Below are 144,179 nucleotides of genomic sequence, written 5' to 3'. Positions count from 1 at the left end.
GCACTGATGTATCAACTTTTGCACTTTTGGGTTGCATGTATCAGTTTTGGTAATCCAAACAGAAGCATAAAACAATGAAACATGAAACAACCCAAGTTGCATGTTTGGCTTTAATAAACATGTCCTTTAGGACTTTTCTGAGGTATTAGGAAATGTCCACCATCATGATAAATAGTGGGGTTCTTTCACCAAAGAGTATTTGCCCCAAACTCAGATCTTGGCATCCAGGAATTCATTCACACACACATATACAGGGTGAGTCTTTTAAAAGAGGCCCCGTGGAACATGTGTACTCTGTATCCATGGGGCCTCTTTTAAAGGACTCGCCCTGTATATTGCATCAGAATAACATCTATGGATCAAAAGCACATACATAGCAGAAATCCTTGGGTAGTACAACCCTCTCAGAGTGTCCCTGTAATCTTAGACTAGGGGCTCATTCCGCTGGTCCCACTTTCCTCTGGGAAAATCCCATCTTTAAAGCTAAATTGGAGTGGACATCAACTGGGTTTTCCATAGGAAGAGTTAGTTTTCCTGGAGAAAGCAGTGTGGTAAACAGAAAACTGCTCAGACCCATGGCTAAGAAGCATGGGACAAGCTGAAAGCAGCTGGGACCTGTGCTTTTTAGTGCACCTGAATGGGACACAGCTGTAGGCAGCCTAAGAAAAAACCACCTAACTTGGGCCTGCCCATAAAAAGCAAGTCTAGAGTGAGAGACCAAGGTGATATCTGCTGCTTCTAGGAACTCTTCTCATGAAACTTTTGTGGGTGAGATGAAAGTTTGTTGGATCCTGGTTGAAAAGCCAGAGGCTGAGAGGGAGGATGTATCAGTCAGAAGGAAAATGAATCAATATTGATTTACAAATATATTAGTAACTTTGTATTAATGTAACCCTTTTATATGTAACACTGTGTTTTGTAATATTTTCTTTAAGTTGTCTGTTGTTGCTTCAGTTTTCTGCACACTGCTTAGAGATATTTCAAATGTATTTAGCGGTGTGGAAATCAAACAATCACTCAATCAATTCAATGTTTTACTTTTTCACATTGAACTGAATGGAACATGCTTTTGTTTGCAGATGTACCAATTGGCTTGATAAGGTTCGTGGTGCCTGCCTTACACCAATACACCATGCCTGAGCAAAACATCTCCATCCAGAGCCACAAGGTTACATACATGTTTCTGAAAGATAGAACACACACCTGCAGATGTGGGATGCCTTGGCTTGGAAGTTTTTCGGTAAAAAGTTAAAGGACCCCTGGACAATTAAGTCCAGTCAAAGGCAACTATGGGATGCAGCGCTTATCTTGCTTCAGGCTGAGGGAGCCGACATTTGTCCAGACAGCTTTCTGGGTCATGTGGCCAGCATGACTAAACTGCTTCTAGTGCAATGGGACACCATGACAATTGCCAGAGGGCATGGAAACTCTGTTTACCTTCCCACAGCATTGGTACCTATTAATCTACTTGCGCTGGTATGCTTTTGAACTGCTAGGTTGGCAGAAGCTGAGACAGAACAACGGGAGCTCACCCCATTGCATGGATTTGAACCGCCAACCTTCTGATCGGCAAGTTCAAGAGGCTCAGTGGTTTAGACCACAGTGTCACCTATATCCCTAGGTTTTTAAGGAGTAAAGCTATGGGTGGGGAAACAGGAAAGTATCTCTCCTCTGCTGCTTTTCCTCTTCCAATCACCCCTCCCAACACTGCTTTTCAGAAAAGGTGTGCACTGTTCAGCTGTCCCTTGCACATATTCATGTGTAACATGGAAGTTGAGGCCTTAATACTTATACTCCTTTCGGCAAATGGGATGGACTTGATTGTTTGCATCAGGAAATAAAGCTTTCTGAATCTCCTCCCTGGCAACCTTTCATCCTAGACTTTGCAATATAGCTCTCTGGAAGAGAGTGATGGGCTATCATGTTTGCCAAAAGCTCAACTATTTCCAGCATGCCAGAGAATGGAGATTTTCCATTCTTGGACAATATCTCACTTTCTAGGGTGTGGTATAAATGCGGGGGGGGGGGATGAAAAGCCATAAATGACGCCGTAGTTTCCACAAGTGAAGTTAAATCTAAGAATAAATGTGCCTAGTCTAGCAGAGCAGACTTCCCAGAAGATGTTACATCAGTAGGACACAAGAGACTCCAGAGTAGTCTCACTAAAATCAATATGACTGCAAAGCAAGTAATTTGAGGGGAATGACAACATTTTTTATGCTTTTCTTTTGTAGGTAATACAGGTAGTTGTGCACCTAATAGAATTTTGATCACATTACAAAGAACATTAGAGGGAAATGAAAGAATGGCTTAATGCATTCTCTTTGGGTAGTCACTGCTATGGCAACATCCCATTATGGATGAACAAAAACTGGTGCATTACCCATAGAAGCAAAAAGGAAATTGGTGCCTGTTTCAGAAAAGTTCTTGTGGTACAAAAACAGCCAAGAAAAAGGGGCTATCACTTCATGTGTTGAATTTTCACATAAAAGCTAGTAAGTTCAAAATTAATTTAACAAAAATAAGTACATCATTTGTCAAGCATGAATAAATAAGATACACACCAATTGTTGTTACTGGACCCCTCTCTCTCATTGTCATGTTCACCTTTGTAGTCAGATTGGAACTATCACATGTTCCATCCTCTGTATTTTACCTTGTGCTGGAGTGCTGATCTCTGTCATGAAGTATGCTTAAATCCCCGAATTTGGACACACAATACCCAATTTTTAGACATTTCCAATAGATGTGATGTCTTATGCCACATGTGTACTTATTCTTCGCTTTCTTGATCATTTAAAAATGTTTTTAATTAAATTATATACTATAAACCAAAACAGAACAGAGGAATCTAACATACAAATTCTCATGGTTGGTTCATAGTCAGATGAGGCTAACATAAGGGGACCAGTAACAAAAAGTATTATTGTGATGCCCAGATTTCTTGCATTGGTAGAGTTAAGGAGTTATGCACAGCTTTTGTAGTGGTGTAAGTAATAAATTCTCATCATATGGCATAAAGATGTTCCAGGTTTGCCAATCCATCTGAGACTTCCCAAGTATGCATTATTATTTTCGGAAAATGCCAAACGTTTTTGTACCACAATGATAGCTGTAAACTTTGCAATGTCTTCCACTTTTGCACAAGAGAAATGCTAGCTGCTGCCAACAGCCAGCCAAAAGTTCTTTTGAATGTATAGTCATTTGCTTCCTTGTCCCATAGATTTACAAACGATAGCTGTGGATTCATCTAAATTGTAATCTTGAGAATCTTTTTAAAAATTGTGGTGTGCTTTGGACCCAAATATGTGCACAGTCCCATCATAAATGAAAGTACAGTATGTTCCCCTAGCCCCAGAAGCTTTGTAGTTCATGTTATAAAAGACCTTAATTATTATGGAATACTGTTCTTCACTCCTGGCTTTGAGCATGAGGTGTACGTATGTCTTGTTTCAGACTTCTCTAGCAATCATCTTGGTCAATCAATCAATCAATCAATCAAGAATACTGATATTGAAAGTCCCTTTTCCTGATTGAGCTTGAAGAGAGCTGTGGGTGTCCTGGCCACCAATGGATCAACACAGATCTCCAGACTAGAAGTCTGAAGAGAAGACACCACTACACTTCTAAGGGGAGGACAAAGTAGTTTAAAAGGCTCTCAGAAAGATTGCTTTTGCAGATAGAATCTGAATGGGTCCAAAAATGTTTGAGCTGTATATGAATGGCCTTGATTGCACTTCATTGTAAACCATTGTAATGGTCCTCCTTGCTATCACCCAGGGAAAAGGAACCCATTATGCCCAATGTGGGTTTCATGATTTGTTTCATTCCAAACAAATGATGATCTGTAGCCAATGTTTGTTCTTGGCTAACACGCTGTGGTTTGTTTTACTCAAACAAATCTACTTTCTGGTTATATCACTAAGCCAGGGATTGTGTATTGTTTCTCCTGTGTACTAGCAAAGAGGGGGGAAGTGGCAGAGATCAGCAAAGTTCCTGGCAAGCCATTTGCTATAGTGACTGCAAAGTCAATGCTTCCTTGCTTAAGAATCTCCATGCAAAAAGCTCTTCTCAAGCTTAAGGTCCCAGCATCCAGCCAGCATCCAGTCTCGTGATTCCCATCCATCCATCCATCCATCCAATCTATTAATTTCTAAACTACATCTTTTAAGTTTTGAACCTGAAGTCAGTTCCTTCCTGATTTCTCAGAATCTACTTTAGTGGCTCTGGGTTGAAACATGACTGAACTAATGCAAAGTACTGCTCATACTCAGCAGGGGGTCTACAGAGCAAAACAAAACCCAGTTAGAAAAATTTCTGCACTTAGGGAGTCTATTTTGACTACACTGACATATACCTTAATAAATGCATAGGTTTCATTGGAACTAAATACCATTTCAGCACACATAGGAAAGATGACTAGACATATGCCAGATATAACTCAATTAATCGTGACATGAACTTCATGTAACTAAAAAGTGATGAGACAAAACGCCTTTTGTCTCATCTCAAAGCAATGTCAACAAATATAGCAGATGTGAATGCCTGCCTCAAACTTAAACATCAGACAATAACTTAATCCTACCTAAGACTTCAGGCATCAGGCTTTTCCTTCATCAGCTGTATTGTTCATTCTACGTTATTTTAAGCTTGTCGTATTTAGGGCTGGCTCTTTCTGATATGATCTTATTCCTTATGGCAGTCTATGTCAACATGCAAATAGGAAGGCAAAGCCCAGGGTTTCTGAGATATGATGTGGGTGATCTTTCTCTTCATGTTTTGACAGATCCATGTGGAAATCCTGAAAGGGGCCAGGTGTGCATTGCCTTTACTTTTATCTGCTACAAATGTATGTGTGCGCGTGCATGTGTGTGCGTGCATGCGCCATGGTACTGCAGAAGCCTGATTTCTGCTCTGCCACACCCACTCACCTGTCCCCATGGCAGATGGGGAGTTAGAGCATCATTGTGGCATCAACTCATGTAATGTTCTCTTTATTATCAAACTGTTAACACTGGAAAGAAATGTAGAGCCACTGGAAGTGGGGATCTGAATGTGTTTTCAAGATAACAGCCTCATATTCCTATTCACTGCAAAGGTTAAAAGAATAATGATCAAACCCATTTATTGCTAAAGGAAATTGCCCATTGTAGCTTCATCCTAGAGATAATGGTGTAATTTGAGCTCTGAAAATTCTGAATTTACCTGATCCTTCCTTCTTGGATTAATGGTCAGTCTGGATCTTAGTTATCCACTGGTGTTTGCTCTGATGCAGATCTAATGCAGAAAAAACAGCATATCCAAGTACAATTTAAAACAATACTTACTGATTTAAGATAAAATGCATCTTTAAAAAAGAATTTAAATGTGAATTTCTATGCAGATTTTTTTAAAACAAAAACCCAATGCATAAACAGGATGGAATGGGCTGGTTTTTGGACCCATACAAAATGGCCTGGCCTTGTTATAGATTGATTCAACCATTCCTGTGGCACTCTTTATAGAGTTTATCAGCAACCGAAAAATGATCTCAGCCATGCAAAGCTTATTGTCGAAACAGAAATAGAGAAAGATACAGTATAGTATGAGAATTGCAAGCAACACACATCTAAAGCATCTTGATATTATTATAACATTCCATCACTCTTATTCTTTTCATATTTCTGTTTGTCTGTCAACTCAACAGTCTCCCTCTGGGGGGAAAAAACAGCTGGGGGTCTGACATATATTTGGAATGTATTTTGTTTTAAAGAAAAGTGAACCAACTTTAACACTCATGCGTTCAGTAGCCCTGTTAGAAGCACCTCTCCTGGGAGAACTAGGGTTACATGCATGTTCAGCCCACAGTGCTATCTGATTATTCCCAGCTGCTAGATTTGTGTCAGACGATTTCTAAACACTGGGTAGTCCACTTGGCCTTACAGTAGGCTTTAAGTATTCAGATTCCTATTTGACAGAAATTAAGCAGATCTGGTCTCAAGACTATTGTTAATAATACTTAGCCAATAAATCTGATATTGAGCTATGCAATTTTTTTCAAAGACAATGCCATTGAACTCTTTACCTTTCTGATGCAGATGACAAAATGATACCAGATTAAAAGCAATTTTACATTCAAAATACTCTCATTGCTTTTATTGATCAACCCACTTAACAATCAACATGAACCTATATTAAGTACAACAACTATTTCGAAGAGAAAAGTAGGCCCAAAGATTCACTGAATAGGTACAGCCTTTTTTTCCAAACATAGATCATTTTGATGTTAGCATTCAAGCAAACAGCTTCACATGGTGTGAGTGATCAAGGGCTGCAGTGATAGGCCACACATTTGGTAATTATGAGAGGAGGTCCAATGCACATACCAACATATGTATGTACAGCTACTTCATGCACAAATGTGTGCCAGGGACAAGGTTAATCGGTGCGGTCCCCACAACCACTCCAGTACTCTATTCACACACAAGAGGGAGCACCTGAAGTCCCCCCCCCCCTTCATAGCATCCATCAAATGCTGGACCCCAAAGATAGTATTAAAAAATCCCTTTGTATTTCAATAGTAAGTACACCAGTGTGTGAGTGAAAAGGGCAGTGGAGAGGGCAGTAATACTGCAGGCCACAGATTTGTGTAGCAGCTTCAGTGTAACGTGGTTGAGCAGATAGATCAAGCTCAGATTCTTTGAGTAGGTATTCAGGATCACCATGAGTACAAGCAACCAAAACATTTGAAAAAGGCATCTCATATAAGACTAAGTGTATCTACTACTATGGAAAGCATATCTTCATATATATGCCACTCATTCTTTAGATGCTAAATCTAGAACATGCATAGCCCAGAGTAATTACAGATGAACTGTTTACTGAGCATTCTTCTTGATTTGTTTCCAGGGAGATAACATGATGCTGGCTATTTAATGAGAATTTATTTGTATTTGTTTATGGGGTGGTTGGGACGTGGGTGGCACTGTGGGTTAAACCACAGAGCCTAGGGCTTGCCGATCAGAAGGTTGGCGGTTTGAATCCCTGTGATGGGGTGAGCTCCTGTTGCTCGGTCCCTGTTTCTGCCAACCTAGCAGTTTAAAAGCACATCAAGTGCAAGTAGATAAATAGGTCCCGCTCCGGCAGGAAGGTAAACGGCATTTCCGTGCGCTGCTCTGGTTCGGCAGAAGTGGCTTAGTCATGCTGGCCACATGACCCGGAAGCTGTACGCCGGTTCCCTCAGCCAGTAAAGTGAGATGAGCAGCGCAACCCCAGAGTCGTCTGTGACTGGACCTAATGGTCAGGGATCCCTTTACCTTTACCTTTATGGGGAGGTTAGATGATGGCCGTATATGCACTATATATACATATCATTCACATTAAACAATCATGGTTTCCCCCCAAAGAATCCTGGGAACTGTAGTTTATTAAGGGTTCTGAAAGTTGGTAGGAGACCTCTGTTACCCTCACAGAACTACAGTTCCCAGAGTTCCCTGGGTTGATTGGTAAACCACTCTAGGAATTTTAGGAATTTTAGAAACCATTGTTCCCCTCACAACACAGGAAGCAGCCTTATACTGAGACCATAGGACCATCTAGCTCAGTATTGTTGACATTGATTGTTAGCAGCTCTCCATATGTATATCAACCAATTACATCTTCGTGGATATTTTATGTGAACATTCTCCATGAGAATGTTGCATGAGCATGGGGAATGTGCACAAGGGCCGGTAGTTATGCATACCGGTATTAACCACCCCACTTACATTATGCTTAGTTTATACATATGGAGAAAAGTGATGAAAGAAGTAGGTAAGAATGGATCTATCTGAGACAGATACCAAGTATTAAACATGGCAAGTTGGAAGCGATCAAGGTTGGCTTCACCATACTCCTAAAACGAACAAAAAGAAACATTTTTTATTTATACATATATTAATCTAGTTTGGTAAAACTTTTCTCTTTCATTTATTCTCCCCCTTCTAGTTGTGGATGAAAGTCTTAAATCTAAAAAAAAAAAAAAAAGCACTAGTCCCACAATTATTTCATCCTTGTTAATGCAAACTGTGGCAAACTTTGAAACAAAGTATGTGCGTGTGTGTAGTGTAGATTTGAGCAATGACACTTGCAAGACTATTTTAAAAATGGCACCTTTGGGAGTGGAAATGGTAGTCATATATTGGAGATACTGACATAAAGTTTTGGAAAGGCCATTCCTTCTGAAGTAAGTACGAAAGAAATGGAAAACTTATAGTTCAAAGCAACATCCCCAAAAGAACAATGAAACCCTGCATGGCCCAAAAATTGGGAAACAATGTGGAAATTATGACTGTTTTATGAACTTTTATAGTAACTGGAATCTTTCAGGTATGTCTGAAAGATTTCACTGCGTGTTTTTTATTGGGGAACAAATGAGAGAAATATAACTACAATGTAGAGGTGTCTATATGAATCCCTTTTGTTTCCACCATTTTGATTTGCAAAATCCCCACTAACCACGTCAGAAATCATATGCATAAACTACAGTGAGCTCAAGCCAGGGAAAGTGAGCTAGCACTGACATCTTATTGACATTATTGAGTCCGAAGTATTTTAAATGAATAAAAGAATAAAGTAACTTGCACTTTTTAAAAATGGGTCTAAATATCTCTGGATTAGAAGCTACCCTAGTGATCTGTCAGAGCCCATAGATTTGTGATGTGGATTACAGCAACTAGGTGCACATGGAATAATCTGACTTCAGATTAAGTTTGGATATGTTTTTTAATCCCCACAACCAGGAGCCACACATGGTATGTACTCATACCAGCACTTCACACTATATTTTTAGTAAAGATACACACAGAAGATGTAAAAGGATGAGCCAGTCCTCCATCTTTAAATAAGGAATATGGGAATCTCAGAGCTCTTACAGAACATGAATATGTGAAGGGCCAAACTAGAAAATGAAACTTCAATTGTGTATTTATATATAATATTAACAGTTGTCTTTATTTCTTTTAAAAATGCAAGTAGAATCTGCTGGGGGATCATTATCACGAGTGCTAGAAGTGGGGAAGGAGCTTTAACCATTCCCTTCCCTTATGCTGCCCTGAAAATTGCCCCTTTAAGAGGAATTCCCTTTTGTTGCTAAACTTGAATATCCTCGCAATGAAAAGACCAGCTCAAGAAGGAGTGAGCTTTGCAAGGACCACAGCAGGAGAGGAAAGTGTTAAACTCCCCCCACACTCACTTACTGTGATTCCCTACAATTACCACCCACACCCACAGCTGAAATTATTTGCATCTTGCACACATTAAGTGCAAATTTGCATTTAACTTCATACCTCATTTGGTTCTCTGATACTTTTAAGTAGAAACATCAGTGATTGAACCTGGATATTTATGCAATCAAACCATATGGCTACTGCTTGACTAATGGGATCCTCATCAACAAAAGACAATCGACCAAGTAAAAACTCTTTGGAATTTATACATGCCTCATAAACTCTTTGTTGCCCATGTCCAAATTACAGATTATGATGGCCTAGAACTCCAAAACCACAGGATACACTCAAACGTGTTTTTCTTACAATGAACTTTGTTTTAATAAATACTTACTTTTCGACCTGAGTCAGTTCATGGTTTGCACCATTCTTCAAAAAGCATATTAAATTGGTTGTTTTCGTTTTTATTTTGGTCTTGGTCAACTTGAATATGAATGTTACTTAAAGAGGCATTTCGGATGCTTGTTTGCAGCTAATATGAATACCATGCACTAGGTATGTCATAGCGAGAGTATGATATAAAACTGTGTTATAACTCCTCTCATCTACGCAAGCTAGCTGAAGTTGGTAGCTACCCAGTTTTTCAAAGCAAAGTGGCAGCACAGCTGAGCAAACACAGCAAAGAAGTGATGAAATAATCAGAATTTGGACAAAACTATTTGTGTTGATAGGCAAAGGGGAGGGAACCCACAAGGGGTAAGACTCCCATTGCAGGAAAGTCTGATTCTTAACATATCTGTTAGCCAAATGTTTCCTAAAATCTGGAACAACTTCTGCTCCCCAACACATTCCCTTTGGCTTCTCCGAATGGTGACTCAGAGTTTGTGAAAGAATAAAATGTAGCATCTGCTGAGGTTGCAGTCTTGGAAACTGTGGCACCTATTAAGGCACTGTGATGAAAGTGAAGTGCATCAAAACTGGGAATAAAATAGATTTGGAAGCTGATAGGTTTAGACAAAGGGCCAGAAGCAGATCTTGAAGTAAGATAGTAGTAGTAAATGAGAGTAGAGAAAGCTTGGAGCACTTCAAACAAGGACAGAGAAAAGGTGGGGAACCTCAGGATTGCGGCCTCCAGCCCTCTCTGTTTGACCCTCGGGAGTTTCCTCAAGCCATGCCCAACACAGGCCTTGCTTTATGCCACAAGTGTTCTTGTCTAGCTGCAATATGCCCTAGATCATGATAATGCCTTTAGATTGACTGGAGGGAGAATAGAGAGGGGTATTATTATTATTATTATTATTATTATTATTATTATTATTATCATCATCATCATCATCATCACTTTGCAGGAAAACTCTCACCTGCTATATTCCAGGGAAAATTATTTCCCTGGCCACACCTGGGCTGTGCACAAAGAGGACACAAACAGTGTTCAACTAAATTTGGATCCTGAAACTTAAGCACAGCCATTTGTACTTGGGGTACTTCATGGCAAAACTGTTGGTACAGCCCAAATGCTACACCCTTGCTATGACACTTAGAGGGAGGGAGGGAGAGACTTGCTGCACCATTCAGACACCAAATTCTGCCATCACAGGACCACAGGAAGCTGCTTTATATTGAATCTGACCTCTGGCCCATCTAGCTCAGTACTGTCTACACTGACTGGCAGCACCTCTCCATGGTTTCAGGTGGGAACCCTAACTAGAAATGTCAGAGTTGACCCTGGAACATTCTGCAGGCAAAGCAGATGCTCTTCTGCTGAACCAGGGCTTCCCCCCAGTTCTCTCGCTCACCCACTTTCACGTTGTTATTTGAAGCTGGTCACTCCAGCCTGCTGAAGTGGGTTGATGGTGCTAGTTAAGTTGTTTTCTTTGGCAGGGAGCAAAGTCTAGCATCTCTTTTCCAGTAGCCAGATAAAGGGATGTTGGCACAATATAGAATGTTTACACAGCAATCGCTAAGGTAGAATTGCAGCTTTAGACTGGCTTGCACACAGTTCCATGAGATGGCAAAGGCTTTATCATTGGTCATTATCTTGTACATTTGTATGTGGGGGTTTAGATTATATGAAGAGCAAAACAGCTTCTGCTTTGCATAGAAACTGAAGGTCCCTCCCCTTTAAAGAGTTTAGTTCACTCCATATGCTTGAGCACAAAGAGCACAATTCAGCCAAAGGTAAGCACTGATTTCCATGAGAGACATAAACACACCTGGAAACGTTCACTTGGACAATCTAAAAATATAACGTGCCGTGATAAATATTTAGCTTTCAAGCTGATTCAGATCACAATTTGGACACTTCTCCAATGAGCACATCAGATGTAGTTAATAAAACAATAGCCAGTACTTTTTCTTTCTTTCTTTCTTTTCTTTTTGGTCTATTTCTATATAATCTAATAGGCAAGTTTGGAAGGTTGTCCCAATGTAATTAATTCCTTCGGCTTTCTTTTTTAAGTGTGTGTGGGGATTTACAATCAATATATACACAATGCATGTGCAGCCATATTTGCATAAGTAAGCAATTTAGTTTAAACTTTATTGTTTTTAATAAGTTGGCGGGAGGGTTTCCCACTCAACATGTGCTCCCAGAAGTCTTTCCGAAATCCATTGTCTTCACAGTTCATGGCTATGGCTGAAGCTTTAAATTGAACCATTATGGGATGAACAGAGAAGAAAAGAAAACTGAATGGAGATCCTTTCCACACTTAATTAATATATATATATTTGGGGGAGAACTACATGAAAGACAGATTATGCTAATGTATTCCCCAGGGGAGGAATTTGACTTGATTAGGTGTGTGGTGGCCTCTAGTGGTTCATCTTTGTAGAGAAACTCAACACAGCTACTGTCAGCTGGCCTGAGAATTTAAAAAATATAATGAACAAGATCAACAGTAAAATCCTATGTACCCTGAAGTAGGCTTTGTGGAACTCAGTGGGACTTATTCCAAGTAAACATGCATAGCATGTGGATTCAAGGGTAACAGAAGAGTCGGGATGTAAGAAGGCATCATTTCCCATTCTGCCTTGTATTTATCACAAGCTGCAGCCTTTCTGTTCCACTGCCATTCATCTTCTGCTGAAATTTACATTATCCGTCTCACTGCTGTGGCAAAGCTACACAACTCTATATGTCATATAGAGGAGGGTGAAAGGTTGTTTTCTGCTGCTCCAGAGAAGTGGACATGGAGCAATGGATTCAAACTACAAGAAAGAAGATTCCACCTAAACATTAGGAAGAACTTCCTGACAGTGAGAGCAGTTCGACAGTGGAATTTGCTGCCAAGGAGTGTGGTGGAGTCTCCTTCTTTGGAGGTCTTTAAGCAGAGGCTTGACAGCCATCTGTCAGGAATGCTTTGATGGTGTTTCCTGCTTGGCAGGGGGTTGGACTGGATGGCCCTTGTGGTCTCTTCCAACTCTATGATTCTATGATTCTAACTTACGTAACTTACTCACAAGCGGGTGGGAAGTACTCAATTACGTATTATTTGTGGACTGAAACCAATTGCAACAGTGAATACTAATCGTATTAAGATCGCTGGCTTAAGAACAAAATAATATAAGAAGAGCCTTCAGGATCAGGCCAATGACCTATCTAGCCCAGCATCCTGTTCTCAAAGTGGCCAGTCGGATGCCTGTGGGAAACTAGCAAGCAGGACATGAGCACAAGAGCTCTCTCTCTTCCTGTGGTTTCCAGGAACTGGTACTCAGAAGCATTACTGCCTCCAACTCTGAAGGCAGAGCACAGCAGCCTTCAATAGCTCTTCACTCTATGGAGTTTCATCCTGGACATGGGATGAATAAGCAAACAATAGGAATTCCCACTTCTATTTCTGTTTTCATAGGAATTCGCCAACATCCCTACAGGCTAGACAACCACTATGCTTTTCTGAAACCAGAACCAGGAGTTGTCAGAAAGACTGCCAAAAAGTTTCATTGCTAAGATGTACAAGTTTGGTAAAATATTTATAGCATTCCTTTGAAAACCATCGGTAGCACTTTCATAACATGATGGCAATCTTAGAAGTGACACTGAGATTTAGAAGTTCAGAAATCAGAGCTGAAACTGGAGGTTTCTCTTTAAGGTGAAACCTTGGTTGGAATGTAGAGGTACTCTGAGGATCTATCTTCATATTCAGAAGAAAAAAAACACCACATCACTTTCAGAGTATGTAAGAATGCTATCCGAATGGAGGAAACAAAAAAGTAAAGCATCCAGAGGCACAATACTTCAGAGATAGCCTACTGACTCTCTTCCCCATATTCCTCCTGCTTATGAAAAAAGCAAGTGCAAGGGAAATTGAACACTGTTTGCTTTAAACAAACAAAACAAAACAAGCAAGCAAGCAAGCAAACAAACAAGCAAACAAACAAACAAACAAACAAACAAACAAACAGCTACTTGTCCCTGGCTCTTGCCTTTCATGCCTGCTTGTCAGTAGAATCTGGTCCATTAGAGGGAATGGGTCACTTTCCTCAACCCTGCATCCCATGACAGCACAAATTACTGGGTATCTAAGGAAAGTGGGATTTAGAACATCCCTTGAGTGAAGCCAGTAAGATGGCAGGACTCTCATGCTCAGAACTGTTCCACAACAATGAGAAATCCCAGAGACAAAAGTGCCCAGATGTAAATGAAACATCATATGAAGCACACTCCAAATTAAAGAAATTGTTTTAGTTCTATATAAAACCATTAAGCTTACAGTATTTCCAACATTCTTATAAATCCAAGTTTGAAATTAATGATGCAAAAATAAAGTCTCCAGACAAGTGAGTGGGGAAAATGTTTCTGCTCCAAGGTCCAACGTATAATTAAAAATTACTCCATTATGTTATATTTAGAAGCATATTAAAAACTGTTTCTGGCATCTTTGAATGGAAATTTCATTACTTTCAATGAAGTGATCTTAGGGGGGGAAAACAATGCTTACACAAATGTGTTGAAGGGTGTGCGTGGTTACACTGAAAAACTGCACTGAATATCTACGTATAACTGTTAACAGTTCCTGCTACAACAGTATACTTTCCAACTTTTTTCAAAACAACTTTTCATGTCAGAAAAAATTAATAATAATGTAGGGTAAGTTATGCTTCCCAGTGTCATGGCAGTGTGTTAAAAATATATGCTTTATTTAGATAAAATGAAATCCTTAATGTTATCTAAATTGGAAGTTATTGGGTAATATCCAACTAACTCATATTTAGAGTAGACTCATTGAGATCAAATGCACTTAAGGCACTTAAGTCTATTGATTTCAGTGGGTCTATGCGGAAAACGACAAACCAAAGTATTTCATCCAGCATTTTCTTTCTATAGTTTTTTGACCAAATGTGTTATCCTGCTTATTAGCCCCCCAAATGGTGCTACCTTAGAGCAAACAGAACAGCTGCTACACACACCTCTCCCACCTCTAACATTCCTTTTGACTCAGAGCCATGTTTTTGCACCATGGCAATATTAGGGTCAGTGGAGACCAATGGCTGAGCTGAAAACAATTCTGCAATTTCAGAAGATCCATTTACTGGATCCAACATGTGCATTTGTAGCTTTGCCCCCCTCCCTCTCCCTCCCTCTCCCTCCTGTCTCTCCCCCCCCCCCGACTCCTAAGGGACACCACTTTCTCTTCAATTATTGCTTCAATTCCTTCCCTCCAAGTCTCCCAGATTGGTCTCCTTTGCTTCATACCCTTTGATCTACTCTGCTTTTTGTTCCTCCATTCCCCCATAGTACTGAAAGAGGATGCCCATCCTCTTTGTGTGCTTTTCAAGGATCAGGTCAGCAGCTTCAGAAGCCCATAGAGCTGAACAGGAAGTGGGGAAGAGTGTCACTCTTCCAAATTCCTCCTTCAGCTCTATGCAGTTTTCAAGATGAAATGATCAGTAGTGGAGGGTGTACAGGTACTAGAGGGCATCCCATCGCACCCATGGGAACCATGATGGAAATATTATGAGTAGGAAGCTAGGACATATATAATCTCCTCTCACAAAAGAGCCCCCATCTTGCAAGTGTAATTTCATGGACCCTTAATTAGCTAATTGTGGTGCATACCGCGCTGCACAGAACTATGAAAAAGTGTTTCCATTATAATTTGTGAAATATCTGCACTATTCAACAACAGAACCAAAGTTATTTTAGGCGAAAAGACAACCAGGTGGGAATTAACATTAGATGCACAAATAAGTTTGGTTCAATGGAGGTTTTCCGCAGAGGATTAAGTCAATGTGATTCTTAGGCTGCATATTGGAGCTGTTTTATCCTTCTTTTGAACCAAATAACTACTCAAAGGAAGAACTTATTTTCAAAGTGAAGCCAAGGGAATTCTATTTCAAAGAAACAAACGAGCAAAGCAGAGGGCCATGCACGCATATATAACTTCAATACGATACTATGTTCACATCCAAATCTGCCAGTATGGAAAATATACCAGGAAGCTGGTAAATCACTTAAAGCAAGGGAAACTGTGAATTAATTTCAAGATGCTTTGTGGGAAAGTTACTTGAACAAGTTTGAACTCAGATTAGATAACAAGCAAACCACTGCAACAGGGTGGGTTGCTGGTGACCCTCCAGATGGAGCTGGATTAAAACAGTGATGGGGGAGAAATTGGATTCAGATTGCATTTAAAGGTGAACTTGCAAAATTTGCACTTTCCAAAGCAAGATACGAACCCAAACACAGCTGTCCTTTGAAATTTGCACTTCTCCAAATTTTGCAATGCAAAAATGTATGACTAGGGCAAAGGGTGCATAAGAATACATATATTACTAAAAGTGCCGTAAAATCCATTAGAAGGGATGTGCAAAATTGCATACAAAAATATGTTCATTAGGAGAAAAGGCACCTTTCATGAGGGTTAAAAAATTTTTTTTTAGAATAATTCACAAATCGCTGCAGAAGTACAGAGAACTTAATTTAGGACAGGAAAGGTGTCAAACTGAGAGAAGTGGAACTGACAGATCCATCCATCCCTAGTCCAAAGTTTCCATCATCCCTGACCATTGAGCATGTTGGCTGAGGCTGATGGGATTTAGGGTCCAACAGATGCTGGAGGCCTTGCTTTACAAGGAGGCCTGCTTTTTCAAATGCTACCTAATAACCTCCCTGCCACATTGTCACACTTATTAAATTGTGCCTTTGCATGTGTGCCATGCTGTTTCTACATTTCTGCCTATTCCAATGACTCAGGAATGATGCTTGGAAGGGGAACAGCTCACAATTCAGCCAAATCATTGCTCATGTTTATGGGAAATAGGCTGTAGTCATTACTGGTGAAACCCCTTTGAAACTTGCAGGGTGTGATTTCTCAGGGACTGGGCAAGGCTGGCTGGAATGTACTATTTTAGCTTCACAGGAAAACCCATTTTCTTATTCTTGAGCGTAGGGGTCACTGTAAATCTGCATATACCCTAAAGCTAGGAAAAGCTGTAGCTTGGCACTTGGTGAAGAAAAGATGGATCTCATGGTAGACTAGACTAGTAATAGGTGAGAAACCTGAGCAAATGGTTAGTTTTAGCTTATTTCAAATCTAAATCTAGCAAACCCGAAATTCCTGTCCCCTCACCAATAGTCTAGCCACCAGGTTTCCCAAACCCTTCCCCTTTGCTTTTAAACTCTACTTAATGGCTGGGCTAGCAGGAATATTGGCAAGGGTGGCTTTCCACCTGAAGGAAAAGAAGATGTCTCTTCTTCCCTCCCTAGCACCAGGACATTAGGACACATTTGTCCTTTGAAAATGTACACATTCCAGCAGCCTTTAGGAAAACTACCTTTCACAAGGGCCACTGGGACTCTTTATGCTGGCACATTGCCGTGTAGCAAACAGAGTAGAAGGGTAAGGAGGGAGACATACCGCCTTTCTTTTCCCTGCAGCTTGAGCAGCACTCCTTTTTCAGCTACCCATGGCATAGTTAGCAAGTAGGGTTTAAAGAGAGGAAGGTTGGGGAATGAGGGGGATTGGATGTGTGGGAAGGGCCAACATGGAATTCTTCTCCAACACAGATTTTAATCTGAGCCAGAGAAGAAATCATGGCCTTGTTGCTCACCTCCTCGTTGTAACGAGCACTACAATACTCCAAACTTCAAAGTTATGTGTATCGCCAGTATCCCTTGCTTAGGTATCCCAAGCTCATCTTTTGAAGTTGCAGGAATTCTTGAATGGCCTACCCAGAGTCTACTGCCCCTAGGCAACCCATCTTGGTAGGGATTCCTTTTGTCTCTCCCATGTTGTCTTTGCTGCTGCCACTGGTCCTGCTCTACTAAGAAAGTATACGAGGATAAGAGTGGTATATCTGACTGCTGAGAGGTGGTCAAAAAGGCCTTGTGGGTAGTAGGCGGGCAGTAAAGGTGGGCGGGCAACAGAGAATTTTCTCTCCTACTCAGATTTCCAGTTCTTGGGGGACATTCAGGGGTTGGAAAAATCACATCTGGTTGGGAGTTGTGTCTTCTAACCTCTCTGTGTTTACATCTGAGGCAGACAAATGCTTACATCATCCCCTCTGCACAACTCCTGCATTTCAAATTCTTCCAGCCCATCCTATGCCAGCAGTCTTGAAAGGACATGCCATTGGTGCTGCCACACCAAAGTGACATACAATGTTTCTTTCCTATGACTCATTCTAGCTGGACAAAACCATGTTGTTCAATGAGTTGCTTAGGGAATTCTAGTATGACCTAAAATCTGATTCAACATTTCTGTTACCTACATTTTCAGTTTTCCAAGGATAACTCTTTTTTCCACTGGGGAGGACCAATGCAGTTGTGAGGATGGAGGGAGAAAACAAGGCAATTTGTCAGCCAGCACATTTATATTTGGAATTTAAGTTTGTTGCTTTTCCTATCTTTTAGAACTAAGGATAATCCCTCCACTGCAAAGTGGGTTTAAGCTAAGGTTAACAGATTTTTTTCAATGAATTCGGGGACACTTATTGTTTGCTACGTACATGTGAATGCTGAGAAAGCTGTAAATCCCTGGACTGTCCCTGGGAAATGGGGACATCTGGTAACCTTAGTATAAGCATAAAACAAAATTTGAAAAGGAGGGCCAAATCTGAAACCACTTTTTTCAGCTCAGGCAGGTAAACTCTTGGCTTGTGGGATGGTTGATACACCAGTGAAATCCCTAAGCTGATATGATTGCCTAATATTAGATGCAAACACACCTGGACAGAGATCCTGGCTAGGGAGATAAGATTCCAGCACCAGGCACCACTAGTTGGTGCTGCACCGAGAAATGATGTGGAATTCAGTAGATGAGCATTAAGTCGACCCAGCTCATGTACTCAGCTCATAGTGAGACAAGCCAGGTTGACTCACATATGCAAAGATAGACTCCTAGCTGCTTTGTTAAGGACCGGCATTGAACAGCAGCACTGCATTGCTGCAGATCAAGTTGACAGAGTAGCTCCATGTCACCTTAGCTGGGGGAAGGGCCATTAAGGGAGGCACACAGCCCAACCCATTAACTGGTAAGCCAATCTCCCACCAACCATGCCCAAAATGACTTGATCTTGGAGGGGGGCCCCACTCAGGTAATTCTGATTAATATTGCTCAGGCACATGACCAGATAAAATTTGATATTCAGGAAAGTGCATTCATAATGGTGATACACGTGCAATGAAAGCAATACCCCATCCATCCCAGGATTGTAGTTCTTTTAACCTTAACTCATTATACATCTTGTCAAGTTTTCGTTAAGACCCCCCCCCCCAAATGCGAGGGGCAATTGCCAGTTTGCCAATGATTAAAAACTAATGAATATGGTCTTTCCTTGTATATTTCCTCCTTTTTCCAGAGAGGGTCACTGATAAACTAAAGACCTGCAGCAGCGTCTTTTCCAGATACTAATAAACTTCATCTACCATTTAATTGCAGTCTGGGAAGTTTATGCTGCTCGGATTTAAGATCAAACTGGCTTGTTTCATCTTTTTTTCCCCACCAGCAGCTGTAGATGCTCCACTTGCTTTTCAACACCCTTTCAATAGATAACCCATTGCGTGTATTTACTACACAAACCAAGAATCTTAGTTCCAGTTCCAAGAACAGGGATGGAGAGGATACATACCATTCATTTATAAAGGCTTATAGATGAACAGCCTGGCTTCAGACGTGCCTTTTGAAGTTGCAAATGCTTTTTTAAAAAATTCTCCTGGCTGGATTTAGTTTAATCCACCAGTCTACTGGCCTGAGAATCAGGGCCCCCCTCCCCAACCAACAGTATAATTTAAAAGCAGGATGCATGCATATATTCTTAATAGAGTTCACATATATTGCGTTAGGCGTCAGTCCCATAACTCAGGATCCCCTCTGGGCCAAAATACAATGACACCCAGTGTTCTAGATGGTGCATCCTGCAAGAATGGTTGTAGCTGTAGCTGTGGACATGCCAGTTCACAACTAACCCTCTCCCATACAAGCTTCATTCAGATAAAGGCTTGAGAGACCAGTGACACACTTACAGTAGGTAATTTTAGACTCTCTGGACCAATGACACAGGCAGAGGCAACAGCAATTGAAAAGGGTGAGACGGTTTTGTGTAACCTTTTGCCCACTGAAATCCACCAATTTCTAGACAATTTTGACTCAGTCTTAATACATATTTGTGCTACATGTCATACTGAAATCCTCCAGTTGTTGAGGAAAAAGCATGGCTTGATAAAAATCACCATTCAAGTGCTTAAGAGCACTTCTTGATTGACAGGTCTTCAGCATAACAAGAAGTATTTTGTTACTACTTTAATAGGAGGAACAAGTGCTTCCTGGCTCAGGGATCAAGGACATGTATTCTTCCAGATATCTTTGGACTCCAGCTCCCATTAACCCCAGCCAACATGGGCAATGATCAGAAATGGAGTAAATATGGAGGGCCATAGGTTCTGAACCTTAATCCTGGATGAATTGCTCTGTTAGATCCAGGGGACTGTTATCTGAGTGTCACTTTAATTGTTTTCATATTGAATATGCATATTGATAAATCAGCATCATCTCACTTGAAACCATTTTCCCTCTTGATTCATTGCCAAAGCTCATCACTAACCACAACACCCAAAGCATAAGGAGAACATTCCTTACAGCACAAACCCTTTCTGAGTTCATATTTTAATCAGATTCATGCTCCCTGCTCCACTCTGTGGATGTATTCCAATGTTCAGAAAGGAAATAAATCAGATCTAGCATCTTATATTAAAATCAAACCACAAATATCATCAGAAAGTACCCAACATTTGATGTTGGTGGGAATATTCTCTCACACAAAAATGCTTGGAAATAGAAACATCAATGTGATATTGCTTTGTTTCTGGTTTGTCATCCATCTAATAATAAAAAATAACAAACGGTTACATATCTCTGAGTGGACTTACCAAGACTTTTAATATTTGCAGTTGAAACCAAGGAGGAACATAGATGATGTGGTTTTCTTTATATTATAGAGTGCATGGTAGTCTGCCTTCAGAAGTGCATAATTCATTTTCACACAGATAAGTATAAAATGCTTAAATAATCAAGGCACTGTTTTTGTTAAAATATTTGTACAGTGCAATCCCATTATAAATTAAGTCCTATTTAATTCTAATGGGCTTACTTCCAGGCTCAAGATCATAAAGTGCAGTTTGTGGCTGCCTGGGGATTTGAACCCATATGGAATATGGAAAAAATGAACAGTATACGTGCTCTTTTGCAGAACACTCTATTTAACAATCATTCCAAACATCATAATGTTGTTTTCTCATATTAGCATGAACAAGCAGTAGCTCAAGATCAGGCAGTTCTTTAATTTCACCACAGAGATGCTTTTGCAAGTTGACAAAGTGGTTTTTCAGGCTTCACCCAGGATAATTGGGGCCAAACATTATTCAGGTGACCTAGCAGTACCAGCATCATGCTCTGAATTTTTGCTTTAGTCTTTTGTACTCTGAAAGAAAGAGAAAGGCTCTAGGACAGAGATGGGAAATATTGGGTCGTCCATATGTTACTGGAATTCAACTCCTATCAGTCTCAGCGTAGTCAATAGCCAGGGATAATGGGAAATTTGTCAAACAGCATCTGGAGGGCCAGAGGTTCCTCATCCCTGCTGTAGCAGAATAAAGCCTTCTTCAAAATCCCTGTGAAAAAAATGATTGCAGGGTGGTGAAGATTTGGCAAAAAAAAATAGATAGCTGTCCTTTCAAGCACTGGTAACAAATGGATGAAGCAGAGAGGAAAGAGATTTGAGAGGTGTTGATATCTTGGCTTTTTGTCTCTGAAAGAAGTAACTGGGAACCACAAATGAGGAAAGTGCTTGAGCTCAGGTCATGCTTGTGAGCTTCCCAAAGGTTGTGAGAAAAGCATGCTGGATTAAATGGGCCTTTGGCCTTTTCCAGCAGTGCTTTTCTTGTGTTCTCATGCTCCACATAGTTGCATGTGTACTTTCCAGGAAAAGGTTTCCAATTTTATGTAAAAGTAGGTTAAAAGATGAGGTAATGTGGGACATCACTTCATCATGTGAAAGAGAAATCAAGGCAAGACTCAAGAGCAAGGATGTGAGAGAGCAGAACTGACCTTTACATAATTTTCATGGAATGCCTTTCCAACAGTTTGCTTGAAATATCATTCGGAAGAAAATATCAAAGCCAAAAACAGAGGAAAGGAGCATAAAGGAGTCCATGAAACTTCAGCAAGTCTTTGGGTGTAGGAGTATGCTGTTTGCTATCTGTTCCAGAGATGACATCATAAGCTCAGTCTTATGAACTGGTTATCACCATGCAAGAAAAATGGCCACCTGGATGACATGTTAGCTTTGTGGTATACGCCTACAAGTTTTGATTCAAAGTCCAAAGCATCAAATCTTGTCCAGATGCAATGAATGGAGACAAAGAAAGGGGTGATATCCAAATAAGAGCTACATTACACAAATACAAAATAGAATATTCCTTCCAGTAGCACCTTAGAAACCAACTAAGTTTGTTCTTGGTACGAGCTTTCGTGTGCATGCACACTTCTTCAGATATCTGAAGAAGTGTGCATGCACACGAAAGCTCATACCAAGAACAAACTTAGTTGGTCTCTAAGGTGCTACTGGAAGGAATATTCTATTTTATTTTGTTTTGACTATGGCAGACCCACACGGCTACCTACCTGTAACAAAATAGAATGTCAGTCAAAGACCTCCCTGTATAACACATGACTGTAGAAAAAGTTTCCAGTGACTCTCAGTCAGTTATCACTTTAACTACGTGCTGGATTACAACCCATGCAAATCTATAAAGGTGGCACTTGTCAACTAAGAATCTGAGAGCATGTTTACACTAAAAAAAAAATAAAGTCTTGAGAAATGTAGTTCATTGTGAGGGCCCTAAGAAAATAAGAATTCCCAGAATTCCTTGGAGAAACACATGACTGTTAAAGTATTTCAAAAGGTTTTAGTTCATAACACACCCATGTGTTGGCTGTGACAATGGATGAGTGGTATGGATGAGTAGAGTGCCCTTTTACATTTTTTAAAAAACACACATTGATTCCCCTGTTCCAGGTTCAGCAGTAGTTTAGCTTCCTACAATGAATCACCAAGTTGACCTCCCTGTTTTCAAACCCAGCTATGCTGCCAGACAAAACTTCTGTTCTCACCAGGCAGTAGGTGAAGGATAGTTTTCCCTGAATGCCTCTGTTTGGGCCTGGTAAGCGTCCAGTGAAAGCAATGGAGCAATGTATATTATAAAGGTCTGGATATTTCTTGCCAGGAGTCTGACCCAAATGGCTTCTGCAGACTTCACAGGACTAACAAAGAACAGAAATGCAATCTTGGAGTTAACAAATATTTCAAAAACAACTATGGTCTTCATTCTTGGCAATGCTGGGGTGTGTTTGTGTCTACCATCTTAAATATATGTGAATTTTGTCATAAACTGAGTGTCAAACCCCAAAGATATCCCGAAAGTGTATGCAAGAGGATCGCAACATTGATTCCTGTCGCATTTTTTCATCACTCCGCAGCACAGAAACATTAACTTTCAGTTAATCAGTTTTGCAGCAAAGATAGTGTGGGATCCAAAACCAGCACATAGATCTTGATTTCTTTCCCCACCCTTTGAATCAGATCCAGACAACTCTGGAGCCAGATCTAAAATGGGTCTGTTTTTGGATTGTGGAAGAACATTTTCGAATACTCCAGCACCCCCCAAAATTATAATGCAAACTACTACATTAAGTCCTTAAGTTTCTGGAACTAAATGCTGCTCTGATCACTAAATGCAAATTGGAATGCTAGCTTCATCAGTTAGAATCACCACTTACTGTGAAAAAAACAGACAAGTTAAAGGACGTAAAAGGGGCAACTAATCCACACTCAAGACTAAACAGCACATTAGGCAGGAAATTAATGATTTCCTGGCATTTCCATTTTAAATTGCCCTTTCCCAGATTGTTTTTTGCACCATTATATATGCCTTCCCCAATGAGGCAAACAGCAGCTTTTTGGAGTGGTAGGAGGTATAGATTGGGTAAATAGTACAGCTGGATAATGCTGACCCCAATTTCTGCTTCTAAGAAACAATAAAAACTTGGGGAGATCCAGTTACATTTCCCCCAGATAATGTGCTTTTTGGTCCTAAGTGACCGTAAGTATTCTTCGCATGCTGAAACGGATGTAAATGTTCCACACACAAACATACATGTCAGAGAGAGAGAGAGAGAGAGATTACAAATTTAGAGAGTCGGCTGCAATATTCAAGTGCTCAAAAGTGGGGAGAGCCTTTTTGCTGTTGTGTACAAAAAATTATGAAACATTACTATTTCAACAAAAAAGTACAAAAAATATAAACCTTTTTTTAAAAAAAAATTCTCTTAAGATACGACTGCAAATAATAAATCATTTCACGTCTTTTTTGTTAACAAATCATTTTAGTTCCATATATTTAGCATAACAATATACAAAGTTACAAATAATTTAGTAAGTAAATATCTCCCATCTTTTGAGGAATGTGCTGTAGTATTGCAAATAGTAGTAAAGGTTTCCCAGTGCTGTACATATTTAATATTCTTTGGTTGACCTTCTCTATCTTATATAATGAGGAGGCTTTGCCATTAATGGTGTCTTCATACAGCTTTGATCCCTGTTCAGCATTTGCTGGAATGACTGGATGTTCTGAGCGCTCTTTGACTGTTGCCTCTATATCCTTAGTACTGTGTGCCCACCTACACATTTGAGATTTTCCACTAAGGCACTCATTAAACGCTTCAGCAGATGCAATGTTATTTTGGTCAGTCAACTCAACAATGTACTTCTGTTGCTCTTCTGTGTTTTATATTTTCAGTGTTCCAAGTGACTCCATAGCGTTCTCCCCACTCCATCGAAACTTCCGTCATGCATCTTTTAGCATAAGGAAGCTGGACAGACACCACCGGCGGTAGGACTTGGATCCAAAGATTGCCTTTAATTAAAACCTTCATGTGACAAACAAAAGGGAAAACAAAAGAGTGGGCTTTTCCACCGAGCCAAATGGAATCTATTCAACGTGCTTTATAACTCAGACACCCTTTTTAAACACAGCGCCATGTGTGTGAAGGGGAACTCTTGTCTCTCGCCTGTCTTAGATTAGCATGGGACTGGAGCCATTACAGTGGTCTGCTTTCTGCAAGCTTGAAGCTGAAATTTACACAACGCAGAGAACTGGCCCAGCTCCTCAGCCACTTTAGACTTGCATCTTGCGCTACATAAAAGCCAATGTTCCACACGTCGTTCTTTTAAAAGCCACCATTGTTCTCATCCATAACTGAGCAATTCAGCCTTTGCTTTAAAGGAGGGAACTCAACCAAGCTACGCTTACAAATTCCAGATCTTCTCCGATTGCACACACAGAATAACGTTTTTGTTACACTGTGCTTTTGTCGTGGGTTTGGTTATTATTATGTGAAGGCAAGGTTCATTTTTCATATATTTTAAGAAGCAAGACATTGTCAGTTGAAACCTTTAACAATTTCAAGGCTCTGGGTTAGCATTAAATACAGCAACTGTGTCATTCCTATTGCAATCATCTCAGTTTCCTTGGGATAATTGCATCTGGAATCATTTCTAATAAAGGGTATAAAAAGCATCTGAAGAGAATGGTGATGCTACTGGTCTATTTCTCTCTCTCCTTGTCTTCCATTGTTTTTTGTTGTTGTTGTTGTTTTTTTAAAAAATAGCCTGAAACATTCCAGCTTCACATATGCATTTAATGGTTCCTGCCACACCTTCTCCAAAAGTAGAAGGTCATTTCCCATGAAATTTCTTATAGAATATTTATAAGAAGCTCATTTACAAATGCAAATGTACAGTTTGAATAGCATTATGGGGTGCTGAGGCAAGCACACAGGAAATACAGGATTTAGAAGACTTTTTCTCGAGTTTCTCCTCTCACGACAAACCCTGCTGCTTTTGTGCTCTACTGTCCTAGAAGATCTCCCAGACAGTCTCAGAAGCTCTGCCAGAGATGGGAAAAAATGTTCAGTTTCATTGGTGGGTGGAGAAGATTCAATATGCAATCAAAGTTGGCTTGTGGAAAAAAGAACACAATTAAGTTATCTATGGTTTACCATTAGCTGACACATAGATAAAACCTCACATGTGACCATCTCTTTGGATCAAACAACAGAACACTGTGGCTATAATAATATTTAAGGCAGGGCAGAGCAGAGGAGCTACAGTAGCTTCACAAGTTGATTGAGGGAGCCCAACCTGATGTAGTGATATTGTGAGGAGTCAGGGGACAGAGCTGAATACCCTTTGAACACTGAGGGGGCCTGCCCCCTTTAAAAAAAAACTGCTTTGGTCCCTAGGAGTTGGCATGTATGGAGCAGGCTAACTTGCAGTTCTCCAGAAGTTGTAGGTCCTCACCATTGACAGTGCTGACTGTGGCAGATGAATCCATCAATATTTTGAAGGTTGCAGGTTCCTTGTCTCTGATTTAAAGAAAGGATTCATAGTGATCATCTACAGATTCAATACATTTTCAGAAAACGTTGTCTTCCATTTCTATCCAGTAAAATAGAAAGATTAAGGGGAAAATCCTAACGGGCTACAGCCTGGGAGGGCCAGAAGGTAGAATATATGCAGATCCTTGTGTCAGCCTGGAGCTGTCGCAGAGATGATGCTGTCACCTGATCCAATGGTTCCTAGACTAGCTCAACCCCTCTCCCCCCTCAGAATGCTTGCAAACTTCATCCAATTTTGCCAAAAATGTTTTAAAAGTGAGAGATGGTTACTCAAGCATTAACTCAAAGTACGGCTTCTAGTGTAGCTGCCCCTATCCTGTGGAATAGAATTCTTTTCAAGATACAACAGGCGCCCCTGACTGTATTTTCTGGAAACATCCGAACATATTTTTTTCTTCCAACACATTTTCCCAGCTGGATAATTGGGTCTTTGCCAGGAGTATCTATTTTGTGTGGTTTTAGGTTTGTTTTAAATGTATGTGCTGTTTGTGTGTATTTAATTGTTTTTGCTGTTTTTATTGTACATCACCTTGAGACAATTGCATAGAAGGGGATTAAAATTATATTATTATTATTATTATTATTATTATTATTATTATTATTATTATTATTATTATTATTATTGCCACGGTTCACCTGAAGCCATTGTATAAACATTGCATAAAAGGGCTGTTTCCTCAGCATTTGCTTTTTATTCTATGGAGGTATAGCAACAGCATTAGGGACCCCCAGCCCACCCCCAAGGACTGCAGCTATCAAACCTAGCTGCAAATATTTAAGTCTCTCACATTTCAGAAGGGCTGATTAATAAACTGAGTCTCAAATACTGCTAGGTTGTGCCTCTGGGCTAAGAGAAGTCTAGAATGGACTGTCAGACATTGCCTCAGGACACAAGGATGCACAGTTTGTTTTTTTTCTGCCCTTCTGCGTTTCTGCAGTATGCCTCCTTAATCCCACACAGCAGTTCCCAGTGAAATGTGATCAGTCACTGGGGAGCTCTTGCATGTAGTTTATGCGTCTGAATCTCTCTTCCCCACCTCCAGTTACACATACATACAATATCAAATGCGGTGGCTAATTCAGGTTCAAAATGTTTGACACAGGAGGGGGGGAGAGTCACAAGGAGAAAAGTACATCACTCATTATTTCAAGACAAGACATTATCTACTTTAATGACCATATAGAACTTTTCAAGTGGTAAAGATAAAACAGTCTGTGGCTTGCTGCAAATACCAAATCCAGAATTTGAATCAGCATCTCCTGTATTGTTCTGGTTTATGATACAGTACTATTTTATATTCCACATAAATAAACCTCGGATGACATTTTGACCTCTTCTATAGCTTCTATATAGCCAAGAGCATCTTTCCCTATAGAGACACATATCCATTCTAAAAGTTTTTGTTTTAACAACCTCCACCTGGTTTACCTCACTGTCTTCCTTAAAAAAAAATCATACATCTGAATATAATCACCAAGGAATGAGGTACCATTTCATTATAAAAGCTTGTCTAAGGACTTTTAGAAATTCTGAATTTTTAACATTCTTACTCTTCCAGCTCTGAACAAACTTTCTCAGAGATAAGAAAGTGAGATCTGCTGATTTCCACCATAAGTTTCTTAACTGAAAATTCTGAGACCTACATGCATGTGAGAGGGATGGCTAAACCTCCTCCCAAAAAAGAATATAAATGAGTTTAGATATGATGTGTGGAAGCTGTCAGCATTGCTTATGGCCAGGGCAGCCAGCATGGTGCCCTGCAGATGTTTTGGATTGCAACTTGCATCAGCCTTGGTCCACATGGCCAATGGTCAGGGGTGTTGATGGGGGTTGTAGTTCACAACATCTAGAGAGCAACATATTGGCCTACTACCTATGGTTAATATGGATCATCTGAATGAATCAAAGAGTTGTAATGCAGCAAATGTATATATGTGCAATTCTGAGTTGGGTTGAAAGGAGCATCTTATCAAATGGAAACTACCAACTGAATCAAAGATGGGGTGCTATCTTATGAAATACGTTGACAAACTGGACAAAAGAGGAACCTCTCTCTCTCTCTCTCTCTCTCTCTCTCTCTCTCTCTCTCCTACACACACACACACACACACACACACAGAGTTGCAATCGAAATTATTCAACTCCCATTGCAAATCAGGTTTATTATCAAAATTTACAGACTTTCAGCTGTTTGCAATGAGCAAATCAAACAAAAGCAATTGAAATAGCTCAACCCAACGGATGCTTCAGTTGGCTCCCCCAAATTCAACTGAAATTCATGTTCACTGTTATGATTTTCCCCTAGCAAAAGCCACAGTGGCTTGATGATGAATGAATTGGCACGATCATTTCTGATGGGTGGGTAGTTTCCAAAGTGATGTCTTGCTTACAGATGCTACACAACACCAGGCAAATGTAAGAGTCATAGAATCATAGAATCACAGTTGAAAGGGTCATCTAGTCCAACCCTTGCAATGTGGGAGTCTCACCTAAAGCATCCAAGATAGATGGCCATCCAAACACTGCTTGAAAACTTTCAAGGAAGGAGAATCCACCACCTCCCAAGGGAGTTTGTTCCACTGTCAAACAGCTTTTACTATGAGAATTTTTTTACTGATGTTTAGTCAGAATCTCCTTTCTTGTAACTTGTCACAACTCTGGTTCCACCCACCACTTTTGCCTATCACCCTGCCCACTGCTGGCAGGTGGTTTTAAAAAGATTCCCTACCCCTGTCTTCACCTACTGGCGGATTGGAACCTTCTGCTGTTCTGTCTGCTGTGCAATTGAATCTGACCTATTTGGCAAACGGGTTCTTCGAACGTTCCTTCCCCACTCCTCCCAACATTTCATTCAACATATGAAAAACTGGCAGGAGGGTGGTGATAAAGGCACAAGGGGTGTGTCAAGGATCGTTATTTACAACTTTAGCAGCATTCAAGATATGATTGCCTGCTGGTAGTTTAGAGATGGACAAGACACCGCCTAACTCCACAGACTGCCATTGGAAGCCTGCAGTGGTTTTGTATTCCAGATTTATGGAGTTATGGAGCAGCTCGTCCAGCTATACAACAACTCATCCATCCCTAAACGTCCAGCAGACATTTTTCTCTCTACTGCTAAAGAAATACATCTATAGGCACCCTATGAATGGGGCGGGGATGCATGCTATATTTTTAAGATGCTTGACCTGCATTTGTCATTTGGGAGCTAAGAACTTTAAAAAAAACCCAACCATTTAGCACTGTATAACTCTGGCTGCTATTATGGGAACTGATCCACAGAGCATAAGGGTGTCACATAAATCACTATCTGTTGGTGAGCACCGTATAAATTTAGGAGATAAAGGCAATTTATCGTTTAAATGATGTAACCATTAAACTATTGAACATCTGAGTTTAGCTGAGCTGTGTTTACTAATTCAGATGTCCCCTGGAGGATTCCTGAGCCTTCCCACAAAAGAACTTCAGATGTTTGGGATTACTGCTGCTGACTTTTGCCAACATCACTTACATTTCCTGTTCCTTGGAGCATCCTAAGCGATTAATTGCTGTTCTCTATAAAGAGGCTGAAGGACTTTAATGCTTCATCTTTTACACATGCAGCAGCATCCAGAGAGAGCACGGAAATTGTCAGCATGATGAAAGAAGTGTTTCTCTTGGTCTGAGCCAAAGCACAGCAAATTAGAACAAGCCGAAGAGGGCTATACTAACCTTTTAGCACATTTCCTTCCATGGTACCATAGTGGTTGCACAATAAAAATGACTGCATATTATTATTATTATTATTATTATTATTATTATTATTATTATACAGTTGCAGTGGAGAATTAGAAAGAAATCTTGCTCACAGTAATTTTATACCCTTCTTATGCTCTTATACAGGGGTCGGCAACATGCGGCCCATGGGCTGGATCCAGCCAACAAAGACCATTATACCGGACCATGAACTGCCCCCGAACCAAGCCACCCACTCAGCGAGTCCCCTGCGCACTGCGCTAAATCAGCACGGCGCGGGGACTCACAGAGTGGCACCGGAAATCGCATCTGCACATGCGCAGATACCAGAAATAACTTCTAGGCATGCCCAGATGCTGAAAATCGCTTCTGAATAGGCGGGATTTTCGGCGTCTGGGCATGCACAGAAGCGATTTCTGGCACCGCAGACATGCGCAGACGCGATTTCCCGGCCCACGGACAATCTCCACGGGAGTGATCCAGCCCATGGACGGTAAGCCTTGCCAACCCCTGCTCTTATACATTTAAATCACATGGCTTCCCCCCAAGAATCTTGGAGATTGCAGTTTACTCCCTCACAGGGATACAATTGCAAGCACAGTTAATAAAACTGCAGCTCCCAGGATTCTTTGGGGGAAACTGTGTGCTTTAAATGTGGGAGTTGGGAAGCCTCATGCACACACCTCATGCTGGTGCCCTACAGGTATTTTGGACCACATCTCCCATCAACCCCAACTAGCCAGGACTGATCGGAGCTATAGTCCAAAACAGGAAATCTACTACTATAGTACAGTGGTGCCCTGCTAGACGAATGCCTCGCTAGACGAAAAATTCTCTAGACGAACGGCATTCGTCTAGCGCAAGCTGCCCCGCAAGACGAAAAAGTCTATGGGGTTGCTTCGCAAGATGAAAAATTTTCGTCTTTTTTTTTTCATTTAGCGGAACGCGGCTGTCATTGCCGCTTCGCTAGACGAAAAAACCGCTAGACGAAAAAATTCGTAGAACGAATTATTTTCGTCTAGCGGGGCACCACTGTATTCTTGATAGGTGGCCATCCAACCTCTGCTTAAAAACTTCCATCGATGGAGAGTCCCCTGCCTTCTGAATCAGTCTGCAGCTTTTTAGAAAGTTAAACTGCCATGCTAGGAAAGGGCATGTGAATGAAATCAAGGCACTGGGGTTAATCCCCATGCTGTTTTTCCAGTCTAAATGTCATCCGCCTGGAGCTGCTATTTTCCCTGTACGACGGGAGTGGGAAAATGTTCCCCACCCCCCAGCAGCACTTTTCACCATGGGCAACCTTACAGGGGCCATATGTCACTGGTGAGTGGAGTCAGAGGTCAAAGTGGCTAGACAAACAGATACGAGTCTTAACCTTTGTACAACAAGATACATAGCACCCACACAAAAGCCACACACACCTTCTTCCAGGCAAGCAGTGGCATGTTCATAGTTCAATGACACACATGAGCCAGCCAAAAACATTCAAGGAGAGTGCAGAGGAGATCGGGGGGGGGGGGTCTGAGGAGATGGGGTTGCCCAGGTCCTGAGGACTGGAAAGACAGTCCTGAGCAGGGTCATATTTAGTCCTCTGGTCAGAAATTCTCCACTCCTGCCATAGGGGAAAACATACAGGTGCCCATCTCTACAGAATCGATAACGATTCACAGTGGGGTCAACTGTGCAAATAGCAAAGGAGTCTTTTGGATTATCTTGGCTTCTCCTGCTATAAATGCTAAGGAAGCTGCAGCCCCATAACATATATGGGAAAGCATTTAGTACAGTGGTACCTCAGATTAAGAACACCTCAGGTTACAAACACTTCAGGTTACAGACTCCACTAACCCAGAAGTAGTACCTCGGGTTAAGAACTTTACCTCAGGATGAGAACAGAAATCGTGCAGCGACGGCATGACAGCAGCGGGAGGCCCCATTAGCTAATGTGGTACCTCAGGTTAAGAACGGTTTCAGGTTAAGAACGGACCTCCGGAACTAATTAAGTTCGTAACCAGAGGTACCACTGTAGAAACAAACAAAACTTTGATATTTCCAAGTCCTTGAAGAGATAGTCATACAAATGAAACCCCATACTCTTGAGAACATTTATATGAAGACTGGGAATCACTCTGAGGACAAAAACGTTAAAGGGCAAGAATATCTCTCTCCACCACTCATGTCTAATAGGGAGAGTGCCGTATTTTTCTGTCTATTTTGTGGGACTCCAAATTAAGAAAACAGCCCTCAGCACTACCCATGTATAAGAATAGCCCCAGTTTTAAAACTATTTTTTGGGTAAAAAGCCCCCTAGTTTTATACATGGAAAAATTCAGTATTTCATGGATACAAACAGCTTATTCCTACTTTGGAAGGTGGAGGCAAAAAAAAAAAAAATATGAACTAGGTTAAAAGCAAAATTAAAACCATTAGTCATTTGCATTGGCTTGTAACCATCAACACAATTTTTCTGTCAAACATCTTGGCAGGTGAAGGTTTTGACCTGGTTACATCCCATCCATGAATGCAACCCAGAACTGTACACAAAAAGCTAACCCGCCAGTGTAGTCAAACGGAGGTTCAACAGCGCCAAAGTGATTTCTTTGCTGCTGAGCAAAAGCAGTTGCTATCCTAGTTCACACCAGAAAGTTTCTGTTATCCATTCATCTTATTTCCTTCAACTTTCCTGTTGATCAAAGTATCACCTTCTAGTAATGCTTAGCAGAGACTATGACTTCTTGGCTGATGTATCCAAGCATTGCACTACTTGGAATTAACAGATGTTCCTACTTTTTCAAAAAGTGATCTCATCTTGATGCATTGCTTCCATTTCTCTAAATCCCTTTGTTTCCTACAGGAGGAATGAGATCAGTGATGTAACGTACCAGAGAAGGAAAGAGAAAATGGAGGCTCCACGTCCTGTTCATTGATGAGGCAGGCATGAGTTCTCATTCCATGGCTATAAAAATAAACTTACCTAGGGGATTGGGGAGAAATTTGATTCAGTTCACTTCTAAATATGAACCCGGCTAATTCACACTTTCCAAAACAATATGCGAACCAAAATACAACCAATCTCTGAAATTCACACTTCCCCTGAATTTTGCAATGCAGTTCTCCAGTCAAGCATATTCTAAGGTACAGTGTGCATGAAAATGCATATGTTAGTGAAAATAGCATATGAAAGGCATTAGATTAGGGCAATTTCTTTGCAAAAATGCTTATTGGGCAAAGCCGCATACATAAATGTGTATATTAGGAGAAATCCACACTATATTGTTGATTAATTTTCACAAAGAAGTTTATGCTTGGTGGTTTCCTGCTTCTAGTGTGATCACAACATTTTCATTGTTGTGATCAATGATGTTACTAGATGTGTATGTGAATGGTTATGATTAAATGTATATGTATTGGGGCCCAGTTGTAAAGTTATCTGGATGGCTTACAAAATAAAAATGGCTACACGGACTTTCTCAGAAGGTGGCGGACTCTCCTTACATTGGAGGTTTTAAGCAGATCTTGGATGGCCATCCGTCTTGGATGCTTTAGTCAATATTCCTGCATTGCTGGGGGTTGGGCTAGATGACCCTTGGGGTCCCTTCGAACTCTACAATTCTATGATTCTATGTGTAACCAATGCCTGGATGAAATGTCAAGCTAGAGAAAGGACTGAGCGATACTTCCCAAGGTTAGCAGAAAGGAGTCCCATGACCTGCATGGTTCAAACCCTTCATTATGGCTAACAAAAGCAAAACTATGCAAATATGCTTAATGCACGTGCTTTAAATAGGCTGCAGACTTCAGCTGTTCTTGGTGCAGAATTTGCTTTACCTTGATGTAGAGCAAACTGAGCCCTGGGCACTGCAAATATCTTTTAAAGATTAATTATTTTCACTGCTCCTCTATCAACCTTCCACTCCTCTCCAGCTGCTTTAGTGTTTTGCTCAGCCCTCCCCCATTTCCTGTCTATTTTGAACGTTCAACAACACTCCCTGAGCCATTGTCTGCATCTGCATTTCACCTTAAAAGAATCCTGAAGCATTTGGGTCTTATTGGCACTCTTTTCCTGTATCTTCAAATTTCAATATAATACACTTCCCTTAGCCTCTGGACCAAATTTACTGCTGCTTATTCAAGCAAGAAACTTCCCAATGAATCTGAAAAGGGGACACATGTGTCCACCACTTGGCACCTCCCCAAGCACCATGAGTCTTGTGCAAAATGTCAGATACCACTATCTTTCCATGATATTCTTCAGATATACGCTTCTGAAAGATTTCAGCTTGGCTTCACACAACATCAGAAATTGATGGTCTAGAACTGCTTTAGCTGGAAAAGAAATTATGTACAGTAGAGAGCTGAAGGCAACAAAGAAGTTAAATAATGCCCTTTGTGTTGAACACCAAGGTTTATACTGGCTGCTTATGCTTCAGCAAGTGGTGGCAATTTTCCAGTTCCCTCTCTCTGCAAAACTACAGGGTTGTTATGATGTGGCAAGAGGGGGGACATGCATACCACCTTGAACTCATTGGATACCTAGTGGTAGAAAGTATCATTGCGCCCAATGCAACTAATGAGTCCTGCAAGTGGAGTGAAATCCATAGACCTCAGCCCTAACTCCCCCAATTTAAGTTACATCTTGCTCTGCCCCCCAGCCCCTTGGCTTTATTTTTCTTCCTAAATATAAATATCCACCAAAAAATGTAAGGGGACTGTGCCCTCTTTTGCCACCTTCTAATTTGGGTACTGACATATTATTATTATTATTATTATTATTATTATTATTATTATTAGTATAACACCATATACCCGTAGATCTCAGTGCAGTTCACAACATAAAATCACAATATAAAAAAGAGAAAATACATAATAAAAACAAAGGCAAACCAATAATCTTCTCTTCTGTTTCTTCCGTAGAAAGCAAGGTTTCATACATTCATTTTCAAAACTGTCTCCCATTCAGATACTTAGGTTGCACCAATTTTGCTGCATCACACTGCCTTGCTTGGGACTTGAGAAATTTCGCAGTGATTTCTTTTTAACTAGACTATGGTTTCTACAGTAAGGGTGCTTTCAGACAACCTGTTTATTGAGCATGCTTCCTAATTTGTTTGCAGCCAAACACGGCAACATTAATCATTTAATCAGTATTCATTCTGATCCATTTTACATTTCATTTTCCAGTGCATTTTCCTTATCTAAAAAGTCCAACCTTTTGGGGGAGTGGATTTATTGCACAAGGTTTCCAGATCAAATATAACTGCACAAGCCAAATTTTCCAGTACAGTGGTACCTCTACTTATGTTCACCTCTGGTTATGTATCCTTTGGGGTGCGTACAAGGCAAAGCCAGAAGTATTTTTCCGGGTTTCGCCACATGCACATGCGCAGAAGTGGTCCTTCCGATTGCAGAAACCTCAGGATCTGACCGGAGCTCCGGAACAGATCCCGTCCGCAACCAAAGGTACTACTGTAAGTGATTGAATCCCATCTGAAAATAAAATCAGGAAATGCCCTAGCAGAAAACAAAGGCCAAAGAAGCAGTGGGAAAACACAGTAGGGTTACAATTGGTTTTCAATGTAATTTGGACCCCCCCCCCCCCGCAAAAAAAATATCTGAAGGAGAGAGGCATGACAATTGCATATTAAAGGCTTCATTGGAAGCCCTCTAATTCAGCAGGAGAAACTTCAGAAGAATTGGATTAAGTTGTGTACATTCTTCTGGCACATAGCTGTACCACTTCAGTTACGCTTGTGTTTTTGCTTAGCCAAAACAGAACATTAAAAAGTTTCCAAGTAAAAGTATTATCACAGAACTGCATCCAGTGGGAGTAACTGAGATGCATGCAAAACGACATTGTAAAATGTTCTGATCTAGCTTTCAGCTCTCAAGTCTCTTGGAAATAAGTGTTCTGATTGGTTACTGAAAGCTGAACAGTTCATTTTAGAATCTACATCTTCTAGGACATGATGGTGGGGAAAGATGAAATCAGAAGATGAGGTTTTAGACGTATAAAATAAAAGCATCCTTGAGGCGGATGCATTTTTTTTAGTCTGCTAAGTCCAAAAATGTTTTTCTTAGTATTAATACACAGAAGCTGGATATGAAAAAATACCTAGTGCATTAGAAAAGCTTTTCTGTTCTATGAGGTCATGTCAAGAAGCAGCCATATTATGAATCATAACAAATCCTTCACTTCCTGGTGCTCCCTTTGGAAAATATAGACAGGAGGGAAAATGGAAATTGTGAGGCACTGTTGTGTCAACTGTTTAGGATCACCAATACACATTCAAAATCCCCCGTTATTTACAACGGGCAGTAAAAGAGCAGTAAAAAGGTTCATGGGAATCATTTCATTCTCTTTACGAACACCATGCGTCCTGTAATTCATTCTCCTACCAAATATTATTTAAGTAACATTGTATCATGTGAGTTTAGGCTTATGAGATAGGCCAGAAGCTTTGAAAGACTGTCCAAGTTGATAGCCTGAGGGAAAATTAAAATGGAAACAAAAAAGAAACATCATCAGAAATCCTAGAAGCTAAAACATTAAAATTATGAAGGAGTAAGACTGGGGGAGAGCTTTGGGGAACACCCCTTGCAAAATGGGTATTCTGTTTCAGCAGTCTTTAAGGAGCACACAGCAGGGATAAAAATGTTTGCAATAGCTTCTCTTCTCTCTTGGACGTTTTGCAAATAAGGGGTGGGGGAATCAGTTGACATTTCATACTTGACCACTGTAGTCCCGGGACTCAGCTACACTGGCAAAGAAAAAGCACTTTATATGTTTTATATTTATTATACATTATGTAACACTGTGAAACCAGATGGTGCTGTGGAGTTCCATTTTTGCCAGCCTGATTTCTCATACAAAGATCACAACACGTTTAACTGAAACACTTATTTGATGTGTCTAGATCCAGCCCAGGTTCCAAACAATTGCAAATGATGCCACCTCCAAAGGTGGGGAGCCAAGGGAAAAATAGCCTTGAAAAAGCCATATTCAGCCCCAAATTATTTTCAGGCAATCATTCAATATAGCCCAAATTAAAATGCATCCTAGTTTAGCTCAGCTATAAATGGATTTAACATTAGAGGTGGAGGGGAAAAGATCAAAGTCGCTGCCTGGAGTTACACAAACTGAAAATAAAATTAACAATGCATGTTTGAATGCCATCATCTCCTCCTGTGGAATGGGAGCTGTTTTTATGCATACAAAATCATGTTGTGTGTCCATAGACGCTTCTTTGAGGTATGCAAAAGTGAATACAAAAAGGTATTCATACTCCCTTTGGAAAAGAAAACATTTAAGATTTAGAGCAAAAGGCACCAGAACCTAGGGATTTAGAGCCCTTAGGAAGCATTTTAGTTACTTTTTCAAAGTAATGAGAGAGATGAGTCACAGCTGTGCAAGTACAAAAGTAAATAAACTTAAAGGTTTACTATTACACATAGGCCATGGGTACAAATAAGGTGCAGTAGGTGTCTAGAGATGATCTCTGCCAAGCAACAGCATTCAGACCACATGAGATCTTTACAACACACAACAAAAGGCTTTACCAGACCTGCTAATAAATCTAAAAGCTTCCAGTTTCGTCAAAAGATGCCAGTAATAATGCAGAAAAAGCAGTATATTTTTTCTTGTCCACTTTACGCAAGGCCCCCCCCCCCAAATTATAATCCACATTATACAAGGGAACCACAGTAGGGTGAACAAAATAGGATACCCACTGTTTCAGAACTGTGCTTTAAACTCACACACCCTATTTTGCGAGCGAACACTGGGAACTAGGAAGCTGTTTTCATACCAAGCAAGACCCCACTGGTGCATCTAGTTCAGGATGGTTGGCACTGAATGGCAGCAGCTTTCTGGATTTCCAGATGGGGAACTTCCCCAGGCTGATACTAGGGATTGAAACTAGGAGCTAGGTATGCAGAGCTGTCACTGAGCTATAATCCTTTAATCTGTAACAGAAGCTCATGGTGTTATCTTGGAGAAAGACATAGGTCAGTGGCAGAGGATCTGCTTAGCACACAGAAAGTCCCAGATCCAATCTCCAAGTAGGGGCTGAGATCAACTCCTTACCTGAAACCCTGGAGAGCCTTTGCCACTCAACACAGGACAATGCTGAGCTAGATGGACCCATCTTCTGACTCAGTATAATGCTCTGTATTGCAGTGTTCACTGGCTAAAGGTGACATGCGGGTTTAAAGCATAGTTCTGTGTCTGTTCTATACCTGGGATACACTCGATTGCTTTTGATGCCTTGCTAATAGCACATGAGAGAATCAATGGTATCATCTGCGCTGCTACAAGCAGGCCTTACGTCCCCACTCTCTCCTCTAGCTTTAAGTAGCCTCGAGCTGAGATACATCAGAACTTGAAAGGAAGCTACTTAGGCTCTGGACTGCATTGCCCAGAGTTTAAATATTCAAATATTAACTCATGTCTACCCCATAAAATGCTTTCCACATTCATCTAAAAATCTTTTACAGTGGAAAGATAATATTTTTTTGATATGGAAGTGCACTCTTAAACTACTTGGCTGACCAAACAAGGATGAAAGGGAAACACAGAAATGTGTGTTCCCTTTCATCCTCTCTAAATTCTAATTTTAGCTTTTCCCACCCGAGCACCTAGCTTATATTTAACCCAATATAGCTTATGTTACCTATCTTTTATTTAACTCTATCTTATATTTAATCCCGCACCTAGATGATGGTGGTGATGATGTTTATATAGCACCATCAAATGGGGCTCCAGGATTGCTCATGGAACGCAATTTGTAGCCTTGGAAAAGTCGTTATTTACTGCACTGAGCTGTTATGAAGATAATGCAGCATAACCACTAGGACCGTGGCCTCAGATAAGGATGTGATTCAAGTGCAATGACTGAAATTCCCAATTCTTAGATATCTTAGCTCTTAAGTGATGATTGGAAATCTATCGTTAGAAGAACATCGCTGGCATAAGTTGTTCAGTCTTGGTACGCTGCAGTCCATTTCCTTTTTGAAACACTTCAATGGGATGCACAACAATATCAAAGTAGGATTTCACTCTGAAGTTTCTTGCCCCTAACTTGTCAGACTAGTTTTGTGAGGAGGCACAGATGAAGGACTTCTTGATCAAACAAGCAGAACTTAACGTCACTGAGTGTAGCCTGGGGGGCAACCATGAAAATGAAGCAGGCGCTTCCCAAACGAAAGAAGAACAATGAAGTATTGATTTTCGTAAAGGAAGCCACATAAAGGGGAAATGTTAACCGTGGTCACACATATATTTTAGGTGCAAAAACGTGCAATCCGAATATCAAGACATACGTACCACATGGATTTTTTCAAGGTACAGGATGTTACGATGAGGTTATTGTTAGTAAAACAAAATTCACAAGAGGGAAAAACTTTAGGCAACACATGTTTTGAGAATCACTTATTGTTTCCACTCACTTTTTGAAGCTTTTGTATTTTCAGTTGTTTCAAAGTGTGCCAAGATGTTTTAAAGATGTTATTAATGTAGTATATTTTCCCGCAATTTTTAATAGAAACAAAAAAAGGGGGGGGGGAGAAGCAGCTTTAAGTTTCATAGGTAGCTGCTGTTTGCTGTTCATATTTTGGTGAATAAAAGGCATTAGAGAATTGTGTTAAAATCAAAGAGATATTTATAAGCATCTATATATATATATTTTACAAAAAATATGAGGAATGAATAGCAATAGGCAGTCATGAGATTTAAATTCAGGAAATGTTTTACCACACACACACAATTAAAGCACTTATATTCCACCCTTGTAGCATAATCACTCAGATATATAACATTACAGTTCAATAAAACAATGTCAAATAATGGCCAAAGAAGTCAGGATCGGCAGTTAAAAACATCAGTAAGACATTTTATGCCTTGTAAAATAAATGTCTGCTGGAATATAAAGGTCTCTGGTAATCAGAAAGATGGTGAGGGACCAATCACACTTTATGGGGTGAACTGTTCTATGATCCGACTGCAGCCACTGAGCTCTCAGATTCAGAATTTAAAAGGCCCAAAAACCCTCTGGGACCAAAGTGCACATTGGGTATTCTGAAATGAGAAATGTTTATATATTTTGCTTTACATTTATATCCCACTTTTTCTATAAGGTGCTCAAGCTGGCACTCATGGTTCTCCGTGTCCTAATTTTATTCTCATAACGACCTTGTGAAGTAAATCAGAGTGTCTGTGAAGTAAATCAAGGTCTCCCAGTGAGATTCATGACTGACAATTTGAAACCGGGTCTCCCAGACCCTAGTCTGATGCTCTAACCACTATACCACATTATTCTCACAATACACCCTAAAACATGTATACTATCACTTTCCTCAAACAGCACAAGCATGGCATTCCTCATGTTCTGCCTCAGTATATAGTATGTAATAAAAGCTTGTATTAAATGAAAGTGTATGGAGAATATAGAATATATGAAATCATATTTATGTCAGAAGACAAAGAGTGAATATTGTGATATTGGAAGTATAAATATGTAAGTATGTTCTGAGCTCCAAATTTTCCTCTTCTGACCAGTGTAAAAATAAGCAAAAGAGAATGCCTACACAGGGAGCATTCATACCATTCCAGTAACCACAGATCACTGGACGCCTGCGGTAGATCACTGGTAGATCACTGGCTCCCACCAAAGAAGCTCAACATTTTACCTCCTCCCTGAAAAAACTCTACAACTTTGACCTGAACCCTCCCAAAATGGGCCTTCTTCTTTCCTACAAAAAGCTAAAACCACTTTGACCTGAACCCCCCAAAAGGGGGTAGATCACTGCCAGTTTTTAACTCTGTGAGTAGATCACAGTGTCTTGGGAGTTGGCCACCCCTGTTCTAACTCAGAAGGTTGTAAGGAGCATGTTCTGCATATTTGTATAGAAGTACTTCTGCACTGTTGTCTTTGTCCATGGAGTTTTCTTGGCAGGGATACTGGAGTGGGTTGCCAGTTCCTCCTCCAGGTAGCAAGAATAAACATTGACATCCTAGGCATCAGTGAACTAAAATGGACGGGAATGGGCGAATTCAGTTCAGATGACTATCATATCTACTACTGCGGGCAGGAATCCCGTAAAAGAAATGGAGTGGCCCTCATAGTCAACAAAAGAGTGGCGAAAGCTGTACTGCGATGCAATTTCAAAAATGATAGATTGATCTCGATACGAATCCAAGGCAGTCCTTTTAACATCACAGTAATCCAAGTTTATGCACCAACTTCCAGTGCTGAAGAAACTGAAATTGACCAATTCTATGAAGACTTACAACACCTTATAGAAATGACACCAAAGAAGGATGTTCTTCTCATTATAGGGGATTGGAATGCTAAAGTAGGGAGTCAAGAGATAAAAGGAACAACTGGCAAGTTTGGCCTTGGAGTTCAAAATGAAGCAGGGCAAAGGCTAATAGAGTTCTGTCAGGAGAACAAGCTGGTCATCACAAACACTCTTTTCCAACAACACAAGAGACGACTCTACACATGGACATCACCAGATGGGCGACATCGAAATCAGATTGATTATATTCTCTGCAGCCAAAGATGGAGAAGCTCTATACACTCAGCAAAAACAAGACCTGGAGCTGACTGTGGCTCTGATCATCAGCTTCTTATAGCAAAATTCCAGCTTAAACTGAAGAAAGTAGGAAAAACCACTGGGCCCGTAAGATTCAATCTAAATCAAATTCCTTATGAATACACAGTTGAAGTGAAAAACAGGTTTAAGGACTTAGATTTGGTGGATAGAGTGCCTGAAGAACTGTGGATGGAGGCTCGTAACATTATACAGGAGGCAGCAACGAAAACCATCCCAATGAAAAAGAAATGCAAGAAAGCAAAGTGGCTTTCCAATGAGGCCTTAAAAATAGCGGGGGAGAGAAGGCAAGCAAAATGCGAGGGAGATAGTGAAAGATACAGGAAATTGAATGCAGATTTCCAAAGAATAGCAAGGAGAGACAAGAGGGCCTTTCTAAACGAGCAATGCAAAGAAATAGAGGAAAATAACAGAATGGGAAAAACCAGAGATCTGTTCAAGAAAATTGGAGATATGAAAGGAACATTTCGTACAAAGATTACCACAATTAAGGACAAAAGTGGAAAGGACCTAACAGAAGCAGAAGACATCAAGAAGAGGTGGCAAGAATACACAGAGGAACTATACCAGAAAGATATAGAGGTCTCATACACCCCAGGTAGTGTGGTTGCTGACCTTGAGCCAGACATCCTGGAGAGTGAAGTCAAATGGGCCTTAGAAAGCCTTGCTAACAACAAGGCCAGTGGAAGTGATGATATTCCAGCTGAACTATTTAAAATTCTAAAAGATGATGCTGTTAAGGTGCTACACTCAATATGCCAACAAGTTTGGAAAACTCAGCAGTGGCCAGAGGATTGGAGAAGATCAGTTTACATCCCAATCCCAAAGAAGGGCAGTGCCAAAGAATGCTCTAACTACCGCACAATTGCACTCATTTCACACGCTAGCAAGGTTATGCTTAAAATTCTACAAGGCAGGCTTAAGCAGTACATGGACCGAGAACTCCCAGAAGTGCAAGCTGGATTTCGAAGGGGCAGAGGAACCAGAGACCAAATTGCAAACATGCGCTGGATTATGGAGAAAGCGAGAGAGTTCCAGAAAAACATCTACTTCTGCTTCATTGACTACGCAAAAGCATTTGACTGTGTCGACCACAGCAAACTATGGAAAGTTCTTAAAGAAATGGGAGTGCCGGATCACCTCATCTGTCTCCTGAGAAATCTCTATTTGGGACAAGAAGCTACAGTTAGAACTGGATATGGAATAACTGATTGGTTCAAAATTGGGAAAGGAGTACGACAAGGCTGTATATTGTCTCCCTGCTTATTTAACTTATATGCAGAATTCATCATGCGAAAGGCTGGGCTGGATGAATCCCAAACCGGAATTAAGATTGCCGGAAAAAATATCAACAACCTCAGATATGCTGATGATACAACCTTGATGGCAGAAAGTGAGGAGGAATTGAAGAACCTTTTAATGAGGGTAAAAGAGGAGAGCGCAAAATATGGTCTGAAGCTCAACATCAAAAAAACTAAGATCATGGCCACTGGTCCCATCACCTCCTGGCAAATAGAAGGGGAAGAAATGGAGGCAGTGAGAGATTTCACTTTCTTGGGTTCCATGATCACTGCAGATGGTGACAGCAGTCACGAAATTAGAAGACGCCTGCTTCTTGGGAGAAAAGCAATGACAAACCTAGACAGCATCTTAAAAAGCAAAGACATCACCTTGCCAACAAAGGTCCGTATAGTTAAAGCTATGGTTTTCCCAGTAGTAATGTACGGAAGTGAGAGCTGGACCATCAAGAAGGCTGATCGCCGAAGAATTGATGCTTTTGAATTATGGTGCTGGAGGAGACTCTTGAGAGTCCCATGGACTGCAAGAAGATCAAACATATCCATTCTCAAGGAAATCGGCCCTGAGTGCTCACTAGAAGGACAGATCCTGAAGTTGAGGCTCCAGTACTTTGGCCACCTCATGAGAAGAGAAGACTCCCTGGAAAAGACCCTGATGTTGGGAAAGATGGAGGGCACAAGGAGAAGGGGACGACAAAGGATGAGATGGTTGGACAGTATTCTCGAAGCTACTAACATGAGTTTGGCCAAACTGCGGGAGGCAGTGAAGGATAGGCGTGCCTGGCGTGCTCTGGTCCATGGGGTCACGAAGAGTCGGACACGACTGAACGACTGAACAACAACACACTTCTGCACTATATGGCTAAAACATGCAGTGTGTTTCTATATTGTTACCTTTCCTCACACATCAACAAGCCCTTCACCCTAGCACAGTAGAAGGGGACACTTCTGAAGTGTTTCAAATGTGATCGGAGTACAGTGGTACCTTGGTTTACAAACTTAATCCATTCCGGAAGTCCGTTCTTAAACCAAAGTGTTCTTAAACCAAGGCGTGCTTTCCCATAGCAGCGGGGGATGGAATTTACAAATGGAACACACTCAACATGTTCTGCTTCCAAGGCAAAGTTCCCAAACCAAAACACCTACTTCTGGGCTTGCAGCATTCTTAATCCAAGTTGCTCATAAACTAAGCTGTTCTTAAACCAGGGTACCACTGTACAAACTCCCAGGATCCTTGGCTATTGACTGTGCTGGTTGAGGATGATGGGTGTTGGTGTCTGACATCATCTGGAGGGCCACAGGTTCCCCAGGTTTGATAAACTTGCATGCGGTCCCAGTGCCTTGGTGCGCTTTTTACCTTTATACCACTTCCAACACCCATGCCACTGTGCTTCTCACAGCCTAGTGACAGAGCACACCATTGTGTACATAAATTTGCAATCAAATTCCACAGGGCTGATTGCCGTTTTCCAAAGAAACTTGGCTTCTACAAAACATAGTTCTGATAGAAATGTTGCATTTATGAATAGCATAAGATTTCTAATAATAACCAGGGCTGCAGTAGCACAGGGTAGAGGAAGAGATAATGGACATGCCATCCAAGCTGTAGAATGACACCAGAAGGCTTTGCCACGGAAGGAGATATGGCTGAGAAATGCCAGATAAGTGCATCTAGCTCTGACATGGAAGCTCTGGAAGTTATTTAAAACATCACTTTTGATTTATTTTAATCTGTGGGCCATGCGTATTACGAGTAGGAATGTTGCCAAGAGCAGACATGGCCCCCAAAGCTCCCAGCCAAACGGTTTGCAGTAATGCATTGGATGGGGTTCACATCAAAATGTAGCTTTTCCAAAAACACCCAGGAGGAAAGCTGCCAAGAATGGGCTCTCCATTCTGTTCCGCATAACTTGAAAATAATGGCTAAATGGAGCGATGTGACAAGAATATGCCATATCATGCCAACAATCTTTCCCCCCTCCCTATTGTTGCAGATTTTGTCTTAAGAATATTGTGATGAACTATTATTTGTATTTAAAGAGGGAATAAGAAAAGGATGTGGCTTTTGCTTTTTATGTGGGGTGGTTAAAATGAGACCACCAGGAATAGCCATTCTAAGAATCCATTTTTATTGTCTATGAAACATTCTACTGGATGAATTTACCCTCAATATCCTTTTGAAAAATAAATGAGTCGTTTGCAGTGTAAGTTCTATTCAGAAAACAATGGACATGACAAACTTGGGTTCAGTACTTTCAGTGAGTCTACTCTAAAGTGTGTATGAAAAATGAAAAAGCATACAGATGCAGTCAAACATTTAAGAAATTATGACCTATATTCCTTCTGGGAAACATGGTCTGATTGCAGATTTAAAGCAATGCCTTCATTTTTACTTTTTATTAGACAATGTTTCTTTCTTTACCTTCCCCCTATTGGCTTAACATACTACAGATGTACACTTGCCTATTTATTTTTATTTAATTCAACAAATAAACACAGTGGGTGAGGTCCAATGTCAGACTAGTGCAAGAGGTTGGAGAATTATCACTGATGTGGAAATGACTGCACAAGTAAGCCATGGGTTGCGCAACAATTTTCACAAGTGCAAGAAACCAATTACATGCAATCAATCAATTACAAGCAACCAATTCCCGCTAAGGAAATGTTGTATGAGCAGGTTGTTGTTGCTACAATTGTAGATCTCCCAGTAACAGTGAGCAAATTTGTCTGCACCTGTCATCTTGTTTCTTCTTTGAAGTTAAGAGGATGGTGAAGGAGAACCTGCCAACAATGTCTGTTTTATTCTAAGGCCATACAAAACAGAGATCCCAGAAGCTGAACGCTATCATATTTTATCCACCTGATTTTGTCTAAAAGGTTCATGCCTACAAGGAATGAATAAATTTGGTCTATGCAGTTACTCATACTTTGAGAAGGATTCATCATCCAATAAAGGACAGCACAACCTGTCTCTGACTTCTACTGTGTGCTGCCAGTTTTTAATTCTGTGAGTAGATCGCAGTCTCTTGGGAGTTGGCCACCCATTATAAGAGATTCTAAACACTTTGAGATATTTTTTTACCCTATTGGAAGTTACAAAGGTCAAATATAGTTAATTTCAGAACTGATATACAATTAAAGAGCTGAAGAATTTTTGGACTAAGTTTTATTTACAGATCACAGTGATTTTCATTGTGCAATGAGGACTGACTTATATATTTGTACAGTACTTATACACATGAGTTCAAACAAGCAAGCAACTTCTCCAACATCAGTCCAAGTCAGCGTTGGAAGTCAAATCTGTTCAATTTGTTTATTTTACACAAATGTAACTATCCCTTACTTACTGTACAACAGAGTATTTATAAAGCTGTCATGTTTGCCATAGAAAAGTGCAAAACATAGGAAATCTGTACACAGTACAGTACAAAGGAATTATGCTACAGTTCTTGAAAGCTGAAAAATTCTGTGGTATAGGAATCACTGAATCTTAATTTTTCCAGGATGGCAAGATAACTGGCTTGCTATTTTCCACTTTCCAAGATCTGTCCATCCAGTTAAACAGTTTAGTATCTACATTTCAATAAATTAAATTTGCTCTTCTACAGCAGATCACCTTTGTTAAATTCAACAACAGCACAAACGTTTGAGCAAGCAAGTACATCTAGGCAATTTAAGGCATGACCCCCATTTCAATTATACTGCATCATGTTTGGTGACAAAATTATGCCCATTATCCACCTTATAATTGAATACAGAGAAGGCTGTAGGGGCGATTTGTTTTGGTTTCATCCATATCATGAAAGCTGTGTATTGATGTGAAAAGGGGAATTTTTGTTTCGAGTCTCTTAAAAAAGATCTAACCATTATAAAAATAAGGCATGGAGAATAATAATTCTAATAAAAATAAATCAATAGGTGTATGAAAAATTTTAAGTGCCATTTAGGAGAAGCTAGGGCTGTGAAATGAATCTGTGGCCTGCCACATGTTTGACTACAAACCCTCTCATTCCTGATCACTGGACATGAGGGTTGCAGCTAATGGAATTTGGAATCTAACATCTGGAGAGAAATAGGTTTCCTCTTCCTGGCATATATACTCACTGATCCTGCGTTGCTCCTTCACAGGGGCTATAATGCCTGAATAGAGGTTTAGCTGAACTCGACACCCACCGATTTCAATGATAACCAAGTCAAAGCTAAATTGTTCAATTTACTGGACCAAGTTCAACTAACTCAGTCTGGATCCAGCCCAGTGTCTGCAGCTCCAGTTGATATTTTTAATTTATTCATTTTATTTATATAAACTGTCAATAACTATTTCCCCAGGGCAGCTTACAGCAGAAAATTGGAAGATAAAAGCGCAACACCCATATTGCATTATCACTTTCCGAGGCAGCCTTTTGCTGTTTCCAGTTTGGTGGTATCCTGCTAAATTAACCATAAGGCAGGCTTCAGACTTCAGTGCACAATATTTACTAAGCATCACCAGTGCCTTGTGAACAGATGCACCAGAACAGTCCCTCTATATTGTTGTTTATGCTAAGGTAAGCTATATTCTAAAATGCACCTGTCGTTCATACAAATGAAGATTCAGTTTCTTCCTGTGCAGAATTTAATTTACAATACATAATTGATTTCTTTTATGGACGATTAACTTGCCAAATGAAAGCCACAATTCTCTGGTATAACTTTTACAGCTAAGGAAATGTTACTGTCCTACTTATTTATTGGAAGCGCTATTTCAGTATTTTTTCCCCCTTGAGAAAGAAGTTGTAATAGTATAACTGAATTCAGAGGATATAAATTTATGGAATAGCAGACCAACTCATAGAATACATTGGCTCAATTTGCATATAACAATAAGGCAAATCATGGCCTAGCATGAACATCCATACCCCCACAGAAGAGGCTGTTCCATTCTTCCTGTTTTGAGCTACCCATGGTTTGGCTTAGTGTGTCATACAAACCTGGGCTCATTGTTTCTTTTGCTTCTGACAAATTAGGAGCTGCACCAGGGTTTGTTCTTGGTTTACAGCTCACAACCTCCTGTCCGGGAACATGTGCATTCATGCCAAGTTGTGGTTTGGCTGAGTGCTATGTGCGAATTAAGCAGTATGTCTTCCTGTATCCACTGTTTTTCTTGCTTAGCATGGTTCCAACTGTTAAAACTGCTGCAAGCTAGAAACAAACAGAAGTACTCTGTTTGCAAGCACCTTAATTTACTGCACACCAAATGCAAAGATTCTGCAACACAGGAAGTCAAAATTTGGAAGGTTTATCTCGGAAGAATTACGCAAGACACACAAACGTTGTGTGTTCAGAATCAGCGGATGTAAGTAACAGCAAAACAGCTACTTATTCTCCGGCAGATAGATTGTGCTAACTGTGAAAAGCACTAGAACTCATTTGATACTGGGTAGGTGACAGGAAACTGAAAAGTTTCAAACCCCTGCCACTTGCAAGACACACTATCTCCTCTTTTTGGAGTCAGTTTTCCTCACAATGTGGTCTAAAAAAATGTGATCTTATGTACAATAAGTGAAATATGGTGTTTTTTTGTAGCATCTCAGGTTCAAATAGTCACAGTAAAGGTCTGTGAGGAAAACTGACCAGAAGAGAACAGAAAACTGGACAGGTCTTTGCATTTATAAATTGCATATGCATGAGCCACCTAACAGTGAGGATTTGCAGACTATAGGGAGAAGAATCAGTCATTGATTTTTTTAAACAACTTCTTCAAATGTACAGACCAAACATCTATAACCATGATAGGTGTCTAAAGCCATAATTGGAGAGAATTTCACATACAACAAATATTTCTCAGAATGCACAACTGCTGAAATTTTATTTTTAAACATACATGCCAGTTCAAAGATAAGCTTGCCAGAAATCAGTAGGCTTAAATCCTAGTAGTGGTACTAGGTTTGAACAGCTCAAAGAACTTCCACACATCATAACTCTACATATGTTGGATTTCCAACTCTAGTCAGTCCCAGCTGATATGGCCAATGATCAAAGGGATGGGACTTGTAGCTCAACCATATCTACAAGGCCACAGGTTCTCCTTGCCTGTTGAGCTCAACCTTGGGATCTTGTAAATATGTAATCCTAATTCTACATATTCTGGTTTATTTCAGCAGTATAAATGGCAATGACATTGTGAAGATTCTACTTCAGAATCTGAAGAATTTTAATTTACACTCAAGGATGTTCATTAATTTTCATGATGATGACCATGTGAATAGCCTTGTTTCCTGAAGTGATACTTATGTAATGTGAAATCTGATTGTAGCAGTTGATCTGTGGTGAATGTTTCATGCACCAAGCCATCACCTTAGGTTGCAGTTATTCAGTGATGGTAATTCATGTATGAAACAGTGCATACGGCAGAAGATTTATTTAGATGATCTTCAGGTCCCTGTAAGTGCAACGATTCTAAACCTAAACTCAGAGAACACACCTTACCAACAGGTACGATCTTGCCATGATTTCATATAGTTAATGAAAAACACTTTACATAGTCTGCAGTAATCAAGAACCATGATTTGCATGGACATAATTTCAACTCAACTTCATAAAGAAAACATTATGCAATCTAAACAAAACATACAGGCCCTTTATCTTTCAGCTTTCAAATAGTAGGGCTGCAGGTGTGGAGCACTGGAAATGTTACAATTTTCTCAAAATTTACTTGTATATTTCTTTTTACAAAGAATTATAAAACGTATAGAAGATGCTGAAAAACCTATTGATCATTTTAAGATTTTCTTTTTCTAGGGGGCATCTTGAAAAAACATTTAAGAATAAAAACCATAGACTCTGTAAAGTACAAAAATTTACATTTCAGCACAGTTTCTGTGCCTTTTTCTGTATTGATTTCTTTATATACACATATTCTAATCTGTGCTTTAAATGACAATCTTAGTATAAACTTATAAAGTTAGTCAATGAGATAACTATGCAGAAATATTTGGGCATAGCAAGAAACAAAACTAAAAATAACTGTTTCTTTTTTAAAAAAAAACAACCCAAAAAACTATAACAGTTTCAAAGTCTACACCTCAGGGTAGGCGCTTCAGTATTTTAGTTTACTGAACTAATGCCAAATCTATACAACTAAACTTATTGATCCTTTCCCAACTTTTAACATTATATCTTTATGAATAACAAAGTAACATTCTTTCACTCATTTCAAAGAAATTCTTCATAACTTTTTTCAAGTTCTTCTTTGCCGGTTCCCAACTAGCACATTAATAATCTTCCAGTTTCTACAAAATAAATAAAAACAAGTGTTCTGTTAATTGATATTTCAGAGTAGTAGATACTTGAATCTCCTTATTCAAAGTTCTGGACCTTACGCACTGTACAGACATAATCACAAGAAAATCTCTGCAAGGAAAGATCACTTTTTTCCATGCTACTCTAATAACCACTATTTTAAAATACCTTTATCGATTAATTAATTAAAATATAATAATAATAATAATAATAATAATAATAATAATAATAATAATAACAACAACTTATACCCCGTCATCTGGCTGGGTTTCCCTAGCCACTCTGGGCGGCTTCCAACAAGAGATTAAAAATACATTAAAACATCAGTCATTAAAAACATCCCTAAACAGGGCTTCCTTCAGATGTCTTCTGAACATCAGATAGTTGTTTATCTCTTTGACATCTGATGGGAGGGCATTCCACAGGGCGGGCACCACTACCAAGAAAGCCTTCTGCCTGGTCCCCTGTAACCTCAACTTCTCACAGTGAGGGAACCACCAGAAGGCCCTCGGCGCTGGACCTCAGTGTCCGGGCAGAATGATAGGGGTGGAGACGCTCCTTCAGGTATACTGGAACAAGGCCATTTAGGGCTTTAAAGGTCAGCACCAACACTTTGAATTGTGCTCAGAAACATACTTTCAGTATTGACTTTCAGTCAAAAAAGATCTCAAGGAATTACTTTTTACCAAAGTAAAAATCAGTACCAAGTATCAGTATCTATAAAGTACGAGAGTGGACATTCATAAATGCTATCTGCTGAAAAATGCATAAGTGCAACAAGAATGAATAAAAACATCAAATCATTGTGGATGCTTTTACAATACAGAGGAAGCAGATCTGATCCTTCTCATTTCTTTACCCCCAACAGCTAAGTTTGACAAGTGAGTGGGCCTGGCAACCTGCCAATCATGTGACATCACAATGTCAGGTGACCTGTTTTCACCAATGTGTCTTGAAATCCATCCATGAGGGCAAATGTTCAGTGCTTTGCAAGCCCTGACAATCAGCTGATCATTGGGACTTTGTGTGCCTGCAAAGCCCCCTTTTGGCCCAGCTGCATCTTTACCTGCCTCACAGCTGATACCATATATGATAGGTGTGGCTTGGCAAGGTGGGTCTAATTAGCACATGTGCCAGAGTTTTCCTCTAGATGTTATAATGGAATAAAAAGGAAGTTGAACTTAGGGAAAATGAGTATGTAATACCTTAATGACATTTTGTGTCTCACATTTAGAAGTTCTTGAAAATTTCTAAATCTTTAGGAGGTACAGGAGGCATTTTGTTCCAGTCATCTTCAGGATAAGCTTCAAAGTTGGATGTATCACCATCATTTGATACCTTCGGGACTATAGGAGGCTGAATTAAAAAAGGAAAATAATAATAAATTTAAATCCCATGTCAAATGAAGTATAGCCTAGAATTTTTCACCCCCTCCCCAATTTTTTTGCTTGGCATAAGTTAGCTCATTATCACAGATTAGTTTTAGCACAATTGCTTGGCCTGATCAGTTATTTATCTATATTACAGTACATTTATATCCAACCTTTCTTTCATTATGGAACTTAAGTTCCTATCTAGGCTCTGACTTGAACCCAAATCTGCTTTGCTCCATCTTACCTGCCTTCTGGGAGTCCCATCACTAACTTCTTTTTGACTATTGTAATCGTAACTAATAGTAAGTTTGGGAAATGTTTGGTATGATGGCTCTGGGATTTCAGCATAAATAACTCAGGCATATGACCTTCACTATAATTCTAGGACAACCTTCCAAACATATTTTTTAAGCCGAAAAAGAATCAAATGAAGCAGAAGTATAATGAATTATCTCAAAGCTGCATTTCTTTTTGCACAATTCACCTTTAATTTTCTCTGTGGTACAGCATCCCAGTCTACAGACCTGAACCATCTGTGCCTCTTCACATCATCAGCTCCATTCTTTTGGGGACAAAAATCAAATTAGATGTTTATTCACTGACAGGAAATGCCAAAATATATTCCAGAAAACACTTTATGCAGACCCATATGTATTTCTGCCATCTGTATTTTGAGGGCACACTGTAGTGCACACGCTCCAGCTCACCCAATTTTTCTGGTACTCTCTTAAATACTGGATTCCCCAGCAGCTTTTCCTGTACCGAATTTGGATTCTGCTGGTCACAAACCATCCTTTTACATACCGAATGCAAGTAATATTGTGAGATTGGGTCTGATTTCTACAAAGCATATACTGAGTAAGGTTTTGATCCTTTTACTCTTAAGTAGCAGACCCACATGCAACAGTACAAGTTTTTGAAACTAATCTCAAAATTGAAATTGGTATAATGTGGGTTGTTCCTTTTTGAGGAACATATGACTGGAGTCCTATTGAATGCACAGAACTGTACACAGTATTACAAACGCAGTTATATCACAGATTGGAATAGCAGCAGTTTTATTTTAAAACTGTCTCCTAATGATCTCAGGCATGGAATTTGCCTTTCTCACAGCTGCTTTCTACATCGAATCAACATCTCCATCAAACTATCCACTATGACCCCAAGGTTTCATTCCTGGCCAAGTCACTGCCAGTTTAGGTCCCATCAGCATATATGTGAAACTAAGGTGTTTTGCATTAACGTGCGTAACTTTATGCTTATTTACACCGAATGGTATTTGCTACCTATTCACTCAAGTTTGGAGGTACCTGTTTGGAACTTTTTGCAATCCCTTTTTGTTTTAGGGATCTTGGACCAGGGCTTTCTTTCTATCTGGAACTTTCTGGAACTCAGTTCAGGCTCCTCTCAGGTAGGCACCATTACCATTACCAAGAGAACAAGGGAGGCATCCATGGTGAGTTCCGGCACCTCTTTCTAGCAAAATACCATTTCCGTGAGCACCACTGCTCACCCCTAACTCTAGAACGATACGGCTTTCCCACATTTAAGAATATATTAATAAGATCCCTCCCTCCACAAAATATATTGGAATTTGGTTTTAAGCAAAAAGAGCATTTCTGGAAACCGAAGATAAGGAAAACGTTTTATGCCAATGGTTAGGATGTGCTGAGATTTTAAAGTAGCATTTAAAGCTTACCTTCATGTTTCCGAGCCGTCTTGTTCGGTCAACCACAAGAAGTTTTTTAATAAGATCCCTGGACAAGGAGTGGGGAAAAATTAGTCAATTTTTGAAGTTGTATTTGAGTTCATGATGACAGAAAATATATAAAAAGGCATCTAATAATAGTGAAAGTAGTAGTAGTAGTAGTAGTAGTAGTAGTAGTAGTAGTAGTAATGTAATAAGGCTAACTTTTTCTCTGCAGTTATCGGCTTTCAAATGGAGAGAGATTTGTAGCTTGAGCAACAAACCTCCAATGCTTAATACTCCAGTTCAGATAACTGGGGTGCAGCTGGGGAAGGTGAGGAATAAATCCACCTTTCAACACACCTTTGACAGGGATGCAGACAGAGTAACTGAAAACTGAGTTGCCAAGAAAACATATGGGGAGGGCAGGTACATATTTCACAATTATTAAATTCTTTGCAGATCTACTCAAACCATTTAGTCAGCATTCCAGTTTGATTAAGTGACCCTTTATAAATACATATTAAGCACACAGCTGCCACCAGCTGAACTAGTATAGTTGTATCACTTTTCAGCCATGTAATATTTAGTTCCTACTTTATTAATCCTTGCAGCAGACTGGGGAGGGGCATGGTCTGGGAGAGGCATTTTCTGCAGAGAGGTCCCCATACTTGCTCGAGTGGCTTAGGAGCAAAGAAACTGCAATTGGTGAAGGTCAGGCAGACACCTTTAAGATATTCTCTGTAAAGACCTACTCCCAAGCCCACTTGGCTGAGTAGGGCTATGACCCGATTGCTTACATAAAATATAGATAAAAAGACCCTGCTCGGGTTTCAGTTCACACTGGAGGAAGAGAAGAAAAGTTTGGATTTGATATCCCACTTTATCACTACCCAAAGGAGTCTCAAAGCAGCTAACATTCTCCTTTCCCTTCCTCCCCCACAACAAACACTGTGAGGTGAGTGGGGCTGAGAGACTTCAAAGAAGTGTGACTAGCCCAAGGTCACCCAGCAGCTGCATGTGGAGGAGCGGAGACGCGAACCCGGTTCACCAGATTACGAGTCTACTGCTCTTAACCACTACACCACACTGGCTCTCCCAAAGCTTTGTCAGAAAAGCTCAGGGGTTCTATGCCTCCCTTGTCCTCAAGGGTTGTCAGTTTCCCTGGGCTGTGCCCTATATGCCAGCTCAGGGATGACAGAGCTCCCTGGAGTCTTAAAAATAGGCTCTGTCTGAGCTATAGAAGGCAAAGTAATGTCTGATTTTATGAGATTTGCTAAACTGTTGGGTGGAAATCTTCATCAAAAATGCAAATTGCTATATGAAAACCAGAACTAATGCTACTAATTAGGCTTGGCTCTAATTAAAGTTAAATATTTAAAACTCTGAGCAAGCTTTCTGAATTCACATTAGAGCCCCCTAGAATTTAATTAATGTCAAGTATATAAATTAGAGCGTTCTCTCCTCAGAATCCATACAGTGCGCACTGTACAAATAAATAGTGGCTGCATGTGACAAGCTGTACTTTGAATGACACTTTAAAGTAATGCTAAGGTAGAACCTAAACAGAATAAACCAGTGACTAAGGTGAATGCACTTACTTTACATATAAATCCAGATGCCTGGGGAAATCTATTTTACCAGCAAGAATCTTCTGATATATTCCAAAAGGGTTGTCATCAAAGAATGGAGGAAACCTAATCAAAAGGAAGAAGACACACAAAACCACACAGGTATAAGTTTAAAAATCTTTAAAAGTATATTGCAAAAGCCGTAGCCTATTTTAAATGCCATCTGCTTCCCAATATTAGACCTGAAATTATTTATGCATACAGCTGTACTGTACTCACTGAAGTCAAGAAAAGTGACTTCTTAAACACACACACACACACACACAGAGAGAGAGAGAGAGAGAGAGAGAGAGAGAGAGAGAGAGAGAGACTACTTCTGCTGCCCCTTGGCCTAGTGTAAACCAAAGAATACACTTTCTAGAAACATACAAAAAGCATAGAGAATGACAGTAGGCTTATGCCATGCAATGAGTGACAAAATTATGAATGGGTTTTTTAAAAACACTTTGGGTTGCCTTGCAGCCTTCACTTTTGCCCTCTGAAGCACCCTGCGTCACAGTGAAGTCAATCCTCTTGTTAACAGGCTGGGTTGTTTTTTTTGTTTTTGTTTTTTTGCCTTGGTGTATGCATTCCTTACAATTGAGGTACAGGGCATCTGTTAAAGAAATAGGTCTGATTTATTAAGTGCTAGCTTGTGATGAATAGGAGTCTGATCATAAAGCTTGCTATGCTAGCAAGACCTGGGGTGGCATGTTTTAAATACTGGCGAAGCAGCATATCTGTGCCATGAGGATATTACTTTAGTTAATAAACTTAGTGCAAATATTTAGCACTGAAGTATAAAGGAGCTCTAACAAAACACCCAAGACCTCTTCAGAAACATGTTTTTAAGCCTTAGATCCTCATGTGTCTTGTAAATTTTGTCCATCTTGGGAATAATTCCTCCTGCTGTTCCAATTTAAGAAATCAACTTCATGGGTATTTTGGAATGGTTGATGTTATGTAGTAATAGATAAGTTAAAAATGGAAAGTGTTTGTTTTATTGTTGGAGAAGTTGACTCCAGTCTAATGGCTAACACTATTTTAAGACCAGCTATTGGGGGTGGGGGGGGAAGAGAACCTTTTCTTTCCAAATCAGTTAGGTGGAATTGGAAAGCATCTTTCAACTAATTCCTCATGGTTAAAAAGAGTTTGGAGTATGCCTCTTCAAACAGCAATTCCCACCCCTCTGCATGTTCTGATGCATTGTTGGGAGCGGGAGGAGAGATTTCTTCTGCTTAAAGGAAGAAAAGGTCAGAAATTGCATTGACCATACCTAAGCCCTTAAGATTGCCTAAAGTAGCTCTGTGAACCATTTCCAAGTTATCAGACAATATATTTAGTGAATGTGCATGAAGCGAATATGCTAATTCAATAATTTTGCCAGTGTCCTTTAATCTCAGCCATTCTTCCTAAATGAAGATAGTGCAATACAATTACTTAATAACCAGAATAAATTGTGTTGAAATATAACTAACCCTTAGTCTGGGACTGGACTTAACTGCCTTTACCTTTACCTTTTTATTCTTCAGATAGAATGGAAAGGCTCAACTGAATGCTTGTAAAGCTAATTCTGTCTTTTTGCTTATATAATCACAGCCATTTGTATCTTTGCTCCATTCTAAAAGCTTTGAATGGATCTTACAATTACATAAAATTAAACATTAAAAACGAAAAACCCAAAATAAAGCCTAGCTGGTGACTTGGAACCAAAGTGTCCTAATCCTTATTTCGGGAGCCACAAGGATCGTTGTTGCGTATTTTTTTTTTTTTTTAAAAAAAGCTTTTCTCGGAAGGAACACCGTTGAAGTAAGGTGAAGAAGAAGAGCTGGTTTGGCAAGCAGGCAAAAATGGAGTAGCCAGCAAAAAGCATAATTTATAGGAGCACATTTGTAAGGAATTGTTTTATATAGTCGTACCCCGGAAGTTGAATGCCTTGCGACTAGAACATTTTGGCTTCCAAACGCCGCAAACGCAGAAGTGAGTGTTCCGGTTTGAGAACGTTATTTGGAACCTGAACATCCGACGCAGCTTCCGATTGGCTGCAGGAGCTGCACCTTGGTTTACGAACATTTTGGAAGTCGAATGGACTTCCAGAACGGATTCTGTTCAACTTCCAAGGTACGACTGTATATGCACAGACAAAAGTCATCCATGTCAACATTGTAATTTGGTTACTTCCACTATAGGCTAGCTGCATTTTCATGGGAAACACAACGACAGATTAAAAGTGTGTGTGTCATCTCCAATTAGAGAGAATATAGTTCCATAGTTCCTCTCCTCCCTTACTACCTTATTATGAGTACTGCTAATACAACATCACAACGAGTTAGAGGCAAGAGAATGTACAATATTGTATAGTTCTTAGGTCAATATAACTGTGTGCATTTTTTTCCAGAAATGCATAATGTGACAATGAGTAGAGCTAGATTGTTATACCTTTTAAGAAAAACAACACCACTGTGAAACAAGCCATCAAATTTAGGGCTCCCCTATAAAACAGCGAAAGAAAATGATACAAATGGATAGCTTGGTTGCTTAGAGTATAGTGCTGATAATGCCAAGGCTTCATTCCCCATATGGGACAGCTGCATATTCCTTCATCGCAGGGGGTTGGACTAGATGATCCCCAGGGTCCCTTCCAACTCTAGGATTCTATGGTATGGAATGTTACAAAGTGCTCATGTCTTCACTTCCATATATGAACTCAAGCAGAGGGGTGTGGAACCTCAGGCCTGAGGGCCAAATATGCCCCACTAGGCACATTGCCACTTCTTTCCCCAGGACAACAGGCAGGGCCGTCTTACCCATAGGCGCTGGGGTGCAAGGCACCCAGGCACTGGACTCTCAGGGGTGACAGGCCGAGAGATTTGGAGTCCAGGGATTGGGAAGAGCCGACAGCCACTGCTGAGCGGAGCAGAGCCCGTTGGAGCATCACAGCCCTTCTGCTGCGGGCAAGTGAGGCACTGAGGCAACTGTCTGGCTCCACCCTCCTGTGCCCCTGGGAGTGGCAGGCCGTCGAGAGGTCCGCCCAGCACACGCTGCTCACACGAGGCGCCCGGCTTCACTCAGTCACCGCTGCTGCTTCCTTGGGCTCGACTGTTGTTGCGCTGGGCTCTGTTTGCCCACCCACCTCAGGCGCCTGGCCCCAGCCTTGCTCTGCTGCCGCCACCTCAGGATCCTCTGTTGCTGCTGAGGCGGGGCGTTCCCCCCTAAAAAAAGGGCAGGTCGATCTTTGTAACCCGGCAACGCATATGCTTAAGAGGGCCCTTACAAGAGGTCTCTCTTGTCTGCCCTTCAAAAATGCCCAAGCTAAACCCCTCAATGGCTCATCTTTGTACTCTGAGTGGGTGAGTTTTTGCCTGGCTGAAATGTATCCTTGAACTCTTAATGCCTTTTGCTTGTGCGGGTGGAGGAGGATGTTGGTGTCTGTAGAAACCAGGCTACTGTACAAAGGGGGAAAATGTACACCTGTTGCTCCTCCATCCACTATTGCCTCTGGCCTCACTCATCACCGGAATGTGGTCCTCAAAAGGCTGCCCAGAAGGAAATGTGGCCTCTGGCCCAAAAAAGGCTCCTAACTCTGCTCTAGTACTTGCCTACAGGTCATAATACCATTAGTGTATCTTCCAGTTCAGGGATAATGCATGCGAAAGGTTGCTGTCACGTATTGAAACATTCTGATCCAACTGAGAGAGCTAACAAATTAAATAAATATTGAAGTTCTCCAGATTTTAATAAGTCCCTCTGGCCTGCCCTTCCCTTTAAGTGATGTTTTCCTTTGTCACATAAGTTTGGTATCAAGCAAGCACAGCTGGAGTTTAGGAATTGGTTTTTTTTAGAGTGCTGTCTGCTGACTGCAGTATTGGGACCTGTGAGCCAAAGCAGAAGTGGAATTTTCTTTATTAATGGAAGATTCCACCAAGCAAGCTTTTCAGATTCTTTAAACATAATTCAGAGTAAGATACAGCTCAGATCAGCTTTAAAAGCCTATGGTATAATATTCCTTTGATGTGCATTTAATCAGGCAACACCATGTGGGTGTGTTAAAAATACTACTTAGGAAATTGCTTCTATTTTTTTTTTATGTCTGTGCCTCTTTAGCTGATTTGTATAACAGATTCACAGTAATGTTTCTGCAGGAAGTACTTTGATACTAGCAGACCACATGTTGGTTTGACTTGTTTTTATCTTTTTATAGAAGGTTCTTCTATAAGAAAGACAAAGCTAGTAAAAAAAGAAAAAATAAAGTAAAAGATTGCAGGCCTATTTCAGTCTTATGTGCACAGGATCTCTTTTTCAGACTGTTTGTGAAAAGCATACAATTCTGACAAACCTAATAAATCCATACTATTCAGTGGCATTATTTTTAATATTTAAGACAAAACAGATTATTGCACTGATTCCTGGGAATTGTTTGTAACTGATTGAGTAGATTACCGCCTTAAGTTTGACCATCTTTTTAGCTGGTTTGCTTGTAGAAAACAACATCGCTTGAACTGTAGGAATTAAAATTGGTGTGCACATTCAGGACACAGATCTACGTTTGAAGTGCCTTACCAGTTACCTCTAAGAGATCATAAGAGTTGGAGGAAAAACGCATGGATAAATTATCTGGTATGCATACCATTTCTGCAGAGTTATACTAATCCAACATTAAGCAAAGATACTTTACACAATTCTTTTATAATTGCATCTCCATCTTTTTTAAATGCAAAGGGATAGATTGTTAGCTGAACTGAAATAATGAGAATATAGTTCAGCTAGCTTGGATCCAACCCTATTGACTTCGCTGGGATAAATCTGATCCGAATGCCAGCTTAACAAATTTATCTTTTACTAGTGTAGGAAATTTCTAAGAAAGCCTTTCTGCAGCCAAGCTAGTTAAATCATCTGTGTATTATTCTGAAAATGCTGCCATCTAGTGGATTCAAATATTCATGGATTTATGGGATACTGAATTATAATATTCTCTGTCGTAACACGCGCACAGGTGTGCACATGCAGCCAAAAACAAAAAACAAAAAAACAACAAGGTTGATTAAACAGGTACCAGCAAGATGTCCAACGAACTCAAACAGCAGGCTTCTACATGAGCCCTAATCTAGCACAGAAACATAAGATTATCAGATGTATTTTCTCATACTGAAATACTGAATGCAAATATGGAATTTGTTCTCTTTTCCCAAAATAGATTCTCTTTGCAAATAGCATACCTGATGAGTTAAAACCTCTTAAAATAAATGCCAGAATGTCTTTAAAAGATGTATTGATTTTTTTTAAATTAAAAATGTGATCTATTTCAATTAAAACTTGTTAGCAAGGCATGAAACCTACCACCCAATGACACAAGTTGATCTAAGTGTTGAACATGGGATTCTTTTGAATTCCAAGTTAATATATGTGCCCCGAATCATCATCCAACTGAAATATTCTTGCATTTGTCTATGGGTGGCTACGACATGGCTACAGGATATATCTAAAACAGGGATGGGGAACTGTCCAGATCAGAACTTTCCAAACTGTGTGTCACAACATGTTAGTGTGTCAGCTGCAGTGTGTAGATGTGTCAAATGAATCCTCCCCGCACTCCCCTGGCTGGAAAGGGGTTAGTTTAACCTCTGGTTTGCTGGCAAAACTGAATTACTGTGTCGTGGAATGATGCGCGTCCAAAAAGTATGTCACCAACATGAAGTTTGGAAAGCTCTGGTCTAGATGTTATTTGACTCCAGCTCCTATCAACCCCAACCAGGATGGCTGATGATCAGGGATGATGGAACTGCAATGTAACAACATCTGCAAAGCCACAGGTCCCCTACCCCTGCCACAAACAATTCAGCCATATGAGAGCACTAATTACATGGTTCTATCGTATGAAACTGGCACCTTGCCAGGAAGGGGCCACTACCTATTGCATGGGAAAGGCACACACAATTAGTCCCAACCGTATGCCTAGGTCACTTAGATGTCGTTCCAGTTGTGTGGGAGTCTCCCATGGATACGTAATACCATGAGACTGAATGCTAAAAGGCACTGTTTTCTCACAAGGAAACAAATATTTATCATCTTAATTTTAGAAGACGGGAATTCTGTGGAGTTAAGTATGTTGATGTTGTGCAGAACAGTCTCATTTTCTGTCTCCAAAATTGCTTTTCCACACAACACGAAAGCAATGCTGAGACATGTAAAAGAACCAGATTTTCCATATTAGTTCACTGTGAGAAGACGAAAAATATCTGTACTTCACTTAATTCTATATTCCCCATTCAACTTACCCAGACAGCATCTCAAATATCAGAATGCCAAGGGCCCACCAATCTACTGCTCTTCCGTGACCTTTACTCTGTATGACTTCTGGGGCAAGATATTCCGGGGTCCCACAGAGCGTCCATGTCCTAAGAAAATAATAAGGAACAGGAAACTAAAATTACATTTCATATTTGTAATGGATTAAGTTTTCATTGAAACGAGGCTACCCAAGACCTAAAGGCTTGTAATCAGAAACAGTTCAGCATGTTTAAAGTTATAGGACAATCACAGACACATTTCAATACCATATAACCTCTTATAAAATTGATGAGGCTCTGAGAACTGTTCTGGTTACTGAATTTCTGGTTATTTGTATTTACTGTAATGCTGCTTATATTAGTTTAACATGTTTGTTTACTTGGCTTTTTTTTAAACCACCTTGGTATTGTTATGGATGACAATATATGAAAGGTTACAAAAAGATAAATAAATGAAGTGAATACTTTGTGAATACAATTAGAATTTACTTTAATGTAAGGCAACTGGAAGCTCCTAAATGTTTATACTCCACACTGAAAGCCAGTGAGCAGTAAGTCTCACAGATTAAGCGGAGCACTTTAAGGAACTCCACTTTATCACCTGAAGCAGGAGGCTTAAGCAAAATGGCCACAAATGCTTGGTCACAGCTCAGGGATAACAGTGCGCCCAGAACCAAACGGTACTGATTTTATCCCAGGGATTTCACATGGTATTTACCAAACCTTTGACCACCAGACCATTCCATCCAATCAGATTCCTAACCTGTTGATACAGTAGTAAGTATTGAATAGGTTAAGCTAGGTACTTTGAACTCAATTTAGAAAAAAAGAAGAAGACCTTGACTTAGTACAACAAGAAGAAAATATATATAACTGTATTAATCAATGGTGTGGCCAGATTTATAACTATCTAGTATGGAACAGGAATGTGTCCCGTTCACAGTGAGTGCATGGATGACAAAATGAGCCTAACTGCACACCTGAAGTTATTCTCCACTTCAAAATATACACCAAGATTCTGCAAATCCACTTACATAGCTGCTTTTTAGGCACATGTGTCTGTTTTAATGAGGGAGAATCTTTTACTGGAACAGAAAAGCCAATCAAACAGATTTTGAGAGCATTTCTCTGCTGGTAGGTTCAATTTACCTTAGTCCCAGACAAAAGTAATTTACACCAGAGCTATGCAAAGAAGGATAATTTTAATGCCATAGGGAACCAAGGACAAACCCAAGAAAGCTCAGGAAAACTGGAAACAAGGATCTGTTAAATCCTCGAGCTTGTCTGACCAAGGTCCAGGAAGCACCCTGATCCAGATAACTGACAGGATTATATACTCTGTGGTAGGACTCCTCTTACTCCTTTATGAGAAAGGCCGAGATGACAACACTAAGGATGTGCTTTAGTTGAAAAGCTTCACAGCTTTAGAATAGGACAGATATGTTGAGAAGTTTTTTTTTTGTCAAAGAGGAAACAAAATATTACAAGCTAAACTTTGATCATATGAAACTTGAGGCATCATTTCTGGAAAAAAAATACCCCCCTCCCCAATAATCAAAAGACTGTATTCTCGTGCCACCTAGCAGCAAAGATAATGATCAAATCTACCTTTTTAAGGTACAACATCAACTCCTGACTAGAAGTTTTATTAACTTCTGCACTTTTGAACTTAATATCACTCTTCAGTATGAAGTGCTGCACAATCAACTTTTGAAAACAGGAAATCATAGCAGCACTAATGCTTGTACACTGGGTGTTGTTGTTGTTCAGTCATTCAGTCGTGTCCGACTCTTCGTGACCCCATGGACCAGAGCACGCCAGGCATGCCTATCCTCCACTGCCTCCCACAATTTGGCCAAACTCATGCTAGTTGCTTCGAGAACCCTGTCCAACCATCTCATCCTCTGTCGTCCCCTTCTCCCTGTGCCCTCCATCTTTCCCAATATCAGGGTCTTTTCTAGGGAGTCTTCTCTTCTCATGAGGTGGCCAAAGTACTGGAGCCTCAACTGTACACTGGGTAGGATGCTTTAATAAGAACTGCTGGGATGGACAATATGGTGTGTTCTGGATGTTGCTGGGACTCTACATCTCATCAGCCATAGTCGGCATGGACACTGGTCAGGGTTGATGGGAGTTGTAGTCCAAAAGCATCTGGAGGGTATTTACATTTGCTATCTATTCTTACTGACACTGTTATAGTAATCTGTCGTCTACAAAATCTACTCAACCGATCACAGCTGCCAATACACTATGCATATGAAGACTTTTGTCACAAGGTAAGTGGACCATGTGGATTTATACAAGGCAAGCTCCTCTTAAAAAGTTTTACAGATCAAACACATGCAGCACAAAAAACATTCTCTGTTGCAAAAAGTAGCCAAAGGCCAGTCACTAATCCCCTTAAAATACTTATTTGAAGCTAGAAACAACCCTGTATTTAAAACTCTTATATGCTACACAACAGCTAGGTTACAGGTCCCAGACGATAATGCACTCTGCCATTCCAAGTTTTCTATAGGAATTTATCCCAGTTTAATATAAGAGTTAAAAGCTGTCCCAATGAGCAATCACATTTAATATTCCTGAGTGAACCAAACCAAAGACCAAATATACCTGGTCTCTCTTTTTTTTTTTTAGGAAATAATTCTGCAATTCATGTGGGATGCTTGACCAAAGGTTTTCAACCCAACTTCTAAGGTTGCATTTACTTACTTCAACAATTTATATTGCTTACTTCTGTAGTTTCTAAGCTGTGTACCAAGAAGTTATAAAAGAGATGCAAAAAATTAAAAAAGAGTTTAAATTAACCATAATCCAGGAAAGCTTACTTAAAATGCTTGCTGCATTTTTTAAAAAAATGTCTGTACTTAGGCTATATTTATTTACAAACAATCATGTTTTAGTTATTCCAGCAACTGGCTAGTAACATGCTTCAAATAAAATAAGGATATTGCAAAAATAAAAATAAAAAATGATTTAAATCAAGTACAGTATTTAGATGAGTATTTTTGCTTGGCAATTTAAATCTGGATATAAACCACCCTTCACTTAAAATCCATCCATCCTGGAAAACTGGATATTCAAATTAGAAGGAATGAAGTGTTCTGAATTTATGATACATTGTTTCCTCATGTTATTACCTTTAAAAAAAACAAAAACCCTCTTACTGGTTCCCCCCCTTCCATCCTAAGAGCTTCAGCCCAATAGCAACATTAAATTCAAAACTCAATACATCAATAAAATATTAAACACCAAAATAGATTATCAGGATTATAATCACCCTATCGCTGCTTAACCCCCTCTCCCAAAAAAGCATGCCAAATAAAACAAAGCAGTCTTGCAGCACTTAAATATAGTTTCAAAACCTGAACTTAGCAAGTCTTGCTCTCCTCTTCAGCCCAATCTTTTGGAGCTTCAGGAGGGAACAGAGTTGTTTTGGTGCTGTCCCATCAAGATGTTCTGCACCCTGATACTAAAACCTCCAGCCGCAGCCTTCCTCTGTAGCTTGCAGCTAGAAAGGGGAGAGGAGTCCTTTTCATATTTGCTTGCACTGAGCCCTGTGAAGCTCCATGCAACTATAGGCACAATCCCCAACCCACTATCTTCCTCTACAGAGGATGAGCTGGAGCTCCTCTCATCCTTTTTGCCCAAGGATGCTAAAACACTTGCCATGTCAAGGAGGGGAAACGGAAATGTGAACCCCCCCACATTTTCATCTACAGTCAAGAATCAGCTACCTTTAAAATCCTGCAATGTAAAATAAGAGAGGTAGTAGTATCTGCAGCATTTAGTACACAAGCAGTTCATAGGCAGGCATGTGTGTGCTTGCACGGGGAGCCAATTAGCAGGTGCTGGTGCAATGTGCTCTCTGCAATCCATCCCCATGAGGACACTATGTTCTGCATTGGCTGAATCCACCACTGCAAGTCACAAAACCTGCTAGCTGTAGCTAGCATTATCTGAGCCTTATATGGATTAAATGAACTGTCCTATATCCAGTCCATTCTCATGGCCAGATGCTGGGTTGTCAACACTGCAAGACCTGGATCATAGGAAAATAATACCTTCTGAACTTTTCCCATTTGCGGAAGTGGCAGCGGTGAGCAAAACTTTGTTGCATCTGTTGCCAAGGTGGGCTTACAGTGTTTTGAATGTGTCACAGGCCCTTTTGTGTTCTATCAATCTTCAGCCAGTGTCTCAACCAGCAACCATCAATGATTAATGGAGCAATCCTTGGCTTGTTCACCTAATAACCCTGTTCTCTCTATGTTTAGTGGGTTTACTTTCATGAATATATATGGAAGACTGCAGCCGTGTTCTGCACAACAACGGGCAACTATCACATTGAGCAGGTGATGGTTTTAGCCTCCAGGTTGAGACAGACAGCTTAGCTGTTGACAGGCCATTCATAACCTAGGGCCTATCTGCCGGATGGCATTTCACCCAGAGAGTAAAGTCGCCTTTGCTTCTGTAAACACTGTGGCACTCATAACCTTAAAAACACACACACACACACACCACAATCTGTTATCAGCATGAATCAAGCAGCAACTGCTCTATAGTCATCTGCCCTCCTACTTCATCCCCCTCAGTAAATCACACTAAGCATAGAGACGAAAGATGCCCAAGAGATACTGAGTCATGACTGTTGCACAAAGGATAACACAAGGCAGATTATCCAGGAGCTTGACCTTGCAACAATGAGCAATGGTTTTACTTAACACACACACAACCTAATAGTTGGTGGCTCTTTATCACATAGGACTAAAATAGATTTATTTCTATTTTCAGTTGGATTACAGCAAGCCTTCCATTTAGCTCCACTGCCTGACCTTGTGCTTCCACAGGAGGTTCCCTTTTCCAGCAACAAGCCACAGAAAAAAGCTAGGGGTCCTCTCCTTGCTCTCATCAGAGGGCTATGAAAACACTCAGCTCTGGCGAGGGGGTGGGCAAGAATGTGGACCACAGGTGTAGAACTTTCACATTGTACCTGAAATTTAATATAGTCTCCAATCAAGATTGTATTAACATTCAAACCAAAAGCTACAGAAGTCATTTTTCAAACTTTCTGCTTTCAAGTAGCAGTTTCCATAACATTTTGGGCTGCTGAAGAATCCTTGAACATAGACCATAGGCATTATATCCCAGCTGAATCAATGAGATCATTTGTAGGAGCATTACTTGAATTGGTGAGGTTCATTTGACCTCAACGCAAAATCCAGCTTTCAATGCTAGTGCTCCACTCTCGTGGAATGCTCTTCCAATACAGATTCAGCAGCAACTTTCCATGTTAACCTTCAAACTTCTGCCGAAAACTTTACTGCCAGACTGATGCAGAAAATTGAGAAAAACTTTTCCCATAATAGTAAGCTGGTGATCCTTTTCGTGTGGTTTTTTTAATTGTATAACCATTCTTGTAAACTGTCTTGATTTTTCAAAAAATGAAATTTCAGTATGCAAGTATTTTTAAATATATAAACAAGGTTTTCAAAAACTACTAGCCATGATGGCTATGTTCCACCTCCATTGTTGGATGAAGGATGCCTCTGAATACCAGTTGCTGGGAATCACAAGTACTACTGAACTGTGGTTCTCCTACTGTGCTTCCCATAAGCCTGTGGCAGGCCACTGTGAGGATAGGGTAGTCTTATGAGAGTTATCTCCAGCAGCCTCAGGTTCCTTAAGAGGACCAGTAGTGGTGGGCAGTCTGCCTTTTAGTTAAGTATGCCTGTAATGCTCATCTTCTCCTGGAAGAACTGAAGGTAAACTTGCAAGTAAACTTAAACACCCAGTATTTCACTTTATATCTTCCCTTGTCAGATGGTATAGTTCTAAGCTCACTGATGATACATGATACTCTGGATAGATCACAGTCAACAACTTCATATCCTCTATCTCTAACCAGACCTTTTGTAAGCAATGCTTGTCCTCAAATGTATCTGGGTGTAGATTAATACCAGTATAGTATTTTACTTTTAAAAAAAAAAAAAAATATCTATCTAATTAAGGCTTGCTGCCTCCTCATTAGGATACAGAGGCAATCCTCATTCATTTCTGGAGTACAAGTTGACTCAGAATCTGGCTACCTGCAACCTGACGATATTTTACAAGCCTTATTTGGTATGTATTGGAATCAACAGTAAAACTGACTTCCTAATGAAGGCATAATCTGATCACCACTACTAAAAGTAATATTGTAACCAGCATCAACACAACTTTCTATGGAAGATACGGCAATCCCTCCCCCCCATGCTTATACAAAATACTTTGAAAATCCGAATGCAAACATTCCAGGAAGCTGACGACAAGCTGTGACTTCTGCACAACAGTTAAAAACAAACATTAAAACTCTCTGCAGTTACAAGGCCAACTTCAGAGACACAAACAAGAGAACACAGATCAAACCACTCTGTTGCAACATATATTTCCCAAATAACTCCAAAAGATTGTCAGTAATTTGCAGTATGTAAACCTTTTTCCTTTCTCATTCCATCTAGCTTAGCATGGCAATACCAATCATTCCTCCGTAAAAAAGAATGCTAGTTAAAAATTTAGAGAGACTGAGATACCTTTTTTTTTTTTTTTGCCTAATGAATCAGACTGAAAAACATGCAGATTTCGAACATCTAGATTTCATGTCATGTTTTTAGGGCAAGCTACTGCCAAAGATAAGCACCGTATTGTCTGGATAGGAGATAACCTGGAATCATATGCACACTGCTTTATCCAGAATACGAATAAGAAAATGCACTTTTCACTGACTGATTTCAGTAGGAGGGAAAGAAGCAAGGCTGAAAAAAATGTGTAGCTTTGGTAGGATTGCATATTTAAGGTATTAAACTAGGTGAGCCAATTTCACTAAGCTTTAGCAATAATTTTTGGTCAATTAATATTTTTAACCTGCATCCATAGAAGTTAATGGATGGGCCTGGAGAGCAAAAGCTGTATTTTTCTCACCAAGGAAGGGTGGACAGGTGCTGGTCTTCTGCAATGTTTCTCTAAGTATCTGAGATGATTGTGAGGGCAAGCTCATCACCCCTTCCCCCAACCCTGACCTGGAGAGGAAGGCATAGAGACAGCAATTGGGAGACAGCAATTCATTTTGCTGTTTTCCAAACCTCTCATACTAATTTTGGAGATCAGGTAGAGCTTCTGCTCTTCTACAGATTTTTAGGGTGAAGGTAATGTATACATTAAAGCATGTGTGCTCACTATAGGTGAGCTGGACAGTGTGGAGATTTTACACACACACACACACACACACACACACACGAGTCTCAGGATAACCTTCACAAGAGGGGTATTTATACTGAGTTGATCTTTACAGAAGGCAGTACAGATATTCAGATTTTTCCCTGTTACATAAAACAGGGGGGGGGGTGAGTTGTAAGCACAAAATGAAACAGCTACCTATCTTGAGTATACTTACATTGTTTTTGAACTGCAGTCTTGTCTCCCTTTCATATTCCCTCATCATTTGTTCGAAACTACTTCTTATTCACCCACAAATTACAATAATTGCTGTTTTCATGCACAAATATACTTGGCTTGTGCATTAGAAGTTTTTATATGAGAACAGAAGCATTTTTGATTTTCAGGAACAGTAATAATAATAATAATAAAACAAGAACTGAGGCATGATTTCCACAACATGAGGAGTAGGTACCAATTTATATCAACATCTTAAATCTAACTAGTGCTCTATTTAATACAGTAATATGTACCCTGAGTGCAAACAGATCTTTAACATTGTAGGGAGTGATCCTATTCGGCATTGGCAGGTAAGATATGTGAACTTGAGGGCAAGCCCAGAAAACTTTAAATGTAATTAATAATAATAGTAATAGTAATAGTAATACCACATCCATCTAATGATTTACTGTGCTTATTGCTTTTAGAAGTTTATGTTTTTAAATACATCTTTATTTTAATTGTTGTATCACAGATGTGCTTACTAACCTCAGCTCTTTTGGGAGAAAGAGTAGTGTGTGTGTGTGTGTGTGTGTGTGTGTGTGTGTGTTAAGAAAATCTCTCTTTGAGGATTTGTGAGACATGTTAATCAAGTGGTACCCTGATTATTGAATGCTCTGCCACAGAAGGTTTGTTGGAGCCTACTTTATCTTTCTCATGCTATGTGAAACCTTCTTAATAAATATACATACCTATGTATTAATGTATGTTGCATGTATGTATAACAGTTAACAAAACAGACTAAAAACTGAAAATGTTAATCATGGTTGGTACCACTAGCCATGTTCAAAATTTCATTCTCTGCCCTCTTCCCATCATACTTGCATGCCCCCCAAAATAATAAAGTAAAATAAAATATCAGTTTTTTAAAAAGTGCTTACCTATCAACCAGCTTTTTAGCAAATCCAAAATCGGTGAGTTTTATATGCCCCTCTTTGTCTAGTAAAATATTTTCAGGCTTTAAGTCTCTGTAAACAATTTCTTTTGAATGAAGATATTCTATTGCACAAATAATCTCTGCAGAATAAAACAGTCCAGTGCTGTTATTAAAGCGTCCCATGTTGCGCAGATAACTAAAAAGTTCACCCCCAGGTACATATTCCATCAGCATATAGAGAAAGCGTTCATCATGGTAAGTCCAAAATCTGCAATGAAAGAGATACATGTTTAAAAAAAATGCTAAGAGAACAACTTGTCAGAAAAGCATAAAACAAATTATTTGTTTTTTTAAGGGTACAAAATATGAATGAAGAACTTCCAATATTCAAAACAGAAGATGTAGTGAAGCACAAGCTCAGCAGTGTGGTCATGAGAAACTGTTCTGCCACCCAAGGCCTGAAACCCCTCAAGATATTTTTGGCATTGGTGGAGGTTCCGACACTAGACCTCGATTGACTTATGGAGCTCCTGTGGGTTGATAGATACATCACAGCTCAAAATGGAAGAGAAGCTCCACGCAGCCACAGCAAAAAGCAGCTGGGGGATTTGGCGGGAAACGTCACACATGGCAGATCTTTGAATTTTCTAAGTTGGTTTGAATTACAGCTATGGGTTAATCACCTGTGCATTATTTTGGCACCACAAATGAAGTGCCACCACCAGTATAAACAGGGGAAAGACTTAAAAGAAACAGACTGCTAAGGAATTTTGAGGCCATACTTCAGGTGTCATTGCCAAGGAATTGATCATGTAGTTATATACTGCTTTTAAGCCATTTTGGCAAATAAATGACATATAAAAGTAAAGCAAAAGCAAAAGCAAAAACAAAACAAAACAGTAACAGCAGCAGCAAATGCAGCAGCTACAGCAGAAGGGGCATTTCAGTCACAGCACCCAGACAATGCACATTTCTTTCCTCTAAAATTCCCTTATAATCTGCTCTAGATCTAAATTGTTTTTTTATTTGTGACTTGTTTTTATGTTGCTTATATACATTAGTCTATCAATCTGTTTTACTGTATCTGTTTTTAGGTTTGCTTTTATTCTTCCGAAATTTGTTTTGTAAGGCTTTATGCAAACACTTGGAAATGGATTATTATTAGCAGTAGATTGCATTGAGAAAAGGTCATTTATTTTTATTTTTCTGGCCTGAGGAATTTCTATACTTTGTTAATTAAGGAGTAATTTTCATCCTTGCTGCTGTTTAACCTGGGAAACTTATTGACATGTAAATAAAAAGCTATATACTGGGAGGGGAGAGAAAGCAAGCAGATACAGGTTAAATCCACTTTTTGCTAGCATGAAGTGCAAGGTAGGACACACTTTTTTTTTTTGCTGGTCCTACCTACCTATGGTAGCACTTTGTGCTCTACCCTAGTCTGTTGTTTGATGGTCTCCCAATCTTCAGGAACAGTTTTTCAGGGGTGCAGCAGCTATAATGGGTAAAGGGAATTAGTAAAAACAGGATGCACCATCTGGTTATGAGTTCTATTTGCTTGAGGTTCCTAGTGATACTAGGAACCTCAAGCAAATAGAACTCATAACCAGATGGTGCTGGCACAAAGCTGCCCACTAAAAACAATCCTATAACTCTTCAATCATCAGGCGCTTCTCTGCTTTATGTTTTCTCTTGCCACTGTACCTCTTTCAAAACTCTTTCACCCATAAGTGCTTAATAGGTTGTCATGAAAAAACTAGTTGTGGTGAGCTCAGAATTAATGCGTTCATTTCCCCCTGGTTTAATTAACTTGGGAGTCTTTACTTGAACACTGGACAGGACTTTTCATTTTAACTGTGGTTTGCTTTGTATTCTCTTCCTCCCCTTTGCCTTATCAGGAAGCAATCTTGCGACGTCGAAATTACTTTTGCAATACGTACCCACACCCCTTCTGTTCCTATCACTTTTCAGTGAAATGCTGACATTTCCGGTGGCATGCATTGCTCCACCCTTTACCACAAGATATTCAAAACAAGCAATGAAGCATATACACAGGGATCAGATGTCATGTAGTTTTCAAACACAGGGAAACAGAGTGGCATGTTAAATCCACTGTACCACCAGCAAGGGCAATGGTCAATATTAAAGTCTTCCATGGACTGTTGCCACATTTCCTCTGGGGTCGGGGTAGAACCAAAGTCCTTTCTTTGCCAGTGAATGCTATCAACAACTCTTAGGTTGCTCTATTAAACACATGAAAGAACATAGGGATGCATGACCAAAAATGAGCTTATGATTTGTCAGAGATGCATCAAAGACTGCGAGAGATGAATAAAATTCTGCCTTCAATACACTGATTCCCCCTTCTTTCCGTAGCACTATTTCACCCACCACCCCTCAACAAAATATGTTCAAGAAGGTTAGGGGATCTCTGGAACACTGTAGTAGTAGACATATTTGAATAATTAGCATACAAGACCACATCGTTAATAGCTATAGGAATCACCCTAATTTGAAGGGTGGCAGCTTCCATTAATATGTCACCAGCTATGGCATATTTCCACCCTACCATAATTTTTGTTTGTTTGTTTGCTTAACCACATCAGCTGTTGGTGCAGCTTGTGAGCACTTGTGCCTTAGGAAAAAGACAATGGAACATTCTGAAGTGGAATAAAACACACAACAGGCAGGCATGACTACTACATCGTGCTCTGCGTGCTCCAAGGAGCAGTTCTCCATCAAATACATTTTCCGTAACACATTTTGTTTCCTAGCTTTTCTAGATTATTTCCCCCCTTTTCAAAATATGAACACAATATTGTTTAAAGTATTTCTTCAAAAGAAGGATGAAACAAGGGTAGCATTTGCCTCCCAAAAGACTTTGAATTAATCCAAACTGACTAGGGATTGAATGCTAGAATTGAACATTATGCCACAAAAGCTATAAAAGGGGGTGGGGGGAGTGGGAGAGAAGAGAGCTTACAATCTGATCAGAAATGGATGATTCACTTCTTTCAAGACCGCTTTTTCATTGTGCACATGCTGTTCTTGTTTTAGTCGAATGACATCTGGAATGCTCATTACTTTCAATGCAAAGTAGCATTTGGCCGATTTCTCTTTCACCAGATGAACCCGCCCAAAAGTACCTGTCCCTGAAAATTAAAGGGCAAAATGTGTCAGTTGCAAAGAACATTATCTTGCAGTTAAGAAGTATAAGGAATGTATAAATGAAAGAAATCAATATAAAAGCAAGTGGTAGACATTATATATTCCTTCATAGCTTTGGCCCTTCTAATCCTAAATACTTCATGGCAATTTTAACAGGGAACAGGCTTAACAGTCAGCTCCACCTACTCCCTCACGTCTACAGAAATCAAGGCAAAGAACTCTTTAACCCCCCCCCCCATCAACAGTGGCTAGAGCCCTTCCTTCAGATACCTCAGTGGTACCTTGGGTTAAGAACTTAATTCGTTCTGGAGGTCCGTTCTTAACCTGAAACTGTTCTTAACCTGAGGTACCACTTTAGCTAATGGGGCCTCCCGCCGCTGCCGCACCACCGCTGCCACCACACGATTTCTGTTCTCATCCTGAAGCAAAGTTCTTAACCCGAGGTACTGTTTCTGGGTTAGCAGAGTCTGTAACCTGAAGCATCTGTAACCTGAAGCATCTGTAACCCGAGGTACCACTGTACTGCTCACTGCCCTTTCCTAGGTTTTGGGTTTGTGAATGGATACCTAAGAAGCTACCGTATACCAAGTTGGACCACTCGTGCATCCACATCAGGAGCAGACAAGTAGACCATCAGATGTTGTGGACTACAACTCCCATCACCCATGATTATTAGCTGTACTGACTGGGGCTGATGTAGTCCAAAACATCTGGAATGGACTAAGTTGGCTATACCCCCAATTTACGCTTATTGGTAGCAGCTCTCCAGGGTTTTTGACAGGACTCATTCCTAGTCCTCCTTGGAGATGTTGGGGCATTTTAAATACAGGGTTTGTGAGCTATAGACCTCTATAATAGATAGACTGTATCTAACCATATTTCTCTTGCTTGCTGTTCATACTAAGGAGAGGTACCTGAAGTGTTTTTTAACTCTGTCTCTGGTCAGGCTAGTTATCAGCACACTGACAAGCACACAGGGTGGCTTTGTCTGCAAAATAATAATAATATGTGTTCCTCTTTCTGTATGGGAAGGAGTGTTACAGCAGCAGGGAGGGATCGGAAATGGGAAGAGCTAGATGCAACCATTATGTTTTCTTACTCACTCTAGAAAATGCTGCTCAGAGTAAAGTTGCATATATTTTATATTGTCTATCTGGAATTAAGCATTTTGTGCAGTCTGATTTTGTTGTTGTTGTGTGTGTGTGTGTGTGTGTGTGTGAGTGAGAGAGAGAGAGAGAGAGAATGAAAAAAAAAGCATTGCAGGACATTGCGCATTTGAATATTTATACCCTGCTTTTTAACTGAGGTCCTTGCAGCAGCTTACAAAATATCTAAAACACAATGAAACAGCTAGTAGCACAACTGTTAGTAATGCAGGGCAAATGCATGTAAAAGCTTTCTTCCCAATCCAACTGCCACTCAGCAGCAGGAACTCCTGGCCTGGAAATACCTCCACTGTTGGAGGCAACATGTCTTTGAATATGAGCTGCTGGGAACCGCCAGTGGAAAGTATGCTGCCGAGCTCAGGTGCTGCTTGTGAGCTTCACACAGAAATCTGGTTGGCTGTTGCGAGGAAAGGATGCTGAACTAGATGGACCACTGGCTAATCCAGCAGGCTTTTCTGATCTTCTTATTGCTGCAAGATGGGCCAACAGCCAGATGTTAATCCCTCACAGACCAGGCCTCCCTCACTGAGCTGCTATGGTCTCCCACAGCCTCTGGCCCTAGTGGCAGCTGAACAATGCATTTGGGGAGCCAAGCTGCCATAACCCTCTTCACAGTCCTCAGACTATTATTTTCCATGTCAAACATATATTGCCCATAGATTGCATATCCACCCTCAGTATCGCTTGCAGAGCAATATCCCTTGGTTATTTTTCACTTTCTTCACAATTCTCTCAACAAATCCAATTATTTTAAGGAGGAGCAGATGGAACAGCTTCTGTACACCAGCATTAAAAAGACACACAGAGAGACAATCTGCAGTTGGATTTAGTTAGCAAGCACTCGAGTAGAAGAGCAGCACACTGTTATAAACATGGAGCAGCCTACGAATATCTTTCACTAGCGAAGAAACTCAAGAGGCATGCTTCTGAAGTGAGATGCATTCCATTTGAAAAACGCTAGCTGTCTACAGAGCACTTAATACCAAGGATAAGGTTATCAGTTGAAGAGGTACAAAACCAAACAGGGAGCAAAGCAGGCAAGATTTAAGCATTCTAATTTAAAAGCACTTGAGAGTCCATATCACAATGTGGTATGTTTCCTAGTTATGAGTAGAGTAAACCCTGATTCATACAAATAGCAATGTAGCGCCGGTTTTAAGTGGAACCACAGACAAGCTGCTCTGTGCAGAAACCTGATCACATTAAATGACTCAGCACGCGATTCTGGCACCAGGCAGAAAACGTTCCTCCATAATCAGGCCTTTGGCTGATTAAACAATCTATGGCCTCTTAAATGTGTTTGTGGAATTGTTCTTTTAGTTTTTCTGTTTGCTTGTTTTTATTATGTTAACATGTTTTGTGTTTACATTTTGTACTTTTATGCTGTAAACTGCCCTGTGATTTTTGGATGAAGGGTGGTATAAAAATTTAATAAAATAAAATAAAAATTACTGCCATCTCTTTTCTTGGATTGTAGCAATGTGTCAGAAATAAAGCCTAGTTCTGGCTTCCCAAGCTTCTTCGACTCAATGACCCATTGATTAGCTTGTAAAGTTGTCATCAACCTCAACCCAAGTTCTTAGGAATGTACATGAAATAGTCAAGAAATCCATCTATCTATAATCAACGTTTATTAATCACCAATCACCAATAAAAATTTATCTGTGTATCTGAAGAAGTGTGCATGCACACGAAAGCTCATACCAAGAACAAACTCAGTTGGTCTCTAAGGTGCTACTGGAAAGGTGCTATTTGTTTCAATAAAAATGTGTGTGTTTTACATACACATGCAAATATCTATGGAAGTAAAACAAGTGAAAATAATGATACCGTATTTTTCATCTTGCCTAACGAGATAGAAGATAGAGGTTCCTTTTGTACATGCCCGCACCCTCTATTTCCAAGGCTCATAGTTCCTGATTAATTTTTTCACACTATACTTCTTTTCTACCCCATGCCCTTTTTAAACCCCCCCCCCCCCAAATTTCATCTCCTGCCCAGTCCCACTGTTCCCAGGGAGTCAATATCAACCACTTTTGGAAACCCTAAAGTAGATGGAATAGACAGAGGACAAAAGTCTTGGTTTGAAAATAAATTCATAGGAAATTATGGATGTATTCTGTACTTATAGCACCCATTATAACACAAAAGCCCAGGGGATGTCATATAATGTACTTCCTGTCTTGCCATCTTCATTTTGATAGCGGAGAATACAGCAGCAAATTACACCATTGTTTACCTAATTAGGAAGTTCGTTTGTTTTACACTTGTCATACTGCATGCACAGAGTGAGATCTTTAATACTTTTTTTTAAAAGGCATTAATGCTGAATGCAAGATTTAAGCTAGTGATTATAATCTTCTGAAGCACATCAAAATCCTGTTCTCTAAAATAAGGTAGTTCAAATTAATGAGGACAGAAGCTGAAAGCAGAAGCTTCCCTGAGGCAAACGTCAAGGTTAAAAAGGACACATTCATCTTCCACCCCACCCACATATTAATTCTTTAAAAATACAGCATCATCAGTTAACCATAGCTATAATGCAAGCACATAGAGGGGGAACATCTATGTGAAGCTGCACAGACAGATGGATAAGACCTTAACTCTTGTGGCATTTTCAGCCCTAAATGGAGAGCTCCACCCTATGAAGTCAAATCATAACTCTGATTAAGACTCTTCAACTTAAAAGATTAAGTAGAATCTCACCACAGACTGATTCTGAGGTGAAGATTTCCTGCTATGCAACTTACTGTAGATAGATTTGCTATATGAATCTACATGTTTAAATTTTTTAGCTCGCTTCTCTCAGTTACAGGTATATACTTTTAAAATGGTTTTCAATGAAGTACAATGCATGCATGATAAAACAGTTGTCTATACTGTATACCAAATACTCCCGATAAATAAGTTGTTATGCTTTAAAACAGAGGTGTACAATCTAAGGTCCCAGGGAGAGAATGTTGCCCTTGGTCTAGCTTCTTGATGGTAGCTAGGAAAAGGGGGTCTCACAGAGAAAGTGGGGTGACAGAGAGAAGATAGGGGCACTGCATACTTTTACCTCCAGCCATCATTTGTTTTAGCCCATTCCATCACGGGCATGCAATCTGCACCCTTGACAGATCATCATGAAGGGGGATGTGGCCTTCCTCACATCTACCTAAAAATCAGGACCACAAAAATGTATATCCCTCTATGCAGAACTGCTAAAGAGTTATTTAACACACTTGTCAAGAAACAAACAGGGGAAAACTGTAGCCATGCAAATTCATGAAATACTGAAAAAGCCTTCTAAATGCAAACTGATTTGACAGCAGTAGCTTATCACATCCTGCTTGAGCTACAGTGCTTTGATTTAGACATAGAAACCATAAACAGTGTTCAGAAAAGGCTTCTTAACATATTCAACTATGTCATCCAACTACCCTGGGAAATTGAACATGTGATTAAATCCCTTAATACTGTTGTCACGTTGCATGCAGATACCAGTAAACAACCTTGTTTTCACGGTGGGCTTGCAAATACAATAATAATTCGGTCAACACTGTACCTGAGTAACACAACTGAAACAATGATCTATGCAGTCGTGAGTCACTTACAGATTTAAATGGCAGAAGAGTTAAAGAGTTCAACTTTTTAAACATAGTTCTGCTGCCAATTGTTAAGTACTGTAGACACTTAAAAAATCATTACATAGTAGCAAAGCAGTGTGAAGAAGTTGTTATAGGAGAAATACATGGAAGTGCACAGGTTTGTTACAGAAGCATTTGCAAAAAATATGTGTGCATTACTGAAAGTCAAATGATGTCAGCAGTCCTATGTTTACAGGATTCTGTGATTTGGGAAACACTAAAACAAGGCACTTTATGTGAGCCTCTTAATTTGCAAGAGTCTGAATGTGCAAACCAGTAATTCTCACATGTTGATTAAAATGGTTTCTGGTACTTCATGCAAAGTGAGATCAGCAACTCTGCTGGGTCATCTAATCCAACCCCCTGCAATGCAGGAATCTTTTGCTCAACATGGGGCTTGAACTCATGATCCTGAGATTAGGAATCTCATGCTCTATCAGCTGGTAAATACCAGCCTTTGCTTCCCTCTGGGATGGTCATGATAGGAATGATAGGAATATGTTTGTGACAAGTCCCGTGGCATGAAGTTTTGCTTTTGCAACTAGTTATATTACCATCCTTCCAGCGGAGCATTCCTAAATGATGGATACTGAAATACTTGCTCCAAGCAAGGTTCTAATACCCTTCTATTAAATAAAAGTAACTTTGCTATTTATAAATCTGCAGAAACAATTTGACAGGTGATTTCAGACACGTGGCACACCACCTTGCTTTCTATCCTTTAGGGGTGGAAGGGAAGCCAATAGCCATGCAAGAATGAACAACCATCCCAAGCAGCTTTCTGCCTGACAAGAGAGACCAAACAAGGTCATGGTCTTGAAAACAAACCTATTACTGCTATACTGACTACTGAAAAAATGTCTGCGTCTGAGCCAATATTAACACACAAAAGCACGTAACAAGCAAACCCTTTTGTACAGAATTCAGTTTTATCTTGAAGACTTCAGCCAATTACACTCAATCCTATTTTCCTCTGAGGAAAATGCATCTAAGAAGTTATTAAATTTGCCTACAGCAAAGTGGCTACTTTAATGACAAAGCAGGAGACAATGGTCCCTCACACACCTTTCAAACCTTGTGATTTTAATTGTATGCTTGTTGAAAGCCTCAAGCATTAGTGACTTCTTTTTTTACGTTTACAGAAGGTGCTGCAATAAACATACTGTAACCATTTTAGCTAAATGGAAAGCATTGATGCTCACAGGAATATGCAAGCCATTGATGTTGAAAGCATTTTGCATGCCTTCTTTTACTCACCTTGCCTCCCCCTTCCACACAGCACTCAACTTTCTAATCTCCATGGGACTGTCTTGCATAGTCATATGGTTATGAAGCAGTGCTGTGGGATGTTAGAATGCAGTTTCTTATTTGCCATTATAAACGAAGCCAAATAAAGTTTTCACGCATTACTAGTACTAAGGAACAGGTATCCAGTCTGGGGTGATCCTGAACCCAACTTTATTATTACTTGCAGCACATGTGGCCTTAGTGCAGGGGTGGCCAACTCCCAAGAGACTGCGATCTACTCACAAAGTTAAAAACTGGTAGTGATCTATCCCCTTTTGGGGGTTCGGGTCAAAGTTGTTTAGTTTTTTCAGGGAGGAGGTAACATGTTGAGCTTTTTCTAGGGGAGCCACACTTGTTCAGCTTCTTTAGGGGGAGCCAATGATCTACCAGTGATCTACCGAAGACATCCAGTGATCTACCAGTAGATCGCGATCTACCTGTTGGAAATGCCTGCCTTAGTGGCTTGGAGTGCCTTTGGCCAGCTTTGGCTGATAAGACAGCTACAGCCATTCCTGGTCTGAGACAGCTTAACCACCGTAACCACTGGCACTAGTAACTTTAAGACTAGATTACTATAATTTGCTCGGTATGGGGCTTCCCTTGGGATACCTCTCAACACCACATAACCCTTCAGCAAAGAGAGCCAGGCTGACTGCCAATTCTAGAACTTCACCACAATTTGCTTTAATTGATCAGACTCCTTTCCCTAGAATGTTAGTTCAGGCACAGATCTGCTCTACATCTTCCGCTGTGAAGAAAGTTGCTAATAATTCATTCAGATTCTCTGCAATCCCCTTTAGCACACCTTTGGCTTCTTCATCATTCAAAGGTACAACTGTCTCCCTAGCTCTTCTCATGCTAATATAGAGTAAATAAAGAATGTTTTGTTGGTGGTCTTCATGCTTCTCTTATTCTGTTTGGCATTCCTTATTGTCTCCTTGTATTTCTTTTTTCCGAACTTTGCGGTAACTTTCATTTTCCTCATTGGAACATGATTTGCATTGGGGTCTGGTACCACCACCCACACCAATTCTGTGGTAGAGCATGTCCATTTGGGTTTTTTTTAACTTGTTGGGATTCCAAAAGAGTGACACAGCATCCAGGATACCCTACCCTATCCTTTCTATGGAGTTTGTATTCAGAGATAACTATGTTCCACTGCTTCTCTCCATTCCACAAGGTTCCTATTATGAGCACTATTTCTGTGTTCCTCTCTAAGATGAAGCATTCAAACCTCCTATCCAGCAACCAGCTTAGAGTCAGTGTCAACATTTCACTTCCTACTTTGAAATTTCAATGATCAGTGTGTGTGTGTGTGTGTGTGTGTGTGTGTCTTGTTGCTAGAAAGTACCTTCTGGGACATCATGTTGGGTCAGCTAAACTGGGGCTGATATGCGATCACAAACATGTGATTGATATGGTTTCCGCATTCAGGAACCTTAAAGAGAAATATGCTCCTAAGCTTGATAAATTGGAAAGATTCCCCACTGTGCAAATTGTCTACAGCACATATAAGATTAGAAAAATTGCTCAATGAACTGAAAACTGAATTAGAAATCTGAAATCAATGAACTCATCTGAATTAGAAGAATCCTTTCTGAGAATAGTTATTTTTACACCAGAATATCTGACCTAATAATCTTAACTGGGTCCTTGAGAAAGCAAACACAAGTCTTGGAATGTACAAAGGCTTTTTATTACTGTTGAAGAGCAATAAAAAGCCACTTTGTATTATACGGGAACAATGTTCTGCTTTGCCAGTGTTATAAGGAAGCTAATCTTTTTTTAAAAAAAAAAAAAAAAAGAAGAAGCTTAAAATATTATACAAGTTTATCTTCATTTTAATCAAGCACAAGCATGGGAAACAAGTTCTATCACAAGAATTTTAATTTAGTACTTAATGAAGAACTACTGGTATTTTTAGTTTGCTTTGTAAACTGCTAAATGTTGACCGCTCTCAACTATTCCAGAGATATCTAACAACGTCATTTAATTATGTACTCAGAACGTAATTCCTTCATTGCTCAAACACTTCAGAATGCGTGGATAGCCAGTACTGTTTACATAATAGTGTTCAGAATTGGCTCATTGCAGTGTGTCCAGCCTTTGCTCATATAACTACAAGTTCTGGATATAAACAAAACATCTGCCAAAAAAAACTGACCAGATCCACAATTCAGCAAGGTATATGCACTAAAGCCAGCACATATTAAGCAGTAGTAATCTTTCAGCCAGCTTAATTTGTCAAGAATGAAACAAATTTGAAGTAAAACCATTAAGTTACAAAAACAAACAAACCAGGGATATGAAACCATAATATAATTGCCACCTGTTTTAAAATCCACATGGTTCAGGGTTAAGATTCGAAAATACATTTGAAGAACATGGACAAATTTGTACTGCAATGAACTGGAACAGACATGAAGCACTTCTGAAAGATACACCTTGAGTTGAACAAGTTGAAAATGCTTTGCTCAACAAAATTGTCACTTTGTCATCCAGGTTTACATTAGCACAGTAGTCAAGTTTGTCTACTTCAGTTCAAATGTGTTTAATGAGTAAAATCTTCATGTGATTGTACTACGGGGGGGGGACCTTTAAAAATAGCTACAACTAGCTTTAGGAATCTACATTTAAGATGAGGAGGAAGGGCCTTATTACGGTAATTTTAAAGAGTGCTACCATTTTCATTTTTTTCAGTGAAAAATACCAAGTGGTGTTGTTTTCCAGGCACAGTCTTGAGCTAACTGAGCTGCCTTTGAGGGTCAAACTATTACGCTACAGGGGACTGAATGTTTCAAAGGTGTACTAGCAGAGTGGGGTGGTTATGCAAGTTTTTAGCAGTACTGCACACTAAAGGAAACAAAACAAAACTGCTGCCTCAACATGGTAAACAGTTCCAAAACTTGGAGCAAATTTTGCATACCCCTTCAATAATGAAAAAAATAGTCACCCAAATAAGGAGAAGAAAGAAGGGAAATTTGGGGTATCTCTACATTAAAGGGCAAGGAAATCGTCCCTACAGAAGAGACTAGTACATGGAAAAGGAACACAAATTTGAACATCAACTTCACTGAGAGCTTCTTCATTGGAATGCCAGATGCAGTCACATGGCCACATGTGATCACATAGTTCTAAAGGTGGGAACAGACTAACAGTGCTATGGTACTACGAAGAGCCAAAGGAAACAGTGGAGAGACTAAGAAAAATAATATACTGTAAACACTATGAAGCCATTCAGGACTACCTCAATCACTCGGCTTTCAGATATGTTAGTGCATGAAGAAGCGACTGCCACAGCAGGGGGAGGGAGTGGTCATCACACAGTCCCCTTTGATATACCAGGCAAAGTGCTGTGCAAACAAGACAGAGTGCAAATGTAAAAAAAAGCAAGAAGTATGCACTATGCACGAATAGCTGGAATGAACACACACCACTGAAATAATATTTCATACATCATTCTCAACTAAATGTGGAGGGTGTAGCTCTAACCTATTCACAAACAGTAGGCCAGGAAGAGTGGCCTGGATAGTCAGTTGCAATTTCCCACTACTGCTTCAAAGCTTAAGTCTAAACTATGCCTGATGGACTGTAAGCTATTTCCATTGCAAGGGGAGGCAGCTGTGAAGTAGTTTCCCCAAACGAATCACCTAAAACTTTATGGTCGTACGGTCCCTTTATAACCCTGCAAACCACCCCCCAGTCATGCTAACGTGGGGGCAATTTTCCTGTCCAGATTGGCCCTTCAGCTTAAGTTGGTAGAAGCCAGACCACAAACATCACCTGGAAGAAACAAGAGCAGGCTAATAGCCAATAAGAATTTTTAAAAACCCTTCCCATCTTTTATGCAGAGTGATTAGTCACAGGCTTTGTTGCCCAAGTGGCTAGGTGGGGTCAGTTATATCAACTGACATCCAAGTCTTGTAAAGACCTTGGCCAACTGCACCCTAGAGCTTTGCTATATGCAGTGGCGGAGTTAGCTGCTCCAGCACCCAGAGCAGTGCACATGCTGGGTGGGGCTAGCCGCCCGCAGGAGTGTGCCAGTGGCAGCGAGCCTCTGGGGGGGCACCACCCATGGTGATGCCCCCCCTCCGCAGGGATGACAGGATGGTGCCCCCACTGCATCCACCTTGCTCTGCCTCTGGCTATATGGGGCCAAAGCAAAGCCATTATTTCCCTAGGCCCCATCTTTCCCTCCATGCAGGCTCTGCTAATAGAGGAATGGGCCCCCTTTTCTCAAAAGTGTCAGAGAGATTTTGTAGTTGATACAATGTCCCAAACGATCCCTTAGAACTCTTAGCCTTAAACAGGTTTTGCAGTTATTGGGGATGATGCCCTGTTGACAAACAACAATTCAAAAAGGCTAAAAATGCAGCAGCATTTGATTTTTTTGGGTTGTATCCAACGGTGGTGTTCTGCTATGGAGAAGTGGTTCAACTTGTGAAAGGCATGGCACCTGATTTTCCATGATCCCTTCTATCCAATGCAGAACAACCTCCCTTCCCAATATACACTTTTCCTAAGGGAGAGGGAGGGCCCTCTGGAACAGTTTGGGGTATGGCAGAGGGCTGCAAATTGTGTGTGGAATTAGTGAAAAAGAGATGCCTCACCTTACACTAGCAGAAGCCCAATACTTCCATGAGATACAACCAATTCTATGGTGCATTCTAGGCATTTTACTCTACAGAAGATGCTTTTTTTGCTTTGCTTCATTTGTGCAATGATGACCGTAGAATTTCTATAATCTTCATCTTGTTCAGGCCATGCAATATAACTATTGAGGACAATTTTCATAACCTGGAGTTTGTATTAAAATAAAAAGTATGTTTAGGACAACCATCAGAGGTGCTACAGAGTTTGCTAATCCTAATCCATAGGGAGCAAGCTAGTCTTTTTTCCAGTAGGTATTTAGTTGAGGCCTAGAATCAAGAAAACCAAACTTCCTCTGGGAACTTGGTGGCAAGTATGGTGAATCTGCAAGTCATGTGGCTAATACTGTAGGTTACAGAAACACGCTCTTTTCTTTCATGTAAATCTTCTGGATATTGTCAGCTCTGCATTCTGAGTAACTCCAGCATAACCTACAGTGCTCAACACAGGACATGTATCTTCTCCTAAATACCATCCCTTCCTCTCCATGCTTCAATCCTATTCTTACCTTCACTAACCATTCACCTCATGTTGATATTTTTGGAACTGCAACTACATTGAACTCACAGACATCATGCATGGCTGTCATATGGCTTGTCACATTTTTCTTATGTTTGACACCCTGCTTTCATGGCCATGTTTCATTTTGTTGACCAGATCTGTCAACATCTTTCTCAGTGTTAACATCCTTAACCACAGTTTGAGTATACAATGCTCCAGAGTATACATTTCCATCCCTACAAGTCACAAGTTCAAACCCAGCAAAATAGTGACATGTTTATTGCCATCTCATTGTTCTTTAGTGTCTCATTTCACAACAACTGAGATGTGAGAAATGGCTCTCTAGACAAATGAACTCTGATTATTCCCTGTGACAAGTGACAAGTAGATATGAAAACAGGATATCAAACATAAGCAAAGTGTGACCAGTAATATGACAAGCATGTGTGATGCTGAGTTTCATTCCAATTATAATTCCTGGAAGACTGGTGTCAACACAAACCATTATTAAATGCCAGGACACTAATGCATGGACAATTCTTTAATCCCTAAATTTCACTCACCATGTTACACACCCATTCATTCCATAAGAGTCCTATCTGAATGGCATTGCTATTCACACACACCATGTTCCTAAAATAAAATATTTGTTTTACCCTTTGATCCTAGCAACAAAGGAGGGAAACTGGCCATTAAAAAACCTCAACCTATCGTCATCTGCAAAGTCATACAACAGTGCTTTCAGACTCTTAAATAGTATCAGTCCAACATTTACGGTAACAAAAAAAGGAACAGCTAGACTTTGATTAGAAACTCAGAATGTTACTGAAAACTATGTGTTTTCCAGGGTCCACAACTATAGTACAGATACCCCCACCCAAACACTATTGATTTCATTTTCAAAATCTCCCCACCAACACCAGGAATCAAGAGGGGTGCCCAATGAAGAATACTCCAAGTAAACCCAGTGAAAATGAGTCAACATCAGTAACTTAAGACAAGTTATTTCAACAGATCTACTCTTAGTATGAATTAGCACTGGGTGACTGGTTCCACACTAACTTGGTTCCTCACCACCTCTTCTTCACGTCAAATGCTGCTCAATTTTGGGCAATATACATCCAACCTTCACCCAAACTGGTGTGTGTGTGTGTGTGTGTGTGTGTGTGCTACAACAGGTTTGTAACAAGAGACAGATGTGGGGATGACAGTGGTACCTCCATTTTGTGGGTGTCACTTCCTCACCAACTGTTTCATACTTTACACTTTTAAACTCCCTGTTCAAATTTGGTATGTGTGTGTGTTTGTTTGTTTTTAAAAACCTTTACCCTGACCATCTGTGGCTGTTTAATAACTTGCAACTTTTATATAGTTATGAGAAATGAGTTGCTAGATCATCAGTGCCTCTTTCAAACAGGCATGTGCTAGTATCTTCTGCTAGTACATACATAGCATCCATATCACATATTGAAAGGATGGGTTGCTACAAATGCACACATCCCTCACACCCTGTAAAATCACCTGAACACTTATTTGTAGAGGAAGTCAAAAGGCCATAGAATCATGGAATTGTAATTTTGGAAGGGACCACAAGGGTCATCTAGAATCATAGAATCATAGAGTTGGAAGAGACCACAAGGGCCATCCAGTCCAACCCCCTGCCAAGCAGGAAACACCATCAAAGCATTCCTGACAGATGGCTGTCAAGCCTCTGCTTAAAGACCTCCAAAGAAGGAGACTCCACCACACTCCTTGGTAGCAAATTCCACTGCCGAACAGCTCTGTCAGGAAGTTCTTCCTAATGTTTAGGTGGAATCTTCTTCTAGTCCGACTCCTTGCAATACAGGAATCTTTTTGCCCACTGTGGGACTCAAACCCACAACCCTGAGACTAAGAGTCTCATTCTCTACTGACTGAGCTATCCTGTACTATTTTATACACCCCCTATGTATCACAAGGTGAAGATCATCCACCAATATTGTACAACCAAACTGGCTTATACTCTGAAACTGACGCGGAGGGCGCTGTGGTCTAAATCAGAAGGTCGGCGGTTTGAATCCCCACAACAGGGTGAGCTCCCGTTGCTTTCTCCTGGCTCCTGCCAACCTAGTAGTTTGAAAGCATGGCAGTGCAAGTACATAAATAGGTACCACTGCAGCAGGAAGGTAAATGTCGTTTCTGTGCACTCTGGTTTCCATCACAGGGTTCCGTTGTGGCAGATGTGGTTTAGTCATGCTGGCCTCATGACCCGGAAAGCTGTCTGTGGACAAATGCTGGCTCCCTCAGCCTGAAAGCAAGATGAGCGCCGCAACCCCATAGTCGCCTTTGACTGAACATAACCTAACTCTGAAACCACTCAGAAGCTAGATGTACCCGGGCCTGTTTCAACTTATAGCATAGCACACTAGACAATCAAACTCCTGCTTATTTGCTCTTGCAAATAGACCATACTGTACCCAATGAGGGAATCCAGTGAGGGGAAAATGTATTTGATCCCCTGCTAAATTTGCCCATTTGCCCTCTTGACGAAGAAATGACCAGTCCATAATTTTTATGGTAGGTTAATTGTAGCTGTGAGAGACAGAACAACAGGAAAACCCCCAGAAACCCAGAAGGCAAAAGTCAGAGATTGATGTGCATTATAATGAGTGAAATAAGTATTTGATTCCCCTATCAACCAGCCAGATGTCAGGCTACCTGGTATCTTCACTGTATGTAATGATCTGAGATTAGAAACACCTGCTGTAAGGGAGCAGTCTTACCTGTAATCCCAGCTAGTTACAGTACCTGTACAAAAGAACCTGTCGACAGAAGCAATCAATCCAGCAGATTCTAAAGTAGCCACCATGACCAAAACCAAAGAGCTGTCCAAGGATGTCAGAGACAATATTGTAGACCTGCACAAGGCTGGACTGGGCTAGAAGACTATTGCCAAGCAGCTTGGTGAGAAGGTGACAACAGCTGGTGCAATAATTCGCAAATGAAAGAAACACAAAATAACTGCCAACCTCCCTCAGTCTGGGGCTCCATGCAAGATATCATCTTGTGGAGTTGCAATGATCATGAGAACAGTGATGAAGCAGCCCAGAATTACACGGGGGGAACTTGTCAATGATCTCAGGGCAGCTGGGACCATAGTCACCATGAAAACAGTTGGTAACACACTACGCCGTGAAGGACAGAGATCTTGCAGAGCCTGCAAGGTCTCCTTGCTCAAGACAGTACATGTACAGGCCCATTTGCAGTTTGCCAATGCACATCTGAATGACCCAGAGGAGAACTAGGTGAAAGTGTTGTGGTCAGATGAGACCAAAATCAAGCTCTTTGGCATCAACTCAACTCGCCATGTTTGGAGGAGGAGGAATGCTGCCTACGACCCCAAGAACACCATCCCCACCGTCAAACATGGAGGGGGACATATTATGCTTTGGGGGTGTTTTTTCTGCTAAGGGGACAGGACATCATCACTGCATCGAAGGGACGATGGACAGAACCATGTATCGTCAAATCTTGGGTGAGCACCGCCTTCCCTCAGCCAGGACATTGAAAATGGGTCGAGAATGGGTATTCCAGCATGACAATGACCCAAAACACATGGTCAAGGAGTGGCTCAAGAAGCAGCACATCCTGGAGGTCAGGTCCTGGAGTGGCCTAGCCAGTTTCCAGACCTTAAACCCATGGAGAGAGCTGAAGGTTTGAGTAGCTACACATCAGCCTCGAAATCTTACTGACTTGGAGAGGATCTGCAAAGAGGAGTGGGACAAAATGCCTCCTGAGATGTGTGCAAACCTGGTGGCCACCTGCAAGAAACGTCTGACCTCTGTAATTGCCAACATGGGTTTTGCCACCAAGTACTAAGTCATCTTTTGCAAAGGGATCAAATACTTATTTCAATCATTCTTTCTTTTTCTGTATCACTTTATTTCTTTTAACTGAAATCACCTTAATAAAATATAAAAAATTTTTTAAAAAAAAAAACACTTCCCTGAAGCATGTGTTCAACTGATAAAAGACCTTTACTTCTTAAGGTTTTGTTCTTAAAGCTGTAAAAGCTTATATATCAAGATGAAGGCATTTTCACACTCTTTTGAATGTGATATATTTAGCCACATAAATTTAGCCAAATTTGCTGTATTCAAGAAGTAATTATTTGCAAAGCATGTATTGCAGTAAAAAAGTCTTAATTGTGTGCCCTTTTGTCACTATAGCAAATGAATTCCTCCAGTCTCATCTCAATTAATCATCTTCCTTTTCTTTACGTTAGAAAAGGTTACAAAATAATTTGCAAATATTTTTTGAAAAGAAGCAAGCTAATCAAACTCTTAGCAATCTGCTTGGATAGTAATATATAAACACAACAAAAAACAGCAAAAACAAAAACCCCATAGTAGTATTAAAGTACTATTTCTTTTCTCCTCAAGCATCTCAAACTATACTGCAAATTCCCACGTAGTGGCAGTGAAAGCTCTTCAGTTACTGGTCAAATTGACATGAAGCCATAACAGTTTCACACACATTCTGACTGATGAGATCATGAAACTGAACAGATTGATTGAATGCTACAACTCCTGTCAGGGACTTTAAAGGTTATGTTGCAACCTTGATTAAGTTCTTGTAGCTGAAGAGTCACACAGTAACACGGAAGTGAGCTATAGTCATACTGCGGAGATAAGGATGTTCGCCCACTCCCCTTTTAACCAATAGGATGCAAATATCAGAGAGGTTAAACATTCACCTGAGAAGGGAGAACAAAGCAGCCATGCTCATGGGCAGCTTTTCATTCTCTTTACATAAATGCTTGTAGGCTGCAGTAGAGAAGTGTTCACTGCTGGGGGTGTTGGTTTAAATAAAATAAAGCACAGGCATTAGGAAGAAAGATAGTAACTGTTCCCCAGGAGTCCAAAAAAAATGTGGATAAGCCTGGTACCAAGTCATAATTTGTGCTACCACAAATCATGTTTCTTCTTCAAGAAGGAAAAGGTAGACTCGTGATTGTGACATCACTCTGCACTTTTGAAAGACGCTCAAAACACCTCTTACACCCCATAATAGGTCAAACTCTTGCCTCCTCCCTAGCTTTAAGCTGTGGAAGTGGTTTCTCTTTGTCACACTAAGGCTTGGGAGAGGTATTGACATGAGTTATTGGAGGTTCTCCGCGTCTTTTTCAGAATAGGCAGGTGTTCACCAGGAGAAAACATTTGGGTGGATCCCTACTCTTATGACTGATTGCCAAAGGCACTATCCAATAGGTGTTTGCAAAACAGACAAAACCTGTATATTGTAGAAGCAAATTGAATTAGCAAGAAAATGTGAATTAGAACTCAAGCCAGCCTGCATCATGCATACACACACTTTGATCTTTGGTGTACCTTCCTGTCTCCGTATCTCAAGACTTCTAGCCTGGAAAGTTCTAAATTTGTCATATTGTGAGTGAATTGGCAATCTCCAGTTTCCTAAAAGCTTGACATCCTGATGACTCAAAATACCTCCAGGGTGCTTCAGAATTTAGAGTAATTTTCTCTTTTAAATATTCATTCCTTAGCAATATTACTACATATGTGGGGGCTGGGAGATCAGGTTTTATGAATTCCCAGCTGTGGCTAGTGTTTGACAAGGGATTTCATTACGGCATTGGATTATGACACACACAACATTTTTTTGTGCATTCTTTCAGATAATATCTGCACAGTGATTATCTGCACATGGTTTGTAAAGTTCAAAATTCAAAGAAGAACACAGTAACTAATTCTAGAATTAAGTGCAGTCATATGCTAATAGTGACACTTCTCTTGTCTGTCTTAGACGTCTTCATCCTATTTGGTGCATTATGCAGGATATAAAAGGTAGAGAAGGGAACATTAAAGTGCATGAATTATTGTAGGCACTGTGTCAAACACAATGATTTTATAAGATGTACAGGTATAGCCATCGCTTTCTGCCTTCACTTCCTGTTCAGGAGTTCAAATAATTAAGAGAATCTGAAATGCACTTCCAGACTTACACACGGAACAGCTGAAGACAAGGTGTATTATCAATGGCCACAACACAAGATAATGGACTCCATGTTATTGTTCTGCTCCAGCAGCAAGTAAGTAGTCTAAAATGCCTCTTATCTGGTAGACATATCTAGAAAGAGTGTATGTACCTGTTCAACTCTGGCAAGCACCTTAGGACAAATTCCATCTCAGTGAAGTGCTGCAGGTGTTATCTTGCCAGAAACCCGCAAGTACATACAACATTCCACTGTGTGTACATTCACATATGCCACATTTTATGCTACGATCCTCCTCCCTCTTTCTTTCACTTTCACACTTTAAAAGTGCCATTATATGAGTGCATTTTAATGCCTGCACATGATTAAATACACCAAACATTCCATTCCATTAAACACCATGAACTAGTATAAGGTGGCTCTTTAGGACTTTCCAAACAATTCTTTTTCCAGCATAAAAATATACATATTAGTTGCAAGAAGGCTTAAACTCATACCAGTGCTCCAGCTGCAGCAGTCCCCAAGTAATCATGCTACAGTGTGGTGTAGTGTTTAGATTGCTAGACTAAGACCTGGGAGACCTGGGTTCTAGTCCCCACTCAACAACAAAGCTCACTGGGTGACTTTGGGCAGTCACAGTCTCTCAGCCTAACCTACCCCCATTGGGTTGTTGTGATGATAAAATGGAGTGGGTGAGAACTATGTATACCACCTTGAGCTCCTTGGAGAAAAATGGGATATAATAATAATAATAGAAGATATTTCATTTTTCCTGTGAAGCTGTGATTCTTCTCCTCTTTTTTGTCCACTACAGTTATGAGTGCTATGGAAGACATGTTTGTAAAAATATGAATGGCCTCTGTCACTTGTGATGGGTAACAATCTTCCCATTTATTTTTATATCATTATGTGAACATTTGGTTGATGTTTGGTTCTATTATCTGTGCTTCCCATTTTGTTTTTCTAATGATCTGTTACATAGGAAACCTTTAGTTTCATTCTGGCTTGGATATATAACTTAATTTAGGAAGGAAACTGGCTCACAGCACTGACTGAGATTTGCAAATTCCACTTTGCACTATGAAGGAAGTCGAACCCTGTCAGTCTCACTTCCCAGTTTTGACAGCAGAAGTGAAACTGTCAGACCTCCCTCACACAGTTTTAAGGCAGGAATCAGAAGGGGGCCTTCCTCCCTTCTCCTTCATCATCTAAGGCAAAATCTCCCCCACCTCCTACTCAAGCCTGTCTCATGTGAAGCAAGACATTCCACACCTTGTCCATCTACTAATGAGTGCATGCTATAGTAATTTAGTAATTAAAGTGCACAGCAAGAAATGAGGCTGATGCACCCTTTGGGGGAGGATGGAGCTAGGTTTCTCCAAGTTATGCCTTGCTCTCCACCCTTCTTTCCTAATTTGAATGTGGCAAAACAAGTTCTGCCCATTCCAAAACAGAGGAGTCCCACACATTTTAAAAGAGTATCCCAAATTACTAGTGATGCTATTGTATCCAGTTAAGTTAAAATTCCTTGCACTATACTGGAATAACTGGTTAGGGAAGAAGTGTATGATCCTGTTCTCTTCAGTACAGTCAAGAGCCTCTTGAACGTATTCCCTGAAGCATTACTAGAGAACTTTGAACCTTTATGAAGAGTATTACTTTTTGTGTTTGTAATCTTGGTCACACATCTGTAGCATAAAAAAATAAATGTGGCATTAAAATAATAATAAAAAGATTGCAATGGTATGTATCTCTCTCTCTCTCTCTCTCTCACACACACACACACACACTCACACACACAAACACAAACACCCCTTCAAATTCATTGTTGAACTGCTACTCCTGGCTCATATTAGCGAGAACAGTACAGAATTCAGTAAGACATAATTAGTGAATTACTCTCATGGGACAGAACACGATTCTTCTAACAGCCAAGGCAAAAACATGGTGACAGGTACTTAAACAACTCAAAGCTGCTCCTTTAAATTCACTCACCACGATTCCATGAACGATATTCTATTTCTTACATGGAACAAAACTATGATCTTCCAAAAGTAAAGCATGTTTGTCATTCCAAACAAGTTCAACTTTGCTGAATTTTGTAAGCCTATAAGAACTCATTCAGCTAAACAGGAAGGAGATTTAGAATTTACTCATGGTTGTTTGGGCACAGGGAACTTGAAACCTATCAGGATTGACATATACAAAATACTCCAGACAGACACCCTTTGTGAACTAATATTTTATTGTTGCTAAACCAATAAAAAGTTACACCTGCAAATGCAAATTGGGAAGCGCTTTGGAAGATGTGGGAAAGGGAAAGGAAACCACAGTCCCCAGACACCACAAGCATTATATTCAAATTCATAAGGACAAGAAATATCATGCTTAAAAATCTCTGTAATTTCAAACTGCAGAAGGTCGGCGCTTCGAATCCCCGTGACAGGGTGAGTTCCTGTTGCTCGGTCCCAGCTCCTTCCCACCTAGCAGTTTGAAAGCACGTCAAAGTGCAAGTAGATAAATAGGTACCACTCCAGTGGGAAGGTAAACGGCGTTTCTGTGCGCTGCTCTGGTTCTCCAGAAGTGGCTTTGTCATGCTGGCCACATGACCCGGAAGCTGTATGCCGGCTCCCTCGGCCAGTAACACGAGATGAGCGCCGCAACCCCAGAGTCGGACACGACTGGACCTAATGGTCAGGGGTCCCTTTACCTTTAAGAGAAAGCCTACTGGGTCAGATCAAAGGTCATCTAGTTCAGCATCCTGTACTTACAAGTGGTCAACCAGATGCCCATGAGAAGCACACAAATAGGACATGAGTGCAACAGCACTTACCTCACCTATTAAGAGGTATATTGCCTCAGGTACCGGAAGTATCACACAACCAAATGATTAGTAGCTATTGGTCACCTTATCATAAAGCATTATTTATCAGCAAGCAATACCTGAAAGCCATGTGATCTAATTTATATTGCTTTTTTAATGGGAGAAGAAGGGAACAAAATGTTCTTTATAGCCAAACCGGGGTGGGGATGGGAAATGCAACCAGGATCTCATAAAGAGAGAGCAGTACCTAATATCATCAGCATCCAGTATGGAAGCCTTCATAACAGTGGCAATGCCATTTTACACGTGTTTTCTCTGGAGACACACCTCAGCTGAAGATACCTGAAAGCAGAATGCTGGAGCTTTAACTGTGCACACCAATCTCAAGGAAAATATGTGGGGGCTCTAGTGCAAGGTCTCGACATACAGCAGGCTTCTACTCATGTGTAAGAATTGCTTCCAGACAAAGTGGGCCATTTGTTTCACCTTTTAGACTACTGGTGGTAATGATGGTGATGATAATTTATCACCTTTTCCCCTTACAGGATTCAAGGCAACTCACAGATAACAACAAGAACTGTGCTAAGAACCACATATGAATTCATTTGTTATATGTGATCAAATGAAAAAGTAAAAACATTTGGGGGCTAGTAATGTTTGTAGATTGATTGGCAAGACTGGGCAATACGTATTGTCTCCTCTACGAAAGCACATGCTTTTCAGTGTCAGTTCCACACTCATAACTGAAAATACAGACATCTGGCTGTATTTCCCAAAACTGCATGAGAACTCTGGAGGAAGTTAAGCAGCAAGCCTTGGGTAAACTTTGCAGTTGTGTCATTGATATTACCACAATGCAACACTGGCCACACTTTGTCCCTTGCAGAACACGAACTCAGATAAAATGCTGCTGAACAGGTTTGGTAGTGGATTGGACCACCCATATACAGATATTAAGTTGCCAAGTTACTCACTTTTTTAAAATGTAGTTTTGCAGACAAAAATCTGATATGTACTGGTCTTTTGAGCACAAGTTGTCCATCAGTATGAAACATTGCAAGAGAAGAGCAGGGATAATACAGGTCAGAGGTATGCAAGCTTTCTTATGCCAACAAGCAATATGCAGTTCCATGGCAAATGATCCAAAGTCCACTGGTTATTAAAATTATAAATATATTGCAAAACTAAGCAGAGTTCAAAGCTACAATCCCATGTAAGCAAATGAAAGTCCCACTGCCTTTAATGAAGTTGCTGCACATAATTATGGGCTGGGCTGCAGCTTAATTCAAAGCGACGTTTAAATGAATATCACAGAGAACATTTCATCTTTGGAAGATTTGAATGAATACCACTTCAACCTCATATTAAACATGCTATTTCACTTGGAGCAACAGGAAGGAGAACCTGAGTAGTAGGCAACAGAGCTCAAAACTCCAATTTAATTCAGGCACTTAAGACCGACAAGTCACTGCAGAAAGAGAAATACTAAAAATAAATGTGGTTAAGAAAGATCATTTGAAGTTCAGCAGTTTAGCATTATGGAGTTTACCAGCATACAACACAATCTAACTTATTTAATTTTATTTATTTACTGAATTTATCTCCTGCCCTGCAAAAGGCAAGAATCAAGAAAAATGTCATTGTTCCTCTAGAGCAGGAGTGGGGGAATTTTGGTCCTCCAGATGTTGCTGAACTACAATTCACATCAGCCCAAACAAACATGGCCAGTAGCCAGGGATTACGGAAACTATAGTTCAGCAACCTCTGGAGAACTAAAGGTTCTGCATGTCGACTCTAGAGACACATTTCTCCTAGCATAAAGTTGGTCTGCAAAGGAACATATAACTAGTTCCATGTTTCCTTTCAAAACTGTTTTGTCTCTCTTGCCTTTAGCCAAGGGGCAAAACTTTCACCCATCCATTCCTTTCTAAATGCAAGCAGACTTTGTGACCTTTCGCCTACCAAATCTTAACTGACAGGACAGGGGAAGGATGTTCAACACAACCCCTTCCTCAGGCATTAGTTTTAAACATTTAAACAACAATCTTCACACATCTATAGAATTCTTTTGATTTTAGGATCTACTCCGGGATGACTTTGAGAGATAAAGTAGACCGAACTTGGTGAAGTCATTAGTCCAAAGTATGGCAATAGCTGCTACCCTAGAAGCCTTTTGAAAATGATGTGGCAAATGTGTGTGGAGCAGGTCTATTGAGGCATAAATCAGCCACAGTCATTAAGCAACAGCACAAATGTTGAAAAGCGATTTCTCTCAGAATGTCAGGTCACAGGGATGGAAGAAAGCAATCACCTCCACTGCCCTACTGGTAACCTTCTTAAAGGTGCCTGGCTGGCTACTAGAAACACATTGCTCAACCTCATTCCACGGTCATCAGCCCCAGCCTGCAAGGGCGATAGGCTGGAATAATGGGAGCTGGAAGACTTCTGGAGTGCCACAGCCTTTAAAGAGGGATCATCCTTACCTTTACCTTACACATACATTCAGTCTATAAAGACAGGTGTTTTTAAACAACAACAACATCTGTATTTTTCATGCTATAGAGACATACCCAATTTTAATTGTTTGCTTCTAAAAAAAGACTTCTGTGTAAAGAGGCCTTCTTCCCACTTGTGTGTTTGCTGTGTCTTTCTGCTATTTATAGCTTGTCAGAATGAATACATTAATATTTGATACTGAGTTGCAAGTGGCTCAAGAAAATAATAATCAACGGAGCTATTGTGAACATGTTTCATTCCAGCACCATTCCGTTAAAAGATAACCACACAACTTCTCTACAGTTGACCCGAGGTTTAATGAGAATTATATAAGCCAATGACTCTCCTCAAATGCAAGGAATGCTCCACAGACAAGGTCCTTGGTGGTTAAAAAATATCATGCAAGAGTGGTTAATTCTAGGTTGGGGAAACTGAACCCAGTATTACCTATGCTCACAAAGAAAACCAATTGTACATAACAATCCAGCTTTATTTTCTGTGCCAGATATCCACTAACACTATTATTATTTAGGGCATTAATAGAACTTTGGAACATGAACCATTGAGTTATCATAAAGAATAACCAACGTGAGACTTGGAATAAAAAGGAGCAACTCAATATTGTAAGGTGAAACACCTGCTTAAGTTGGTTTCTTAAACTTAAAGCAGAATTATCATCTCTCAACTTTGTTATCTTAATTACTATTAGCTGAAGAACATAAGGCTTGTTCTATGGTTTGGCTTTAATGTGTAGACCAGCTTACTGAGAGATCTTTAGCTGAAAATGGTGATGGTGGGATAAATTATACAAAAAACAATCTTAAGATTTTAGCATTGCGACAGCTGTTGAGTAGGGAGATGATACTGTGTTTATTCAGAGTTCTAGAAAGCAACTCCCTATTATTAATGTTGTTTCTTAAAAAGCAGAGACATCACCTTGCCGACAAAGGTCCGTATAGTTAAAGCTATGGTTTTCCCAGTAGTAATGTATGGAAGTGAGAGCTGGACCATAAAGAAGACTCATCACCGGAGAATTGATGCTTTTGAATTATGGTGCTGGAGGAGACTCTTGAGTGTCCCATGGACTGCAATAAGATCAAACTTAGACATCCTTAAAGAAATCAGCCCTGAGTGCTCACTGGAAGGGCAGATTCTGAAGTTGAGGCTCCAGTACTTTGGCCACCTCATGAGAAGAGAAGACTCCCTGGAAAAGACCAATGTTGGGAAAGATGGAGGGCACAAGGAGAAGGGGACGACAGAGGATGAGATGGTTGGACAGTGTTCTCGAAGCAACTGGCATGAGTTTGGCCAAACTGCGGGAGGCAGTGGAGGATAGGGGTGCCTGGCGTGCTCTGGTCCATGGGGTCACGAAGAGTCAGACACGACTGAACGACTAAACAACAACAACATCTCCTAGCATTGCTTAGGTTTCCCTGTGCTTGAAAATGCCCTCCGGAATTGGAATTGTGAGAGCATGTGAGCTTGATCATTTTCAGAGAGGGAGAAGACTTTAAACAACACACAAACACACCATCCCATTTTCAGTGACTATAACTAATAAATGGGACAAAAACAGTGGAATAAATAATAGTTGAATTCAATGTATTTATATAATTTATTATTAGCTAAGTATTTTAATATCTAACCTGATCCAAAGGATTGATCAGGGATAGAAACAACATTAATAATAGGGAGTTTGCTCCCTATTGTTAACTCCCTATTATTAATGTTGTTTCTATCCCTGCTCAATCCTTTGGATCAGGAGATAACTGACAAAAAAAGAAAACAAAACAATTTAACAAAAGGAAACAAAGAGTTTTCTTGAAACTAAACACACAAGTCTACGATAGTTTGCATCAGTGAATCTGTGACGAGCGACAATAAAGAGAGGTAAAAAAAATATTAAATGCTACACTGTAGATCTCAGGACATAAAGGGAGAAAGGAGACAATGCAACTGTGTATCGCAAACATAAAAAAGAGGATGAGGCTATAAATATGCTAGCTTCCTGTTGAAGAAAAGTTACATTTCCATAGCATTTGAGCCTTTTAAACTTGCAACACAACCAGCCCCCCACCCCACCCCAGATAAAAGCCCAGCCTCTCTCAGAGGCTGCATTCCTGTATCCATTTAACTGAGGGTCACCCTCATGGAAATCAATGTGACTAACTTCTGAATAAACATGTATAGCAGAGCTTTCCAAACTTTTCATATTGCTGACACACTTTTTGGACATGCATCATTTTGCGACATAGTAATTCAGTTTTACTAGCAAACCAGAGGTTAAACTAACCCTTTTCGAGCCACAGGAGGAGAGTGGGGAGTATTCGCATGACACAACTACTGTACACACTGCAGTTGACACACTAATGTGTCGCGACACACAGTTTGGAAAGCTCTGATGTATAGGATTGTGCTGCGATTGTCCTTTCTGATACCTCTTCTCTTTTAACAGAACATGCCCTGCAACATAGCATAACATTTCACTTACGAAAATAAAGATGTGGCAATTTAATAGTTTTTTTTTTAAGGCTGAATAGCAGGCTTGAACGCTGATAAATATATCAGAAAAGGAACATTCTGAGAATTATCTGGTAATATCCTTTTTTGGAACAACACATACACACCACGCAAAAAAGAAAAGAAAAAGAAACCTCCCCTGCCATTCAAGCTCTAGGAGTTTCCTTGGTCAGTTTGGTTTCATTTCTCAGAAAATAGGGGGGGATGTTGCAACTTTGGGGGAAAACTATTCAAAAGGTTTGGGACTCCAGGGTCCATCTTAACATTCCATGTTAGCAGCACAATCCAACTTGGGAATATGTGCATTTGCCCCGAAATCATTGCATTTTGCCTTAATATTTAGGATATGCACAGAGCTGGTACAATTTCCTAGTATGCAGAATTGGGAATTCTGAGTACAACTGTATATCCAGCCCAATATAGTTAATATTTGCTGAAGGAAAACAATGGGTTTAATGCAGGAGTGCCAGCTTGGCCCCGCGACCATGGGTGCCCAGGGCCGTGGGTGCCATGCAGTGTGCACATGGCCCTGGCACTGAAATGTGTGGGTGCCTGGCCCCTTCATGTGGAATTTTGTGGGTGCTCAGGCACCAGGGAATTGGCAATTATGGTTTGATGATACTCCTTCATGTCTTCCTCTTACAACATGGAGTCCTTCATCTATCAATATAAACAACAGTGTTTCATTGAACATTAAGTAGGGGGGAAATCACAAGATGACTTTTCTGTGCCTTACGTTTTTGTTTTTCCTATGCAAACTGTTGGAGAATTCAACCTCTTCATCCCAGAGAATATTCAGCAAAAATGGCCCCTCTAAATTTTGTCACCCACAAATAGAATGGATAATTTTGGAATGTTTTTCACTCAGTCCTAAGAAAAAAACCGTAACATTACAGATCTGTGACCACTGCACCCATAAGGTATCATTCAGGAGTCCATAATGTAAATATCCTCCAGCACAATTTCACTTAGATGAAGGATCTTTGAACAGAAAATCAAAGGTTTTGCCAATGCCCTTAAGCCATCTGCTCCCTGAGCAACTATACAAGCCCCTTTTTAACAAGGGAAGAGCAAGAAAAAGCAGGTGAGAAGTCTATGACAGTCCAGGGATAATATCACAAAGAGAGTTGCAAACACAGGGTCAGGCAGCAAACACTAAAAACAGAGCAGTACTTCACTGCATCAAAAAAGTTGAAACATGTAGAGAAAGGTGCATTGCAGACCAGACACTGTAGGACCACTGAGGGAAAAGAGGACTCAACAACACTTAAGGCCCGTTGAATCAATGGACCTCTTATCATAAAAACTAGCTGGCTAAAGTCTACAATTACAATACATGCATTATTATACAGTAACATTATTTATTACTTTTGTTATTTATTAAATTTCTATACTGCCCTTCATCCAAGGATCACAGGGCAGTTTACAAAATAGAAACTCAAAAATATATACCATAGTCACAAACAATACCAATGCAGGGCCACAAACATGGCTACTTGGAGAGACTTACTTTCCAACATGGCCCAACTCTAAAGATTCTCTCCGTCAACTCTTTACTTTGCTCTAAACTTTAGAAAGGCACAAGCAATAGGAGAGACTGATGTTGCTTCAGTCAGCATCCAAAAGCTCAGTGCTAGACAAGATCTTACTCACTGCCAGATGGTTCAGGATTATCAGTGGAGATGTGGATCTTTTCTTCCACTTCACATGCCTGGCATAGGAAAAGGTAAGCAGCAGTGAGCCTCTTGCTGTTTTTGCCCTACTTCGATGCCTGTTGCAAAGCAAGACATAAAAGAGCTCTTCCCCTGAGAAGAGGGACTTTGCAGAAGTCAGAAACAACTAGCAAGAAGCGTCTTAGCCATAGAGGCTAGTGGTGCGGGGAACCACAGCTCTTCGTTCTGGAGGGCACCAGGGAAGAGGCGGAGGATGGACGTGGTGCCTCCCGGCATCAGCTCGCCGCCCTCGTCCACCTTTGCCATGTTGCGCTGCGCCTGGAGCCTCCTCCCTACCGGAGGAGCCGCCCTCCAGCACCGCTGGCAGGGCCGCCCTCACCCACCTCCACCATGCCACACTGCGGCTGGAGCCTCCTCCCTGCCAGAGGAGCCGACCTCCAGCCCTGCTGGCAGCGCCGCCCTCGCCGGCCTCCACCATGCCGCATTGCACCATGCCCGGAGCCTCCGCCCCACTGGAGGAGCCGCTCTCCAGCTGCTGCCTGCCCGGAGGGAAACGTGGGGGTGTGGGGCGCCGGAGGCGTCCTTGTACCACGGCGCCAGATAAGCTTAAGACGGCTCTGAAACTGACTACATAGCATAGCCAATTTTTTTGGACCAATCTATAGCCAAATTTGCACTTTCAAGGTCAGGGTAGCCAACACGGTGGCCTCCATGTGTTTTGGATTGTAGCTCCCATCCAGTCCAGCCAGCATGGCAAGTGGTTAGGCATTAGAGTTGTAGTCTGCAATATTGGCTCAATATTGGTTGTAGTCCACAATATTATTCAAACTTGGGTCCCCATATGTTGTTGGACTACAGCCCACACCCTGACCACTGATCCTGCAAGCTAGGGGTGATGGGAGTTGTAGTCTGACAACGTATGTGGACCCAGAGTTGAGAAAGACTGCTCAAGGTTGTACCACCTATCAGAGCATGTTTAAACTTCAACACACTGTAGTTCTTAGAGCCTTGGACTAGGATCAGGCAGACCCAGGTTCAACTCCCCATTCTGATATATCATGTACTGAGTGAAATTGGACCAGTGATTCTTTCTCAACCTAACCTACTACACAGGTCTGTGAAGACAAAGAATGATAAATGCAGAACCATGCATGATGCCCTGAGCTCTATGGGGGAAGGGTGGGATACAAATGTAATTAACAATACAGTTGTACCTTGGTTTTCAAATGCCTTGGTAGTCATAAGTTTTGGCTCCCGAACGCCGAAAACCTGGAAGTGTTCCAGTTTTTGAACTTTTTTCAGAAGCCAAATGTCCGACGCAACTTCCATTTGAGTGCAGGAAGCTCCTGCAGCCAATCAGAAGGCGTGCCTTGGTTTTTGAATGTTTCGGAAATTGAATGAACTTCCGGAACAGATTCCGTTCGAGAACCAAGGTACAACTGTATTATAGTGTAACTCAGTGCAACTTGAAAGCAGTTGTGTTGGAAATATATGGGTAAAAGAAGACATAAGGATTCATTGCCTTTGTCTGAACCCTAGAAAAAGACTTTTTTTGCAGCATACTGTTGTGGAAATGAAGTCTCTGTCTTTATTCTATAGCTGAAACAATCACCCAATTCACTATTTTTATAATTCCTTGTTTAAGGATTCTATCAGCTAATTTTCTGTTTCCTAACTATTCACAGGGATTCCTGAATGACAATAGGATCTTTATTTTTGAAGATTAAAGCATACATAATTGGGCTGGTTCAATCCCACTTAAATCCATGGGATTTAAACAACTTGTCTACAGGACTGTAGCCATTGTTTCTTTCTATTGGCTGAACCTATAGTCAACACTGTAACACCTTTTGGTTATGTCACAAATTTACAGTGCAATCCAGGGTATGTTTGTTCATAGTTAAGTTCCACTTTGTTCAAGAGAGTTTATTGCCAGATAAGTGTGCCATGTTTTTCATAGGGGAATCATGCAAATAACCCTAGTAAGTGATCCTACTTATTCTGCAAGTTCCGACTGCCAATAAAAGCCATGTGTTTGAGGCACAGCTAGCAAAATTTGTATCCAGTCCAGATGTTACACCCACTAAAAAGAACCATAAATAATGACAATATTTGAAGAGATAAATCCCAAACTTCAGAGAAACACTGTTACTTAAGAATATATATATATATATATATATTTGTTCAATTAATCCAAGAGTATGCCTCCTCCACCCTCAATTCTTTAGTGCAGTCACAAATACTGTTTTATCAAATGAATGTGAGAACTTGCTCCAAGCATCAAGATGAATGCAGATACGTAGTTCTGCTTGCATTTAGTGTAGCACAACTAGGTATGTAGGAGTGATATTACCTCTGCTGTGCACAAAGCTATACTTTATATAAATTCCCTTTGGTATCAATGGGAGGACACCCAAGAGCTCAGAGAATTAAAGATCAAATACACTTTAAGATGACAGTTTCCTAGTTGAATTGTTCAGTAAATGGATAGAGCACAACACATTTTCACAGCATATCCATCCCACACATTTGAGATAACACTCTGCAGGATAATAAAACTGATGTTTTAAGGGAAAACTTTGGTGAAATAAAAATGAAAACCTAAGACATAGGTGTGAACATGTTTATCTTTAAATACATGAAGAAGTAAAATTAAGTAATAATTTCATCCTTTTTCTTCCAGCAAAAAAAAAAAAATGCATTCAGGAGAATTTCAGAAGCTTGTTTGGAAAACGCTTATTTTGCCCTATCAAAGTATGTGTTAGTGTGCCTTTGTCATGTTTTCATTTCTTATGTGTAGTGTCTACCTGTGTATGTTTAACTGCATCTTTAAAAGTGTCAAGTACAGTGGTACCTCAGGTTACAAACGCTTCAGGTTACAGACTCCGCTAACCCAGAAATAGTACCTCAGGTTAAGAACTTTGCTTCAGGATGAGAACAGAAATCGTGCGGCGGCGGCGCAGTGGCAGTGGGAGGCCCCATTAGCTAAAGTGGTGCTTCAGGTTAAGAACAGTTTCAGCTTAAGAATGGAACCTCCGGAACGAATTAAGTACGTAACCAGAGGTACCACTGTAGTCCTCCATATCTTGAAAAAATATTTGGATGCAAAAACAAAATCCTAGGATTCTAAACAAGGTACGCGCTAACTCATGAGCCAATAATTACATTACACATATCAAATGGGTCCACACACTGAAAGTCATCCTGCTGGTCCCACCTTGAATGTAATAAAGCTTCCTAGTTCTCATTTATGTTTGCTCATGGGCATCTAAGCAAGGTGACCAACGGGTGTGTATCTCTGCATGCAAGGGGTTCCATTGCTTAGATACCCATTGTAATGTGTGAATGTGTGAGCAGAGCCTTTATTTATTTATTCCTACCCCACAGCATTTGAAATTCACCAGGCGCATTTTACACCTGGCTAGGTGGCACTGTGGTGTAAGGCCGGCGGTTCGAATACCCAAGACGGGGTGAGCTCCCGTTGCTCGGTCCCAGCTCCTATCAACCTAGCAGTTCGAAACCACGTCAAAGTGTGAGTACAGTGGTTCCTTGGGTTACAGATGCTTCAGGTTACAAACGCTTCAGGTTACAGACTCCGCTAACCCAGAAATAGTACCTCAGGTTAAGAACTTTGCTTCAGGATGAGAACAGAAATCGTGCGGCGGCGGCGCAGTGGCAGTGGGAGGCCCCATTAGCTAAAGTGATACCTCAGGTTAAGAACAGTTTCATGTTAAGAACGGGCCTCCAGAACAAATTAAGTTCTTAACCCAAGGTACCACTGTAGATCAATAGGTACTGCTCCAGCGGGAAGGTAAACGGGGTTTCCGTGTGTTGCTCTTGTTTTGCCAGAAGTGGCTTAGTCATGCTGGCCACATGACCCAGAAAAACTGTCTGCGGACAAACGTCAGCTCCCTTGGCCAGTAAAGCGAGATGAGCGCCGCAACCCCAGGATCGACTGAACTTAATTGTCAGGGGTGCTTTACCTTTACCTTTATTAGCCACTTGTGACCAAGTGAATATGCCCAGGCACCAGGATGGTACCTGACGTCTCCACCATCTGGAGGTGCATGCCTGGGGATCCTTGGATCCTGACTGTTTTCACACACTAGCAACACATCCTGTAGAATACTATCCATTATATTTTATCTCCACAATCAGAATGAATTTCAGGAACCTAAAGGTCGTATTGAAAATGACTTTCGAACCGTCTGACCCCAAAATGGCAATGAGGCATTTCGTTTTGGCGACTGTCACCTTAGTTTAAGGAACCATTTAGCACCTAGCTTATATATCTGAGTTTCTAGCACTGCTACCCCACCTTTGTCCATGACAGAACTCAAGGTAGCTTAGCTTACAGATAGAAATAGAGTCATGAAAGTCACAACATGTTGATGGTATGTCTGAAGTGAGCTACTGTCGTTGTGTATTTCAGCACCGTCTTTGGAAGTATACGCACAATACATGAACAACTGGTGGCAGGAAATACAAAGATGGCTTAACAGCTCATCCAAAGCTCTGCCTGGCTCTACCCACAGGGCAGAAGCAAGGATGGAGGAATGTTCCTAAATCCATTCACATATGTGAATAGTATTCATTTTCTCTCCCATTGTTTCCCATGGAAGGAGAGATTTAGAGCCTGTTCAGAAGTGTGTTTAAATCTTCCACCAGTTTGTGGTGTGTTGTTGGTATGTGTGTTGGTATGTTGGGCATTCTATCATTCAGATCCAAGCCACTTCCTAGCACACACCTTTCACTCTACTGTAATCTATGCCAGTTGGACAAGGAGCTGGGACAGTTGGGGAGGGAGGCTTTGATATCAGAACTCGCTCTCCAATGTCAGAGGGAAAGATGCAGCCTATCACATGGCCCCCAGGGATGCCCTTACTGCAGATGCTCTTAGTTGACCCAGGGTATCCAATAATGATCATGTCTCTTGACCCACTCAACACATATATAGTTTAGAGTTCCCTCCTAGTTGCCAGAACTTCCTTAGGAGGTTCACCTTACATGAAAACCATGTGCCTAGCAGGCAAATCAAGCCATGCTATAAATTCATTAATTTGAAGGCAATACAGTTTATTCACCAGCAGAGACCCAAATTGATCGGAGTAACACTGGCACACAAAATTAATATAGCTTCCCAAGAGCTGTAGCAGGAACATTATGAGCCAATCTTGCAGATAAACCCCAAAGTTACTAGCCAGGTAAAACCCTAGTACCCTGTGTTTACATTGTGGCTGTGAAGTACTATTGTCTTACCCTTCTCTGCAGACAGAAAGGAGACTAGCTTCATAGCAAGCTATATTCCTGCCCATAGTCTTGTAGAGGGACAGAGAGATACACCCATTCACTGCCAGCCTGATTATTCACCTGTATGAATCCCTTGTTACCTATGGCTACCAGATGTTACTCTGTCACTAAACAAATGTACATATCTGCGATGGGGTATCTTCAATATGGCTGGCTGTGCCCCTAAACCTACACCAATTCATTTTACCGTATCAAATGACACTATGGACATACACTTTTCTCCAAGGGCAGCATTTTTGCACTAGTGTAAGTAATAGCGCTAATGCAATGAGATCCCCTCTCCTCCTTCATGCACCCTGAGCCACCCCCAAATATGCTCCAGAGGATTGGGGGGAAATCCTGAGCAGTTGGGGGTGGGCTCCAAAGGGTGGGGGGAGGAGACAAGCAAAACGTTCTATTGTGCAAGAAGAAATCACCTTAGAGCCATACTGAATACAACCCATGTAACGAGGTACTCTGCCCCTCCCCCTCCTATGTACTTTTATAAATATGCACTCATCTGATGGCAGGTTTTAATTGTTGTTAGCCACCCTAAGCGGTGCTAGGCACCAAGAGGTTGGGATCTACTGTATGAAATACACAGAATAATGTATGAAAGGGCCTTGTAAGCCAAAACAAATGGCAGCGGTTGTTTATGTCTGGTGCCCTCTCTTACGAAGTATTTCACATCAGATTTCCCCATGTGTCATATGGCACTGTAATCATATCCTCTCCTCCCCTGTGTCCCTTCTCCTTCCTCTCCCACTGCAGCCAATGCCTGCTAACAAAACCATCTACGCAGAAAAAGGGGGAAAATTTGGGGAAGAAAGTCATGTCCAGGTGAAGGACTGCCTTCGTCCTGGTCCTGTTTAAGATTATACAAATTATCTGCCTTTAAAAAGGAATACACATTCCAGCTTATCATGTGAGCAATAATAAAATGCTTTAGATATCATGAAATCTGAGTAGCTGAAGAGAAGAACAAGCCCACAGTGGCAAGCCATGTTTAATATTAACAGGAGCTTGGATGGAATTTGCAAGCGAACTGTAGGAAGAGCGCACACATTTAGCAAATACTCAGTATAAACATAAAGAGCTGTAAACATGCATCAACTTACATAATTACTTCACACACAACACTTGTGAAAGCATCAAAGTTACTTGCAACATAAGGTTATGACTGATGCACTGCTTAAACAGCATATTATTCAGTTAAACAGGCTGAACGCTCAATGATGTCGCCAGGACTCAGAGCAATTTACATGCAAATATTTTTGTTCAAAGGGTTTGTGGGTTGCAAACTCAGAGTAGTTTCTGGGATAAACAGGACCACACACTGTTTACAAAACCAGTTCAGCTTTTTGCCACCAGACAGATTTGGGCAAAATCCAGACTACTGGTGGATAAACAGAGACCAAACAGCAGACTTCTCCACATTGGGTTTGACAGTTCTCAAGCACCGCTGGGCACCTGCCTGCTTCTCAATTGCCATCTGCAAAAAGCTTGTTCTGTTTCTCTCTGATAAAAAGTACTGGGGAAGCTTTCCGGATACCAAAACAGGAAGGAAGACACCAAACCCAGATCGTGTTAAGAAGTGAGCCTAGACGCCACAGAAACAAACTGTTTCCTGAGCATGTAGTGCGCCCATCCATGCTTGTGGAGATGGCACAGTGTTAGCAGCTGGCAGCATCCTCTGGGGCTCTGCCCTGGGGAAGGAAGATGGTAGCAACAGCTTTCCAGTTGCCTTGGCTCTCGGAGAGAATGATCTCCAAAAGGAGAGACACCGCAGGGTTGTATTTCACTACCTGGTCTAGGGAGCGCACCAGAGGTATGCCATTGTGAGTACAGAGGTGACCAGAATTACGTATCGCGAGGGCGCTAAAAAGGAGAGGGGGATGTCCCTTGCCAGTCAGAGACGCCTCTTAAACCTGGTGGGTGGTCATGGGGGGCGGCTGCGGCTGCAGATGAGCACGTTCTATTCCCCCCTTCCTTTGTTTTTCATTGGCTGGCGCCCAGCCTCACTCACCGACAGTGGCTAAGGTCTCCAGATCCTCCAGTCGATAAGCGGGCGAGTCCGGCGCCGTGTGCGCCGGAGAGCCTCGGCCGGCAGGACTCGAGGACGGCGCGGGCTGGGGCTCGCCGGTGCCGCCCGCTTCGCAGCCGCCGGGGCTCCTGGTCCCTACTTTCGCCCTCACGGCGCTCAGCGTCTCCATGGGGCGGCGAGGGGAGGGAGGAAGAAAAGGCGCGCCCTGTCAAGGCAAAAGGGCGAAGTTTGGGGCGCCGGCGCCGGCCCGGCCTCCTTCCCTCTTCAGCAGCTGCCACTGCCCCGAGCCCGGCCTGGGTGTCGGAGGAGCCTCTCGGCAGCTGCAAAGCGGCGGCTGGCGCCCTGCATCGCGCCCGGGCGCAGCTTCTTGGCTTGCCTGGTTGCGTGTGTGTGTGTGTGTGGTGTGTGTGTGTGTGTGCGCGCTCGCTCGCTCGCTCGCTCGCCTCGCTCTCTGGAGACCGGTCGTGCGCCTTCGCTCCTCGCGCACTTCCCGCCGGCGCCTCAGCTCAGACAATGGGCTTGCCCGAGTCTCGCTCTCTGCCTCACTCGCTCGCCCGCCAGCCAGCCAGCCGGTCGGTCGGTCGCACGCGGGGATGAGAGGGCGGGGCTTGGCTTCCTGCAGCTGCGGCAAGAGCCGGAGAGAGGGCGGGGCGCGCGGGCGAGGCGAGGGAGAAAAGCGGGAGGAGGAGGAGGAGCAACAAGCGACCGGCTGGAGGGAGCCGCTCGCTGCTTGAAATTTACAACGAAAACACGGCCACAACGCTGCTGCCTGCCTTTTGCACATGGTTTTTGCAGCTGCTGACGCGGTCTCCCCCTGCCCTCCTTTTTAAAATAATCCTGTCAGAAGCTGAAGGGCGAGGGGTGCCCCCCCTCGCACCCCAGCCCTTTTCGTGCATCTTTCTCGGTGCTTTGGAGGAGCTGTGGGAATTCCTGAGAAGCGCGCGCTTCTCTTCCCCTTGGGTTTAGACGCCGCCAGTTGCATTTTCTTTGATTGGTCTTCAGGGCAATCCTCCCGCCCCCGTCTGAGGGTGGGAGACCTCATTACCTCAGTGGCTATTGGACAAAGGTGTGTGCGTGGGCGGAGCCAAGGGAGGCAGGTGGGGCAACTGCCCACCCCCATCAAGTGAATCAATAAAAGTACTTAACTAACTGAGGTTCTGCTTCCCCCAACATAAAACCTGGCTACACTCATGGAAGGTGTTAAAGCACAATTATTTTAGCTCTGCATTTTGACCCTCAAGCCTATTTTTCTGGATGTCCATTGGGTGTTTCCACTGCTCAAGCCAGCTTCAGTACTGGAAGACTGGCATAATAAAAGGGGTTAATAAATAGATTATATATAAATTTGCCTGCTGCTTAATAGGGGCAATTTCACCCTGCAATTTGCTCAGCTTGTAAGAAAATGGTCATGAGGATTAGGGCCGAATTACAGCTGCCATGCAGTGAATGTTAATTGGGGCTATTAGCAGTAAATGTTTGAATCAAGGCCACTGGCTAACTAAGGCTGATTTTTTTTTTTTTTTTTTTTTTTACTAACAGCCACAGATTTTTCAATATGTGCTTTTGGGGAGGGATAGTGATAGAATGTTCAAATGCACGTTCAAGTGCATAGGGAGCAACAAAAATAAAGCAATGGGAGGAAAATGAAGCTATTTAAAATGAAATTTAAAAACACAGCACCATGTTTTCCAAAGCTTGAAGTATGGGGTTGAAGGTTAGGTCTGAAAACCTGCACACGGGTTTGCTCAGTCTTGTTTGCTCAACCTATGCATGCCCCTAACGTACCAGTAGATTTGAAACCTAGAACAAAAGGTAAGCCCTAACCTTCATCCAAATTTCCATATTGCAAAAGTGTGGTGGGGGAATCATGATTTGTTGGGTATTATACTGTTGGGTATATATATATAATCAATCCTCTGCATTGTTGTTGTGTGCTAATGCAGTTTTCATGAGGAGCAGTAATCTTGATAATGCAAATGTTCATAAATATTTGAAGATGCCTCTCACCCTAGTAATTGATTGATATACCTAATGAGCAAAGGTCATTCTACGTACAGTGAAACTAATAGGATGAAGCCAGGATTGCAGCAAAGAAGTTTTCAGGAAGTGGTGCCTGAATTACATCACAGTTAAATAGGCAAATAACATAACCATTTTAAATCCAAGCATAAATAAAAGAATAAGATGTGCTATGTTTCATTCTTCAGCAAGGTTTTATTCTGGTAACGTAACTTCTGTTTACTTTACTTAGGTAACTCCTAGTTTCCCTTTAGTCATCCATGTTTCACATTCTGTGTTTCACCCTGTAATCTCGGTATGTAAAATACCAGACAAGACAGAATAAAGTGGGTTTCTCTGGTGGCTTCTGATGTGTTGAATTGAAAACTTTAGTTTGAGTTGGAAAGTGGCTAAGAGGTTGTTATGGTCTGCTCCCAGTTTAGGTGTGGCTCAGCCAGTTAAGGAACAAAATGTGTTCCTCTGACTTTTCTTGATGCCATACCAAGTGAAATTAGAAATGGCACTTCGGGGGGGCTCTAAGACACATTAACAGTTCATGTAATCATCCAGCCAGCTTGACAGCAGGCAGTGTTGACCGACACCATTTCTGTATCTCAGACTCCACTCTGACCATATAAGATCTTAGAGGAATTATTTCAGTTATTTGTTCCCTACTACTGATTTGGCTGGGTCTGCTTGTACCCACTACAACCATACCATTGGATAGCTGGGGCATTTGTGTGAACAACTGTACAGTTGCTCCCAAGACCACCAAGGAGACCTACTGCCCGAGATCCCATGATCTAATAAAAAAACTGCAACTAGCCCTATTGTAAACATTCAGTATGCAAAAGCTTTTCTGCGTGTGTGAAATCATATGCAGCTGAAGTCAACAGGAAGAGCACTGGTCAAGAATGTAAACTGCTATGGGCAAGCCAGGCCAAAGTGTAGTACTATTAACTGCCACTGAATTCAACTAGCAGAGCTAACCACCTGCTTAAATATTTCCTGTTGTAATAATCTTAAAATTGCTTTATTTTTTTGTTAGATTGTGCTCTATGTATTTCATTTCAAAAGTTGCTGTCATTTATATAAAGGGAATAAAATATTATTTGTTTTTATCAGTCTGACTTTTCTGGCTGGGAATTTTCAAAATCATTTTTTTTTCTTTTTCATACGTAATAGTTTTCCAGTATGACTCATGTTTTAACAAGCCTCCTTCTATGACACAGACATTTGCATTCCACTGAACTGGAGGCAGAAGCCCAAATAGTTGCAATGAATCAATAGAAGAGCCTTCAGTCTCCATGTGGTGTCCTAACAGCATCCTGTTACAATATCTATTTTCATCACACAAATAAGAATGATAATATGCTGCTTCCCATAGACCAGATCATGTGCACATGTGTCACAGCTTACAGAAGCTTGTGCAGCAGGCATAGCAGGCTAGTTGCCCAGAAGGAATTGCTAGTTGTCCCAAGTAAATAATTAACTGCAAGGCTAGCACTGCAATTCTGTTAAGTACATACTTGAGAGTAAGCTTTCCTGAACAAAGTGGAGCTTACTTCTATATAAACAAACACAGAACTGGGCTGCACAGCTGCAGTTCTATGCATGTCTGCTTAAGAGTATGTTCCACTGAGTTCAGTGGGTCAGTCATACCTCCAGTTAAAACATGAACTTCGGGCTGCATTTTTATAAAATATATAACTCAGCCTTGCATTTAAACATGCAAATAGCAGCCATAAACTAGGAAGTTGAAACCTCCAGACCATGGGTTGAATAAAGCCTGCCAGTGGTCCTAGTTTGGCCCATGAGATGATTTCCCTCACCACATCCATCTGCCCTTCAGCTGGCATTATATGTCATCATTTGGAGCATAGGGTTTGCATTCAGCACTTTTTGAATTTGGTACCAAATGCAAGCATTGCCGGGATTGGTTCTACGCAGGAGGTTCTGCATCATATTTATTTCTGTGCCAGTTGCAAGTCCCATCAAGACCGACTCCACTTAGCAGCTCCTGGGTGAAGCCAATCCCTGCTGAAAGCAAGAGTTACATTTTGCTTTTGGCAGGAATTTGTGGAGTGGAAACTTGAATTCAAGCCATGACTGCAAAGGAAGAAAGGAACAATTGGGAGAATGCTCTTCAAGTGTGCTCCCAATTCTTCCTTTGAATGGAATCATTGATATCATATGAGCCATCCATCTGTCCAAAGTGATCTGTGGAGGGTGGGACAGTTCTGTCACCACTAGATATGCCTAGTGAGGGTGGGCACAGGGCTGTGGGGAGGGGCGGAGGGGGCGGGCTGCCCCGGGTTCGACTCTGGGAGGGGTTACAAGATGGCTCCTGCCTCCCCCCAGGTGTAGAGTGGCCGAGGGCACACACTAGTGTGATGTCCATATGGGCTGCCGCTCATGCGCCGTCCATATGGGCATCCGTACAGGATGTCACCCATGCGGCAGCCTGTACGATCGCTGTGCAAGTGGCAGCCCATATGGTCGCCGCACATGTGCAGTTTGTACGGGATTCCACTTGCGCGGCAGCTCGTACGGGGTGCACATGTGCAGCATTCCGTACAGACTGCGCATGTGTGGCATTCTGTATGGAGTGCGCACGCATGGGATGCCACACGGTCCGTATGGGCTGCGCCACCCTGGGTGCCGGATAGGGTTCCTCCGCCACTGGGTGGGCATACCTGTAAGTGCTGAGAATTGTGCCACTGACTGTGGCTGATGTCTGTCACAAACTTAGATATTGAGTTGTGTGAAGATGGGGAGAAATTCAATGCAGTTCACATTTATAGGTAACTGTCAAATTCACACTTTCAAAAACACTGAAAATCAAAGCAGTCATCCTCTAAAACTTGACTTAATCTGAATTTTGCAAAGCAATTTTCAAACCAGTATTTTCAAAATGCATGTATTAGCAGAAAGCATGCATAAAAATATCAATCAATAGAGCATACAAAAATGCTTGTAGTCACAGGAAAATTGCTAGCAAAAATATGCATATTGGTCAAAACTGCATACAAAACTGGGTTTATTAGGAGAAAGTCAAACTAAAGTGCTGATGAATGTCCATGACTTTTTTAAAATGACAAGTTGCTGCAGAAATGTGAAGAGCTAAATTTAAGATTGGGAAAAATTAGAAACTGCAGAATGGAAATTGGCAGATCCTTCCATTCCTAGTTGTGAGCCTCCCTAGCTCCTGGATTCTTGCCTGTCATTTTCAAAGGCATTACATTAGTTTTCAATATCATACATTTTCTGATTGCATACAATTCAAATACCTTAAGAACAGAGGTACATTATTCAAAACTTATCTGCTTATTTACCTACACCAACCATATTGCTACTGTCCAGAGTTTGTAAAAGTTGCATTTGCTTTCTTATTGAAAATGAGAGAGAAATGTCATCTCAGTTTCTTAATAAATATGTATATGAGGGAATCATTGAATTGTCCTTTTCTGATTGTGTGCCTAGTTGAATAGTGAAGCATCAAGACCAATGGACCTGTCTTGACATTTGAACTCAATGACAAACAGGCTGTTATTTGTTTGGAAACCAGTGAGGTTCACAGGATTGTAAAATGTGGGGACCATGGTGAAGTTTCTTTTCATATATATAAGAAAGAGGGATGGGGTGTGGAGTGTACGGTGTTTCTATTTGTGACTGCATTGTTTGACTTCTGTGATTCATGAGTTATGTCAAGTTTACCATCCAATTTATCACATAAACACAACCACTAGACTCTGGACCTTGTTCAAACATACGCATTAGATTAATGAGTCAGAGTTTATTCTGCACATGGCAATTGTGCTAGTCCAGAGTTTACATATGATTTCAATTAATCATGTTTTATTTTCTAATTTAGTGTTCATTTTGCTTTAAAACCACCTTAACGTTGACAAAAATGAAGATAAATTTTATTACATTTCTTGTGACTATTTCCTCATTTTAGTATTTATAGTATAAATTTTGTTCATGTGTGAATTAGAGTGAAATGACTAATACTTTAATACTTTGAACGATATAATATTCGTGAGATATGCCGGCACAGGCAACTTCTTCAATTACTTATCAACTCGGTATGCATTGATTTTTTTTTTTTTTTAAGAATTAGCTAGTCTAGTAACAATTGTTTTTTGGTGGGTTTGTAGATTGAGTTGAGCACACATATCTATATAATGTTCTGTATGCCTGTATTACTGCATGCCCTCTTCTACTGAACCACTTTGCAAGCACAGGTTGGAGCAATCTTTATTCGAAAAAAACCTATACTGTCCATCATTATCTATTGCAAGGCAGTGTGCAATGTATTAAAACAATGTGCAGCCAACAGCAGAAACAAACAGCATAAAACAACAGCAGAAGGTGATTACTCAAAAGTACTTTAAAAACTTTAAGGCCCTAGGTAAGCACTGGGTGAACCCCACAGATGGTGTTCTGCATGTGGGGTCTCACAGCCCAACAAGAAAAAAGCGATGATATCAAAAATCTGAAAGGAAGGGAGACTTAATAGTCCGGAGGGAACATTTAACATCCAAGAATAATGTCCTCAACTTCCCCTAATTAAGAACTGCAGTGGATTAAAAATAGTATAGCTGGCAGAATAAGCAGGCCTGCAAGTATTTGTACCAACGGCAGTCAGGTCTTGTATCCATAACAGTGACCAGAAGAGGAATGACCACTGTGAGGGGCACAGAGAGAAGAAACACTATGGTGCATCTTCATCAACGCAACCAGCTGCCTCCATCTGTCCCAGCTGCAACAAAACATATCTCTCCCATATCTCTCTCTACAGCCACAGCTGGTGCTTAAACCTTCCAACAGTTTGACTTCACCCCTAAAGGTCCACTCCTCCCGAGACAGACAGAAGCCAACAACAACCTTCATATACAGTCCTGCTACCATCACCCATTTGCATGATTACAAATCTTTAAACTCAGTGGCAACAGCTGAGCAGGATTGAAGACAGGGATGCCGAGAGGGAGAGGGATGAATTTAGACTGGACAAATTGGCACAGAAGTAAAGATGCCAAGCTAAGGTGATAAGAGAAAGCAGGGAGGAAAGGCAGTGCAGAGGAATCGGAAGGTTAGGAGACAGAAAGGTGGGATATGAATAACTGGAGGCTGATGAAAGAGAGGAGGTGACTGAGCTAGAAGACAGGTATGAGGAACAGCCTGTGGGCAGATTGTGTCCCTTCAGCCATTTCTATCTGACCCTTGAGACTCTATCTAACCCATCACAAGTCCTGTTCCGCACTCTCCTTAAGTGTTTTGTCCTGACTGGAATGTGTCCTTGGACTGTGACAGTGCTTTTTGCTTGTCTGGATGGAGAGAGGTGTGTATAGAAAACTTTGACTTTTGCACACCCGGAATATAGCTGACTGTGCAAAGATAAGAGTTGCACTCACTGCTCCACTCACTTTTGTTGCAAGCTTTCCCCACTACTGGCCTGCTGCCCTTGGATGGTTGTGCAAGATGGACTGTGGCTACTAGGCTGAACAAAGTTTCCTGCCTGCCCCTGGTCTAAAGGAACAGAGAAGATAAATCTGGAAAGAGAGGGATGTAGCATAGCAAAGGAGAAATGGAAGGAGTATGAGATATCAAAGGACTGGCGTATAAAGCACCAAGAGGAAGGATGATGGGCCCGTACTGGTTAGAAAGAGGAATGTTGACTGCACCTTGCCCTCCCAGAGATATCCTTCCTATGGTAAGATTATGCTCACATTTCCACCATTTGGTGGACATATCAGTTCTAGAAGTTAATCTACATAATATGGCGTATTCTAATCAGTCCCTTTCATGTTTCTACACTGAACACAGCATCCTTTGCTAACGATGACACTGAGTCAGTGCTTAAAGCACTGGCAAAACAGGTTCTTTTTAAGATCGCGGTTAATTAAGTTGTAGCTTAGAATCAAGGTTTGACTCCAGGAAAATCACTTAGAACAGAAACATCCTACCCCAGTAAAAGAAAATCATTTCTGAGTCAGTCATGCAGAATATGGAGAATCCTACCAGAGTTGCAGAAGAGACAAATTCTGCACTTGCATTTCTGTGAACTTTAAAACCCAGCCCTTCAAATGTTATTGTTCTGGCAAGCGTACATTGTTCCAACAATTGTACAATCAAAGAGGCATTAGCGCAAAAGCTTACAAGGCATCCTCTATAAATCAGGCTATTAATGTAGACAGTTCCAGCAACATCTAAACAGGCCAAAAGTTAATTGCCCTTGCAGATCTAGAAATGTACTTAGTCCTTAACATTTATGCACTCCTTTCAGTATTAAATATTTACTTTTGTTTTGTGTCAGTGTCACCTCCTTAGAAGGTAATTACTGTACCATCCTCATTCCGACACAGTACAAGTGTGTTCTTAAGCAGCTCATTGCAGTTGCATTGTTAAATGTTCCCTTAGATTCTCTTTGGGGATTGCTGGGTCTTGGAAGAAGGCACGGTGATGTGCAGTGCTACCTGCTGTCACCTAAGATTAAAGGCTCATGCTGCCCAGCTGAGAAGCTGGGAGTGGGACATCCTTGGCTTGCCAGATCATTGCTCCTACACCCCAAAGTAAATTATCAGATAGACATGAATCCATCTAAAAGCTACTTCTGTTGTATCACACTTTGCGTGGGGATGTGGATCCTCAGGCCTGGGGACCAAATGTGCCCCCCTTTCTGGCCCTCAGGACTCTTCTCAGGCCATACTCCTCACCAGTCCCACTTTGCACCCTTCTGGGATGTTTTTCCTTGGCTAGAATGTTTCCTTACTGCTTATTGCTTGCCCAGATGGAGGATAGAGAGGGGTGTGTGCAAAAACTAGGTGTCACTAAAAAGGTAAAATGCCTCTAAAGTGACCAGAAAACACAAATCAGAATAAGACCAAACAGAGAAAAGCACACTTGATTCTTAATGGCTGGAATCTGCTTGTTGCCAGTGTTTTTTTTCCTGTTTCCCTATTCAGCTCATAGAAAGGGTTCAACTACTGGTATTATAGAATGGACTTCATATGTTTTATTACAGATAAGCTGTGGGTTGTATCTGTTGGCCATACTCAGTGTAGACTCATTTAAATTAATGAATATCACCAGTTGAGGTCCACTGTAAGTGTGACTCATACTGGATACAACTATTTGTTTAATTTATCTATCTAAATATCAAATCACATTTTACCTGGATCTTCCTTTATGAATCTCTAGACCCTTAGCTATTCAATGTGCTTCTCCCCAACTCCCATCTAGAATTGATCCTTTTAGGCTGGAATCCCAGGCCTTTTTATTAAAAAAAATCCGGAACTCATTAGAACTCAGTTCTGGCACCTCTCAGGTGGATGACATTGCCATCATAAGAGAACAAGGGAGGCATTCATGGTGAGTTCTGGCACATTGTTTTCTAGAAGAACAGCACTGTGGAATCCTATACACCAAAATTGTTAAGGGTCTTGGCATACCACTTATTTTTCTGCTTTTTTCCACAATTGTCATGTTCTCTGTTAGTTGGTGTATGATTTTTATTGTATATTTACAGATCACCTGACTGACGTTTGTGGACCACAGTTTTGGAAAGCCTGCTAAACATCCTTACACACAGTTCATTGGTATATGATTGTTTTCCCGTACATCACTTGCTTCATGACAAGTGTTAGATTGTATTTATCTTTAAAAATTGTTATCCCCACCCCACCACCCGGTGAATGTTTCTGTTTTGAATTGCTCATTATGCCTCTTGATTATCTCACAGTGAGGACAGTTTTTTTTTCCTTCTGGAACTGTTGAAAGAGAATATTATTTCTATTATGGCATTTTAAGCTTGTGCATTTTAGATTCCAAAACAAGCTGCAGTAATGATTTCCCAAAACAACCCTAAGCACTTCGCTTTTGCTGAGCCATCCTCATCTTGGCTCTACAGCTGAATTGATTTTGCAGCCTTCTTCCTTTGCTACTGAGAGAGCGCATTTGTTGATCACTTTTCAGCATCTCATTCTTCACCCTCTTGGCTGTTGCTACACAGGTACTTGTGGTAGTGAGAGGCTATCATGAATATTTATTAGAAACGGCTTTCTGATTCGGTTGTGCTCAGGAAATGCATTTGTTAAAGAGGAAGATATGAATGTCGACAATGAAAGCAAAACCTTGTAATAATTTCGGCTTCCCAATAAACACAATGTGGTGCATCGCAATACATTCTAAAAATATGTATCCAATATTTCACATTTAAATAACACTTTAGATTACCACCCTCTTCTTATGCATTGGCTGAATTTGGGCATTCGTCCACAGCTTCATAAACCACAACCTGATGTACTCTCTGGTTTATTCCTGACACTAAACCAGAGTTCCCTGGTTCAGATGTTGCAACAAATTTCAAGGTACCCAAGCTTTATGCGAGTCAGAGTCTCTGTGCCCAAACTGGTGTGTGGCAGAAAGAAAGGAGGGGTTCATAAAGTGGTGGGGAAATGAACACTTCTGACCATTGTCTCAACAATCCATATGCCAAACTTGCAAGGTAGGCAGTAACTTATGGTCAACGAGAGATTTGAATGAAGTCGTTCCTGATTCACAGCACAGTCCCTCAGCTGTGCATCCCAAACTGTATGTCTTGTGCATCCCAGTGGAGAGGATCCCATGCTGTGGGGAAACTTAGATAGCCCATCACAAGCAGTATCCTAAAGCTGGAAATGAAGGGATAGGAGCCAGGAGAATCAGCTCTTGAGGAGCGTCCTGCCACATATTGTCAATGCCCGGGCTAATGTCCATGAGGCTTGTATATACAAAACTTCAAGGTGTGATGTGGATAGGGATGGGCAAATCAATCTATTTTGGTGTCTCTCATTTTCTGTTTTCTAGTCTTAAGTTAATTTTTCCATTTTTCCATATCGGTTGGTGAATATTGTTTTTAAAAGTTCACATGAAAATCCATTGCTATTTTAGTGTGAATTTCTCCTAATGTACATATTTTGTAATGGAATTTTGCCTAATATAATGCATTTTGTATATTGTATTTATAAAGATGTGTATTTTATGCACACTTTAGCCTGGTATTTGCATTTTTGTGTATGTTACTTGGCTACAGAACTCGCACTGCAAAATTCAGAGACGTGCAAACCTCAAAGTAGGGCTGTGTTTCCCTTTGTGCATTGTTTCAGACAGAAAGTGCTCATTTGTTAGCTTCACCTTCAAATACAAACTAATTCAGATTATTCCCCCTAGCTGTGGGTACTCTATCCAGCATAGTGTGTCTTTTCACATATGCACTACATACATTGTGTGGAAGATCTGAGCATGTGACTTCTAGACTAATCCCAGAAGATAAGATTTTCTGCAAGGATATGCAGGAGATCTACCATGGAATGCTCTGGCAATATGTACTTAGCATAGCTGTGAGGTAGCAGGGAGATTCATTTGCATGCTGGAACCAAGCGATTTCCTTCAAAACATCAACAACACTCAAGGCTCTGTGAATCAATAGGCTCCAATCAACACAATCAGACTAAAAGCTATCCTTGAATGCAAGAGGTGGGATGAAGGTAGCAGGAACTATTTTACAGCTTGTGTGTGTGATTAGAAGTAATAATTTTAAAATACTCTGAAGCTGGGCTGCAGTCTATGTTCATAATAACGTCCTGGTAGTAAAACCCTGGAATGTGTGTGGGGTATATTTTTAGCACGCACTGCCCTTGGCAAGTGTCTGTCAGATCATAATAACTTTAAGCTGCCATTGGATAATTGTTGGCTTTCCAAAACACTGCTATCCCTCAAGCATTCTACTGTCTTATTATCAACTACACTTGGGTTGACATGTGAAAAACTCTGTCATACCCTAAACCAGGCATAGGCAAACTCGGCCCTCCAGATGTTTTGGGACTACAACTCCCATCATCCCTAGCTAACAGAACCAGTGGTCAGGGATGATGGGAATTGTAGTCTCAAAACATCTGGAGGGCCGAGTTTGCCTATGCCTGCCCTAAACAGTGCTGACAGAACAGCACCCCTGTTTGGGCTGCTACACGGCAGGTCTCTGGTTATCCCCTTGGCTGATGCTCAGCGATTGTGGCAGCAGCGATCCTGGTTTGAAGGAGGTTTCAAGGCAAAGCAGGTTTTTTGGATCAAATTATACAGATCACTCTGCCCCCACCCACCACAGCTGAAAGCCAGCCATTACTGCAGTAGGAATCATGTGGGTGTTTTCTCATACAACAAAGAATTGCACCCTACGAGATATCCAAAACAAGAAGCGACAAGTTCCTTAAACCTGATTGACACTGTAAGCGGAATGTGTGTGGGCAGTGGGTAAAAATAGATGCAGTGTTTTGGTCACATGCCAATTGGGCTAGCAACTATATTATTGAGTCAAGTACTATGGAATGCTTTTTTTAAAATGCCATGATACTCAGCATGACCACAGACTATAGGGAAACACCATATTGATTACATCACACAGAATAAGATTGAGATAGCTTTTGTTAAGGGGCCTAGCAAGCGAACATGACCAGGCTTCTGAGGTATTTGACTACATTCCTGAAGGCTACTGGCTGACTCTAGTCTCAAGCTGAAATAAAATCTAATCCTTTGAGTTGGGGAAAAATAACAACCTTCGTATGTTTGTAAACACACCAACTTTACGAACTTGAAAACCCTTATGAGTCCTGGACTTAGCTACATACTTCTGTATAATTTATCCTGTGGTATTTGAAGGCTCCATTCACCTAACATGGTCGCTAGTTGGATGTCACATGACATTTAATGAATAAAAACAAATTGCTGCCCACAGGGTGGCTGCTCTGTGTGGCTTGTCACTGGTATCACATGGAATGGCAGCTTCCCCCACCCTCATTCCATCAGTGCATCTCACATGGTTAAGAGGAACATTTGGTGGTGACATCTTTAAGACTTAGGGGTGTGGAACACTTTTCGTGCCACAGGGTGCCTTTCCTCATGGGCAACCCTCTGCTGGCCACATGCAATCAAGCAGTATATAAATTTAATGCAATAAATAATGTCAATGGTGGGTCGGGCAATTGATATGACTCTTGTATTTGTTTAGTAGGCTATAGTCCAACCATGAAAAAGCCAGAGGTTTCTATATGTACATCTCACCATCCAGGCAGTCAAGAGGGTAATATTGCAGTTCAAGGCCACATTCCATCCATCCTGGGAAAAGAACTAGAGGAGGGTGTGAATCAGTGCCAGATATCTCTAACCCTAAGGGTCACATTTGTGGCCTAGGTTGAAGATTCCCTGCCCCAGATCCAAAAAAGCCACCTGGAATGATTATTTGGTGAGCCACCGGACAAAAATGTCTCACTTGAAGGAGCAGCCAGAAAACATATGTAATAGATTGGCTCTGTGTTTGTTTATTTTTATTTGCAAGTGAACTTTTCGGTCCCAGTTGTCTCCTTGCCAGGAAAAAACTTCTTTAAAGAAAAAGAAAAAGACTATTGTTAAAGCACAGGAGCGAGCCCAGTAAGAGAAGAGGCAAAATCCAGTTCAAGTAAGCTACTCCTTCATGTGAAAATGGCTTGGTTAAGCTGAGTAGGCTTCAGTAAACAGGTCTCAATATTTTGTGTCTTCATGCAGAGAAAATAAAATGGTCTTCCAATGCATGTAATTGAGGCCAGGCTGCATTGCAAACACACAGCGGGATGGAAGGGGCTTCTGCCCATCAAGACCTTTACCTGTGGCTGCTTTCTAATACTGCTGAAATGCAGAGGAGGAAGGTAGATTTTAAGGAACACAAACCATTTAGGTTCTCCACAGATAGCACACACACTGCACCAGCATGGTTTCTTTCCTTCTACCGCCCAGCCCCTGAGAAGCCTGAGGTGAATACCAGCTTAGTTTATGCCCAACGGATAAGCACTTAAATATATTACAGCCTTGTAAGCAAAATAAAGAAACAGCTCCTTACCAGGTTTTGTGGCCTCTGCTGCCTTTCCTATAAAAGGTTCCTAGACACATTAGTTCAGCATCGGGATTTGAAAAGCCACCTTGCTTTCAAGGGATTATGGGTTCAATCCAATTGCAGGTTTCTAAACCATTTTCCTCTTAAAAGGATCCTGGACATGTAATCGCATTAGTCCCTGACTGGCCTCCATTCAGGGAAGCCAGAATGTCAAGAGTGATGGTGCTGTATTGTGGCACTTGGCAAAGCCAGGTCAGAATGCTTTAAAAGGGAGGGGGGGTGATTATCCATAGAAGAGTCCTGGCTATGGGATCACAAAAGGGATCTACAGCTGTGCAAGCCCATCTCTAGGCCTAATACCTTTTTGTGGCTATTCAGTTTGGGATCTTTAAATAGGAAAGTCAGTCAGTCATCTGTTTGCTTAAACACTAACGGGGAGTGCAAAGCTGTGTAAAATTTACAACATGACAGGTCCTATTAACAGGTACAATGCATCAGCAGAGGTGTCAAACATTTCTGTAAAGATGATTGTCCTGGTACTGACTTTGTTAAATGAAACAAGATGTATGTGTGTGCCTTCGGCCTGCGTGCACGGTATACAAGCCCATGTAACTACTGTTGTGTACTTGGCTTCCTGGCTAACTTGTAACACTAAGTCAAGCTATGACATAGCACAAGCTCCTGGAATGGACTGATGTCAATATCCCCCAATTTCAGATCACCCTCTTCCTGCCCTGTTGAGAAAATGAGGTCCTGAGTGGAACTTGTCACATGCATTGAGCCGATTACATGTTGGAAGTGCCATTAAGTCATGAGCCACCCCAGAGCCAGTTGCTTCATCATGCATGTTGGCGTCCCCCAAAACCAGCAGTCCAGGAGTCCTCAACACTGCCTCTGAGACCAGCTCTCTCAGCTCAGGCAGGACTTTATTATTTAGAGGTTTTCAGAATCTATTCAGAATCTATTGCAGAGTGAAGCTTTAATCCCTATCTGCCTCTGCAGTTTCACTGCTCTGCTCACAGACTGTGAAGCTGAGGGGTGGGCGGGTGTGGAGATATTTGGTGATTTAGGTAGTGGGGAGGGTAATAGGGGCACAATTAAGAAGCCAAGTCAGAGTGAGGGCAGAAATGGTTCTTGCTCTCACTCCTTTATACGAAGCCTTCAAGAGAAAAAGTTAACAAGGCAGTGATGAGCCCCATCACCACTGCTGTGAGGCTCATGAAAACAGGTAGGCATGAAAAACATGACAAGGGATACAGTTCTGCGAAACCTTTCACCCTGAACCTCCATGTTTCGAGTGGGAAATTCTTCAATAAAGTTCCAGTTCAGCTCTATATTTATGTCTGTGCTGGCTTGGAAAGATGGGAGTTGTTGTCTAAAACAGCTTGAGGGCATGAGTTTGGTGAAGGCTGATATAGAGTATTAGAAAAATAAGATCGAAGTGAAAATATGTTGTTACAAGGAAAGCAATGTGTGTGTGTGTGTAATATAATTGTAATGAATTCAGCCTTACAGCTAAAGGGTCATAAAAAAGGTTGTGGATCTAAGTTATTACAAACCATCTGGATTAAGAGGATGGAAAACCTCCCTAGCAGTTTATCGTTATAATAGATACTTTGCCGCGTATGTGCATGCATTACAGTGATAAGATACCAGATGGCCTTTTTTGAAGAGGGGGGAAAAAGAGAGCTGTTTCAAATAGTAAATCCCTCTTTATCATCCCATACCAATACTCCTTTAGTGAATAAGATAGAGAACCCAAAAGGAAGAAACATTTTTTAAAATTTGCTTTAAAGAGTCGTATGTGTAATAGAAAAGTCACTGTAAGTACACCATTCCCCGACCAATAAATTAATTGAGGCAGCTAATGATATAAACTAGAATTCAGAATGACTTGCCACTTGAGACAGGCTACTAGGTTCATCTTGACATAAATGACATTCAAATATGTATATGAAATTTGAATACAATACGTAAGGCTGGTATGAGATGATGTGGAGTGTGTGTGTGTGTGTGTGTGTGTGTGTGTGTACAGTATCTGATCTACGAAATAAGTTGCAAACTGAATTAATTGTGTTGTACATGGAGATTTATTTATTTTAAAAAGCCTCCATTGGCTAAACTACTGTGGTATCAGAGAATGCTTAGGAACTTTCTAGCTCAGATGCTGGGACATGGCTGGCAGGATCTCTGCACTCTGGCTTCACTAAAGGAAATCATCAGTTTGTCTGGGATTAAAATTTCATACGTGCACCTGGGAAAGTAGCAGATGTGTGGTATGTGGACAGCCTGGAGGTTGGAAAGCTGAAGGTAAAAAGATTTGAACAGGTAAAAAAAAAAAAAAAAAGCTAATAAGCATAGTGCTGAGCTGCAGAGGCAGGAAAGAAAGGAAGGGGGGGGGGAACCACACAGACCATGGAATAAGATAAAGGGAGATTAGGTGCATGAGACACAAAAAAGGGCCTGGGGAGCAGATGGACAGATAAGGAGGAGTTGAAGAAGAGAAAGGTCAGTAAAACGCGAACTGCAATAAACAGCTCATATGTGATTTTAGGGCAGAAGTAGTGTATTGTTGAAAGCCACTGAGATAAGAGGAGAAGAAACAGGGCAAGGTGAGCAACCAGGGAGGCTAGCTGGGAGGGTTTAAACGAAATGAAACAGAGTAGTTGCCAGAAAACTAGGGGCCTAATGAAATTATGGGTAGTGGAAAGGAAGGAAGAAGAAGATTGGGGCGGGAAGGCGGGAACCTTCACACAGGGTCTAAGGACAAAGTTCTCAGAAGAAGGAGAGAAGAGACAAGGAACGATGGGGCTTCTGGATGAGAGGCCAACCAGGGAACGCTATTGCTGCACCCACAACTTTAGTGGCCATTTGTGTGGCTTTTTAGAGTTGCCTCCAAATGAAAATTCTAGTACTTTTACCCCCACCACCACCACCGTAGAATTTTGCAGAGCTGGAAACCTAAATGGGGAGGCGAGAGCCGAGAGGGAGTGTGGTGTTAAATTTAATATACTGGAGCAGCGGTTTAAGACAATAGCAATAGTGTAATATAACAGCACAGTGCAAGGAAAATGCCGCTGCATGTGCCTGCCAGGATGCATTTCCAGTTCTGGAAATTAATCTTTAATGGTTCCAAATGGGTTTTGCCTCTAAAGTCACTGATGACACCACTGTTGTTGTCTTTCATAGCAACGTACATCAGCATAGGCTCTAAGCTGTGGATTACTTACATGATTAAAGATATCCTCATCTCAATAGGATTTTAAGGGTCTCTAAAAAGAACTATAATCCACATGCTGTAAGTACAATAATGCAAAACCCTAATGCTAAAACAGTTATTGCTCATACACTCTGTTGTAGGCAATTTGAGGAGGGGAGATATCTGTTTAGTATTTTATTTATTATTCAAAAAGTGTGTTTCCTACTGAATATTTTCATCTCCTTTAAGTCACACAATGCCAACATCTGAAAACATTTAGGTTTTTCTTTTCATATATATAAAGAGAAAGAGGGAGGGAGGCGTCAATCCTATACACCCTTGTGACTAAATCTCCTTGAAAGCCATCAAATTTATTTTGTAAACATGCATAAAAATGCACTCTCAGGCTGCAATCCTATACCACTTACTTACAAGCAGGGATGTGGTGAAAATTCACTTCAGATTGTATTCCCCCAGTTTCCAAAACAATATAACAACCAAAGCACAGCCTTCCTTCATCTTAATTTTGTACTGCTGTGCTCCAACCCAGTAAAAACTTTTGTGTACAGTGTGTGTGTGTGTGTGTGTGTGTGTGTGTCTGTGTATTGGTCTACAAAAATCCATATACAGTGGAATCTTGAGTTGCGGACGTAATCCGTCCCGGAGGCACGTCAGCAACTCGAAGCATTCGCATCCAGAAGCGCTGCATCTGCGCACACACACGGCACAATTTAGTGCTTCTGTGCATGCGCAAGCCGCGAAACCCGGAAGTAACCATTCCAGTACTTCTGGGTTGCCGCGGGACGCAACTTGAAAAGACGTAACCTGAATGGGACACAACATGAGGTATGACTGTACTAAGGAAAAGTGTGTGTAAAAATGCCACCTCCACCTATGTGAGCAAAAATGGTGGAAGGTTAAATATTTGAAAGAAATAAACAACGAGAGGGGGAATCACCCAAAAAAATGCCTCCATTCTACTGCATGGACATATTGTCTTTTTATGTTGTGGACTGCCCTGAGATCTATGGATGAAGGGCAGTATGCAAATTTAATAAATAACAACCACAACAATAATTAACAATAGGAAGGATGGAATAATAGGCAAACTAGAGGCCCCTGGCCTGACTACTTCTGAATGCAAGACTAAGCCATGAATCAACATTATGTCTGAAGCAGCTCTATATTTTCTTTCCTTCCTTCTTTTTTTCCATCCTTCCTGTCTCACTAGCTCTTGGGGGAAGCCAGGGAGTGGGAAACTAGGTTGTTATGTTGTTGTTTATATTGTATGTATATTTGGGGGAAAAAACAACAACTATTTTTATGAATATGAAAAACACTAACATTTGTAACTAAATAAAAAAATATGTTTGCTTTCTTCAAATGTGTTGGCCTCAAAACATAACATCTTGTTACATTTTTCAGAAGAATGGAGATATAGATGAATCTTTGAGATCAGGCAACTGAAAAGCAATCACCTCCTACTTTTGAAGACAAAGTCAAACGAATTCAGCATTTCAAACTGGCAACAACCTGTCTGATTAGTTCCATATATGACAATTTGGCAATCCACATGGATTACTTCATCAAATGCCTAAAGGCACACATGCACTTTAATATATTCATCTGAGCTCATTTGAACCTTAGTTTAGAGAAGCCAATGATATTAGAAGTGAACATTTGGTGTAGATATTTTTTTTCTTAGTAGACTGGGGTGGGGGACAAAATAATTGCTACCCCCCCAATTTCTTTTTAAAAGCTAGATAGTTTCAGTTATTACACAATTTCTTCCAGTGTAGCAAGAATGTAGATCAGTGGCATCTCTGGAGCAGCTGTGATGTGGGCTATACGGAAGTAACTCTAATTGTAAAATTACACTAATGTAATTTTAATTCACAGATTCCATGCAATTCTGCAACACGTTCCAGCTGCTATTTTAGCAAACAACATCGTTAAGTAAAAGCATTGGATTTTCTCATAGTCTGTTGTGAACCACCCTGGGATCTTCGGATGAAGGGCAGTATACAAATTGAATAAATAATAAATAAATAATGCTACCTAGACAGTTGGGTTCCAGCAGTCACAGTCACACCTGGCCAAGAAATAAGTGTGTGATTAAATATAGTAAGCAGGGAAGTTTGTAGACCAGGGTTTCCCAAACATGGGTCTCCAGCTGTTTTTGGACTGCAACTCTCATCATCCCTAGATAGCAGGACTTCAAAAACAACTGGAGACCCAAGTTTGGGAAAGCCTGCTGTAGACCCCTTTAGGGCACAGCTCATTATAATGGGTTTAAATCAGACGTTTGAGTCTTACACTAGGCTTCTGTCTGCCAGCTCAGTGTCTGTGCAGCTCTTATCCTTGAGACCATGTCTCCACCCTGCCCATGGGCTTTTCAAGAAGGAAGTCTGTCCAAAATGTTGCCTGAAGAGCACTGAAAAGTACCAGATTTTGATTGTTGTTTGAGCACAACAGTCAACGGTTGGTTGTTGTTGTTGTTGTTGTTGTTGTTGTTGTTGTTGTTGTTGTTGTTGTTGTTGTTTTTAAAGATCTAAAAGCTCCATTGAATGTTTCTTTGTCATATGCCACTCCAGGGAAAAAAGAAAAGAAAGAAACTCCAAAGCAATTTACAACTTTGCAGGCAAAATATTTGACAGCCTCATGTAGTGGGGCCTATCAAAGCACACAAAAAACGCCAGAAAGGCTAGTGTGAAGCTGTAAAGTTCTTTAAAAAAAATACAACAAATTAAACATTTTAATGTATCAAACAGCAAGAGACAAATCTCATCCTCCACACTTCTAAATAATATTCTTTCCATCTCTCTTTTTAAATTCTAATTGTTTTTTTTTTAAAAAATGAATAAACAAACAATTCAAAACTAATAATGGATTTGGGAGTTTTACTGAGCAAAATAAAAGTATGGCTCTAATATATGGTATGGAGGAAAGTGGATCATTTTTACTTCCCACACCAAAGCCCCTGGATGCATCTGTCTGCAGGGTTTTTTTATACAAAGGACACCTCTCTCATGCCAACAGTTTTCAGACTGATTACTCACAAAACACTAGGGTAGGTTCAGTAATTCCTAGTATTTTAGACACCCCGTAGCTATCCTCCTGAAATCTGGCAGGCTTCATGCCCCCATAAAAGCTACCTGTGGCTGCAAACTGCATCCAATTTGGGAAGAAAATGAAAAAAGCTGCAGACTTTTTATTTTTGAGAAACCAAACATTAGAGAAGCCCGGCACAACAACTCCCAGATGTGTCTGCCTGCCTGTAATTGGGCTCCTATGCCTGCAAATTTCATGCACTTTGACCAGGGGGGAAAGTTAGAGCTTTATTTCTCTATTTATTTCTCGTTATAGTGAATAGAGAACACAGAGCTTTATTTTACATAGAGCGGCTTAGAATCCAAATTACAGAATGAAGCACAGAGAGCAAAGAATGACCTAGAAACAGACCAGTTTTTTAAAAAACAAAACAAAACACAGATACAAGTTGAATCTTAGGGCCAGTGCATATCCCTTAGCTCCCACCACCTGAGCTTGCAAATACAGGGATTGTTTGGTTTAAGGCTTCCTGTACAGAGCTTTTTCACAGTCACCCTATGTTACAATTACAGTTCCTTCTTTCTTTTGCTCCAGCTCTTAGAGTTCCCAATGTTGCTGCACCAGCCACCCCAGATCTCCGGCTGTATTCTTTTTTTCAGTCTTTCCCTGTGTTTTCCCTCTAGCCCCACCCTTTCTCAGGGAAGAGAAACCAGTTTTTCCAACTCAGAGTAAAATTTTAAAAAGCAGAAAACATGGAAGAATGCAGTCCTAAGAGATTCATCCTTTCCATTATGCTAGACAGATCCAAACTGAATCTCCCAGGGACCACGTTTCATAGTACTTACGATCAGCAAGCTTGCAGCAACTGGATAGTATGTTTTCCACATGGCTGATTTATTTTGCATCGAGATCAAAGATAAAGAATTTTACTTTGGCAGCATCATAACACCAAATGCATTCTTGAACAAAGACATGGGGAAAGGACTTGTGGGTTTGGTATGAAGGTGCTGTGGGTTGTGCTGCATGTTTGAGCCCAGAAGGATTGCCCGAATTAGTTTGCATTCCTTCTGTTTTGTTCCAGGTTCAGACTCAGTCTGCAATTTCCACTATTACAAGGCGTGACTTAAGTGGCGAATGTTCACAGCGTACAGTCTTATGGGTTTCCTATCAGGGTTCTGTGAGTAGAGCCATCCGTGTGTGTAGCCTCAAGGCAATATCTCTTAAAGACTTGAGGAGACACTGTTAACCCATGACGTTAAGGTGATGTGTCTGAATAAGATCTAAAAAGGTTGAAGAAGGCCAAGATGACAGTTGCCAGAAGGCTGAGGTAAACCTGGAGCAAACTGGTAGAGAGACACCCATCCAAACTTCTGTTTGTCCCATCCAAGAGGAAAACTTGCTGTGTGCTGCTGAATCAGAACAAATGTCAACCCACAGAAAGCCCGATTCACATTTGTTCTGATTCAGAAACAGTAAACAGCAGGTTTTCCTGGGGAAAGTGGCAGGATCACAAAAAGCTTCTCAGCCCCATGACTTGAAATCACAGGACAAACAGAAGTGTTGATGGACCTATTGAAAATACACATAAAGATGCTCTCTGAAAGAATCTGTAGTTGCTGATTATCCCTTCCCTCTGAAGGGATATGGAAACACCTGACTTTGTGGGGAGGGCTATCTGTTGAGGCGTTCAGTGCTGTATTGCCACTTGCCTATTTGTAAATGCAAGTATTAAAAAAAACATCAATAAACCTCTGGCATCCTCATTCTGAAGGAAACTAAAGCCACGTTAAATGCTGGAACCTGTCAAACTTCTCCCTGCTTGGACACTTGGGGTGTATAGCATTAATCTGCTATAAGCAGGAAGAAAAGATGAGGGAAATAAAAGAGTAAATTGCATAGTATTTGTCTTTCTCTGTTCGATAATCAGCTTGACCTTGAAAATAGTTTTTCTCTCCCTCTCCCTCTCCATCTCCCTCTCCTACCCTCCCTTCCTCCTATATGCCTTTTATTTTAGCTGGACTTTTACCAGAAGAACACTTGAGTACTTCCTGAACTCTATTGGGATTCAGATTTGCATCTCACATTGCTTACTAAATACATACAGGTGTGCTCTCTCTCTCTCTCTCTCTCTCCACACACACACACACACACACACACACACACGGGGGGAAGGGAGGGAGAGAGATGCCAAAAGAACATGACAGAATAATATTAGGCTGGGTCTCAAGTTCTATGGGCTGCAGCTCTGCTAGTGAAAGAGACTTCCATGTATGCATGAGAGCTCCTTCTCCCTCTCTTGTCCCCTCCAGCCCTCTGCAAACCTTCAAGATTAGCTGTCTTTTAATGATAATTTTAATGTTTTACTTTTTGTAAGCCACTTTGAAGTTTTATTGCAATCAAGTAGAATATAAATTCTGTTAAATAAATAAACCAAAGCAAAAACCAATTCTCCTCCTCCTCTTCTTACCCTCAGATATAAACGTTCAGTAAGGCAAGGGATAAGATATATCATCCTCACAGAGGGAGTTTCCTTCTTTGCTCCAGAAAGCAACAACCAACGAAGGAGAGCAGGGACGACATCATCACATACTTTGCCTTATTATATACAGTATTACAATTTGGGGTGGGAAGGGGGACACACACGGTGTCACTCCTTGCAACAGTGATCTGTGACCATACATTTAGTTTGCACTATCATACCACCTTCAACTATAGAGCTAACACCTGCCTAGCTGGACCACAGTTCCCACCTTTTTAGACCATTGGCCATGCTGGCTGGGGATGGTGAGAGTATGGAGTCCAACAACACTTGGTGTCAAGGGGGCTTCCCAGCCGAGGAATGCACATGGCAGAGAGTGAAGTATTTATTGTCAAAGATAACACTTGCAGTCGCTTCGGCAGCTCTGGATAGCTACGCACGCCAGTCTAATGGCTAGGCAGCTATTCCCAGGTCTTCACTCCATGGACCTCCACCTGTTTATGTACCTTCCCCCAATGGGCTGCTGCACGCATGTAGCCTGTGTGGAAACTTTCCCTGTGCATCCTGTTTCAACCCCCTCCTGGTTCTGGGAGACAGTGGTGCAGGAGAGGGTGGGCAAGCACCTGTCCCTTCAGTTCCCTGACCTGCTTCTTCTTCCTCCTCTTCTTCTGACCCATCCTGTGCTCCACCTTCCAGCTCTGAAGCTTCCCCTGCCTCTGATTCTTGCCTCCTGCCTGGTACAAACCACTGCTCCTTCTCTCCCAAGTCAGACTCCAGCCCCATGCCCCTGGTGCGCACTCACCTGCCAGTCCCTGACACTTGAAGGGCCACAGGGTCACCACCCAGCCTAGGGCTAGCCTAAATTGACAGGGACATAAATAATCCTTACTCAATGGCTGCAGTGTATCCCATAGTAGTGTGTGATCTTCTACACAGGTTCAGAATCTAAGCCTGCATGCACACGACATGTTTAAACCACATTTAAAGCACATGACTTCCTCTGCAAAGGATCCTGGGAACTGTAGTTTGTTAAGAGTGCTGGGGATTATATCTCTGTGAGGGGCAAACTTGCAGTTCCCAGGATTCTGGGGGCGAGGGCGGGGGAATTATGCCCTTTCAATGTGCTTTAACTGTTAGGTGTGTATGTAGCCTCTGTCTGTATGAGTTCTGAAGTCTTGCAAGTATAGCTCCAAAGCTTGCCTACAAAACACTAATAATAATAATAATAATATAATAATAATAATAATAATGAACTTTGTGAATAAATATACACCTTTGCAGAGTAAAATGGTCTCCTTTAAAAAAAAAATCAAAGATAAATCTTGCAAGCTGCCTAGTTTTACTGAGCAGGAATGTGTCTGCCACATGGCTCCCTCACTGGAAATAAGTATGCTATGCAAGTTGGAAGAGAATGGAGCACAGGATATATAGGTCAGGTGTTTTCCCTTATGTAGGTTTCTTTTCCTGAGAAACACCTTTCCATCCAAAAACTCACGGCCACCTGGGCATTTCAAGCCTGAACTCAAATCTCCCCCTGCCCCTAAAAGAAAATATGTTCAGTTGGCAATCCTCCCACTACAGAAACTGCACTCGACTCCAAGTTAATATCAGCAAATTTAAGTGTGGGGCATAAGAGGTCAGACAGCTGTTTTTAAATATATAGCTCCAACATATATGGAAGATAAAGGCAAAACCAAAACTGTGTTGTCACAACCAATAGGAATATGCATGCAATTTATCACTGATATAACTGATATTTTTTTAATGAGGATGGGAAACACAGGATTAGACCAATTTGCAATGACATCTGTATATCATCTCATACACTTTTGCTTGCATGCACTGTGTTCATACATCTGTCTGAATTACAGCCACAAGCTGTCTCAGAGGGGAGGGAAAACGAGCCATTCTAATTTGGCACAGCAGCCTGTGTGTTGATGTATGGCATTTAATTTAGCTAGGATTTACATATTCCTTATTTAAGCCATACATCAAACTGCATATAACACATTTTTATAGTTGCTGCCTCACTGGTTATGGTACCGCCACCGCCCCCCGCAATGCAAATGAGGGTCCCATGGTCACTGCAGGTAAGCACCTAAGGTTCAGAAGAATGTATAACATAAGAAGAATCCTGTTGATCAGACCATTGGTTTTCCATCAAGATCTAATGGATCGGTGAGCCAAAGAGACATCTTCAGTGGTGGCCCCACCTCTTTGGGTCTCCATCCCAAGAGCCTCTTCTTTATTGTTATTGAGATTATTATTATACATGCAGCACATAAACTATGGAACTTGTTCCCAGAGGGGGCAGTGATGGCTCCCAACTTGGACATCTTTAAAAGAAGAACGGGGAAATTAATGGAGGATAAGCTCAGCAATGGCTAAGAGACATGATGTCTATCCTCTGCAGGAATGGTTGGAGGCAGTAATGCTGCTGAATACCATTTGCCGGGAAATGCATGATGGGAGAGGGCTCTTGTGCTTAGGTCCTGCTAGTGGGTTTCGCATAGGCATCCAGGTGGACACTGGATGAGCCATTGGCCTGATGCAGGTTCTTATCTGTTGCAAAAAGGCTTTGAAAAAGCCTGCATTTTAATCTACTTTTAATTAAAGAGTTGTGCTATGCATTAGCAGGTGGTATGATGGCACTGCACAGTTCTCTGACTTCCCTCTGGCTGGGAATGGGAATGAAAATGGGAAGAGTGAGCAGCAGAAAGTGAAGGGCAAACATATTTGTACTGCACTGATCTCACCATTGCCTCTCCATCCTAGTTTGCATCATCAGTTGCTGGGTTTCACAAGACTGCTGGTTTCACTTTATTATTAGTATTTTCTATTGAAATGTTTGTGCTAGGTTTCGAACTGCTCTTGCTTGCTTTTTTTGCAATTACAGATGACTTGATTTTATGACACTGTTGTTGAATGATTATTATCATTTTAAATATTGGCATTCACCGTTCATTGGTTTAAAAAGACATCCCTTATAAAGTGAGATACAAGTGTGTACATAAGTAAAGTATCATACATTGTGTTTTCCAGAACAACCACTGGCAAGCACACAAGCCAGACAGGGAAGCAATATCTCTCTGCCTCTGCTGCTCACCAGAAGCTGATATTCAGAGGTATGTTGCCTCTGATCCTGGAGATAACATCCAATGATCATGAATAGTAAAGGTAAAAGGTCAAGGACCCCTGGAGGGTTACGTCCAGTCAAAGGTGACTATGGGGTTGCAGCGCTCATCTCACTTTCAGGCCGAGGGAGCCAGCGTTTGTCCACAGACAGCTTTCTGGGTTGTGTGGCCAGCATGACTAAACTGCTTCTGGCACAACAGAACACAGCAATGGAAGTCAGAGCGCATGTAAACGCCATTTACCTTCCTGCCGCAGGGGTACCTATTTATCTACTTGCATTGGCGTGCTTTGGAGCTGCTAGGTTGGCAGGAGCTGGGACAGAGCAATGGTAGCTCACCCCATCACAGAGATTTGAACCGCCGACCTTCCAACTGGCAAGTCCAAGAGGCTCACTGATTTAGACCACAGCACCTCCCGTGTCTGGAGATAACATTCAATGATCATGACTAGTATCCACTGATGGGAACATAAGGCTGCAATACTCGCCCCACTCAGCTGGGATTCAATAGGAAATTCCCCTAATGGACATGCCTATGATTGCACTGTTAATGACTACATTTCATTCTTTAGGTTAAAAGCAGAATAAGGGCTTCTTTGCCCCTTACGCCTTTAAGGTATATTCCCACACTACTTGAAATATACATGCAAAAATATAAAAGTATGCATGTGCCAGACAAGTGCTTGTAATTGTGAATTATACAAGTACAAAGCTTGCTGTGATTCACTGTCAAATCTATGCTCCATAATAAACCTGAGTTTCCTGCCACGTAACAGCAGTTTACGAGGCGTTAATTAGACTGCAGGACAGTTAACAAAAACTGCACAGATGCTCTGGGTAATCATAATAAGAAATCAAGGGACAGCCCAATTTTATTTTTTTATTTTGCATTCAAATTCATTCAAGTTGGAAGGCAGAAGTTCCCACCTTCAGTTATATCGAAGAATTCAAATTTATATACCACACAATTTGGCAGGCATTCTTAGGGGAAATGAAGCTGTGGTTTAAAAAAACAAACAAAAAGCCACATGCAACCTAGATGCAAAGTTGTAGAAATATTATTATGACACTTTCTCATGATTTGCAAATTTTAATAAAATAAATAAACATGGAAACATCACCTATCAAATATGTTTAAAGTCCTTCCATTGGTTACACACACACACACACACACACACACACACACACACACACACACACTCTTTCTCCTGTTGCAAATGGTCAAGTCTGCTTTTCAGTAAACTACTTAATATACACTGTATTAATAACATCTGTGTGTCTGTCCTCCTGATTCACTAGGTGGGTGGGTACATAGGGCAGTATTGAAGTAAACAGTTCTGCTAGTGCAAGGACTTTTAGCTTCCCAATGGAACTTCCTTGCCCTCTCCTCTCCCACATGCTTTGTGCATCTTCTTAGGAGGATTTGGGAAAACTCTAAAACAGATTTATGGGTCATATGAGGACACATGGACAAGAGAGGGCATGGAAGTTCCTCTGCACAGCTGAAAGTCCTTGCAGTGGTGGAACTGTTTAGTTCGATTCTGCCCATGGTCTAATTTATGATGCTACTAACTGTGTCATCCTGTGATCATGCTCTTGCCATGTGGCACAGGGGATCTTGGGAATTAAGTATTCCATTGTCATTTGTTATAGAAGGGAGCGCCTTGCCATTTAACATGAAACTCTTGCAATATTTTTAAAAAGTGCTAGCTTTTACAATGAAATCCTACCATCCTATCATCATGAGTAGAATCGGACTTTCTGCCATGGAAGCATGGGACTTACTACCACAACAGTATTATTCATTGTTTCACAATGATTAGCCCCGCCCCGATGCTGTGCACACTGGCTTGTCTCACCTCTAAGGATCTGCACACGCAGCATAGACATCTTCAGCAAAGCTTTTGTGTATACAGCAGTGTTTGTGAAGGGCCCCACATGTTCTGGAGCACTGCACAACTGGTTTTCCAAACTGGCTGGAATCCTATGTGGGAAGGCCTCCCTGACCCCGATAGGGATGTTTGCATTGTGCAAGTGGCGGCCAGAGGGCATGGTAAGATGGAATGTGGATTACCAGGGGTGCAGATACTTGCTGAGGCGCACTGGTATTGATGCAACATGTGAGCAACTTTTCTGAAGGGGGCAGTCCTCAGCGTCTTGACTGCTGGCATTGCCCCTGAGAGCAGGGCCGAGTTGTGCTTTCCAGCTAGTCGTTGAAAGTTCAGTTTATGTGCTGTGTTAATGTTATTCAGTAGAAAGGCTACAGTCACAGATTTGTAAGTTGCCTTATTTGTTTGTTTGTTTGTTTGAGGGAAAGAGGTGTAATCATAATGGAACATCTGTTGAGCAGTTAGGGACCATAGGGAAAGTGATGTGCATATTGCTCCGTGGACCATGATGCTATTTAAATGGTAATACAGAGTCCACAATCATTAGGCAGAATTACAGAAACCAAGCCGTCTATCTCCTGATCAGTTCTTAAAAATCAATGGACCATGAAAGCTTGGAACACTTGCTGATTAAAGGAAAGTGATCAAGAAATTCCCTCCCTTTTGTTAAATGACCACCGTGTTCCGTATATAATTACCCTTTCGTAGGCCACTGAGAGTTTTTTTAAAAAATAATAATAATTCTGCAGTCTCTGTAGCAAGCATGAACGAGAAGACGATCATCTTCTCTGGCATGATCCTCAATAACCTCGCACATGTGGCTAGCTCATGTAACCTAGGCTGATGTAACAATCTGGTATGTATTGCGGCAAACTGCTTCCATTATCTTTCGCCAGGTTTGGCTGCCAGCATGACTGGATTTGTTGAAACAGCATGCTTTTCCCAAGCCATGCGCATTCTTTCTCTTAGCAACACAAAAGCTTCTGACGTCAGTGTGCTTATTTTGGAAAACTATCCTCCCTCTTCACCGTAGTGTTAGAGCACTTGGCATCCCCGAGGGCTCAGAAGTTGAACGCCTTCAACTTGCAAATTAATTGACTAGGTGGAGAATCCACCCTGAGACAAAGCAAGGAGTTGATCCACAGTTTCAAATTACGGTAAGTTTGGGAATCAAACCTAACCTTAGATTGCTTGGGTTGTGCCTACTCCAGCATTACACACAAAGAGAGATGCAATGCATTCATTTTTCCATAATCAAATTTTTGTGTTACCAGCAACTTTTACCACTTGTAAATAGTATATTGTAAATAGTATATAGCAGGGGTGGCCAACGACCAAGAGACTGTGATCTACTCACAGAGTTAAAAACTGCCAGTGATCTACCCCCTTTTGGGGGATTCAGGTCAAAGTTGTTGAGCTATTTTTTTAGGGAGGAAAGCCCTGTTTTGGGGGATTCAGATCAAAGTTGCTGAGCTTCTTTTAGGAAGGAGAAAAGCCCATTTTGGGGGGTTCAGGTCAAAGATGTTGAGCTTGTTTGATGGAGGAGGAAAGCCCTGCTTTTGGGGGGTGCAAGGCAAAAATGATGAGTTTTTTTTAGGGGAGCCAAAGTTGTTGAGCTTCTTTGAGGGGAGCCAGTGATCTACCAATGATCTACCACAGACGTCCAGTGATCTACTGGTAGATCACGATCTACCTGTTGGACATGTCTGGTATATAGTATATTGAAACTACTTCTAATCAGTGCTGAGAACCCAATGAAGATAAAGGTCAATGGTATTAAAATTGATTGATCAGAAGTAATTCAAAATAATTTGAGCAGGTTCTTTGCAAGTGAGCATGTTCTTATGCATGCAGAGGTCCAATGAAGCATTGGAACTCACAGGAGAGATTTTGTACTCCCTAATCCCAAATGGAGGTGTCTTATGATCCCTAGCCTTGTGTTCAAAATAAGGCTTAAATAAGTATGCAGAGGGGACAGCATGCATGAGCATCCATGTCTGTCTGCCACCACTCTCCATGTGTTCAGGAGTGACTGTGTACAACACAGGGTTCACTCCATGAGTACAGGAGGCCTCCCCTGCTAGAGACAGTGCCTTGGATACATGTAGGGTAACATGGATCCTTCCTTTCCCCCTCCTTGCATGTTTATTTAAGCCAGGGATGGGAAACAGGATCTTGACAATGGGTTGGATTCTGAGCTCCAGATGAGCCACTTCAAAAGATGGGAAGAGCTGCTGTCCATCTGTGAATCAGCAATCAGATAACATCACAATAACAAGTGACACAACTTTAAAGGAAAGAATAGAAAATGCACTTAAGTTTTTTCTCTCTTCCTTTTGCAGCCATGGCTTGAAAACATTCCAAGCTGAAAGGAAAAATGTGCAAACACGGTTAATTTAAGTCACACCTGCGAAGGGACTTTTTTTCTGTTGCAGCCCAATTTGAGTTCAAGATGTAGCTGCAAAGGGGAAAATGTTCCTTTGTGGGCATAGCTAACTCAGGCTGTGGCTACTAAGGTTGGCAAAAGGGGGGGGGGAATGCCAAGTTCAAAGTAAGAACCAGGAGTGCATTTAGAGCGTGCAACTGATGTTTTTTGTTTGTTTGCAGCTGTGACATACAATTTCTCATGCTTGACATTGTGAAGTTGGAAAAAGTAGGTGCAGTTTGCCCAAAAGGGCCCGGCAGGCCAGCCTCCAACTAGGCCCATAGGCTACAGACTCGCTGCTTACAAATACAAACCCGTCAACTGCCCTGGAAAAACTGGGACACCCCATTTTCTCCCTTGAGAGCGCGGCAGCCATTTTGAGCACACCACATGGATGGATTGACAATGCATTCAGTTGTAAATGGAAGTTTGCCCGAGAGCACTTAAAAGAGTGGACTGAGATCCTGTTTTTAACATTCAGATCAAATGCTTCATTAGCAGTTCTTTTTACTTCTGTTACCATTTCCTGAAAGTTCGCTTTCTCTTCCCTCAGGGGCTTAAGCGCTTGTGACCAGTCTTAGCTTAATCAATTTCTTATTAAGGAACCTAAATTTTGTGTTGAAGTTAGTTCATAATTTTTGTATACCTTTCCAGGTCTTCTGCTCCTGCTTCTTTCCACCTTGGGCACCATATTGCTTTTCTGTGAGGCTGAGACGTCTGATGAATGTTCCACGGTTACTGAAGGAGAGATCCACAGGTTAAGTGGGTCTGCTTTGTTTTTCTATCTTCTAGAAAGTGTGTCCCATCAGATGCTCCTGGTTTAAGAAAAATAGAAATTTTTAATTCAGTAGGATTTGCTTATTTAAGGACTGGGGCAAAACAGTCTATGCCGCCATATTGGTTGATGGTTGGCCACGCCCTGGCAATGGATTCAGAAGTGAATTTTTTCACGCTGCATAATAAACACACAGAATTTGAGTTACAGGTGGGTAGCCGTGCTGGTCTGCCGTAGTCAAAACAAAATAGAAAATTCTTTCCAGTAGCACCTTAGAGACCAACTGAGTTTGTTCTTGGTATGAGCTTTCGTGTGCATGCACACTTCTTCAGATACACAGAATTTGCTACCACAACATGGTTTGTTAGAAGAATTAAAGATAGGCCTATCAGAAGCTATTCCCCATGAAGGCTAAATGGGACCTCCATGTTTAGAGGCAGAGTATGACTCTGAATGCTGACTCTGAGATGGGGAGGGAGTCTGAGGAGGGTTGTTGCTTATCCATGATCTTTGTGAGGGAAGGGAAAAAGAAGCTGCCTGACCAGCTGCTTACTCATGTCTATCATCACCAACAATCGGCTTAATTGGATGGCAGCTGGGAAAGGGTGGGGCTGAGGAGATGCTGCAAAATTCCAGACTCCTTCTGGAAGCCTAAAGTCTCAGGGAGTCAGAGAAGGGAGAGAGAAGGGTGCCTCTTGAGGGGGTAGGGCAGACGTGAGGAAGGCAGCCCTGAACCTGTGAAGGGGTAAGATGGGGGGGTATCCCTTCCCAACAATGAGTCTAGTTGCTTCTGTCTGGCAGAGCTATCTAACCTGTGAGGGACTAGGGGTCTCCTAAAAGCTCTCTGCACCCTTCACAAACCACAGTTCCCAGGATTCCTTGAGGGATGCAATGACCTTTTAAAGTGGGATGATGAGGCTTCAAAAGCATAAAATGTATCCTTTTGATATAAACAGGTTTAGAAGAATATTGTGTATCTCCCCCCACCCCCAGTAAAGAACCTCTTTTCTGAGGGGGTGGTATTTTCTCTAAACATTTAAATGTCACTTTTATTTCCCCTCAGTAATTTTCTGTCTGCAATATACCCAAGGGTGTGTGTGTGTGTGTGCCCGTGCCAAAATTGCCTTTCAGAACTGTAACCCTTTTAGCTAAGAGGCACTTTCCCTTGTTAGCTTGCTTGGGCATATCAAATGTGCAGCACTGTCTTAAGCAACAATTCATAGGCATTTCCATTTTCTGACACCAGAAGCATGTAGCGGGAGCAGGGTGTAGAATCTGATACTTCTCTTGTTGCCATAGCTATATGGATTTATTTTCCAATGCACTCTCCAGTCAGGGGATAAGGTGACATTATTCAAAGGCATCCGATACAAAAAAATATTGGGAAAGGGCGATAAGAAAGGTTAAAACGACTGCTTGGAGATCGCAGTGGCTTGGAACTAAAATAAACTTTGCTTCAGAAGTTGGAGAGTAAAGCTGTATATTAAACAGATGAGCAATATCGCAGAGTCTAAATTCACTAGATGACAAATCTTCCAATCTAGGGCAAAGCAGCAGGCCCAGATAGCATGAAAGATCATCCTGAATTTCAAGGCAGCAATAGTGGCTTTGCTGCTGCTGCTGCTGCTATGAGAAACATGACATTGAGCAGGCCATGTCATCAGAAGGAAATCTGCAAGTCACTGGATGGCTATGTGGATAAAAAGAGATCACCCTGTGTATTCTGCTCAGAGCTCCTTGAAGGGACACAAATGATGTTCTAAATTTCCAATCTTATTGTTTTAACTCTTTTTAACTGTTTTAACCTGGTTTGTTTAAGTGAATGCTTTAATGTTCTGTGCAATTTAAGATAACATTCATTTTATAGCTGTGAACTGCTTAGAGGCCATTTTGGCATGCAAGTGGTACAATAATAATAATACAACTAAAAACAGCAGTATATAACTTTTTAAGGAAGGAATTGCACTTCTTTCTTCTATGAAACAGTTAAACGTGCAGCTCTCTACCCATGCTTAAATGAGCATCATGTCCATCATCACTGAAAAAATATTTTAAGCCTTTTGTGATTTGGCAAATTTTGTAATTTGACCATGTGAAGTGTGTGTGTGTCTTCCATGGTTTTATTTCCTCAGAATACATGTAAGTGGCATTTAGAAAAAGAATTGTTCTCCTGCACAATAGTTTAAACAAGTAATGAAAGTTTTATGCAATTCATACCTGGTAACAAAAACAAAAATTTGAACCCAGTGTTTTCTGCTGTTTGCTTCCAGCTTCTCTTTCGGGTTCCCCTTTTTGTTGGTCAATTCATACATGGCATGGAATTTGTTTGATGTAATTGATGCTCAGATGTCTGCAGGTGCAACAGTAATTCCCAAGTTGCTGACTGTTCACCCTATGAGAGCACACCTGCTGAGTTAAATGCTAAGGCAGGTGTCTGGCAGCTGCTTTATCTCCCCATAGCTGATAGATTTTTGGAAGCATGACTTCTGCCCACCTTGCTGTTTTGAACTCAAACTAGTACCTAGTCTGTGACTCCGTTCCTTCAGCATGCCATCACCTTTCCACTATCAAACAGATACAATGTGTGCTATGAAAATCCTGGCGTTAAGTGCCAAATTTCCATGATAGGCAAATAAAACAAATTGGGCATCTGTCTTTAAATGATTTTTGATTTGCTCACAATCTACGTGTTGGTTCCTACATACTTGTTTAAAAAAGGATGGGGGACCCTGGGGACTCTAGCCCCCAGGTATTGTTGGAATCCCACTAGCCTCAGTCCGCATGATCAGTGATCAGATAGGATGGAAGCTGAAATCCAGCAATACTTGGAGGGCCAAAGGTTTACCACCACTATGTTAGAGGCAAAACTAGGCTGGGTACCTCAGCACCCCCTCTCCCCAGTCGATTAGCAACCCAGTTTGGAAACTGAAAGCGTTCCTTGCCTGCCTGCCTACCAAGTTGCAGTCCCTCCCTATAAACAGAGGTGTTTTTTTTCAGGGAAGCTTAAAGCCAAGCGTGAATTTCACATGGTGTCTGCATTCCAAATAAGGGCTTCATTTTAAGTACAGCTTTCAGAATAATCCCTTTGCTTTCCTGTACACAGAACAACTGCAACATTGTCATGCTGAATCCTCTATCAAATCCTGTTACATCAAGTCACGGGGGTTATGTTTCCAAAAATAGGTACAGGAAATAAAAAAAAACACAAAGCAGGTCTTTCCCCCCTCACTTGTCTTTTGAACTTATGTTGATTTAACTCCTGAACCAAGAGCAGAGTTTGCCTTTATCACATGGGAATTCTTGAAGGAAAATTATATATTTTTCTTCCTTTTTGAAATTAAGTGCCACTATCCCTTGATGAAAATGCTTTTCTCAGGGGAGTTAATTATCAGCCTAACCCACAGTATATTAGCCTCCACTGCTCTGCTGTCACACAGGACCAGCCTAGAAATACCAGCTGATGTTAATTTATGAACCCGTTTTTTTAAACAAGGCACAAGTCAATGCCAGTCACAGACACGTAAAAACAATAAAATACAAAGGCTGAGTTTACACGACAGTTGGAGCTTTCACACAATACAAAAGCAACTCCTGGAAATTTAGTAGAATCTCCTCCTCCTCCTCTGATGACTCATAGCTGACTAAGATTGTCTTCCATGAACACAGTTTTAGCAGTGAGTCCATAAGTGACCGTGGAGGCCAGTTTTGGATCCACACATCCTTCCACAGTGGGGACATGGGTTTCCGGGCGAGAGCTGATCAAGTTGAGAGTTTGCCAAACATGCCTTCCTCTTAGCACGTTTCTCCCTTTCATCCTGAGTTCAAGCATCTTCAAAGCCCATGAAACCTTTGGTAATGTCCATGACACCAATTGGAGCACTCGGAGGCCAGTGTTTTCCAATTGTTGGTGTGTATACTACATTTTTTTTTTTTAGCTTTGCCTTGAGAGAGTCTTTAAACCTCTTTTGTTGACCGCCAGCATTACGCTTTCCATTTTTAAGTTCGGAATAGAGTAGTTGCTTTGGAAGGCGATAATCAGGCATCCAAACAACATGGAATATAGTGGCAGATTAACACTCGTTTTGCGTTAATCATTTCCAGAAAAAAATCAATTTGTAACCCCATCAACCCCCAAAATTGCAGAAGTGACAAAATGTGTGGGTGAAATACTGGCATATCATTTTTTTTCCTGCTATTTTCATTGGGAAACTGAAGTACAAACTTGTGTGGAAAGGATAGGGGAGTAGCAACATTGTCCAGTGACAATTGTAGTGTCACACCCACACTGGGGTGAATGAAATTTAGCATGACATGCTGGTATGCTAAAGCCACAGTTCCGTAATACAACAGGTACTGCAGTTTGAAATGAATGCTAGAAAGAAGATGAACTAGCATTGTAAGCAGGAAAACTAATGCAGTATCCCCCACATAAATGCAAGTGATTTCCAGCATAATTCTATTAGGTTGGCCAGCTGAAATGAGGACAGAGCTTCTACACCTTTAAGAACGGAATACATGAAACTTTGGATTTGTTTCAAATATTCCCCACAACACAAGCACATGTCTTAAAGGGTTAAAAAGCTTTATTTCCTTCCCAGTAATTTTCCTTCCCAGTATTTCCTTCCCATGGCTAAAGATACAGTGCCCATGAGAAGTGCCCATAATCTGTATTGCATTTCCAGAATCTTTAGGCATGGAGACGGCTTACCTCCTGAAAGAGAACAGCACCCTCTTCTGGAAGAATTAGACAACTGTCTACCTGACAAAAGAGAAGGGGGAAAAAGTCACTTCAAACTTCTAAATACTGCACAGTCATACCTTGGGTTACAGCTGCTTCAGGTTGCGATTTTCATGTTAAGAACGTGGCAAACCCGGAAGTGGTTACTTCCGGGTTTCGCCACGCGCACACGCAGAAGCGTTCTGCGCAGTTCGCACATGTGCAGAAGCGCTCCATTGGTGCTTCGCACATGCGCAAAAGTGCCGCTCTAGTTGTGGACTTTTCGGGGTGCAAACGGCACCCTGGAACGGATCGTGTCCGCAACCAGAGGTACCAGTGTACTCACTTGCAAGCTGGTGTTCCATACTCTGTAGCCATAGGAAATAAACTTTAGCTTCACTGATAAGCTGTATTTGATGGGGTAGAGATTCATGTCTGAAACTCTGGAAGGTTATTGCCACTAAATGTTGGCAATACTGGGTTTGATTGGCTAAAGGCAGGGCTTTTTCTCCCCCAGCCAAATCTCAGTTCTGACACCTATCAGGTGGGTTCCATTGCCATTATAAGAGAACAAGTGAGGCGTTCATGGTGAGTTCTGAAGTCTCTTTTTCTAGAAAAATAGCACTGACTTGGGCTGCATTCACATGATAGTTTATTCCATTTTCACGGCTTTCCCCTAACTGTTGAGTTCTGTGTTATATTTGAGCTCATGGTGTAAGCTACTTCTGGAATTAGGTTTAGTGCTCATTTCCGTGTCATTTGCTTCCAGAAAAGACCCATTTGCAAATAATATGGAAATGAGTGTTAAACTTGAGCTGTATTTCACTGTAGTTCCAGAAGTGGCTTTTATATCACGTGAAAGTTCATATAAAATGTAGAAATTAACAGTTAGGAAAAGGTCATGAAAATGGAATCAACTTCCATGTGAATGCAAGCTCCGTATATGGCAGTTTCCTAAGTTCCTAAAGTGGAGAAGTTTCACTAAGCTATAATTTACGTTGTTCTCCTTCTTGACAGGTACCAAATTGAAAACAGTAGTGATTCCTTAACTGATTAGCTGGAAGTATTTAATAGAAACCTTTTAGCCAATTAATGGGCTGGATCAAGTGATTAAAAAAACAGTGATTAAAAGAACGACACTGCAGGTTCAGGACCAGAGGAGCATCTTTCTGAACACCTAACCTCAAACCTTAGCTATCTGTCATCTGAGAGAATTGCACCACACTGCTTTTTATATCTTAAAAAGAGACAGTTAGATATAGATTTGTTAGCAAATGAAATTGCATACACCAGGGGAGGGAAACCAGTGGTCCTCCAAATTTGTTGAACTCCAGTTTCCAACGAGGATGATGGGAGTTGTGTTCTAGTGACAGCTGGAGAAGCACAGGTTCCCCCACCTCTACAATTATACAGCACTCACTTAGAAAGTTAAAAGTATATAACAGATATACCCAGCTCTACTTCTCTTTCAAATCAGAACCAGTGAAGGCGGTGAAGGTCCTGTGTGAGGGTCTGGAGGCGGTTGGAGGATGGATCGTGGCTAACAGATTGAGGTTGAATCCTGACAAGACAGAAGTACTGTTCTTGGGGGACAGGAGGTGGGCAGGTGTGGAGGACTCCCTGGTCCTGAATGGGGTAGCTGTGCCCCTGAAGGACCAGGTGCACAGCCTGGGAGTCATTTTGGACTCACAGCTGTCCATGGAAGTGCAGGTCAATTCTGTGTCCAGGGCAGCTGTTTACCAGCTCCATCTGGTACCCAGGCTGAGACCTTATCTGCCCGCAGACTGTATCGCCAGAGTGGTGCATACTCTAGTTATCTCTCGCTTGGACTCCTGCAATGCGCTCTATGTGGGGCTACCTTTGAAGGTGACCCAGAAACGACAACTAATCCAGAATGTGGCAGCTAGACTGGTGACTGGGAACGGCCACCAAGACCACATAACACAGGTCTTGAAAGACCTACATTGGCTCCCAGCACGTTTCCAAGCACAGTTCAAAGTGTTGGT

General features: G+C 41.1%; 1 protein-coding gene across 1 annotated transcript; it reads right to left on the bottom strand.

Moving 5' to 3' along the window:
- Positions 1-48,604: 48,604 nt before the first annotated feature.
- On the bottom strand, positions 48,605-107,018 carry PRKX (protein kinase X-linked). The gene is made up of 9 exons (XM_033147454.1): positions 106,585-107,018; positions 72,347-72,515; positions 69,368-69,631; positions 61,005-61,124; positions 54,721-54,816; positions 53,132-53,189; positions 51,917-51,994; positions 51,265-51,415; positions 48,605-50,049 (listed from the first exon to the last, which is right to left on the bottom strand). The coding sequence occupies exons 1-8, from the start codon at positions 106,769-106,771 to the stop codon at positions 51,290-51,292; spliced, it is 1,098 nt and encodes a 365-aa protein (XP_033003345.1). The 5' UTR covers positions 106,772-107,018; the 3' UTR covers positions 48,605-50,049; positions 51,265-51,289.
- Between the last annotated feature and the right edge of the window lie 37,161 nt (positions 107,019-144,179).

The sequence above is a fragment of the Lacerta agilis genome, chromosome 4, assembly GCF_009819535.1.
Source record: "Lacerta agilis isolate rLacAgi1 chromosome 4, rLacAgi1.pri, whole genome shotgun sequence".
NCBI lineage: Eukaryota > Metazoa > Chordata > Lepidosauria > Squamata > Lacertidae > Lacerta > Lacerta agilis.
The sequence above is the reverse complement of the archived record's forward strand: the minus strand, read 5'-3'. Positions and strand labels throughout refer to the sequence as shown.

Bases quoted from the DNA above. Each gene is read 5' to 3' on its own strand.
- PRKX (XM_033147454.1), bottom strand. From the start codon at position 106,771: ATGGAGACGCTGAGCGCCGTGAGGGCGAAAGTAGGGACCAGGAGCCCC. The intron at 69,632-72,346 runs GTAAGCTCTCTT...CTTTCATTGCAG, and splicing joins CATCCATTTCTGATCAGATT to ATTTTGGACTTACCATGATG. The intron at 53,190-54,720 runs GTAAGTGCATTC...CTCCTTGTCCAG, and splicing joins CATCTGGATTTATATGTAAA to GGATCTTATTAAAAAACTTC.